This window comes from Rhinatrema bivittatum, unplaced genomic scaffold (assembly GCF_901001135.1).
Source record: "Rhinatrema bivittatum unplaced genomic scaffold, aRhiBiv1.1, whole genome shotgun sequence".
NCBI classification, from domain to species: Eukaryota; Metazoa; Chordata; class Amphibia; order Gymnophiona; family Rhinatrematidae; genus Rhinatrema; species Rhinatrema bivittatum.
In genome coordinates, this window is record NW_021821071.1 from 1 (window position 1) to 111180 (window position 111180).

At 45.4% G+C, this 111180-nt stretch overlaps 2 protein-coding genes and 1 long non-coding RNA gene across 3 annotated transcripts; 1 reads left to right on the forward strand and 2 right to left on the reverse strand.

The window, feature by feature from the left end:
• Positions 1-2015: 2015 nt before the first annotated feature.
• LOC115082429 (liprin-alpha-2-like) lies at positions 2016-63122 on the reverse strand (the record flags this gene model as incomplete). The annotated part of the gene is given in 16 exon segments (XM_029586660.1): positions 2016-2087; positions 8561-8702; positions 11840-11931; positions 13896-14027; positions 14394-14477; positions 15541-15675; positions 16430-16576; positions 17311-17532; positions 18155-18256; positions 26615-26689; positions 27981-28129; positions 28132-28144; positions 28785-28886; positions 30682-30705; positions 37792-39121; positions 62816-63122. Coding segments are annotated over 15 exon segments (1740 nt in total), but the record flags the coding sequence as incomplete, so codon positions are not given.
• A 1022-nt stretch (positions 63123-64144) lies between these two features.
• On the reverse strand, positions 64145-72464 carry LOC115082431. Its single transcript, XR_003854166.1, has 3 exons — positions 72277-72464; positions 65512-65637; positions 64145-65079 (listed from the first exon to the last, which is right to left on the reverse strand). It is a non-coding gene; the product is annotated as an uncharacterized LOC115082431 (long non-coding RNA).
• Positions 72465-72720: 256 nt separating this feature from the next.
• LOC115082430 (transmembrane protein 183A-like) lies at positions 72721-94034 on the forward strand. The gene is made up of 8 exons (XM_029586661.1): positions 72721-72963; positions 73843-73932; positions 76225-76389; positions 80322-80481; positions 87736-87916; positions 88903-88983; positions 90515-90673; positions 92427-94034. Exons 1-8 carry the CDS (start codon positions 72900-72902, stop codon positions 92610-92612), a joined length of 1086 nt encoding a protein of 361 aa, XP_029442521.1. The 5' UTR covers positions 72721-72899; the 3' UTR covers positions 92613-94034.
• Positions 94035-111180: the final 17146 nt, after the last annotated feature.

Sequence of the window (111180 nt, forward strand, 5' to 3'; positions counted from 1 at the left end):
ACCAATGGTCCATCCAGTTGCCCTGCAAGCTTCCCATGGTGGAATCTGCCGTGCAGGCTACCCCCATGGATGATCAGTCAGTTATGCTGACCTGCTTTGCTTATGGACTTAGCCGTACAATCAGTCCTGTGTTTTTTCCTTAATGTCCACACATCAGTACCCCAGACTGTAAAAACGTCTTGGCTCATGTTGGTTGTCCCTGAATCCAAAACTCCTCTTTCCCTCCACCCCACCACCCTCCTTCGAAGCAGAGAACGATGTTGCAGTTGCATTAAACCCTACCACTGAAGCAGAGAGCAATGATGGAGTTGCATCAATGGTATCAAGGCTTATTGGTTAAGGGTAGATAATCTCATGCCATTCTTTAAGGGTGGTAACTTCTGCTCTGTGCAGGTTACACTTATGCTTATCAGTTTCCCAAACTGTAAGAGTTGGGCTCCTCAGTTGCTGTTTAAATCCAATTCCCCTTGTCCCCTGCCGTTGAAGCAGAGAGCAATGATGGAGATGCATCAACGGTATCAAGGCTTATTGGTTAAGGGTAGTTAGTAGTAATCTCATGCCTTCTGTTAAGGGTGGTAACTTCTGCTCTGTGCAGGTTACACCCATGCTTATCAGTTCCTAAACTGTAAGAGTCGGGCTCCTCAGTTGCTGTCTAAATCCAATTCCCCTTGTCCCCTGCATTGAAGCAGAGAGCAATGATGGAGTTGCATCAATGGTATCAAGGCTTATTGGTTAAGGGTAGTAACCCCGCACCAGCAAGTTATCCCCATGCACGCTTTCTTCGTTTCCTGTAGGACTTGGCCGTAGAAGCAGACCTGTGCTTTTTCCTTTATGTCTGCTGTGTTTATTTAAAGCCATTCATAATTAGATTTGATTTATCATTACTGCGTAACAGAATCCCAGACCATGGAAGTCGGGGCCCTCGGTTGTCATATGAATCCAATTCCTCTTTTCTCCCCTGCCGTCTAAGCAGAGAGCAATGTTGCAGTTGCATTAAAAGCATCAAAGCTTATTGGTTAAGGGTAGTAATCTCCATGCCTTCTGCTAAGGGGTAGTAACTGCTGTACCAGCAAGTTACCCCCTGAACGCTTATTTCATTGCCGTCCTCTAGCCTCTAGAGATCCAGTATTTATCCAAAGCTCCTTTGAATTCTTTGACTGATCTTTTCTTCACCTCTTTCTCCGGAAGGGAAGTACTGTGTCCGGTACTGGAGGTTGCACATCCAGAAACGCATAGACGGGAAAGAGACCTTCTAGAGGACGAAAACCAAAATGGTGTGTGCGGTGAGTACTCCAGAAACCTTATGAAGGGATACCTGAGGACCCAAACAGGCACACCCACTAGTAGAGGAAGGACATTGCAAGGTATTAATAACGCACAGGGAGCAGACACTTCTCGGTGAGGATGTTCCAGAGCAAGGTGTCCTGATGTAAGGCTGGAAGTGGGTAGACACAGAAACTAGATAAGGAAATGTTTTCTTACAGAAAGGATGGTGAATGCATGGAACGGCCTCACGGGAGAGGCGGGAGGCAAGGCAAGGCAAAAACAGTAAAAAAAAAAAAATTTCAAGAAAGCCTGGGAATAAACAGAAGAATTAATAGCAGTGGGAAAGTGAAGATCCCATAGGGTCTGTGATATTGCAGTACGCAGGGAGCATGGGCAGATTGTCATCTCTGCTTCTATTTCAATCTACTCAGGCACTGGGGACTATAATCTACTCTTCCATTGAGTTTTATTCACTTCAAATTATCCTCCTTATTGTCAGATGAAGGCTTGATGATGGAGCAGTTCTGGCCATGCACATTTACTAGAGGAATTATTCTATGGGCTGTACGGCTAGGCTGGTGTCGGAAAACGGCGGGAGAACGGCTGTAACCTAATCTCTTCATTAATAGCATTGAGCTGTTCCTGCAGCATCAACGCCAGGGTCTGCGTGTCCGAGTGTCCGCTGGACGACAGCACCTCCATGGAACCAAAGACCGTGTCTCTGCCATCGTCCTACGTCAAGGTCTGACAGCTCCAGATCGCTGTCGGTAGTGTGCGCCATGGTGCCGGGGTACTCCGGGCAGCGGAACATGGTCCAGATCCTGCCAAGAAGAAGCCACAACATTAAGCAGAGGGAAGAAGGCATTCAATGGCATTAAACTGCTTTTCTTGGCCCAATGGCCGTTCCTTTATCCCCCTCAGCATCACAATCTCCCGCCTGGATCACAAATGCACTGGGAGAGTGAACAGAACATAACTGGTGTGGCAGTTGCCTCATGGAGCACTGCGGGCAGGGCAGGATAAGGCTTCCAAGGATATTAATGTTCCCCTATTGAATAAGCAGTTCCTTTCACGATACAACAGATGGAGTTTATCAGCTACTGCCAGATACTATTAATAGACTGTTATGTCAATTACTTCATTAGGAGCCACGAAAATTTGCCACCTGCTTTGTGTACAGATACTTTGTGAATGGAGAATTACACGCACAGATTCCAAATACGATCCACCTGTTCACCTCTGCACACCACCAGAACACCTTCTGCGATCCCATTACCCTTGGACAAGTCAACCCTATGGCTTTAGCTCAGATTTCTCCGGCTAAATATCTATGAGATCCTCCTCCGGGCCACGCAAGAAGACCCTCAGCAAGCACAATTTGTAAATCCTCTCCAGTGATCGGCTGCCCATTTCTTATTAAGAGGACGCGCATCACAATATTTTTACAAAGAGGCTCGTGCAATTACGAAGGGTTTTGTTTATATCAATTAAAAATTGATGGGGATGTGCATGCAAACCTTCAAATAGAGCACTAAAACCCTCATTAGCTATTCTCACCCTATTCTCTAACAAGAGCTAATATTACTAAGGGCATGGGTCCCTGGTAAATTTAGCAGCCGCTTGGAGCCTGGTGCTAAATTTGCAGCATTAACACAGAGGGAAAGATCTTGTCTCGGATCCTCTTCCTAATCTCAACATATGAATATTTGTATTTAGTTATATAGGGGGTCCATATTCACAAGTTAGCCCGCTAAATTAATATTTGGACACTTAGCCGGCTACATTCTAGTAGAATTTAGCCAGATAAGTTAGAGACGTTCCAGGGCCATAACGGGGAGGAGTTAGTTAGCCGGACGTGTGTATTCAGAGTTAGCTGGCTAATTCTGGTCGGCCCGTAGAGCTGTCCTAGAGTTAGCCAGTTCAACTTATTCGGCTAACTTTAAGATGGCCGGGTATATTCAGCGGCACGGCTGCACCACTGAATATACAATGCTAGTTAGCAGAGCTGCACAGTGGCTGAGTACGGACAGCTTATACCTTTTCATTGGCAGCTCAAGGCGAATGGGTCAGGGGATTTGTACTGGGAATGAGAGGGAGAGGGTTGCGGGACTAAGTTATAGCGTGGTTGTATGTTGTCGTGTTCTCTGCGTTGGTATTTCTCTCTCATTGGATTGGATTTGATGTTGTAACCTGTTCTGGGTGTTTTGCGCCAAGATGGGCTGGAAACCTAATATATGGAATGAAATTCATCTCTACAGGACAGGAGATTATAAAGCAATTTACAGTTGTATGAGAGCTGCTATCTCAGATAAATGTGGGTTTATTTAATAGTGCAGCAGCAGGCTGAACGTTAGAGGCATTGAGAAGGAATCAGTGTTAAAGGCGACTGCTAGTGTGGATCTGGAGCTGTAGGGCAAGCATTAAATCACATAACAAGGGTCATTGTCAAATGAACTTCTGCATGACAAATGGGGTTTTACCTGCAGAAATGACCCGTTTAAAAACCTTCCCGCCCAATATGCAGGTACAGTCTGCATGGGCGTAACTTTAGGTGCATAGTGGAAAGGTGTTCTGGTGGGGCGGGGGGTGCATGAGACTGGGCGGGGTTTGGGCTTACTTTTCGATTTTGAAAAGCACATGCACGCATTTTCTTGTAACAACTCCCCGCACAAATCAGCAGACGTAACTTTGTCTGGGCAAAAAACTTACGGGCCTAAAATTAGCTTTGAAAATTGATGCAATTTGTGCATGTAAGAGCCCACAAAAGTATGCAGGCTGTCATACAATTATCCCCGATGAGCGCAGGGGGGCAAGAGATGGCACAATAATGCAGCCTTCCAGAAGGAAGTGAGGTTTCCTGTAGTGTGTCTGTAGCACACACAAAAGTGGATGACTTCTAATCGTAAAGAATCAAAAATTACTAAAAACTCATTTATTCATTCAAGCTTTTCATTTACAATAATATCTAAATCACTTGTATCTGCATCCTATTTTTAACATTGTTTGTATAAAGTGTTTGCATTGTTTTTAAAATTATGTATGTGTTTTGAACATTTGTAAACCGCCTAGACGGATATATCATATCCATTTGTGCGGTATATAAAAACTTTAAATAAATAAATACCATGCAGCGCATGGCTCAACACATGACTGGACGCGCGTCCATATCCCCAATGCAAAATAGGGGTTAGCGCCCCCGATACAAAGGAAAATGAGCCTCCCACGCTCACATTTTTTACCCTCAAAAATTAACACCTGCCCTGGAGCAGGCTTTAATTCATGAGGCGTCCAAAAGGTGTACAGAAAAGCAGAAAATACTGCTTTTCTGTAGTTCCTCCGACTTAATATCATGGCGATATTAAGTTGGAGGAACCAAAAAAGGAGAACCCTAAAAAATATATATATATTAATTAAAAAATAAATAAAAGTGTGCCATCCATTTTCCTAGCCCGAGGCTGTACACAGGTTAGGAAAATGGATGCTAGTAAAATTGAGGACCTGTTTTCCTAACCCGCTGACAGCCACCTCTCCTGAGTGCCCGCTGCCGACGAGGCGCTAGTGACGCACAATTTTCCCAGTGCCTCCTTTTTATCATGGCAGCCCATTTAAATATAACATTGGGCGCCCCAGAGAGGTGCGTCAGCGGGCACTCAATCACGAGCCACCCGTTTTCCGCGAGCGCATCAACCTGTATGCGGGCCAGTCAAAGTGGCACTTTGCATACTGAGAAGCACCATGGGCTTTTCGGCGTTCCCTGGCTTGACTGGGGCTGAGGGTGCTGTGGAGGGGAGTCCCAGTCGTTTTAACACAGCAACGCCCACTGACTGGATTGAAGGTCCACCACTGTAAGGTTTTGCAAAGAGCCCTGATGTGTGTCCAGCAGCCGAGGACCATGGCTACGATGACTGGACTCTGTAGGGAGGTACAGATATACATCCACGCCACACAATGGCGCTGGAATCCTGGCCCACCAGCATCATTTTGAAACAGAGTCCTGGAGGGGCAGGAGAGTCTGGGGAGTGCCCCTGCCCCTTTGATCCACAGAGGAGGTTAGTGGTGGGGGGAGGTCCCTCTGCATTTGAAAATGAAAAGAAACAAGTGAAATTTTGTTTTTGTTTTGTTTTGTTTTCAAAATGAAATGAAATGGAAATTTTGTTCAAATCTCCTGTTTCGTTTCAGATAAAAGCACATCCCTATATATATATAATTTAGAACTGTTAATAATAACATCAGGGTTAAGCACTTTGTGATTACCCAGAGTTGTCAAATAGAAATATTGGTACCATGTATTTTTACTGAAATTTGCTAATATAAAGTTGAGTTATATCAAGTTGTATAAAATTACATTAATGTTTATCATTACAGTATTTAAAGGAAATATTATGTAATTTCTATTTTGAAAATTTTGCACAAAGCGAGACTGGTGTGGTTGAGTATGAATGAAAGTTGATTTTAGTGAGGTAGAGATGAGATATGTGTCATTTTATGAAAGTCTGAATTTGTGATATTTGTTGATATAAAAATGAAATAAAGGAAATATCAGAAAGAATATAATTGTGCTTTTACTCCACTCTGAAATGAGTGTTTTTGATTGTTATTATTTAATAGGCACAAGAAGAGAGAGTAGTATTGCCTAATATTAGGATTGCTATATATATATACATACATATACATATATATACATACACACACACACACATGAATATATATAAATATACACACACACACACACCTACATGAATGTACTGCAGTGTAGAATTAGCTGTTTCTTTGAAATGTATTTGAGTGTTTTATGTACCGTCATTCCATGTGAGAATCACTAGGTCACAACGGTGCACAGGTTTAACACTCACAGACAAAGGTAGGCATGCATACAGGTAAACATTGAAGGAAACATTTCAAATCTAAGGGTGTACCTCAAAGACAGACATATAGGATACATCTGTAATCATTATAAGGGGAGGGGGTCGAGAGAATGGGGTAATGTTCAATGTTCAAATAGTTTGGGATAACCGCTAAATTCATGTTTATGCCCACACACCCATTTACAATACTTGTGTAGGCACACAAGCACTAAATCAATATAAAAATAAGTCGATATACACTCAGGAACAAAAATGAATAAGATCTTAAAGTTATTCCCTCCCCCCTCCCCAATACACACTGCTGAAAATAACCTAGCGTGCTGCCCTGGCTGAAATCCAGGCTCTTCCACGGGCACAATAAAGGCCTCTTTCTGCCTTTCGGAGAGGTGGGCTTAGGCTGAGCTCCCCGCAGCTGTCACTGCATTATGAAATGGCAAATCCCCCCCCCCATGAATTCTTACAGGCCAAGGCAGCTGTCACGGAGGCAGAGGTTTGCGACACACGCCGGAGCGGCTGTGCGGCTCAGGGAGTAACCAGATCCAGCCCGATTAAGCACTCCTGGGCCATTCATTACAGAATCGGCAGGCAGGGAACGCCGAAAAGCCCATGGCGCTTCAGCACCGATCGCTCCCCGTATCCAGAGCGCACCGCGTTCCCTTCCCTGGCACGCTTTCGAGAAAGGGCTTTCGGTTTTCCGTGGGAAAACAAATACACGCACCCGTATTGGAGACACACAAAAAAAAATAATAATAATACTGATTGAATTAGCACAGGATGGAAGCTTGGGAGTTCACCAAGGAGAAGTTCCTACCAGCGGCAGCCGGGCTGCATCCACAGAACCCTCCCCCCCCCACTCAGACATTCACCTGCGTGGACGTCCTGACGAGGAGTCTGTGACTAAGGATCCGCTGTCCTGTGCCCTCATGAAGGAGAGGGACCGCAGGCCCCAAACCAAAAACAGCCTGCAGCTCGCACCATTCCTCTTCTCCCCATTGGGCAGGAGGTGGGGGTGACAGCAGAGCACATGCATGTGTGTTCCTCGTCTCTGGGGATGCCTGCCTCCGCCTCCCCCCCCCCCACAGCACATCTCCAGTTTAGTAAGGAAGTGCTGGAAAGGACGAGGAGGAGGAGGAGGAGGCGGCAGGCACCCACAGAGACAGTGAGCCCCTGTGCACTCCACATCCACGGTGCTGGAACCTCTAGACATGTGCCTGGATGGGCAGACAAGACAGGCTGAATGCTCTTTTTCTGCTGTTGTGTTCCTATGTTACAGAGCAGGATGAAAAAGGCTGCAGGTAGGGGCTAGAGGCTACAAGCAGGCAGGTAGGAGACAGGGAATGGGCCTGTGAGGCCAGGGACCACTGAGCCTGGGAGCTGGGAGAGGGGAAGACTAGTGCCGGTGGAGGCACGGAGAGTGCGGCTGGTGGGTGTGAGACTGGGGGCGTCTGGATCACAGAGCTGGTGAATAGGGGAGGTGGGAGACAGGCTGAAGGGATATTCACTGGGGGAGGTGGGTGCAGCCATGCATATATATATACATGCACATAAATAAAACCAAAGAAGGATACCACAGACTCTTAACCCTAAGACATCTGAAACCATTTCTCAACCCAGACGATTTCAGAACAGTCCTGCAACTACTCATTTTCTCCACATTCGACTATTGCAACTCCTTACTAGTAGGAATACCCTTTTCAACCCTCAAACCTCTACAAATATTACAAAACTCAGCAGCCAGAGTCCTAACAGGAACAAAAAGAAATGACCACATAACGCCCATATTAACATCACTCCACTGGCTTCCTATCACTGCAAGTATTGCCTAGAAAAGCAATGACCATCATTCACAAAATTTTAAACAAAGATGACCAAGGCCTAAACATGCTTAACATAACTCATCAAAAACCCTCTAGAAACCAACACTCCAATAACTCAAGTTACTTAAACATCCCTACCATAAAAGATGCACATCTTACAACAAGAGAAAGAGTCTTCTCCATCGCATTCCCCAAACTCTGGAACACACTACCTGAAGACTTGAAAACTCAGCACAACATAAAAACGTTCAAAAAAGACCTAAAAACTTTTTTATTCCGCAAATTCTTCACTGACCCCACTATCAACTGACCATACCAACCATCAAATGAACTCTCAACTCTAATCTCCAACCAAACTCGCTTCCCTCCACTTCCAACCCAAGAATAGTTATTTGACCTGACTTGTTTATTTCTATATATGCTCATTCTGTTATAATGTTTCAATACTGTTAAGAAAATAATATTCACTTTGTAAACCGTTATGATGGCTCTACCGAATAACGGTATATAAAACTCATCAAATAAATAAAAATAAATAAATATACAGTTTGGCCTTGCTATAGCCTCTCTTTCGGCAGTAAGGAGAACATGTGGCACAAAGTGTTCCCTCACCTTGGTCGCTTCCACCTGGAGATCTGGAAACCGTCCCTTCAGAGTTCGTCGCAGCATGGGGGACAAGCCGACAGCCTCGGGCAGCACCTCCACGCCGGAGCTGGGCAGGTGCCTCACATCCGAAGTGCTGCCGACGTGTGAGCTGAAAGAAACACAGACAGACATCAAACGGCGGGCTCGCCTGCTGCGTGTGACGAGTTTCTGGAGGGAAGCAGAGCTGCTCCCAATATGCATCGCCCAATAATTCTGCCAGCTCCCAGAACAGAAGCACTGCCCCGCTCAACAGCTTCTCCTCCCACCGCAGACAAACGGAAGCCAGGGTGGTGGTGAGTTTATCGTCGGATTCCTCTGGTATTGCAGCGCCCACCTGAGACATCCGTGCCATAGGAATGCCAACAAGCTTCATGTCGCCCCCGATGCTTCTATGGACCACTGATGCACTGGAGTAAGAAGACAGACTCAGCCCGACTTTTAGGCACAGAGTTTGTCAGCTCCCCCCCCCCCCCCCCCCCCCCCTACCTATGATTTCAGCTGATAAACAGCTACTAAAAATCAGGAAATGTGGCCAGGTGATCACAAGTTAGATATTGCACACCTTTAACAAGTCAGCCCCAAGAAAGGAAATACGTGATGTGGGTTAGGAAAGGATTTAATTTGATGGTCCACCTACACGTAACCGCGTAAAAAAAAAACCATGAGGACAGAAGGAGTCTTTGGTCAAAATAGAAAGAAGGAACAAGAAGGCCAGTGAGCCAAGGAGCATGAACCATCGCTCATCGTGAAAGGGAAGATAGCACACAAAACCTTCCAAGGCTCTCTCGTTTGTGGATGATTAAACCAAGGAATGCTTAATAACTGAAAAAGAAATGGAATCAGGAGCTGACAGGATGGAACAATCCCTGCCACCTATGTGAACTGCATTGCTTTAAATAATTGTTCTAAAACCGTCCCAGACACAAAGCCATAATGTCAGAAAGGGCTTCCCATTCCCCAGTTGGGAGGTGTCTGAGGGTTTGGAGATTAATTATTGTGAAGGATGCCAGAGGGTTCTTTGCTCTTTCCTTTTGGGCCCTCTTCCTCAAGGTGGAAGCGTCTGGGGCTCTACAAGGCAAGAAACCTGGATAGTTTTCCTCTCTAAAGTGGCCCCTACTGTGAGGGAGTCTGAGTCTAAGAAGATTCCTTTGGAGAGGAAAGCTTTCCCAGATCTCATCCACTGCAGCTCCCGTCTCCGTTTGTGACCCTTGTCCGTGATCAGCAAGAGCTTGTGAGCGGTAGTAAGCATGGTGTCTAAGGAGCCCTGAACTATGCAATCGCAATCTGCACCCAGCATCAGATCCCCCCCCCCGCGCGAAAAAGTAATATGCGAAGAAGAGACCGGAGAGAGTCCATCGCAAGAGAAGCTGTGGACGGGGGCCCGTGTGAGGACACCGCAGAATCCATACGAGTCCAGGTGCTTGCATCTGAATCCCATCTGGAAGCATCCAGTATGGGAGTCCCCAGAAGGCCCAGGGGGTCAGAGGGAAAGGCCTCTGCCTCAGGTCCTGCGGATAAGCGGCTCACTCACTTCACTTGCGCCCCATGAGGGAGGGTGCCATCGACGTGAAGACACCCGGGTGGCTCTCGTTAAAGATTTCAGTGGCGTGTCGGGCACGCACCTTTCAGAAGCTATCGTAGATTAAATAAATCACTTTTGTTTTTCCCGCTGCTGGACTGCATTTGTGCTCTGGAGCTGCTGAGAAAAGCCTGTAAGAGAAGATGCATCGTGGCCCAGAGGGATCCATTAACTAATGCACCTGTTTAAGCCAGGCTGCCAGATCGTCTGATAAAGAACAATTGCATTTGCTGTTTCTTTGGTGGGGATGCTTTAGTTCCGTATGCAGCTGCCCCTTCCTTGAAACGACTACATCTCAGCCCATCATCCTGCAAAATGTTTCACGGAGATAAATCCTGTAGACCCCGCTGCTAAGAGGAAGACCTGAATGTTCCTCTCCCAGCCATGGCCGAGAGGTGCTGCTGAGCTGGGAGACTCGGGACAACCAGCGGTCAACGAGCAACCCCCAAAAGAAGCACTAACTAGCGCTCCAGCCCGCCTCTCAGCCACAGGAGGGGACCTCAGTGCTGGAGCTATAATGAGGAAGACCGAAAGGACTGCTGGGAAGAAGCAAAGAACGACCCAATAAGCAGACAGGCGGTGTCTGATAACTCCTAGTGAGAGCCAGATGAGGAGGAAGGAGAGTGGACATGTAAGGGAGAGAAAGATGACCAACTTCAGGGTCCGTTCCATGTGTCACTTGGCATTCTCTCTCCTGGAAGGAGAGCAGTCAATTTCACAATAAGATCTTCTAACATAGTTTAGGGTTGAGTTGAGGAGCAGGCGGGTCTATGCCATTATTTTATTTTGATTTGAATTATGGATGTCTTATTGTCCACCACCTAGGGCCTAGGTATTGATGGTCTTAAATAAATAAATAAATAAATAAATAAATAAATAAACAAATAATAATAATGCTGAATATCCCATGTAAGTTAGCCGGATAAGTCTTATCCTGTGATGGCATACATCCACCTCTGCTTGTTCGGGACTGTATAGACATCCTGTGACAGCATTCATTTAATTAATTTAAAATCATTTATAGCCTGCCATTCTTAAGTAAAAGCCATAACAAGGTGGATACAATATACACATTGACAATAAATGATACATAAACATAATACAAAACAAGAATTCAAACAAACATGATAAATACATCACATAAATATATAATGCAGCAAAATATAACAATCAGTCATGGATAGGAGGATGTAGTGTTTTATAATCAGCCTTATCCAGGTAGTCTGATCATGCCAACCAATTAGGAGAATGTTATGCAAACAAACTAGCACATTGGTGTGTTAATTAGAGATGGTGACCTATTTAATCTAATGTATCAACAATGTTCTCTGACACTGCTTCCAAATTGCCTTGCTGGTAATCTTGCACTCTCCTGGGATACCCCATTTCCAATAAAGACTTTTCTCTTGAAGTTGCAGTATTAAGTGTTTATTTTACAGCCCACAACGGCAGTCCTAAAAGTTATCAGGATAACGAACTTTTTTCCGGATATACTCAGCGAAACACACTGCCTGCATTCTGCGGAACATGCCAGTGACGTTATGCGGATAACTTGCCCGCTCGCTGGCGCTGTGAATACGGAGGGGCTCTGTATCGCCTGTGGTCTTTCGCAGGAGACAATCAGGGCAGACAGCTGGTTACTGCTGCACTGAGAAGTATTGAATTACCTTGCATGCGTGCTCTCAGCGGGGACCCCACTTTTGGATTTCAACTGCTCAACCTCAACGTGTAACTTTTCAATTTCGTTTGCCAGCCTTCCCTGAAAAAAAAAAAGTTAGAAAAATGGCTAACGGAAAAGAGGCAGACTTTTGCACGTCATCTGCTCAGACTCTAAAGCGTTTGCTGCTGGGGTGAAAGATGCAATCCCAATCCCCGTTCTCTCTGCTCTTGGTGTTGCCCAGCTCCTCCCCTTCAGCAGGCCTTCTCCTCACTGCCCACACAGGAACCGGGCAAAGAAAAGCCCAGGTGGCTCAATCTTTAGACACTGGATAGCCAGATAAGTAGGAATGATCTGGTTATATTCAGCGGCTGCTAGTTAGCCGGATAAGTCAGTTCTCTAGCTTACCTGGTTAGCCGGACAATTTGGGGGCGGGCACCGGGCGGATCAGAGCACTGCTGCTTATCTGCCCAAGTTAGACCTGCTCAATAGCAAGGCTGAGATAAACAGATCATTTTTCAGTACTGACGCCAGGGAGTCCTGGACCTTTTCTCATTGGCACTGACCAAAGAGTCAAAGCCTTTCCCTACCTCTCCCCAGGTGAACACAAGAGCTCAGACCCAGAGACAGAGGAGGGAAACGGCAACCCTCAGAAGAGGCGACTGCTGCAATGTTCGGCAAGGCATTCCCCAGGAATACCCACAAATTCGGCAGCCCTCAGAGATCTGCTCCTGGAGAGAGGCTCTTATAGCTCCATCCTGCTGTGCAGAACAAGCCTGAGCATTCCAGGGCTTCTCCTCCCCAGTCAGGAATGCGTCTGCTCCTCGTCCTCCCCACCACGCCAGATTAGGCCTCCTCAATGCTCTTCCTGCCTGCCCACCTCTCACACTCTTCCTCCCTGCGCCTCCTCAACGCTCTTCCAGCCTGCCCACCTCTCATACTCTTCCTCCCTGCGCCTCCTCAACGCTCTTCCAGCCTGCCCACCTCTCATACTCTTCCTCCCTGCGCCTCCTCAATGCTCTTCCTGCCTGCCCACCTCTCACACTCTTCCTCCCTGCGCCTCCTCAACGCTCTTCCAGCCTGCCCACCTCTCATACTCTTCCTCCCTGCGCCTCCTCAATGCTCTTCCTGCCTGCCCACCTCTCACACTCTTCCTCCCTGCACCTCCTCAAAGCTCTTCCGGCCTGCCCACCTCTCACACTCTTCCTCCCTGCGCCTCCTCAATGCTCTTCCGGCCTGCCCACCTCTCACACTCTTCCTCCCTGCGCCTCCTCAATGCTCTTCCGGCCTGCCCACCTCTCACACTCTTCCTCCCTGCGCCTCAACGCTCTTCCGGCCTGCCCACCTCTCACACTCTTCCTCCCTGCGCCTCAACGCTCTTCCGGCCTGCCCACCTCTCACACTCTTCCTCCCTGCGCCTCCTCAACGCTCTTCCGGCCTGCCCACCTCTCACACTCTTCCTCCCTGCGCCTCCTCAATGCTCTTCCGGCCTGCCCACCTCTCACACTCTTCCTCCCTGCGCCTCCTCAATGCTCTTCCGGCCTGCCCACCTCTCACACTCTTCCTCCCTGCGCCTCCTCAATGCTCTTCCGGCCTGCCCACCTCTCACACTCTTCCTCCCTGCGCCTCCTCAACGCTCTTCCAGCCTGCCCACCTCTCACACTCTTCCTCCCTGCGCCTCCTCAACGCTCTTCCGGCCTGCCCACCTCTCACACTCTTCCTCCCTGCGCCTCCTCAATGCTCTTCCGGCCTGCCCACCTCTCACACTCTTCCTCCCTGCGCCTCCTCAATGCTCTTCCGGCCTGCCCACCTCTCACACTCTTCCTCCCTGCGCCTCCTCAATGCTCTTCCGGCCTGCCCACCTCTCACACTCTTCCTCCCTGCACATTAACGGCACAGCACGCCACGCTACGTCACACCTGCTCCAGTGGGCAATACTGCTAAACCTAACCGGAGCGTTTTGGTGGCCTTGGCATTCTCCTGGAGCTTCCTGCTCACTGGGCTTTGCTTCCCAACATTGTAGCTGCCCTGGGAGCTCCATCTCGACTTGCTCCATAGCATTTTACCTTCTCGTCCAAGGCCGCCATCCGCTCGTTCAGATGCAGTTGTAACCGTTCATTAGACTCGGTCAGTAATCGTTCCACCGTGTCCGACAAGCGCTTACTGTGCTCCTCGTTCATTCGCTCTCGCTGACGGGCCTGGAAATGGAACCAGCCCATTACATAAATCTGGAAACCTACGCCCAGAACCAGAACATGACGGAACACACATACCCATCCCATTATAGGATATCTAACCCAAGATGCATGAACTTGGACCCAGAACCAACCCCTGACAGGATACCCAGATCTAGAGACCCACAGACCTATATCCAGAGTCAGCACATTACAGGAGATCCAGATGCTGCCAGGTACCAGGCATTTCCAGAAGAACTGCATTGCAATGGGGGATTTGTCCAAGCTGCGTCCTGCCGATATTTTCTTCGGCAGGACAGAGGTAGGATAACTCTTCCTGTTAATCCCTGGAATTCTCTCTCCAGTTAATGAGGATTGGCCTCCCCTTACCCTGGCCAGCTCTTGGTTCTTCTCCGTTAGCTGATTCTCCAAGTGCCGCAGACGTTCCTCGATGCTTCCATGCTTCTCTTCGGCCTGCGAAAATCACAAGAAACTTCATGGGGAGTGTTCATTAAAGGCAGGAACACCCCCCACCCCTCACAGACATCCCGTGCAAGCCCCCTCTCATGACCTCGACATCCTACGGGAATATTCCCCGCGCACGCTCTCCTTGCAGTCACACCCTCCGTTTCAAAACCCGCAATGTCTTAGGTCAGTGACATGCACCTTTAATTATAATCCTGCCCCCTATTTTGGAAACATTTTCCAAGTCCACCCTACGGCTGTTCATATTACATTTGTATTTTACATGCATTGGTTTGATGGCTGCAGGAGGCTCCGATGCAGTGCCCCACTAACAGTGGTAGTGGTGAAGCAAGAGGAAACATCTAACGTCTTAACAGTCCCTTGGGAATGGGGTAAAATTCCACATGGAGAGAGGGAATCTTAGCGGTTTTGGTTTTGCCTGACCTTATCTACAAAGCGTTTGCTATTAATCCTGCCGCCTTGAAGGGCGAGTCGCAGGATGTTCCTGCAGGAGTGATGAAAGCAGTTTGTAAAGAGGTCCCTGAAGAGGGCTGGAGCAGGACGCTGATGAGAAACAGGACACCCCCCCCCCCCCACCCCCCTCCAGGTAAGCAGAAGACCTCCCAGGAATCAGTCATAGGATTGTTAAACTGAAGAGAGATTTCTACAGCTCAGGATGTCCACGGAACCGATACCGATAGTATTCCATAGCATCAATCATCATTTTGAGAGGATTTACTCCCATTCTGCGTCTCTGGATGGATTCTCCTGAAAATATCCTGTTTCCTCTATAGGGCACCCAAAGCTGCATTAGGCAGTAGAATCCACAGCAATAAAACTTACTTTCTTAAAATCAAACCAAATTTCTGTCTGAGTACCGTTAAATCGTATCCTCATTATACAGTGACCTTCTAAATCCTTATACACATTCTGCTCCTTGGTTTTCTGGTTTCAGGCTCAATCCATGCCATTTTTTTTTGCCCTGGGGCATCTAAACGGGCTCCAGCAGTTCAGATAAGACCTCGGACAGGCTCCCATTTCCCTTCCTATTTCCGCGTTTCTGCACCCTCACCTTCCTCAGGGCCACGATCCTCTCAGCAAGTTCTGCCTCCACTTCAGGCAGCGTCTCGGCTCTCCTCTCCATCTGCTGCAGCCTCTGCTCTGCCAGCTCCAGCCGCTCCTGGAGGTTCCGGGCCCTGTCCTCGGACTGCAACACACCCCAGGGGGAGACATGCACAGCACAAGACAAGAATCCTGCTGGTTATACGTGACAGAAAGAGAACAGAGACACTAGTGCTACGTGGTACCGTGGGACACAGTGACCTGAGAGGTGCACGTCAATTCCATGACGACAGAGACGTGAGTGCTACAGAGTGAAGCACAGTGACAGAGATACGAGAGCTGCATGACACACGGTGACCTGAGAGAGCCTGTACGGGTACGTGAGCCTTACTAATTCTGATGCTTAATGCCTTGTGTGTTAAAAGCTATATGCCTCCCTAGCAAGGAGAAGGACCCTCCCACCCACCCCATTTCCTGTTTTTCCTATTATAGATTGATTGAGAAGCAAACATTCAATTCTCCCAGCTTTACCCTATTACATAAAACGATCCCTGTCTGCAATTAAACTCTACCTATAAACCCATCTTTCAGATTCTTTTCCCTCATTCTCCACAAATACTTATGTTTCTTTTCTGTCTCTGTCTTGACTAGGTTGTAAACTCCACAGTTCAAGGACTGTCTCTGATGTGTTTGTGTGCAGGGCTGCATATACCTTGTAGCACTATATAAATATTAAATAGTAGTAGTACTGCAGAGGAATATAGAATGACATACAGGTGGGGAGGACAATTTTTCACTTTGGGACAAAGACCATTGTGCAGTAATCTTAGGGTTGTACGTGCATTGCACAGTGACAGAAACTAGTGCCAGAGTGACAGGCAGTCGCACTGCTTCATTACCTGGCGATGCAAAGATTCCATGTTGACCAACTCATTCTCCAGTTTGTCATTAAGATCGTGTACGGAAGTCACTTCTCTCTGAGCAGCTAAGTAGCGTTTTTCTAGGGTTGTGATTCGTTTTTCCATATCATCTTTCTGAGCCAGGGCCTGCACAAGGGAAATGGGAGTATTTGCAGAGTAAGACAGAGAGAGGCCCAAACACAAAAAGCATATTATCAAAAATCAGTAGTATTTCCACAGCAACACCCTCACACCATCCCCAGGAACCAGAAGCAATGTGCCCTGTAAGCTGCACACACAGGAACACACAGCATGAGCAGAGACCACTGCACACAAATTTGTACATTATGTTACACACAAGGACTTTTTTTGTGCACACAGTCCACAAAAAAATTAGAGAGAACATTGACCATGAGTATTCTGCCATTAACATACACCATCATAAGGAACTGGGAGTATTCCCCTGGTAACAAATACACACGCACCACATCCTCAGGAACTGAGAGTATTGCCATGAAAATAGACACACGCATGCACTAGAGTCCAAAGAGAAGCTGCACCGGGACACTTTCAGAGCTCATGTCGGGGACAAATCATACTGTGGGACATGGCTGCTATGTCCAGGAGATCAGAACACACCAAGGAGTAAGGTACAGACCATGTGTTTGGGAGGAGGGGGACAGTATCCAGACTCAACAAAATTAAACTAAATATTGAGGAGAGAATGTGACACAGCAGGACAGGGGCAGTGGTGGGATGTCATCTCTCAGACAGAGGTTTAGATAGAGGAGCAGGCAGCGGTGTGGCCTTGCCTCTCGGAGACAGAATAGGACATGCCCTGGGGCAGCGTCACCCAACGTTAAACGGAGCAGGCCCCTCACCTCTCGGAGATCCTTCTGGTGCTTGGTGTTCATTTCTTCTGACTTAACGAGGTCCTTCCTGGCTGTGGTGAGATCCTCTTCCAGCTCCTCGACCCTCGCACCCAGTGAGGACAGGCGGTCCTTCGTCTGCCCCAGCTCGCCGTTCTGTTTCTCTAGCAGCTCCTGCAGCTCCACTACCCGACTCTCCTCATCCTCAGGATGTACAGAGCCATTGGATAATTGCTGCAATGGGTCAGAACATTATTATTACACCTCAGTGCCAGCAGGAAAAAGCTCTCTACAAGGAAAGAGAAGGAACTGGTACCTCCCCAGAAGAGACAGTTCTGCAAATCTGTCCCCAAAATACGCTTACCCCAAGAACTGTGCATATCTCTGCAATCTCAGTTAGGCTTTAAGGAGGCAATAATGAAAGGATTTTACACTGGTAATTGCATCTTTACCCACCTAAAAATGCATTTTGATAACTGCTCCCACCTCCCCGCTGAATGCAAGAGGTGGAGTTAGGTTGGAGGCGTAAGAGGTCCGGGGAGCAGACAAGTTAGATGGATAACTTGTCACAGATATTCAGAAGGCCAAGCCTCCCGCTGAACACACTCGCCAGTTATCCCGATAACTTTATTCAGGCATATTTAGCACCATAGCTAAAGTTACCTGGGTACCTGGATGCCTTAGAACTTAATCGGCTATATTAAGATTATATCGCCAGTTAAGCAAACAAAAAAAAAATAATTTCCTCGGCCAGCAGGGCCTTTCCCTTCCCCTCCCACCCAAAAAGTGAAAGTCAGATGGGGGCCCAGCGCCCTGCCCCGTACTTTTTCCTGTAGAGAGCGTCATCAAGCCCCACCTTCCACAGAACCTTTGGCCCGGTCTCCCCTTCCTGCCACGGTGCCTCATCTTCTCCCGCAGTGGCTTGCTTCTTTGGGTGGCCCTGCTGCAGGGCTCTCACCTAGCAAGGAGCACAGACATATACCAGGCAGGAATACTGCTAAGGTACAGGGCATGCACCACAGGCAACAACTGGAGAAGGGCCTCTATGGTACAACTTAAAAAAAAAAAAAAACTATTTCTTAATAGGACAATGAGCAAGTTACAAATTATAAAACAATGTAAGTCACAGCTAAAAGACCACATTGACAAGAAAAAGGCAGTGCTGCTCTGGCAAAATAACAAATCTCGATGACAGAAAAATAATTACTGATGTATACGGGACATAAATTAATCTCCCTTTTTTTTGAAAATTTTTTTGCAAATAAAATAGTTACTTTCCCCCTTTTTTTTTTCTTTTTTTTTTTTTTAATCGGGATGAGTTTCTGTCCAAGGTGGCTCCAAGGTGGTGGGCAGCTCTACAACCGCAAAACACCGGACACAACGTTACGTTTCAAGTGAAGATCTGCATCGGGAGAGCAAGGTCGGCGTTTCTCAATCAATTTTTGCATCCAAAGTAACACGCCATGTCATTGTCCAGCTGGACGGAAATTCATCCCAATAAAAAAAAAAAAAAAAAGAGGGGAAGTAACTATTTTATATGCAAAAAAATTTCAAAAAAAAAAAAAGGTCATTAATTTAGGACCCATGATTAAGCATGACCTGCTAAGGACACGTATACATCAATTATGTGACATGCATGGGTGTTATGATGGTCCTTAACGGCAACAATTGAGCTATGTCGCCAGTGTAAAAGTTTGGTTAATTTTGTTTTTGAATGCTTCTTTGAATATTGTTTGTCACATTATATGCATTCTACTAATTGACTCCTTTAATTCTGTGACAGAAAAAACATGAATGCCATCTTTTTAACGAAAGCAGGGTATGAAGTCCAGAATCTGCTCCAAATGTTGTGTGATATTACATTTCTACACCTCCTTCCTTGCTCCACCAGTATCTTTATGACAGCATACCAGTGTCTCAGTATTTATTTATTTAATTTCAGCATTTATATTTTGCATGTTCCACAAGGTCACGGCATGTCCTAACAGTACATACATAATCATGATAAAAAATACTCTAAAAAATAACATCACGCACAAAATAAAAACCCTCTAAAAAATAAAATAAATAAAATCACACATAATAAAACAATTCAAACTCATAAATTAATAAAGCATAACTGTCAAGACTAAATGCAATAAACACAGATTAAAGCTGTATAGTATTCCAAAACACATGAATCTATCTGAGCTGTTTGGAAAAACTAAGACGGTGACTTTTAACTGATGCATGTGCTCAAATATGCGTGCATTTTCTGGGCACACGCCGATTTTATAACATGAGCGCATCTATGCATGCATGTTATAAAATCCACTATCCGTGTGCACGAATCCCGTCTCGAGCACGTAAGGGGGGGAATTTTAGTAGGTACGCATGGCAACACAATAGGCCTATTTCCCAGTTCCCTCACAGTTCTTCCCAGTAAAGGAGTAGACTTCCTAAACCCCCTAACTTGCCTCCCTACTAGCCCTGATCCCTTAAACCCCACTGACTACCCTTCTTTTTTGCTACTACACGCTGTCCATAGCAGAAGCAAGTTACGCGGTTGTGGGATCCCGGCACGCTCTAGTGCACGTAACAGACTTCATGGGTACAGTCCTGGCTTGCCCATGTCCTGCCCACTCCCAGACTCCACCCCATCCCACCTCTTTTTCACCTAACCTTTTTTATCCTATACTGCGTGCGTGGCTGTGGGCCTCTTAAAATCCACGCGGCACACACGCGTCCCAGTCACACACGTATCTCCCGGCTTTGGTACGCATAGGGCTTTTAAAATTCACCTTTAAGCATGCCAGCTAACCAGAGGTAGTGCATGTATCCAAAATTTGAATATGGGGAATCTGGCAGCCAGTAACATTTGAGAAACAAGCTTCTTCATTTTAGCAGAGGACTGAATGGGTCCCCAATCACCCAGCAGAAACAACTCAGGGGAAGGAGTCATCTCAAAGCCCAAAGTTTGAGACATTTCAGAGAAAACATTTCACCCAAAACCTCTGGGCCAGAGGGCAAGTTCACCAAACATGGATATGTGACCGGAAGTCCACACGATCTCCAGCAGAATTAAAAGTATAAAAATGTTGGAGACCTATATGTGTGGTGGAGAAGTTTAAGTATTAAGTCAGCCCTCCTATGACCCAAAGAAAAATGATGAGCCTCAGACCATAAGTCACGCCAGTCATCCTCATCAAGATTAATTAGTAATTCAGTACTCCATTTATGTATTAAGAATGCATTCATGCATCGCCAAGCACTGATTCAAGTAAACGTTGGTAGAGAGTAGATTACCTGAGGTGTAGTATTGTGTAAGGATAGTTTTAGGCAAGCTAGTTAGATCTCTGGAAGACTTTGTACCACGAACAGCCAGCTATGGATCAGAACAGACTCCAATGATTGGTAAGTATGACTCAATATATTGCATATAATTTAAGTACAAATACTGTACAAAGGTATGATACTGTCACCATCTGTTCCCTTATTCCTGAGACTTCCTGGCACCAATGTGCTGATAAAGAGCTGGGATGGCCCCAAGGAACATCTGGTATCTCTGGGGACATCAAAGACTAAGACATTTGGTATTTCTTTATCACCTGGGAAGATCAAATGCTAAAGACTAGAACCCATACCAATGAGCTGATAATGAGTTATAACAATTGATGTCTTTTACCAAAATGGGAGATCAAAGGACTGGAACCGAAATGCCTTTGAAACATCTAACTTGCAGAGGGATATATAAGACATAGCATTTGCTTATTTTAGTTGGACGAGCTGAAATGACCAGGGTGCATGTCTTTTTCAAAATCCCCGAGCTCGTAAAGTCCTTCAGATTTCTATGAACACTGGCTTATATAGAGGAGGGCGTATAAGGGAAGTGTTCTGTTCTTTATTATTCTTTGTTAATATTCTATCTTTATGTCTGTCTGTCTCCTATTTACCTGTATTGCTTTATATACAGCATACTGTGCTACTGTATTCAATGTTGATATTACTTTGCTGATTTATTATCCATATATTTACAACATTTAGTAAACTAAGTTTTCTTTTTGCAACATTTGCTTCTAGGACATAATATACCTCTCACGACCACTGTGCACAAGTATCCATCAGATTGAGTTGCCTAGCGGTTCATCCCCCAGCTTTCTTTTTTACTAACGAGTGTTTAGGGTTATTGAAAACTGGAAGGCTTACAGTCAGTATGTTATATTTATGAATAATGTAGTCGAAAGGTATAATTTGATCTGAAGATCTGTGTGGTCTAATATTTATTTATTTATTTATTTATTTATTTATCTAACACATTTTAAACCTCACGCCTCCCAAGTTCATAAAAAAAAAAAAAAAGGAACAAATATGAGCTAGGTGGGGTACCAAGAACAGGAGAAAGTGGAGGTGATTGCTCGTCATCAGCACCCGGCCTAGCACAGCCCAGACGCCACTCGTTGGACTATGTCTGCAGATACATTCTAAATCTGCGGATGAGAGGGCTCCAAGGTAATTAACTGTGCCAACTCTTTGCCCACTGCAAAAGCTTTTCCAAGAGAAACCCAAGCCACAGACACAGAGGGGCCATAATAAGCTGAGAGTTAGAACTGCATACTGAAATTCTGCCCACAGTTTCTTAATGCACATGCCAAAAAATGTTTTAACTCCTGATGCAGTAAGCTAATGGTCTGCTAATGCATCGGGAGTGTAAAAATATGTACAAAACAGAAAATGTGCGCACAGAAAAGGCTCAGCGTACATAAAAATATAATTGACGCACCTAAATCATGTTTTCTGGACATAAAATCCCAACTACAGGTCTCGGCACTGGAAGTCCAGCTTCCGCCCATACACTAAATTTAGCTCTAGAAATTTTACTCCACCTCGGAATAAGAGTTAAGTTTCCAGGGCTAAGACAGCACGAGGTAAGCCAGCGCATCTCTCTGCATTGGGGGAGGGAGGGGGTAATAGCTAATGCCTTCATTAGCATGGGATTTGCATGAGAGGGTGTTGTTATCTTAAATGCTCACTGTTGTGTGCATAAAACTCCTTGCCACATCAGAATAAAGTTTGCGCACACAAAAATGTGCACACAACTGTGGGGTAAACTGTGCCGAGATGGCCCCAGAGGGATTAAGCCCATCTCTTAGGGGCGCTAGACAAGCAGATCAGTAATATAGCTGAAGATTATGACATGCTGAGACACCTTTAGTTGTGGGGAGCCATACAGTGCTGAGCTTTGTATGCAAAGGGTTTTCGCACCAAATAACACAGGATACTGCGCCAATTAACCGTAGGATTTTTCATTCCACTATAAATATAGCGGAATGAAGAGCCATGGCTAGAAAATGGGTGAGGGGGTTGACAGCATGCACCCCCTGCCGCATCGTGGCAGTGTTTTTGGCCGCCGCGGTTGCGGCCATGACGCATACTATCGCCCCCATAGCGCCCCTGCAAAAGGTGTTGCTATTTCCGGCACTACTGCCGGCGATAATGTGTAAGGATAATTTTAGGCAAGCTAGTTAGGTCTCTGGAAGACTTTGTACCATGAACAGCCAGCTATGGATCAGAACAGACTCCAATGATTGGTAAGCATGAATCAATATATTGCATATAATTTAAGTACAAATATTGTACAAAGGCACGACACTGTCACCATTTGTGCATACAACGATAACGATGCGGTCATTATTGCTTGCGTTAGGGCATTATCGCATGCACTAACGGCCCATCGACTTTTGAAAAATGACCCCCCCCCCCCCCCCCCCCCCCCCCCCTAAGACATTAAAAGCTCTGCCAGGTACAGAGCACGGCACACGCTGACAGAGGTGCATCAGCCAGGGTTATACATTCATTCTCAGTACATTTAACTTTCCAGGCCAGCTGCAGGGAGATCGCTCCAAGCCTCCGAGTCCCTTTTCAGCTGTAGAATTTCAGGGCTTTGGTTACTATTATATAAATCCCGAAACTGCCTGGAGTTTACAAACCCCTAAATAATGAAAACTTCAAGGTCTTGAGTAAGAACTGGGACAAACAAGAGGGGATAATGAGTGTAGGTCTCAAATGGGAAGGGAGAAAGAGAAATAGTGAAACCTGACTCCATCTCCATCTGCTAACAGGGGAGCACATAACCCATTGGTCCTGAGTCCATCCGGCCACGTGCTAGGAAAACAGGCATTCTAAATGTTGGGGAGACCAAGGCACAGGTTAAACGTGAGCCAAGGGTCACTGGGTGCTCTACTATCATAGCAAAATCTTTAAGGATATCGCATGAATAACTGAAAAGTTATTAGAGGGGCAATGGGCAGGCAAGACCAGTTTCCCTGTAGGGAACCTTGACGATAACACTTATCGCAGCTATCAGTCATCTAGTAAAAATGCACTTTCAATTTATTTTTTATTTTATTAATTTTATTTTAAAGCTTGTAAACCGCAACTCAAAATTTCTAATCAGTTTGACAAAAGAACATTCATAAAAATCATAAAAAGACATTGACATAGTCAGTACATAAGAAAATAACTATTATAACTACCTTCAGTTTATAGTTCATGCTCCAGACTTTTATGCGGTTGACTGCTCCCTGCTGGCTACATATCCTCAGGGAATGCTTGAGAGAACAAGAAGGATTTTAATAGCTTCCTGAATTTTAACTTCGAGGACTCCTCCTTCAGACCGCGGAGCAAGGAATTCCATAAGACATAGAAAAGTCTTTCCCTAGATTGGTCTAAGCGAATAATTCATGGTGAAGGAACACTCAATAGGAATTGATTGGCTGATCTAAGCGTACGTTATGGACGGTACAGTTTTAAAGCTGTATTAAAGCTAGGGGCTGCAACGCCATTCAAATACCAGCATTAAGATTTTTAAAGAAAGTTCTCCACTTGATGGGAAGTAAATGGAGGCCAATTCAAGACAGGTGAAATATGCTCACGAACCACTGTCCCAGTTATTACCCGAGCAGCCGAATTCTGGGCAAGCTGTAAAGCCCTCAAGGATTTTTGTAGAAGACCAAGATACAGCGCGTTACAATAATCAAGAGATGAAAGAGCAAGAGAATGAAGAACAGTTCTTAAATCCATCTCACATTTAGGAACGGTTGTAATCTTCGGAGCAGATGGAGCTTAAAAAAAAAGGCACCTTTCACAACTTTTGAAATTTGAGGCTTTAGGGATAGGGGAATGTCCATAATGACCCCAAGATTTCTGGCCTCACCCTCTACTGGACTTTCAACACCATCCAAAATCAAAGATTTAGGGACCTTCAAATTAGGATATCTGGATATAAGATATAAGATTTCAGTCTTAGACATATTTAACTGAAGTTTATTTCCCAACAACCATTCCTTGAGGGAATTCAGACAGTGAGAGATCTTCTTTAAGGCACAGTCATATGACTCTGAAATTGGCACAAAAAAACTAATCATCAGCAAACAGACGGTAGCCAACATCAAGTCGTGAAAGAACTTTGTAGATTGGGGCAATGTAAACATTAATAAAAACAGCTGAGAGGGCTGACCCTTGGGGTACCCCGGTAGCAAGAGACCAATGTCCAGAGATGTATACTGATTAAGAACGAACGCTCTAAAAAGAAGAGAACCATTTTAACGCTACGTTTCCTGTCCCTATGTTAGACAGACGGTTGATCAGAATGGAATGTTTTCCTCCCAGGGAATAGTTAACAGGAGTTTGATTTGTGGCGGCATGGCGCTGTGTTGTTTCAGGGCTGTAAAACACTAACGAGGCCGTGCTGTACAGCTCCCCGGTGTGCTACCATGCCTCGTGACCCTTCTTACACAGTCTGAAGGAAGCACTCAGCTCAGCCATGAGTGGCATGGAGCAGATGGAACATACTCCAGGAAGGTATGAAAAGAAGCAGCACACTGTGGATCATTTTCACAGACTGCAGGCCCTGGGAATATCAGAACGATCAAACAAGGTCCTCAGGACCATAGCCACACTTTGTGACAAGGTCCATGATGTGTGGAATATGTACGGCCATCTTCTATGACAAAGAATATGGAAGGGTTAGCAGCTGGCTCCATTTTGTTTTTCTTAAGAATAGGTTGATCCAGTCCTGGCATTACCCCATTTTATGCAGGGACCTCTGAATTCCAAATTGATTTCTCAATGAAGCTTCCCAAACCTATCCTGGCCGGATTTTCAGGATATCCGCAATGAACATGCATGAGCTATATTTGTCTGCACCTTAGACCAAGCATGTGCAAATTTATCTTAGGCATGTTCGTTGTTGATATCCTGAAAACCCAAACTGGCTGTAGAGTCACCAGGATAAGTTTGGGAAGCCCCGCTCTAAGAAAAACAGAAATACAAGTCCCTGCTTGCAGTGGGAAAAAAACAGTATGGGATCAACCTATCAACTATCAACCCTACTAAATGAACCAGAAAAATCCATGGGAATCCTCTGTCATGTTGAGTCTAGCTGGTCCTTCGGGTAGAAAGTTGTTAATCTTGGCATGCTTTGAGCTCAGAACACAAAGTATTCCTTTCCTGATCATTCAACCTGTTGGTCAACTCTAGGCCGTCAAACATATTCCTTTAATGAGGGCTCTCACTTTAAGCATGCCAAGACATCTTACATGTTAACTCTTGAAGTGCTTGTTGAGGTAAAGAGCTTCTCTGCACAAGTTCACAATGTAAGGCAGCTTTGCTAAGATGCTCTTGTTTTTGTCCTGGTAAAACATGGGGCTACCCTCTCTCCTTGTTGAGGTATCCATTCTTTCAATGTGAACTCATCCACATCTTCCAGGACTGTGTCCTTTCTTGCCGTTGTGCAGGGCGCTAGCCGTGCATCTGATGTGAGCACATCAACGGAAGGCAAAATAACCCGTCAGTATAAGCATGACATTGGTTACCTTTACATGTGACAACATATCTGTGGAAAGTGAGCTACAGAGATTGCCCAAAGAATTCAGCCCCCTCTCTCCTTTCAGACACACCCCTTTCTATGCTTATGATAAACTGCTGCAGGTGATGTGAATCACCTGCACCAGAGGGACTCTCCAAGTGTTCTCATGTTCTAAACCAAGTTCCTGTGTACACTCGGGGAAACCTGCCAGTACAGAGTTACATGCGTAATTTCAAGCAGTGCCACCACTGAGCCACCGAGCTAGCCCCACCCAGACAGTTTTGAAGCCTAAGATGCACACAGAAGCTCACGTTAACAGCCGGATTGCTATGCAGCTGAATAACGGGATGCAAAGTTCTGCACATAAGCAACGCACCATTTATAACGTACAAGTTCTACAAATTTTGGTCACATGTGCATATCATGAACGCCCCTTTTTTTAGGTGGGTAAATTTGCCTGGGCAAGCATACCTCCTCACAGGCAGCTGCCAGCTGTTCTTCCAAGATTGCCACTCTCTGCAGCGATGCACGCAAACGCTCTCGCACCTAGAATTAGATATAAAAAGTTAACAGCAGTTAGTTTACCAAAAAACTTTACTTTGCCTGTACTAATGATGCCTCTGAACCTAATAATGTCTAAGATTAACATCCCTCCACCCACAGTTTATAGCTGTATTCTGGGTTTTCTCACCCTTTATAACAACCCCTATCGTCAATTATGCATGTTCTCACCCAGTGCCGGGAATGACAGACCTTCTCATTCTGTCACTATCAGACATTCTCATCCAATACCAGGTAACAACAAAGCTTCTAAGTCAGGATAGGTCCTAGGGGGATGTAGGGCTGGAGCAAGTTTGTCTGTACAGGGCATCATCATGAGGAGGAAGAGTGGTGGGCAAGCTCACTGAATACCAACTCTGAATACCACTAATAGAGAAAAAGACCTTCTCCTCCAACACCAGGGAATAATAGATCTTCTCATCATCTTGCTCTCCACCAGACTAGGACAGACCTTCTCAGCTCCCACCAGCTAGTGACAGATATGCTCAAACTCTCACTCTCCAGCTGCATGTCATATACCTTCTCAGCCACCATCAAGTAATGACAGACCTTCTCACCCATGTTCAACCTTTCACTCTCCAAAAGGTGATGACAGACCTTCTTACCCATGCTCAACCTTTCACTCTCCAAAAGGTGATGACAGTCCTTCTCATCCATGTTCAACCTCTCACTCTCCAACAGGTGATGACAGACCTTCTCACCCATGTTCAGCCTTTCACTCTCCTAAAGGTGATGACAGACCTTCTCACCCATGTTCAGCCTTTTACTCTCCAACAGGTGATGACAAACCTTCTCACCCATGCTCAACCTCTCACTCTCCAACAGGTGATGACAGACCTTCTCACCCATGCTCAACCTTTCATTCTCCAAAAGGTGATGACAGACCTTCTCATTCTGTCACCTTCCACCAAACATTCTTCTCCAACACCGGGTAATAGCAAGCTTCTCAATGAATACCCAACTAATGACTGACTTTCCCAGATACCAGGCAATGACAGGTTATCTCATCATTGCACCCTCCACCAGGTAGTAACAAGAGTTTCTTACTCAACACCAGGCATTCACACCCTCTACCAGGTACTGACAGACTTTCTCACCCAATAACAAGTACTGTAATAACAGAAACTGTTATTCTTTCAACCACAATCAAACAATGGCAAACCTTCTCAACTCATCACCAAACACCAAGTAATAACAGACCTTCTCACCCAAAACTTGGAAATGACAGAATTTCTCATTTTCTCATCCAGCAGCAGGTAATGATGGACTTTCTCACCTTCTCGTCCAAAGCTTTATGATGCTCAAATAATGATTTCAGGGCTTTTAAAACTTCTACTTCACTGGAAACGCCAGAGGGAGACTGAGCCTGCCTCTTGACCACGGTCATTCTCAGTGACCTCTCGTGCCGCGAAACCAAGCACTCAGGTGTTCAAGCAACAACTGCAAGTCAAAAAGAGCAATTTGATTGCATATAGACGGCAAACAAACTATTTTCGTCTTTTTTGTGGACTGTAGACTTGACCTGTTTCATTGGGAAGTTTAAGCACATACATTTTTATAACATGAGGTGTTGGATTAAGAGGTCCATATTCAGCTGTTGAGCCATTTAGCTGAATAGACATATCTGGCTAACTTGACTGGGATATTCAGTGGTGCAGCTGCAACTAATAGCCAGATAAGTTTATCCAGCTAACTTAACCAGATGCGGCTGAAAATCTTCACTTATCCAGCTAAACTAGCCAGATAAATAGCTCCACCTTGGAACAACCCTGTCCCTCCCCCCACTTGGCTGGCTAACTGTTTACCCAGATAAATAATTATCTGGCTAAGTGGCGGCTGCTACATGCAGTCAAATATTGAAACAGCGCCACTTAGCTGGATAAGTCCGAACTTACCTGGCCAAGTGGCGTTGAATCTCAACCTCAAAGTAATAAAGAAAAATGATAACAATTAGGTAAACTAGCCAGCTCCAACTTGTGTTCTTCCTTCAATGAGTGGGGTCATTATTCTAATGGTTAGGAGCAAGACAAGCTTCTGACTTTCCTTCCATTCCCCCAGGAAGATAGCTCTTTCTGCTCACCCTTGTGTTATTGCGCTCTGCCTTCAGCTCCGAAATCTCATCTTCTCTCTCCAAAAGCTGCTCCCTGCATGCGTTTAAATCTCTGGTCAGTGTTGCAAACTCCTGGAAAAGCAAAGGAACATAGAAGATCCGGCCCACGTTTGCAGCGCCATGTGGAATGGACCCTAGGGTGATCCATCAAGAATGCCCAAAAGACCATCTCCCCATGTTATATTTTCTCTCTCTTCAAACAGATCGGTTTGTGGCTTCCCTTCATCACTTATGACTTTAATCTTTCTAAAAACCTGTTGGATGTTTTCAGTTTGCCAATGGACATGGCCAACTGACAATGATTAGTGATCCGAGTCAGACTACTAAATTTCTATTTTTCATGCCTGTCAGTGTTATTCTTATGCTTCTTTGAGTAGGTGAGTTTACTAATGGTTAACACAATGTCCTGGCTCTGTGATATTTTTATGAAATCTGTATTTTTCTTAGACTGTGGAAGAAGGCGGGCTTGATGTTCCTGTGTGACGTGTTGGTAACAATGTTTATTTCTGTATACATTGTCTAATTCAGCAAAGGTTTTTCCAGTAGGTCAACCCATTTCCCATCAGAGATTTTCTCTTGGATTGATCCACCGACATGTTAGATCGTGTTGATTGCCAATGGTAAGGACCGGGCGCTCAATCAACGTTCTCACCGTGAAGCTACATGTTTTCCTCCCTATCTCTATCTTGGAACAAAGGTGACAAAGCTTCCCGAAACACGGGAATCCCTCTGTTACATCAGGTTGAGGTACAGAAATAGTTCCATGCTTAACGCATTCTGACGGGGTGAAAGGGGAGAATGGAGAAGAAAGGTAACTATTATCCATGGGTGCGTCCTGGGAGCCTAAAATGCCAGGAGGAATATTTATCAGGTTGTCAAAGGCCATGTGCTTTTCAAGCATTTGCAGCCACTGCATTGTACTGAAATTTCTTGCATGTTGCCAATATTTTCGGTCTCTCACTCTGTGCCGTGTGCTTAAGAAGCCTTTCCTGGCAGGCGGTCAAGTATACAGAAACAGGAGGGGGGAGGGGAGGAATGCCGAAAGAGCATTTGGAGTGGCCCACACCTGTTTTAATGGGATTTAGCAGCTCAGAGCCCGCTAGTCCTCCAGGAGCATCTGATTGTGTCAGGGCGCTGCCTGCTGGCAGCATGCACCCACTGCATGGGACTATCGTTTTCAAGAGTCTGTGGGGCAAGACTGCAAATAGGCTTTCAGCATGCCTGCCTTAGGGTTAACTGAAAGGTAGATCCCTCTATAGTCCTTCCGAGAGGCTGGTGCACACAGTTATTTATTCGTTTAAGTAACGCCTCCTGCATGATCAGTGAAGAACCCCGACATTCCGGAAAGAGAAAAGTTACAACGATCCCCCGAAGCAGGCGCTGAATGCCGAAACATCAGCAATGTCGGGGTTCTTCACTGATCTTTTCTACTGGAAGCCCAGTTTTGATCCAGATAAGTACAAACAGTGAAACTGCTCTGTTTGAAGAAGATTTGGGAAAGTAACACCAGCCTTGCCATCAGGACTGGCACATGTACAGGGAGGATTGGGGGGGGGGGGGGGAATACTGTAAATCAGTGGTTCTCGGCGTTTTTTCTACCCATGCTCACATGCGTGCCACACCCAACACATGATTAAACGTATATTCCGCATCCCTCCCATCCCCCAACAATGGGTGCAGAGCAGAGCTAGGACATTTCCCCGTACAACTCGCCATACACAAAAGAACCTCTGATGCTGGTGTCATCTCAGTAACAGCAACACCAACTCACTCTAGGCACAAGAGCCCTACCTATGAGAAGGCAGCAATGCATGACCTAATGAGAAAACACAACACATAAGATGGATTCAAATGTAAAATACCTCACCTTGGTCACACATATAGAACTGACCTGCACCAAACACAGAATGAAAAAAACACAAATTACAGTTGTGGAGACTAAAACTGGAATGGAAACCCCAAAAACCACTCTGCATGCAGTGCAAAACTGGAGAACTAGAAACAGAAATACATTTTCTCCCGCACTAAGCAAAGTATAGAGATAAAAGAAATGCACATTCCCCAAATTAACTCTTGCAGCCTGTCACTCCCCTTCCATGGCCCTGTCATTCCTCATTTCTCTCCCTTTCAATCATCCCTTCACACTCACATCCCTGCCCAGAATTCCCGACTCCCCACCCTGTATCCTCTTCTCTGGGTTCCTGCTCTCCCCTGCTTGAAGCTCCCTGCCTCCTCGCCCAGGTACCCTCGACCCCTTGATTCCCACCCCTTCCGACTCAGCAGCCCTCGTGCTCCTACGTCTCCCTGCCCAGCATCCCACAAGGTGAAGGGAGCAGGCCCGGCAGGGGAAGATAACGTTGGTGTCCCATCGGGCCCAGAAGAGCAGCAGTTGGCAATTTCTCGCTCTGATCTAGGAGAAGGAGGGAAGAGCCTCCCACTAGGCCAGAAAGAGGAGAAGGAAGTGAGATAAAGGAGATGTCACCCAGCTCCCACCAGGGCTGGCGAGAGAGCAGCCTCCCGTTGAGAAGCACGGCTGTAAATGTTTAAAATTCAATGCTTTTGATATGATCCGGTCTAAAGTCCACCGAGGGCATAAGACTGCAGATTGGATTTTGCATTGCTTGCTGATACAGTTTCCCTTTCCTCGATTGTTTACATTGAGTATTTTAGAGTAGGATTTTTACAGAGTAGTTTTTGGCACCTGTTTGTGTTTGTGGCCATCCTAGATTTAACATGTCACCTTTACATCAAATGTCGCTAATGCACAAAAAGTTTCCACATTCGATTTTGCACCCAAAAGCTCCAAGTTGGGCACCAATTTGTAACCTGCCAGTGCAGTGTCTCTCAATCAGCAGGCGTTTTCAAGGGGTACTTCCCTTTCCCAGTCCCTCCAACCTCCATGCTCTCATGCAACCTCTAAATAGAACCATGGGATTCACTCCAATTTCAGTCCACATCTCTTATTTTCTTGCTCAAGGATGCTGCATGCCCCCCAACCTATAGATAAACACTTATCACATACTGTATATCCCTATGTCATTGCTTGCCCCCAAGCTCCATGTCACAAGGAAAGTCCAAATCAAACTTCGTGTAGCTCAGAGCAAGATGAGGTTCTCTCTATGGTGCCCAAAGCAAATATTTACTGTCAAACAATAAACCTCTATCCAGTTCTTGGTTACATATGAAATCATAGCCTTATTGATCTTAATAATGTTTATTGCAACAAAAATATTTCCTGGCAACTCTTAATCATCTTGTCTGTATTTCTTGACTCTATTGTAAGCTCCACGGATCAGAGACTCTCTCATATATGTATCCGTGCAGTGCTGCATGTCTAGTAATGCTACAGAAATTTGTAGGGATGTGCATTCGTCACATTCGTTTCGGTGGGAACGCATGTATTTTGCCGACTTTCTAGTACACGCGGGAAAAACGGATAGCAAATGAAAGTGAGAGCGTCTGTGAGAGAACGCATGAGCCTGTGTGTGTGAGAGAGAGAGGAAGGGAAGAAGACAGTATAAGAAGAAACAGAATAAGAAGAGAGACTCTAAACAGGAATTAGGAAATGATTAACAAGGGGAAAGAGAAAACTGGGACCAACTGATTAGAAAATCACAAAGATCAGACAACAAATTTTGAGATTTTAGCAATTGGAATATGCCATCTTTGGGAATGTGCAATTCTTATATTTTTGTATTTTGCTCTCTTTCTTCAGTGTTTGCATTGCTGCTTTTTCATAAGGTTGCTGTTATTTGAGTCCTGAGAGTCAGTGCTGTGACTGTATGGTATGGCAAGTTTCTAGATGTCTCTTTCTTTGCAGGAGTGTGTGTTAACTTCACAAAATGTTTAGCAGTGGAGGGATATTTTTTGCTGAGGTGACACCAGAATTTGAATTTTTTTTCATGTTGATTAAAATGTGAATTGTTCTAGCTCTGCTCTGGACCTGTTCTGATAATTAATGCTATTTTATTGTAGTTATGATGAATTCTGGCTTTCTGCAAAGAGGATTCATGAATACATTGATTTTTGTTTTATTACATGATTGATTGGATCTGACATACTTGGGCATTTATAAACTGCAATAAATATAAAGTAAATTAATACAGATTAATAGAATTTTTTAATGCTGGTAAGTGCTTGAAATAATTGAGGTAAAATGTTTTAAAGCTTTATGCATGATGCATAATGGCTGTTGCAAACGACTTAGAAAGCCATTGTAGGTGCAGTATATGGCATTATTTATCAATAAGAATACAACATATAAGTCTCAGCCCTGCATGTCTACAGCCCACCCATGTTCACCTTGTGCCCACCCAAAGATCAGTTCGGGCTACACCACCGAGTGAGACAGGCTACTTCTGAAATTAAGACTCCTTTTCCCCTGTCCACCTCTTCATGCTTATTGGGCTGTTAAAGGGAACCTTCCAGATCTCAACATAGGCCACAAGTCAACAGTAAATTGATTGATCAGTTATTACGCGCTGCCCATCTCACTATAGCGTTTTCTGGAAGCTGACCCCCACAATTGGGGGATCAAGGTGGCCAAGCTTGCATCACTGGAGGGGATCACCATTGCTCTGAAAGGAGAAGTGGACATTTATGACTGTGTTTGGTTGGTCTTACTGGAACCGGCGCTCACAAGAAATTTAAAGTGCACTCTGATGTTGCCCCATTTCCCCTCCCCCCTTAAAAATTCTCAATTCACATGCAAAATGCCTTTGAATTTTCTTTCAATATATTTTGTATTTACTTGATTGTCATCCTTGATATTCCTCTTCCTATAGGCACCCCAAAGTGGATTACAACAAACATTAAAAAATCAGACAATGATACAAATATAGAGCCCAACCCCCCCCCCCCCCCCCCACCAGAAACCAAACAACACAGCAATAACACCAATACAGGGGAATGAAAATGTTTTAAAGAATTCTGCTTGGCTTCGTGTCCAAGCAAATGAAAAGTTCACCAAAACTTACAAGAAGCTTTCATTTCCTCTAATTCCTGTCGATACAAGCAAGCTCATAGCACCTACCCCTGGAGAACGCAGCACTTAGGATAATACTGTGTCTGTGAAAATGTCCCTTCCCTCTGCAGCATCCTCTGTCAACATTTCCTTGCAAAGGTCTTTAGGTGAATCGCTTAAAGGCTCAGATTTTCCATGACCCAGATCATCTCTCTTTGGCCAATCTCTGTTTTATTCGCTCATTTTAATCTGTTACATTTTCACACCTGGCAGCTAACACTTCCTGCTAGCAGAGCATTAAATACTTTCCTACAGAATTGCAGTGTCTCGGAGCTTGCACTCCGTGCATTAATATTCTGCTGCTTTTTCACACTTCCTGCACTCACTGCATCTCTGTCTGCAGTGAGTCATTATCTGTCTCATGGAGAAAAGGCAAATGGTTTGCACATCAACTTACAAGCAACGTACAAGCTTTTACAAAAAAGTCATCGTATAATGTTAAGAACAAAATATATACACCGTTGTGTATTGGACTACATAAGTGACTATTCTAGCAGGGTGCCATAATCTGAGTCCCTACTACCCTCAGTAGGGAAAGTCTTAAGACTGAAGTATTTAAACTATGTCTCAGACCTGCCATAGGGGCATCGACATTGCACGTCCTCTGTGAAAAATCAAAGATTTACTTGCAGTAACATGAAGTTGAATCCTCTTGTAGAACCAGCAGCTACTTGGTTAACTAGGCATCTCCTACTGAGGAGACCCCATGACCTTAGAGAGCCTATGAGAACTGGCCAGCAACCAGGAAGGAATGGTAAGAGTGAAACAAAAAAGAAGGAGGGGGGAAGGCTTTTTGGAGGAGTGGCTAAGAGCTGTGCAGCAGAAGAGGAGGCTGGGGAGGGAGATTGTTGGGAGTTACAACCTGTAAACAGATCCAGGAGTTGTAGCTGCAGCCCAGAACTCCCCTCAGTGAGCTGAGTGATAAGTGACAAAGAAATCTAGAGGAACTTTATCTCGGCAAACATTTCAGACCTTGTTGCTGCTTTAGCCGGTTAACAGAAAATCTAGGGGGGGTTCGTGTCAAGGTCCTCGTAACCAGGAAATGATATGGAAAATGCTTTCGCAGCTCACAGGGAGCACCCCCGAGCCGCGCTACTCATCTCCCATGCCAAGCCTCTCGGCTTCTTTGTCGCGCTGCAGAACACCGCCGCGACTGCTGCTTCCCCGAGGCCTCCGTAGGCGCACGCGCTCCCGACCTTTAAAGGGCCCGCAGTGGGAAAAGACCGCAGCACCCGAAGGTAACATCACCAGCCCGAGTCCTAGTTCAGGACCTCACCCACGGCCCTTCTTTGCCTCAGCAACAGGCCCAGCTACCCTGTGTGGTGCGTGTTCCTGCCTTTGTCTCAGCCTGTTTCGGTCTTCATCCCTACCTGTTCCAGCCTTGCCTGCCTCTGCCTCTCCATCCCTCTTGCCTTCCTCAGACGGATCCCTGCTTTGATCCTCGCCTGGACTCTGGATACGCTTGACCGCTGCGGGCCCTGGACCTTCATCTGGAGTCTGGATATGCCTGTTCACTGCCTGCCCCCAACCTGGGTCCTCAAAACGTCTGACCACTGCCCACGACCCTGGCCTGGCCTTGGACCATGTCTCCAGTCGTCAGCGGAGACCCTCGCCTAAGCCCTGCTGGTCCCGGCAACCAAGGGGGAACGTGTGCTGCCTGGTAAAGGTGACGCTCCTGACCAGTCTCTGCCTGGTAAAGGTGACGCTCCTGACCAGTCTCTGCCTGGTAAAGGTGACGCTCCTGACCAGTCTCTGCCTGGTAAAGGTGACGCTCCTGACCAGTCTCTGCCTGGTAAAGGTGACGCTCCTGAGCAGTCTCTGCCTGGTAAAGGTGACGCTCCTGACCAGTCTCTGCCTGGTAAAGGTGACGTTCCTGAGCAGTCTCTGCGCTGCCTGCCGACGGTGAGAACCTGCAGGGAGGGGTCAATCTCGCCTCTGCCCAAGGGTCCACAGACAGCAGAAAAATACACCTTTCAGTTACAGTCATTGTCTGTGTGAACAGAAAACAAAACCGGGCCCAGGCTGCCCTACAAGAAGACAGATAGCAGGAAACTTGATCAACACTGCAGATGGAATAAAATGGCTATTTCCCTGACACAAAAAGTCATCCCCAGTTGCCTCTTCTTTGCTTTTTCAAGCTCACGTCCCTTTCGGCAGAAGGGGAAAAACTCAGGCTTGAACTTACTCCTCATTTCCTGGGTACCTGGAAGTTAAGCGGCAGGGAAGGTTTGATAAAACTTTATTCAGTTGCATGATCTGTCTCCCCACTGTCACCTGCTGTGATGTTTGCTCGTTTTATTTCAGTGGTTGTTTCCTATTGGGGGGGGGGGGGGGCTTCTGCTGATTTATGCCTCATTATCCCCACCTTCCCCTTATGCCTGAGTTCAGTTATAAGTTATCAGTCACCTGTGGCGATTGTTTGGGTACCCTGTTATGAAAAGGGGGAGCTGGAACAGGAAGGCGCAGGGCTCCTCTATCCCAGAAGCTATGTGGCACTGGTAACCCGCAGCCCCCGCTCTGCCTGCCCATCCACACAGGTGCAGGTGGGCTTCTCTCTTCCGTGGCAGTAGACCCCCCTCTCTTGGTGATCTGTATTACCTGAGGGAGGTGCTACACTGTACAACTGTAGCTCGGGTTTTCTTTTAGAAAGTCTTTACTTATGCGTCCAGTACAGAAAAATCTAATGCACGCTTGAAACAGTTCAAGAATCACTTTTCTGCATTAGCAACACCTTTCCAAGATCCCAGAGCCACAGTCAAACACCTCTCCCACATCCAGCAATGGTTTTCTGCCGGCTCACCAACCCTGACCTATCGGAATCTGCTTCCTTTTTCCTATTAGGAACAAACTGGAAGGTGGAGGCCCCCGCTGAATCCAACCTCATATTTTTTCTATTTGGAAAATTACTACTGCCCACGTCCCTAAACTGCACATCTCTCCTGCATCCCAAACTATACAGCTCACTATCTTTCCTGCATCCTCAACTCACACGCATCATTACGCCATGTGCATCAAGACATCTTCCAATCACCAAGCAATATGCTTCAATACCTCTCCAACATCCCTGTGCCACGTGCGTCAAAGATTCTCCCAGATCCCCAAGTCACACACATCATTACGCCATGTGCATTGACATCTCTTCCAAATCACCAAGCCACAAGCATCAACTCCAATAGCCCTGTGCCACGTGCGTCAACGATTCTCCCAGATCCCCAAGTCACACGCATCATTACGCCATGTGCATTGACATCTCTTCCAAATCACCAAGCCACAAGCATCAACTCCAATAGCCCTGTGCCACGTGCGTCAACGATTCTCCCAGATCCCCAAGTCACACGCATCATTACGCCATGTGCATCAACATCTCTTCCAAATCACCAAGCCACAAGCATCAACTCTACTCCAATAGCCCTTTGCCACATGTGTCAACGATTCTCCCAGATCCCCAAGTCACGCGCATCATTACGCCATGTGCATCAACATCTCTTCCAAATCACCAAGCCACAAGCATCAACTCTACTCCAATACCCTTGTGCCACGTGCGTCAACGATTCTCCCAGATCCCCAAGTCACGCGCATCAACACCTCTATCAGGCAGATCACCAAGCCACAGCCATAACACCTTTTCTACATCCTCAAGTCCTAAGCATCGGTACCTTTCCCACATCAAAATCTCTTACTTCACCAAACCTATGTTAAAGCCCCATGTCAGCAGCTCCCCTTCAGTACCAAGCCACGTTAACACCTCTCCCACATCCCTAAACCATGTGTTAACATCCCTCTCTCATTCTCAAGCCACCTGTGCCAACACCTCTTCCACATCACCAACACCATGCATGGCAATGCATATACTATAACAGAACCAAACTTTATAACTGCAACAAGTCTTGGAGCTCTAGAAGCAGATTTCACAGCCTGCGATACCAAGCACGTGGCCTGGGACTCATTCCTTACCTGTGGGAGGGCGCTACTCAGTTGCCTCTGCAGCTGATCCCTCTCATGAATGACCTCCTGCATTTTGGTCTGCGACACGCCCAGTGCTTCCTGGGTTTCTCGCAGCGTATCCAGCAGCTTGTCCCTTTCGTCCAGCATGTTCACCATCAGCTGCTCCAAGTTTGAGTCAGAGTCCGATCCATTCTGGGGGCCTAGTGCAGGGCTCAGGGGCTGCCCCTCACTGATGGTAGGCATCACCTCACACATCATGGCGCCTCTGGGGTTCCAGCTCCCCCACCCCCACCCCCCGTAATATCCAAGTGTCAAAAAAAGGCAGCAGAGAGCCTACTGATTCATGGGCCGACTCTCTCCTGCTGCTCCCTGCCCGTCTCCGACCAAGCGCAGTCCCAGGATTACCAGCTCACGTCATTACAGCAGCCCAAAAGCAGGTTATCGCCTGAGAGAGATGCTCAGTGAGAAGTGGATGGAGTAGCCAAGGGTCAGGGAATCCTCTCTTTCCAATACCTCAATCCACATTTCTTTCTGAAATGTCCAAAGGTTTGTACCTGCAGAAGGGACCTATGTGATCCTGAAGGGACTGGTGCATTTCAGAATTCTTTTTAGGTTGGTCTAGTAAAAGGTGTCAGGACCTGCAAAGCACTCGGCTGTCTCCAGGACTGATATACTCAGTAGAATGATGCGCTAGACATTGTGCATTTCAAACATATTACCTTTTTTAATAACATTTTTCTTCTTTAGAAAAGTTTGCAATTAGCAACAGTGCATTTTGGAATCATCAGCTGTGTTACCCCCAGATGCTCATTCAAAAGAATCTGCATTGCTGACTGTGGTCTCCTCCAAAGTAACTCAGAACTTCACAAAAATAAGTTGTAGATTCAAACTCCAATATGGCATCAATTTGGCCAAAGGATAACATGTGTAACCAGAAAGAGCATGACGCTTGCATAGAGTCGCTCTCTGGACCAGGCCCCCTCCCCCCCATACAGCTCAGCAGACCAGAATCCTCCCCGTTCCCTGGGTGCTGCAGACCAAGCTCCCAGGTTGCAGCTCCGCAGACGGGAGCCCTCCACTCGCTCGTAATGCTGCAGACTGCACCCGCACCTCTTACTGTAGTATCCTCTGATTCCTGAAGATGTGTGCAAGCCCTTCGGAAGACTTAGAATCTCTCGGAACATTCCATCTTCCTTCAGAAACGTGATTTACAATTTTGCGATGGATGAGGCCGAAAGCCCTCCTGTCAGGCCCGTGATAGCAGCAGCAGTTTATAGGGTGAGTCCCACAGGCCACAGAAGTCTCTCAGATCTATTATTCTGCACCACTGGTGGCTCTCCTGTCAGAAGAAAAGCAAGAAGTGAACATTCTGTGGCATCATTTGTCTCTGAAGTGCAAGTTCCACAAATTCTGTAACCAGGGTCCAAGACAAACTTCCCTACATACGGGCAGACACACAAAATATGCAATATTCAGCACTGACCCTCCCTACTGCCCATCCCCAAAAAAACCTGAGATACACAGCATCTGTAATACTGAGGAATGACCCCCTCCCCCCAGCACTGAGACATGTAGCACACCCCCCCCCACCCAACACTGACAGACACACAGCACATGCAATACTCAGCAATGACCCTCCCCACCACCCCCCCCCCCCAAAAAAACCCTGAGAGATACACAGCATCTGTAATACCGAGGAATGACCCCCTCCCCCCAGCACTGAGACATGTAGCACCCCCCCCCCCCCCAACACTGACAGACACACAGCGCACGCAATATTCTGGCTGTTTCCTAAATGCTCACTGATATTCTAAGGTGGTTAAAATTCAAACAGTAGAGCAAAACACAGTTCAGTCTCTGTAGTAACAGCGTTGTCGTAAATTAAGACTTACAGTTGCAGACTGTCTGGTCGCATGTTTTGGACCTGCATCCATAACCCCAGATGCAATACGGGGATTAGCGCTTCCAAAACGCGCATCCAAACCACCGCGTAGATTCCATGTAGATGAAGCTATTAGCTAATACCAGCAATGCCAAAAATTTGCCGTATGGCCAATGCACCATTGCAACACAGCAAATTTTACAGAAAGCACATTCCAGTACAAAAAAAAAAAAGTCTCAGGTAAAAAAAAATTAATTCTGGGTGCCCGATATAAACGCACGAAATACACAGTCCAGGCTGTGTATCTGAGCGTATATATTGTGCCGGTAGCGGGAGAAAACGGACGCTTAACAGCCACTTCTCCTGTACGTCCGATGCCGAAGAGACGCTAGGAACGCACAATTTTTCCTAGTGCTTCCTTTTTAGTGTGAACTCTCATTTAAATATTGCATCGCGTGCCCAGGAGAGGTGGCTGGGGAAACAGGCACTCAACACTGAACGCCCGTTTTCTACGCACAAATATTGCATCGGCCCCTTAATGCAGTAGCAAACAGAAAAGTGCAAAGCAACTGGGCTTAATTCAGTGCAGATGCAACAAGGTGTAATTCTTAAAACTTCACAGACAGCAGTTGTCTCTGCATCTCTGTGGCAGTTACTAGCCATAAGCATTAAGCCTTATGCTCACCTTTGATGCAACTCCAACATTACTCTCTGCATCAGTGGCAGGGGGTGACAGGAAATTTGAATCAAACAGTTACCAACAAGGATCCTGAAGTTGGTGGTCGGTGAAACAGATAAGTATGGGAAAATAAGTGTGGGAGCTTGCTGGGCAGGCTGGATGGGCCGATTGGTCTTTTTCTGCCGTCATTTCTATGTTACAGTATAAGAATATCCGACCCAGGGACAGATAAGTGGTCTCCAGGAGAATTTAATCCAATCAGTTAATTCTAGGAACAGTCACAGCCCAGCCGAGCTGGCAACAGAAATTGGGATGTGGGCCTTCCCCCTCCTACACTCGCTATGCTGGCTTCCAATTTCCTTGTGCACTAAGTTCAAAACCCTATCCCTCACATTCAAGGCACTGAAGGGCTTTCTTCTCTGAGAAATGAAGTGCTTAGCACCGCATCCGAAATCTGGGATCTAGCCAAAAACCACGTCTGCTCGCTCCCTCTCCTAAGGGCCTCCCGGAAAAAGTAATTCAGGTTTAGAACCTTGAAGCGAGTGGCACCTGAGCTGTGGCACTCTCTCTCTCTTTCCCCCCTTCAAGCCACCAGTGACTACGTGGTCTTCCATCCCCAACTGAAAACGTGGCTCTTCAGCCAACAAAAGCACAGCCAGAACAGACCGGCCCCCAGTAACTCATTCGTTTCCGATTCGGCGGTACATATGGGAAGATGGAGCGTCGGAAACGAAGGTGCCTCCCTAGTAATATTTGTTTGTTTGGTCTATTGGGGGTTCCTGGGGGCCGGTCTGTTATGGCTGTGCTTTTGTTGGCTGAAGAGCCACGTTTTCAGTTGGGGATGGAAGGCAAACTTTGACTGAACCTCAGGCAATCCCTCTACCCCATGACTTATCTGTAATGTTCTTAGACCAACTCATCCCTACAACTGAACTGTTATGTTTTTGTATTACCTCAACCCTGTGACTTAATAGTAATCTAATCCGATTGTACTCTGCTTTGAAGTGGCCAAGCAGCCATGAAAGGTGAAATGAAAGTATAAAATGGGACAAATAAGCCCATTTTCATTTCATTTCAAAGGAACGGAAACATTTAAAAAAAATTGGAGTACTTTTTGTTTTCAGTAAATAGTGCATGCTACTTGCAAACTTGAAAAACAATTTGTGTTTACAAACATGACCTGCTGAAGGAGGAGTTTAAGTAAAGAATTCCCAAGAAAATAAGTCAATTTATTTTATTTGCATTCTCTGAAATTTACAAAACCACATCTAACAGATACATTTCAACAGGACCAACGATTGCAATGCTTTTGACTCCGTAGTGGCTCTGATGGTCCTCTTATAATTTGCATATGCGCGTTTGCATGTATGGCAATGGCTCTCTCAGAACATTTTAAGTAGTTTTGTAATAGAGATGTATTTTCGATTGACTTTTTTGTCATTTATTTTAAAGTAATCCATTCCGGACACATTTTCCGTGGGTTCTGACCCATGTTTGGAAAATAACTGCCCCAATTTGGGGAGGGGTGGGGGGCACGCCACACACTAACAGGTGTAACCTAATGGCGGAGGCAAACCTAAACCCGTGGAGTTTGCAGACTCGCCACAGTGAACATGCATTACAGGCGGTCTGCAACGTATGCATATATATCGTGTGCTCATGCATATTCATTACAGATATCCTGCAAAGCTCAGAACCTCCGAGCTGCCCAGCAAAGAGGCACTACCTCCCCCTCTTCTTCTGGCAGTGGAAAAAGCCAGAAGAGGGCCGCCCCCTTTACTCACGTCTCCCCCCACCCCTGTAATTATAGCCCGGGCGCGTGCTGCACGGGAACAGCGGTCTTTGCTGTCAGAGGGAGGAAGGAAGCGGCGCTCGCGCTGACGCTAATTAAAGGCATCAGCTGGTGTGGACATCTGCGGGCGGGGAGGGGGGGCCCTCGGTAACTCCGCCCCGGAGCAGGGCGGCGGCCCCTCCCCTTTTTCGTGCCCGGAAGCCCCTGCTGGCTCTGTTACAGCCCCGCTATAGTGGCGAGGAGGGATTCTCTGGCTCTTGAGCTGCACCCATTGGCACCTGGGATCCATGAGACACCGGGGCTTCTGCTCCCTGCAAGGGTTTGGGTGCCGAATTTATCAGGGGTGTGCGCTTGCATTTATTTTGTTTCGTTTGAACCAAAATAAATCAAATGAAAAACAAAACCTGGGGACCGGGGACCCTCTCCCCTGCAAAAACATGCAGCACCGCCCCAAAACAAAAAAAAAACCTGAAGCCCCCAAGGCCTTGCCCCCTTCCTCCTGCTCTCTCCTCCAGAGACCCTTACCCCATTCATGGGTCTATAGAAATCCAAATGGGGCAGGAGTGATCCCTTGGTGCCCCTGACTGATCAGATCCCTTCTTAAAAATGGTGTCAGCCAGCCCTAGGACAGTGACAGAGGTGGAGGTACAGAGGTGGGGACCAGCTGGGCAAGAGTGCCTGGGGGCTGCTCCTGTGCCATTTGGATTTCTACATAAGATATGTCATACAGGGTCAGACCAAGGGTCCATCAAGCCCAGTATCCTGTTTCCAACAGTGGGAAAGCCAAGTCACACGTACCTGGCAAGTAGCCAACATTAAATAGATCCCATGCTAGTAATGCAGGCAACAAGCAGTGGCTATGCCCTATTGATTAAAAGCAGTTTATGGATTTCTCCAGGAGTTTATCCAAACCCTTTTAAATCCAACTACACTAACTGCTTTCACCACATCCTCTGGCAACGAATTCCAGAGCTTGTGCATTGAGTGATAAAGAATTTTCTCTGAGTGCCTCCCTTGTATTATCTGAAAGGGTAATGGGGCTGTAGGAGAGCAGCAACGGGGAAGACCTGGGATGAGGAACTTAAAAAAAAAAATAATTGGAGACAATTTGTTTCTAGCAGTGGGATGGGGAGAGGGAAGAGCTGGTAGTTTAACAATTTTGTTTTTCTTTCAATTTAAAAATTAAACAAAACTGGTAATTTTCATTAAAATTTCCCATTTTGTTTCAACAAAAGTACATCCCTAATAGCAACTTTTGAAATTCAAATATGGGCAGTTTCTCAATTAACGCTTCCATTACCTTCCTCCTTCCACCCCCTCAAAAACATTTGGATTTAATATTTTTAAATTCAGATTCAAAGTTTTGAACAGAATATACAATAAATATAACCAAATTGTCTCTCTTCTTGGGTCAATGTCCTGCTCTTCTGATTAAACATTTTCCTAGCATGTAGACAGATGGATTCAGTTCCAGTGGGTTTATGCTCCCCTGCCAGCTGATGGAGACAGTACAAGCTGACCTCACAGTATATATATAACCCTGCAGAGACCCCAGCCTGCCAGTATTCTCCGTCTCCAGCAGATGCAGACATGCTTTCCCTAAGGGGATTGCTTCGAGCTTTCTGGAAGGAGAAATCTGAAATTCTAAATTCAGAAAAAGCCCCGCTTTCCTGCGGTGATACCTCCCCCCAGTTGAGAATTCCTGAGGTGATTTCCATGGTCCCTCAGAGGTCTGCCTTGGTCCAGTAGCTGGGTTTCCTGGTGTGGACTTAGCTGCTAGTTCATCTGAAAGGCAGCAGGTGCTGGAGGCAGAGCGTGGCAGTGACGGCAGATGCCCTCTCACCCCACAGCCATAGACCATCTCCGTACTCGGCTGGTAAGCGCTGAGTTCAGGTAAGGTTAAAAAAAAAAAAAAAAAGAAAGTTTTCACCTGAATCAGAGACAGAGGGGTTTCAGCACTTCCTCCGCTCTCCGTTCTTGGCGCACCATACCGACGTTCGTTCCCGCTCCCATTGGGGTTGGGGAACTGATCAGCCAGGCAGGTTGAGCAGCCCTCAGTGGGCTAGGCCCCGCAATTAGGCGTTGTTCTTGCACACCGCGTGGTAGGCCACGGCAGTCATTTTCGTGCGTGTTCTGCTGCCCTCTATAGGCTGTCGATGTGTGCAGTCCATCGGCTCTGCGCACGCATTGTGTGCTTAGTTTTTTTTTATGCACAAACTTTTTACGAGCTTCACTGGGCGCACAAGTTGTGCATGCGCTTGGCCACGTAATTCTAGGCGCACTTCTTTTTTTAAGCGCGAATCGTGCCAACGCACACTTACGGTTACTATGGTGCCGATAAACAAGAAGTCTAAGCGTCTTCCTGTTTGCGTTGCCTGTCACATTAGGGCTTCTCAGCCTGACCTGGCTTTTAACCTGTGTCAGCACTGCTCAGACGCTCAGGGATTTTGCTAAGCCGGGCTGTTCCCATTCTGATGATGGTTTGGTCACGGTTTTGACTGGGGGGGGGAAGCCAGATCTTGGTTCTCCCTTAACAGGTTCCTCCGCTGGCGAGGGCAGTTCTGTGGGACCAGCTCCAGTTCCTTCTGGGCCTGGTTTGGACCCAGCTGCTTTATCTTGGGTGGAATTTATTCAAGCCTTTCTTAAGCTGCTGGCCTCCATACAAGCTCTAATACATAAAATGATGGAGCTTGACTAGTACAGCAAATATCTGCATATATGAACTTAGGAGACCTAGTTGTTGGTAGATCATTGTATACAGGTTGAATGGAGTTGTTGAGGCCATTGGCTCCTATAAAATTTCCTGTTGCAGAGAGCATCTCAGCAACTCTGGAATTACTCTTGACGTCATCACTAACAAACCAGTGTCACCCTATTGAAGGCAACCGTGAGTTCAACAATTGAGCACCTATCTTCAGGTTCTTCTGGCACCCGTATTTTCTGCAGTCAGTAAGCACCAGAACTACATCACATGCGCTGCAGTCTTTGCAGAATCCTATACGATCCATGCTAAGGATGTGTTGCAGGTTCACGCTGTGTGAATGTAGTAAATGACAAAAAACAAAGACACAAAAGGCTGGTATCCCCAGGCTCTTCCCCTCCCGACAGCACCCACTATTTAAGAAAAGCACAAAGCCATACTTATCCACATTTACTCACAATCGGAGTCGGCACACAATAGATACAGAGATTAGCAGTGCTTATTATTAATGCTGTTACATTCTAGAAATGACTGACTCCAGATATAGCAAAGGCAATAGTTGATCATGTACTTTATTACGGTTAGGGCAGCTGAATTGCTTCTGTCGGTGAGGACTCTCTTCCTGTCTGTTGCTCTGCCCTTTCCCTCCTCCTGCCTCCGTTAATTATACCCTTTCCGTCTGCACATCTGAAACAATGTTTTGAGAAACACAAGTGGTTTCCCAAAACAACTGGCTTTTCATGTTATTCTGCACATGTTTCCCTCTTATGTTATCACAGTTATAGTTATGTGACATTTGTCTGCATGAGAATGCTGAATCCACTAAAGGCCTAGCTTCCGAATACATCCTTAGCCAGGGTGGTCAGACTCAGACTAAATCATTTCGTTATACGATGCTCTGCCCCAGTAGAGAGATCTGCTGGAGGATCAGGAATTCCAGGATCTTTAAATGCAACAAAAGTAACGATTGCGGCTGAGAGCTGGTCACCAACTTAAGGCTTTGGAATAGCAAGAACCTTTGCCATATACCAGATCTTCGGGGAGTGTTCCCAATGTGATGATTTGCATTGAACCAGGTCTGCCAGACATCAACACAGGGTGCGAGTGAGTTCAGAAATTCTGGAGAGGTTATCATATCAAGAAAAAAGGCCTTTTTTTTTTTTTTGCACAGAGATGTTTTCCTAGGCAGCTGCTTTGGCACATTTCAGAAACCTCAAAGGGATCTGGGCTATAACTTTTATGGTCTTGCTGGGAATGCTATTGCAGTTTATGAATGGTATGCATAATAATCTTTTTTTCGCTGGTGCCTTGGCCGCACACGGCAGATGGCTGGCGACTTGATTGAGGGTTACGGAGGTGCGATTTGGGACATATGGTTTTTGTGCCGCTCTGAGGTGGCAGATTAAAGAGGCTCTAGCATTCATGGCTGGAATGGGTGAAGTTGGGATCTGCCATATCCTCCCACTTGGTGTGATGGACAGCATCCAGGGGCTTGGTAAGATGGCCTGCCGCATCAGGCTCGCAGTCAATTTGTACTCTTTTAAGAGCGCTGTGCTCTCAGCATTGAGTTGTGTAATGAGCAGAGGTCGGCAGTGATGTACTGAAGCATCACAAAAAATGGTTCATCTTTTTCACTATGGAGAAAATTGGATTAAATGGATTTGAGGAAGATGGGATCTCTACAGGAGCGGGGGGGGGGGGTGTCATTTGCTGATTTAAACTATTTCCCCCCATTCTTTCCTGCTGGTGTGGCTTGTTTAGGATTGCAGAGGGCTATATTAAGGTAGGAGAATGGTTTATTATTCTACCCCACCCTCCTGGCTCTTTCCTTATACAAGACTCTTTCCTGCCAGCACTTCTCAAAGATGCCTCTTCCTCAATTAATCCCAATGTTAAACCACCTGACTCAATTCTCCCCAAATCACGGCCTCACTGTCTTAACTCAAAGCCACCTCTTTGTTTTTTTTTAAATTTTGGTTGGGTGTCTTGTCTGTCTGTCTTGACTAGAATGTAAGCTCCAGGGAGCAGGGTCTGCGTCTCATGTCTTTGTACAGCACTGTGTACGCCTGACAGAGCTATCCAAATTAATACTAAAATAGTATGAATTGCTATTATCCCAGTGTTTTGCAGCAGGGTCTAACGTAAATTCCACTGCACCTTTTTCATGCTGCTGATGTCTGGATGACCGCGCCAGTGTGTATAAGGGATGCTTCTGCTGACTGCGTGGAAAGTCTTCTAGGATTTGGCGCCATGCTGGTTATCTACTGGGTTTATGCTGTGTGCACATCACCTTGGTCGGATCTGCTGTAAAGGCAGTTTATAAATTCTAAAATTACATTAAACTCAGGGTGGCTATCGATGAAACTAACCATCAACACAGGTCAGGTGAATAACCATCATCTCTCTCCTGACAGAATGAAATGTCCTGCGTTGTTCAGGGTCATGGATCGGGGCGAGGTCGTTTCCAAAGGCCCAGTGTAGAAGTAGGCTCAGCACCCCTGCCTGGTGCTGAGCATCTGCTGTCTCTGTGGGGTGTGTAATTTTAAAATCCCTCACACAGGACGGGTTCGGGGGGCTCCGCCACATAGAAGACCTGGGTTTCGTTCGCAGGCTCGGGTTTTGCTCCTCGGACCGGGCGTGGCCGGGGGGGGGGGGGATGCTGCAGCAGCGGGGGGAGAGAGTTCCAGCCCTTGCTCACTGGCAGCACCTAGTGGCCGGACCTCGGGTCTATGGTGGCTTGGTTCCAGTGGGAACTGCAGTTTGTCGCCTCCCCGGGTTGAGAGCTGTGACTGGAATGGCTGAGTTGGGTTGAGTTGGACAGGGGCTATTAAAAAAAAAAAAAAAAAGATAGGGGAAAAACTCCAGGTAGTTGCAAATCGAGCCTCTTGGCGCCGTAGCCCAGTAGAAGCTGTTTTCCAACTGAGCTGGAAGCCCAAAAGAAGAGGAAATTGCAGGACCCAAAATAGTCTCCCATATAAATATCTGGCTGAGGTCATCTTGGCAAGGCTTGCTGACCCCAGCTGACACCTGGAGATTTATATGCCAGTGTACCACTAGGTACTAATGAGTAAGGTTACCGCTTTGCCAGCTGGCGCTCTCAGGGTCTTCTTTTCTCCACAACAGATCCAAGTCCAACCTGCGGGATCCGCAATGGCCTTCCCTGCCCCAGGTACGCTGGTGGCACTACCCGTATGATATTAGCACAGATAAAAAGTGGATGCCACTACCAGCGCGTCGATCGCTGTAGCTGTCTTATCTCGCTGCTGCACACAGAAACAGCTCTTGAGAATAAGAAAAGTCATTATTCCCTGTGGCCCAGGGTCGCTGTTAGAGAGGGCGCCCTGCCATCTGATTCTAACTCACAGTAAATGCCTGCAGCAACCTTCTGTTTAGATTAAAAGCTTCCTAGCAGAAAGTGTAAAAAAACCCAAGCAGTGGTGACTCCAACTGGATCACAGCAGGCACACTGGCACCGGCTGCCCGGCATACTGTCATCATGTCCCCTCCTGCCGCTGCACGCACCGTGCCCAGCAGCTCTCCGAATCCCAAAAGCAACCGGGAATGATCACAGGTTGATTTCTTTTAAAGGACCACGGAGGAAGATGATGGTAGCATAGAAACATAGAAACATAGAAACATAGAAATGACGGCAGAAGAAGACCAAACGGCCCATCCAGTCTGCCCAGCAAGCTTCACATTTTTTTCTCATACTTATCTGTTTCTCTTAGCTCTTTGGTTCTATTTCCCTTCCACCTCCACCATTAATGTAGAGAGCAGTGATGGAGCTGCAACCAAGTGAAATATCAAGCTTGATTAGTTAGGGGTAGTAGGGGTAGTAACCGCCGCAATAAGCAAGCTACACCCATGTTTATTTGTTTTACCCAGACTGTGTTATTCAGCCCTTATTGGTTGTTTTTCTTCTCCCCTGCCGTTGAAGTAGAGAGCTATGCTGGATATGCGTGAAGTATCAGTTTTTCTTCTCCCCTGCGGTTGAAGCAGGATATGCATTGAAAGTGAAGTATCAGGCTTATTTGGTTTGGGGTAGTAACCGCCGTAACAAGCCAGCTACTCCCCGCTTTGTGAGTGCGAATCCTTTTTTCTTCTCCCCTGCCGTTGAAGCAGAGAGCTATTCTGGATATGCGTGAAGTATCAGTTTTTCTTCTCCCCTGCCGTTGAAGCAGAGAGCTATGCGACTACTCCGGTCCCCTTTTCAGATGTGGTGCTCTAGGGCTGTGCCAAGGAAGCTTTTATGTCGAGGGGCTGTGGTGGGCTGGGAATTCCTGCAATAAGAGTTATCCGGATTAGCACCAGCCAAGAGACAAATTAGCAGCACCTTAGCCACTGGAGGCGATACAATCCTTGTGAACAGGGTGTTAATCTAACGCCTCCTCCAGACTGAGAGCAAGGTGCGAGAGGCTCCCATCCCGAGTCACGAATCCAGAGTCGCAAATCAGTTCCTTGTCTTTAGAATCTAATAAATGAATATATTTCAGTTCCTATGTCCATCTATCCTGTACGCTTTTAAAATTGTCTCCTAACCATGCTGGAAGATGTGCTTAGTCACAAATTAGATATTGTGAAACGAGGGGGTTTCATCTTGGTTTGGAGGGCCTGGTCTGGCCTCGCACACAGCTGTTTTTGGGATGAGCTACATCACATTTCTTGATCTGCAGGGGAACGATCCATGTGCTTAAATGAGTTTGTGATGTTCATTTCTTTTCCTGTAGACGTCTCCTCCCAGCAGTGGAAAAACCTATAGAAAGCTTGGGCCGTAAGCACAGATTTTTAGGAGCCGTTACATTTCTCAATGCTTCAGCTTTTCGTTTTTCCTTTGGCCATACTGACCTTTATGATTTCTTTCTGTGAAGGGGTTAAGGGTGTCGGCCCAGCGTCCAGGGTCTCCACCGTCACCAGCAGATGAGGCCAGGACGAGCAGGAGTTACGTGGGGGCTCTAACACTCCCCAGTGGGATGGCTCTGTCTGAAGCAAAGGGTTTGACAGAACTCATGAGCCCACTTGGTTCGGGGGCTCAGTCCCTCCCTTTCGGTCTCCTGTCCTGAGGGCGTGGGGCTGATGGAGTCCCACGCTTGGGGGTGCCAGGCCCTTAGGATCTGGACTGCTGAGTTATCCCAAGGAACCAGAGAAGAGGTCACTCGGTCTCCTGGTCCTCGTCTGTCGGATTTCTTCCGTGCTTCGGAGAAAGACGAGTTCTTGGGGGGGGAGGTTTCACAGAGCTGCTGGCTCCGGGGAAAGCATCAGGTAAAGGCCGGCTGAAGTGCACGGGGGAAGCTCCACTTTCCTTTTGGATCCAGTTTGCAAGTACCGAGGGTGGGGAGGACCTTGTGAAGAATGCCTACTGCCAGGCGGTGCTGAGTGGCTTCAGTTTCTGTACTGAAAGTGCCCTATTCAAACATGAAGCTGCTGTGATTTGTCATCTGCCAGCAAGTGCTCCGTGATAGGGATGTATTTTTTTTAACAAAATGCTGACTGTGTGCATTTTGTTTCATGCCCTAGACGTTAGGTCAAAGCAGCGTAACACCATCTTTGCCACTGCACCCTCACTGCTGGCTGCTGCCAGGGTTCAGTCCTGCTTTCCATTTTAGCAAATGACCGCTGGGATCCGGATGGATTTTTTTATTTTTTATTTTTAGTTTGCATTTGAGAGAGCAGGAGCTGTTTCTTTCACTTCCCTTACGTGTTTATAGTACAGGCCCAAAGCCTGTGCCGTCTCGGAGCCCTAGAAAGACTCCAGCGTTCTCCAGTACAGCTACTCGTATTCTCCACCCAAAGAAACCAACACAAAAAAAAAAAAAAAAGGTGAATGTCTTTCTGGGCCTGGGTCCGGCCGCGCTCCGATCTTTAGATGCGCAGAATGAGCTTCCTCTGAGAACGTTTTTTCCCTGGGTATCCCCATCCCGAGATGCTGCTGCTCTACCCATTCATCCAACTGCCAGCTCCCTAAAGCAGCAGGTGAACCCCCATCCCATCGTCCGACCCGCTAAGCGTGCAGATGGGCGAGTATCCCAGCTATTTGCCATGTTTAAAAGTCTCGCCCTTTCAGCCTCTCATCATGACGAGTTTGCCTCTTGTGATATCCATCGCTTTGCGCCATTCACATGAGTTTGTCAAACACCCGCCACCCCCTCCCCCCCGCACCTTTACGGCTTTAAGTGAAGTCGCCCAAGGCTCCTCGTGCAGATTCTGCGCCCGCTTTCATCCCAGCGTAGACGGGTGCCGACTTATGACCGGACTTTTGCTCTTCCTTACTTAATGCTCCCGTGACGCCAGTTTTGTGAATGATAGAACAACGTCTTACGTGTAAAACTGCCTGGAGTTTGTCGCCGGGGCAGGCAAACAAAATTCTTTTAAATAAAGGGGCGAGAAGAAAATGCTGTTTGCTGCCATCTGAGCAGAAGTCTCGGAGCGGGCAGCGATCAGCTCGTCTCGCATTCAATAATGCTGCCCGTGCTATGCAGAAAGGGCTGGCACAAGGTGCTCCCCACTGGCATTAAAGCACCGGGGGGGGGGGGTTCTGGCTCGGTGTGAAAAAGCAACATCTACAGCTGAATCCCCACCTCCAGGAGCCTTCAACTCCCTCAGAACAAGAGAAGCTTGCAGGTAACTTCCCCTCCCCACTTTCAGTCTGTGCAGGGGGGGGGGGGGTTGTTGATTCCCTCCCTCTCAGCCTGAGCAGGAGATGACAGCTGGCAGGTGGTGGCTGCAGCCCCTCACCCACCACCAAGCCATTCAGGCTCTTAGCCTGAATGGCCGATGTCTGCAGTTGATTCTCTAGGGTGCCACCGTCTCAGCCCTCTTTATTGATTTACATACATCAGGCTAGTACCAGTCCACATTGCATGATTTTGGAGCAGGAGAAACGTCATCACTCCTGAATCCGTGCAAGTCAAACCCTAGCATTTATTAAATTAACATGATTTAGGCCTCCTTGGGTTTTCAGCGCCTGCCTCAAGTGTCTCCACTGTCCTTTCTATGAAATAAAGCGATGACCTTTTTATAGAAATGTCTCCTGAAGTATTACCAAACTCTGGGATGATGACAGCCAGCGTCACTGTGGGAATGTTTGTGACATCTGAAACAGAGGCTGGCTCTGCAATGAATCCATCTTTTGCTGGACTCCCTCTGGAAATGGCTTTGCCATTAAATAGGCTGCTGGTATTCTAGAAAGAAGGGGCTCCCAGGACTGATCTTCGGGTTGATGGAGCGAGGACGTTCAGTCAGAGGTGGGGGGAACTGGATTGGATGAAATCTGAGCCCCACATGATCTGGTGTTGGGGGAAAGCGGCTGGATAACTAGAGTTGAATGGGGAAGTATGAGTGTAGGCAAACTGTTAGCAGCTTGATTCTTATTCCTACCTTCACTCAGTCAGAACCGGTGGAAGTAGAGGTGCTCGGGGTGTATTAGCCTCCTCTGGCTGGGAAGTTGAGGGGTGTCCCAACTCCGGCCCCAACTGGAGGTGGTGGAGGCAAACGCTGTAAATTATGGAATAAGCACAGACGCACCTTAGTTGGTGGGGTCCTGGGTCCTACGACAGGAAGAAAAGTCAGACGACGCAGGTCTTACTTATCTGCCATCGAATTCTGGGTTTAAGAACAGAAGAAGTGCCGTGCTGGATCAAACCAATGGTCCAATCGAGCCCAATCCAGCGGCCAGTCATCGGGAAGTACCTGGCCAGTCCCCCTATGAAAGTCTGTTCCAGGTTGCTCTCCCAAAGAATTAACAAGCGGAAAAACCAAACACTATCTGGCTAATACTTATTTACAGCTCTGTCATTCCAAATCTTTTTAAAATTCAGTTATACTGCAAGCCTTCACCCGCATTTTCTGCAATCGGTATTCATAGCTTTGGTGCTGACTGAAAAAAATACTCTTACATTTCTTTTAAATCTGCTAGCTATTAGTTTCAGACTATCAGAGTGTAAATAACCTTTCCTAACCTCTTTAGCCTTTCTTCATAAGGGAGTCTGATCCATCCCATAACCATTTTGTTGATAGATAATGTGGCTTTCAATGCATACTTCACTTTCAATACATATCCAACATAGCTCTCTGCTTCAACGGCAAGGGAGAAGTAAAACTAATACTTCACACATATCCAGCATAGCTCTCTGCTTCAACAGCAGGGGAGAAGTAAAACTAATACTTCACGCATATCCAGCATAGCTTTCTCCTTCAACGGCAAGGGAAAAGTAAAACTAATAGGTCACGCATATCCAGCATGGCTCTCTGCTTCAACGGCAGGGAAGAAGTAAAACTAATACTTCACGCATATCCAGCATAGCTCTCTGCTTCAACGGCAAGGGAAAAGTAAAACTAATAGTTCACGCATATCCAGCATAGCTCTCTGCTTCAACGGCAGGGGAGAAGTAAAACTAATAGTTCACGCATATCCAGCATAGCTCTCTGCTTCAACGGCAGGGGAGGAAGACAGACACTTCACTCTCAATACATATCCAGCATAGCTCTCTGCTTCAACAGCAGGGTAGAAGAAAAACTAATACTTCACGCATATCTAGCATAGCTCTCTGCTTCAACGGCAGGGGAGAAGTAAAACTAATAGTTCACGCATATCCAGCATAGCTCTCTGCTTCAACGGCAGGGGAGAAGAAAAACTAATACTTCACGCATATCCAGCATAGCTCTCTGCTTCAACGGCAGGGGAGAAGTAAAACTAATACTTCACGCATATCCAGCATAGCTCTCTGCTTCAACGGCAGGGGAGAAGTAAAACTGATACTTCATGCATATCCAGCATAGCTCTCTGCTTCAACAGCAGGGGAGAAGTAAAACTAATACTTCACGCATATCCAGCATAGCTCTCTGCTTCAACGGCAGGGGAGAAGTAAAACTGATACTTCATGCATATCCAGCATAGCTCTCTGCTTCAACAGCAGGGGAGAAGTAAAACTAATACTTCACGCATATCCAGCATAGCTCTCTGCTTCAACGGCAGGGGAGAAGTAAAACAACCAATAAGGGCTGAATAAAATAGTCTGGGTAAACAAATAAGTATGGGTGTAGTTTGCTTATTGCGGCGGTTACTACCCCTAACTAATCAAGCTTGATATTTCACTTGGATGCAGCTCCATCACTGCTCTCTGCATTAATGGTGGGGGTGGAAGGGAAATAGAACCAAAGGTTACTAGGAGCCAAGAGAAACAGATAAGTATGAGAAAAAAAGAAGTGTGAAGCTTGCTGGGCAGACTGGATGGGCCGATTGGTCTTCTTCTGCCGTCATTTCTATGTTTCTATGTTGGCCCTTCTCTGTTCTTGTTCTAGTTCTGCTAAAACTATTTTGAGATGAGCTGACCAGAATAGCACGCCATGGAGCGATACAGGATCCCTATTATATTCCCAGTTTTCTATTCCTTTACAAATAATTCCCAACATTCTATTTGCTTTTTTGGCGGCCACCGCACACTGAGCCGACGATGTCGACATGTTGTCCACAATGGCCTCAAGGTCCTTTTCCTGGCAACTCCTAATATGGAGCCCAACATTATGTATAAATAGTTGGGATTATGTTTCCTTATGTGCACTACTCTGAACTTGTCCACATTAACTTTCATCTGCCATTTAGATGTCCAGTTCCCCAGTTCCATAAACATTCTCCTGCAGCTTCTCACAATTAGCTCACTTTGAGGCATTATGATCACCATTGCCAAATGACCCCACCACCATTACCCCCTTGCACCAGTTCCAGGGCATCTGAAAACGTTATCTCCTTGCAAACCCTGACAAGATGGTCACCCAATCAGTATTGGGGTAATTGAAATCCCCTTTATTGTATCAAGAAAATGATTAGCATTTCACAGTCTGTTTCATCATCCTGGTCAGGAGGACGATAGTATCTCCTACTGTTATATATACTTTTCCCCATCTCACATGGAATATCTGGCCATAGATATCCCAGAATGCAGTTTGTTTCCTGTTTGATTGCATCCTTTACATATAGTGCCACCCTATCCCCAATTCTATCTGCCTTGTCATTTTCATATATTTTGTACCCTGCTATCACTGTGTCCCATTGGTTATCTTCTTTGATTCCTATTAAGTCTATATCTTCATTCAGTGCCATAGGCTCTAGGGATGTGCATTAGTTTCCTCTGATTCCATGGTACGCGCTGACTGTGGTACATGTGGAGAAACACAGTATGCGTGCATCTCATTATTAAAACTACAGGCATGCTCTCTGTTTCCCCGCGTGAACCATAAAGTCAGTGAGGTACACGAGTACCGCCGAATCAGAGAAAACAAGTGCACATCCTACTGCGTTCTAACTCTCCAATCTTGTTTTGTAGACTTCTGGCATTTGTTTACAGACAAGTAAATCTGTGTCTTTCATCCCCAATCACAGCCTCCTTATTGTTAGTGGGTGATTCGAGTAAGTTTGAAATATTCAGATTTGTCTACTCTTCATTTAAGTGCACCTGAGCTACCTCACTTTTTATTACCTTCTCTCTGGCAGGAAATTCTGACTTCTATGTTTTAAGAATATTCGTTGAAGATAACTTTGATGCAAAGTATCCTGAGCAACTGTCAGCTTTCCCTGATCTAAGAAGGAGATAGAGCAACTTTAAAACGACTTATTAGTACGAGAAGGCAGCCCATTCGGTCACAATAGGTTCTTCTTTCCCCAAAATGTTCCCTGGTTCCTAAGAAACGTAAAACCTTACACTATTGTTTCAGCTGTGCATTGAGACTCCGCAGCTCAACCTTCCTGCATGTGGAACCAGGGAGCATTTCCGAGAATGCTGTCCTGCAGGTTCTGCATTTCAGTTTCCCTAATCAAAATCCTAAGTTTGGCTTCCAGAACCTCTCTCCTACACTTTCCTATCTCATTGGTAACCACAGGTTCTCCTCAGCACTCTCTAAAGTTCTATTTAGGTGACACCCGAGGTCCTGCCACCTTCACACCAAATAAGCAGAGCACCAGCCACCAGGCTATCTACATTTCTGGTGATCGAACCACCAATAATGGCAGTCCTATCGCGTGCCACCCGGGCACAACCCTTTGGAGACAATCTCACAATGTAAGAGGATAGCTCATCACCTGGAGGGCAGGTCCTAGCTACAGGATCGCAACATAGGGGTGGGACTGCTCTACTGTGTCCCTGAAAGTCTCCTCTATATACTGCGCTTTCTGCCTCGGCTCCTCCAGGTCTGCCATTCCAGCCTCCAGCGTTTGGCCTTGTTCTCCGACAGCCACGAGCTCTTTGCACCGCATGCAAACACATAACCTCCCCCTCACAGGCAGCTAATTAGATACACGGCACTCGGTGCAAGAGATGGGTAGACTCCATCTCGCTGTCTGCGTCCTTTTATGCTATTATAAAAAAATAATTTCTTAAGTAAATTTAACGTTTTGGTTTGTAGCCAAAAAAACGTAACTGATACCAGTGTGCACAGACATTTTGTGTGGGGGGGGAATTTTTTTGTTTGTTTTGCTTATAATCAAAGAGAAAAAAAATGAAATAAAACAAATAAGTCAGCTCCAGCCTCCCCCTCAGTGCACTCTGAACCACCACAAAAAAATAACTCCTGTGCTGCCGCGTCCAACAGCCCAACTTCTTAGTACAGCTTTAGGCTTCGAAGGCTCTTCAGAGTCAGAAGGCATCGATGTAAATGTAGAAACAAGGCCAGCAGTACTAACGCCAGCCAGCCCCATGCCTGATTATATCCAATGGTGCCAAGCTTGGGTTGACTGGCGCCATGTTCTACAATGGTAACAGCAGGGCAAAAGCGACTGCCCCTGAAGAGTCTTCAATGGTGTGCAGCGGTCCCAAATTAAACTGTTTTTTTTTAAACAAAACCCAAACCAAGTTGAATTTCTTTTTTTTTTGGTGAACATTGCTTTGATTCCAACCAAAGTACATCCCTGAAAATTAACCTATTTCTTTTTAAATTTCAGCTAGGGTTTATTTTGCACTTATTTGTCCAAAGTACTAGTTAATTCCTATTATGTAAATTTTCTTCCAGCACCCTAAGGGAGTCATTTTCAAAAGGTTTTATGTGCATAAGTGGGGTTTTGGAAACTGCTTCGCTCTATGTTATTGAATTGTCAATAAGTTTTACACACACAAGTGCACTTTTGAAAATTGCTGTGATATATGCTATTTATATTTGTATAAATCCTTTTGAAAATTACCCCAATTGCACAATAGTCTATAAATGTAGATTTGAGATAGGTGGGTGGGAAAAATAAACAGGGAAACAGAACTATCATACTCTCAAAAAGCCAGAGAGTATGCAAAATGTTATCACACTACCAAACAGAAAATATACCTGAAAACTCTATCACACTCCCAAACAGCAAATACTATACTTTAAATCTCTATCCCAAATACTTTAGTAAGTTACAGACCACAGTTTTTATCCAGTGCATCTCCCTCAAGACAGATTTATTCTACCATTGCCTTCCTATTTATCTGTATCCCAATAGTTCCTGTAATGACTGACGCTTCAAACAAATTAGCTGTTATTCAATTGCAAACAAGGAAACAGCGCTGTCACACTCTCAGAGAGCTAAATAGTATGCTTTAAAATGTTCATACTCTCAAGCAGCAAATAATATACCTAAAGTTATACTGTATTCTCAGCTCAATCATACTCCCAAATAGAAATGATTATATTTAGGGAAGGTAATTTTCAAACAGCCTGCGTAGGAAAAAGACCACAGGTACTTTTTAACCCGCCAGAATTTTCAAAGTGGACTTAAACGCATAAATCCACTTTGAAAATTCCAGGGTATGCGCTGAACCACCTGCACCGTACACACTCGAGAGCAGGTATAACTTTGTGCAAGTGGATTCACACACATACTTCTGAAAATCGAAAGTGTGCCTGGAAATCCTCTCTCTGCCCCCAACTCCACTCCCTCGAACGCTTGCTCACTATGCACGTGAAATTATGCGTGAAATCATGTTTTGCCCCTTTTACGAACAGACAACCCTGAATTGATTTTCAAACGGGTATTTTTATCTGCAGAAACCAGGATTTCTGCACGTAGATCCTTTATAAAATTGCACTATAAATCTCTCTCATAATCCCAATTGCAAGCAAAATAGTTTAGCAAGTTAGAGACTCCAGATTGTTATCCCATAGAAAATCCTGCTTTCCCCAGCTCTTGCTTCTCAATAGCTCAATAATGTAAAATATACCAGACTATTCCAGAACGTTCTTTTCCCCTGTACTTAAGATACACTTAAAAGGGAGGGTCCCTTTGCCTATGTCCATGTTACTCTTCTTCCCATTCCTCTCCCCCAATCTCCTTCCTGCACCTTCTGTGTCTCTTATCCCTGGGCTTCTTTCCTTCATATCACACCATTCAAGTGTCCATCTCCCAAATATTCCTCCTCCTGGTGGCATCTGCCCCATATGCCCCCAGCTCCTCTCCCATTTCCCACCTTCCTATGCCTCTCCTTTTTGCATGTCACATAATTCTGGGACGATGTCATAGAAAAGCATTTGCGATATCATGTGATGTCATAATAATACAAAAACCATGCTGTTACAGTTGCCATGGTGACCAGGACTCTGAAGTTTGTATTGTTCATTTAGGCTACAACTCGAACACGCTGATGCCATTTTTATACATGAATTTCCACTTTTTAAATCCGTTGTATACTTTGATTTTCCACACCTCCTTCCCCATCAATAAAGGCCAATGATCAACCTGTTGACTTCGGTTGACAAGGCTGGGGAGCTCACCCTAGCTGCAGCATCCAACCCGACGCTGTTGCTTCAGCCTCTCCTACTCGCAGAGCCGAGATGGCCAGAGCGCATGAACACAGCGGTTTTATGTGGTCAGCTGCCTGTATGTTGGTCTCTAGATGGCCACACCGTTTTGCCATGACAATTGGTAAGTTCAGGTCCTGTCTCCATGATGGCACAGCGCCAGCCCAGACATCTGCATTAATAAGGTGGCTGTGCTTAGCATCAAAATCCAGGGCGGTGGGGGTGCCCTGTTGCCCTGGCTGGTGCAGCTGAAGGGCCAAAGCAGTTGTTACTCAACTGCAGGAATGACGGCCCTAGCGCTCCAGCCTCCTGAGGCTAATAAGTGTCCAGCTTCACATTGGTGGCACGGTTTGCACCGGCCCCGAGGCCCCGTAGTCATGCAGGAGGGACCTGGGTTCAATCGCCACTCCCCAGGCTGGTCAGGGCTGAGCGTTCGCAGCTCCCCGGCGGAGCGGAGGGGAGGGAGGACTCACGGTCATCATGCAATGGCAGCCCACGCATTTGGATTCAGAACTCCCAAGACACGAGAGGTAAAACGATCAAAATGTTAAAAGTCTGAAATTTTCTTTTTAAAAACCGGACCTGAGCAAGCCTCTTCCATTGCTAATCCTAATAGCTGTCATACTGCGGCAACCACAAACTTACACGAAAGCCATCTAAACTGGACCGCCTCTGGCTGCACCACCGAGTTCATCCCCTGCTTCCCCTGCCTTCTCTGTCAGGAGCCCACCTTCGTGCCTCGGAATTCGACGCGACAAACCTTAGGATGGAATCCCATAGCTCAAAGGTAGTAAGAGCTTCCTTCATGTATCTATGCCAGGTCCGCCAATGAGGAAACTACCTTGATCAACACAACCTAACTGCAGTAATTCATCCACTAATCCCCAACCGGATCGACTATTTTAACTCTACTGAATAGTATTTCCCACTACAGTATGAAATGCCTCCAACTCTTGCCAAATACTGCGGCCAAAATCTTGGTAGGGAGCCAAAGTAGCAGAGCACGTAATCCCAATATTACATAAAATGCATTGGCTCCTGGTAGAAACTAGGATTACATTTAAAACCCTTTACTTCCGTCTTTAAATATGCGAATAAGCAGGCCCATGAGTACCTCCCTCATCGTTTTGTCTCTTATACCACCCACCACCCTTCCAAAAGGCCCTTTCCTCTGATTTCTGTGAAAGTGGCCTGCACAAGACTTTGGGCTTTCAGCCGCCGTGCACCCAAAATCTGGAACAACGCGCCCCCAGCCCTTCACCTCGCACCGTCCAAAGGAAAGCAAGGCAAGGCTTCCCCAGACCATTCCCTCGTGAGGAAGCCTTATCAAGTGCTCCCCAGACTAAGTGAAGGATTACAGCACATGACCCTGGAACGAATGTTATCACGAGTCCTTGTCCGATTGCAATCCGCTTTGGAGAAAGGCAGAGGATCAAATGCTTGAATAAATAAATAAAAGAAAATAAATTGTATTTTTTTTTTGTGAAAAGGCAGAGTCAGAAAGCTTGGAGCTCTCGGCCTAGCTAGCAAAATTTAAAACAAAACACACAGTCTTTATTTTTACAAAACTGTCTAACCTGGAGGTGCCCTAAGAGCCAAACCTGTGATTGCAGGAGGTTCTGGCTGGAAGGGACGCACACATGGAGGTGCACACGAAGTAACAGAGAAGGCAGGCGCGTGCAACAGGCCAGATACAGGGCAAGGGCCGTGCACCTACAGATCCAAGCGTGAGACCGTAAAGGGAACCTCGCGGCGGAGGGCGTCTCATTAGAAGGGTCAGACTACGCCGCTTAGGTCAGAGAGCATAAGACTTGCCATACTGGGTCAGACCAAAGGTCCATCAAGCCCAGGGTCCTGTTTCTAACAGTGGCCGATCCCAAGCACTGTCCACAGCACCTCCAGTGGTGGTTGGTGCAATGGTCCAGTTCAGTTTTAAGTTAGTGAGTGACCCTTAAGTGTTTCAGGAGTTGTTCAGACAGGGGTTCAAGGAGCTTTATGGCTCCATCTCCCCTGCACTAGATCTGCAGGCCCAATATCCTGGGACTTGTTTCCAGAGTCAATACTAGCCCTCTGCTGGGGCTAGGGAGCTGGGGCTCATTTTTTGTAGTTTTTTTATTTTGAAATTAAATTAAATTTACCCTTCCTAGCAGAAGAAAGAAGTAGCCCAAAAGCCTGACAAAAGCCTCATTTTTCCTCAAGGTTCTTGAAGGGGAGAGCCAGCTAAGAGTTTGGAGGGGGGACCCGTTGTGACTGGAGGTTGCGCAGTGGATTTTGGAAACTTGGAGGTTCACTCCAGTGTTACTCAGCCCGAGGGACTCAGTACCCACAGCACAGAAAGCTTTTGTCGGGGAGGAAACGCGAGCTAGCCATCCGGTTCTGAACCAGCGTAGACAGTGGAATCAGTGCCAACCTGTTAAGTTGCAGAGGGCAGGAATGGAGTTAACAGCCGAGAACAAGCAATGGATCCCAGGTACAAAGCAGAATCTTAGGTAAAAAGGAAGAGCCCTAAAATCTAGGAGAGAACCTCAGGGAACATTCCAGGGAAGAGCAGATTTACTTTCTGAAGGTTTGTTTAATATGGATGCCACACCAGATAATTGCACTGATGTGAAGTTATTTTCATTGAAGACGTGCTCAGTATAGCTTGTCCTGCTGAAACACCATCACCATGTGAAGATCTCTGATTGGGAAAATCTGCAGTGTCAGGCCCTGAAAGAGAATTTCTCACTCCCAAGGTTGTAAGGAGGGAGTTAGGACTCAGCTGCGGAACTGAGTGAGCCCCCCCTCACCATAGGGCAAGACCTGGAAAGGAGTAACACAGACTGACACCCAACGTGGGGCACTGTTCTGTGTAACTCCCTTATCTTAAGACGGACTGAGGAGAGGGTTACACAAGCACACCCCCACTGAGCTGGGATGCACACAACACAAATGTCTGAGGGTACAGAAACACAGACATGCATGGCAGGATCACATACAAAAGAAAGTACACAGCCACAGCACTGGGCAAATGACACACATATATCGGGTACAAAGAAGGGTCATACACACATAGGATGTACAGATTCAAGCACGTGCACATTGAGCTGGGCTGTACACAAACACAAACAGAGAATAAAGAGACACATACACAGCAGACAGTACACACAAACATATGGCAGGGGCACATAAGCACACACAGACAATACACACAAATAGCAGAAAGCGTGTGGAGACAGCACTGGGGGAATGACACACATACACACACACACATATATCAGGACCATGCTAAGTTTAGATAAATGAGCCACCTGTCCCTTTTCTGTTTTGCCACTCAACCCCCATCCTGTCACAATGATATTTTGAGAATGATCTGGGGGCTGGTAGTGTAAACACCAGATGCCCCTTTTGTAACAGAAACAGAACAAAATACCTTAGGAACATTATTTTAGCAGACATGTATTTACTGTTCCAGCAGTCACCCCACCCCCAAACCCCTCTTCTCCCAGCCCCATGCAGCTGTCTCACTTCCCAACCAAATCCCACCCTAGAAATCCTATAAAATCCGAGGTGGGTTTTATACGATTTCCCCCAGTTGGCAGGAAGGGTGCCCCCCCCTAACACTGACCCCCAACAGCATTTCTAGGGTTTCCCCACTGACTCCATTTTTGTTGGTTAGCTGATCTGGCCCTGGTTTTACTGCACTGCATGCGTGGACCTCTAGTTCCAATTTCCCTTAAAAAAAAACAAAACAACAACAGCAAAAATCAATCATGCAATGAAGTAAAACCAGGACTGGATCAACCTGACCAACAGAAAAAGGAGGCAGTTTGCAGCCTTAAAGTACATCCAAAGCTATTGAATGACTCATTTCAAGGAGGCAGATTTCAGGTCAGCCCTGTCTTTCCGCCATCCCCTACCCAGACGCATTCTTATACCTTGCAGTGCTGATTTCCTATGGCAGCGGGGACTACAAATACCACGATGCAGTGGGATGTAAGTTCAAAAACCAGGATTGGCCAAAACTCCCCCCCCGCCCGGAGCTGGTCACTTGGCAAGCTCTGCATCTCCCATCATTTTCTCCCAGCTTAGCTACTCCCAGAATAACTTTAGGGGTGCTCCACCTCAAGCAGCGGCGGGGAAGAGTTTCAGAGAAGTGCAGCCTGAACACTTGCACGCCCCGGTACCCGCGCCCGCAGGCAGCGCACGGATGAGGTAAGAAGCAGAGAAGAGAGCGGCACTCACCTCTTCCGGGGCTAGGGAGGAGGGGGGGGGGGGCCGGGATTCACCGGCGCAGCAGCCAGCTCCCGGCACCGGGGGAGGGGTGGGGGTCGGGGGTGGCTCCCCGTGACAGCAACCAAGAACCGCCAGCGGAGCCCCAGGAAGGAGCGAGGATCGCGCCCCCCCCCCTCTCCCCAGAGCGCGACCACCACGGCCGGGACCCGCGAAGAGGCGCTGGTGCCAGGCAGCAGAACAGAGCAGCACCGCTCCCCGGACCTGTCATCTGCCAGGCGCTGCCCTGCTGCATGCTGGGAAACATCACAGCCGGTGCGAGAGCGAGCGAGGCGCAAACTCCACCGCTATTTTTATAATTCACAGGATCAGATGACGTTAATTAGCCAGGCAGCCATCAAAGAGTTCCAGTGCATGCCGAGAATCCAGTCATTTTGCAGCCTTCTAAAGATAGGGGGGCAGTGGGAGGTAAAAACATAAATAAAAATAAATAACAGATTTCTTTTGCAAAGCATCTCAAATCGTTTGTTTCATGCAAACTAAACAGGGAGGAGGGGGATTCATAGATGGGGGGGTCCTTTTTTATAATTTTTTTATATTACTTTTTTTCCCCAATGGGAAAATTATGTGTACTGCCTTCAAGAGTATCAATAACAGAGCCAATAATGACATGGCATGGTGGATGCACTGCGCTTTGCTGATATTTCTGACATGGGAACTGCAATCTCAGCAGCAGAAGCAAAAGTGTGACCCACAAGGAAAGATGAAAGGAGTTGGGTTCCTTTAGCCTTGAGAAAAGGAGATGTGTGGGTTTTTCTGTTCACAGGATCAGTATCATCAGGGTGATGCAACAGCAGCCCTATGAGGACATGGACCAGTTCTTCAAACAGTAGGGGAGAACTTTGTGTGTAATGTAAGATACCCAGAGAGATGGTAAAATCCACAGCACTGGAGACTAACAGCAAGTTAGAGAAGCATTTAATCTGGGGATGTACAGTTAGGGAGGAAGCTGCCTGCAGTTAGGGAGATGGATTAGATGACGTCTTGAGGTCCCTTCTAGTCTTGGTTTCTGACAAACCAGAAAACCCATAACTCTTGGTCCAGGAATCGAGGCCTCCCCGCTGTTTTAGGCTGGATATTGCTGCCCTGTCTCCAAGCAGCACATTGTTATGTATGTAACAAGTGATGTCCCCTTTCAGCCACGATTTTGCACGACTGCCAAAAATGCTGGCTGTGTTACTCGTGTGGAAGGCAGACAGGACTGGTGTATCCAGTTCTCAGATGTCTATTTTAAATCACTCCCATAGCTTTTTTTTCACCCCACTACTTTTTTAAGACATGGAGATGTACGTCTAACTGTTACAGCACAACAAAGAAATCACTAATCTCTAATTACATGAACAGTGCCACCTGGCTTCATTGTTCACAGCTTCTATGAGTCAACCACCCTCCCCCAGAGCTGCAAACAGTTTGGATTAAATGCAACACAGACAGTGGCAAAGTAAAGAAAAAGAGATTTAAATTGGACTCAGCTCTGGCGAATATTGGTAGTACAATGCAGAAAAGGTCAACCCAAGCCCTTCTCCCCCGCTGAGTCACCAATGAAACGAATTCTCCAGGGAGACATAAAATGCAGTTAGAACGAATAAATTCGGACCTGATGACAATGCTATGGGAGTCTGAGGGTGGGGAATGATAATGGAGAGATGTCTTCTTCTTTGCATGGCTGGAGAAGGCAGCGCATTGTAGTTTAGTGACAAGGTCATTAATCCACTCCAGGGCTTCAGATGAGGAATGGGCTGTTCTGCAGAGAACTTCAATAAGTGACCGATCTGGGTGGCCAGTCACACTTTGGGCTGCTCCTCACATTCTGTTTATGAAACAGGTAGGCCCACCTTCCATGGCCTGATCTTAGATGATTCAAGGTTCTCCAAATTCTCCAGGTGAGTTTCAACCCTGCGACTTCCTTACTTGGGTCAGATACCAAGTTTCTCTTGATGGCATTATCTGCAGCATCTCGACGTGGGGCTGGCCTCAGTTTGGAAGATGCGAGCTGTGTTTCAAGAAGAGCTGCAAGACTTCAAGCAAATACATGGGGGATTTTTAAGATCTTGTATCAAAAGAACAGTTCCACAGGCCATCTCAGCTGGGGGTGTTTTTCTAAAAGACTGTTTTCCTTGCAGACATCAGGGTGTTGGGAGCCATTCGAGCCATGTTGATCTCAGTATTCCCGAAAAGATCCTCATGGCTCCCTGCTGATGAATATAACAGGGGTGCTGGTGAAAGATGGGAGGAGAGAGAAAGGCATGAGAGGGTGAATTCCTCATTGTTAGAGGCAAGCTTGTGACCAGTGATCTTAAATCTGGTCTATCACCTAGCTATGACAGATGTGTTTGGGTTGGGTTTTTTTAAATCAGGAACTAAAATATCAGAAAACTGTGGGAAACTATTTTATTTATTTATTTATTTAAGGTTTTTATATACCGGCATTCATGAAGCGATCACATCATGCTGGTTTACAAATAAACAGGGGTGCAATAAATACATCAAAACAGAAATAATGTGTCGAAGAAAGCAGTTACAATTAACAAGGACTATTGAACTGGGATCAGAGGAAATAAAGATAGTTTAGCAGAGACTACATTATATACAAGGAGATGAGGTACAGCTGCTGTGTTGGATATGTATGATATGGATATGTACAATACCTTCTTACATCCTTTGACTAGTTTGGCAATCCTCTCCCTTTCAAGTCCTTTCATTCTTCTGATGTAAATTAAATTCTCATCGATCCATCTCACCAAAGTTTGCACGCTGCTGACTCCAACAGGTCCCTTGCATTGGTTAAAAAAAAGGGGGGTGGGTGTCAACTTAAACTATCTGTATTTGGATTTTCAGAAGGTGTTCAACAAAGTCCCACATGAGAGGCTTCTAAGAAAAATAAAAAGTCATGGGATAGAAGGCGATGTCCTTTCGTGGATTACAAACTGGTTAAAGACAGGAAATAGAGAGTAGGATTAAATGGTCAGTTTTCTCAGTGGAAAAGGGTAAACAGTGGAGTGCCTCAGGGTTCTGTACTTGGACAGTGCTTTTCAATATGTATATAAATGATCTGGAAATGGGTATAATGAGTGAGATGATCAAATTTCCGGTGTTAGATTCGTGGACCCTTGGGCCGGCTGAGTCGGATGGTGATGCACTGTGGGGAGCCCACAGCGGATGTCGCAGCCGGGAGGTGGCACTGAAGAGGTGGTCCTGGGAAGGCTTCACCACTGGAAGCCTGAGGTCCCCCCAGGAGGAGCCTGTAGGAATCCGGGCCTCTTGGACTTATGCAAGATCCTCTGCGACCAAGGACCTGAAGAGAGATGCTGAAGAGGTAGTCCAGTGAAACGGCTGAGCCAGGAGGTCAGAAGAGACTTCACCCTCGGAAGCCCACGGTCCCCCCGTCCCCCCCAGGGAGAAGCCCGTGAGGACCCGAGCCACTGGGACTTAGGCAACACCTCCTGGCAGGTGAAGAACCGGATACCTGTGGAAGGCGAGAGGTCAGGAGCCAGAGTCCAGCCAGGGACGAAAGCTGAAGCCGGAGTCAGTGGACGAGCCAAGGTCGGAAGCCAGAAGTCAGAAGCCGGAGTCAAAGCCAGGGGCAGAAGCTGAAGCCAGAGTCAGTGGATGAGCCAAGGTCGAAAGCCAGAAGTCAGAAGCCAGAGAATTCAGAAGAATCACAACTCAACTCAGAAGGAGCCTCGTTGCAAGGCAGGGCATTGAGGCAGCTGCAGGGTTTAAATATCCCAGCAGCGTCTGACATCATCTCTAGGGCTGTCCTTCGTTTCCCGCGCTGGCCCTTTAAATCCGGAGCCCCTATGCGCACGTGAGCTAAGGGGGCGGGGCCAGGCATCGAGGATTGGCGGCGTCTCCCTCGCAGGGGAAACACCGCGGCAGGAGCCAGGTCAGGCCTAGACGCCGAAGAAGCCTTCCAGCAGTCCAGGCCGGCCCCGAGGTAGGTGGAGGGACCGGGGCACGGCCCGGGACCGTAACATCCGGGTGACACAAAATTATGCACTAAAATCTCAAGCAGATTGTGATGAATTGCAGGAGGACCTTGCAAGACTGGAAGATTGGGCTTCCAAATGGCAGATGAAATTTAATGTGGACAAGTGCAAGGTGATGCATATAGGGAAAAATAACCCATGCTATAGTTACACAATGTTAGGTTATATCTTAGGAGTTACCACATAGGAAAGAGATCTAGGTGTCAGAGTGGGTACTACATTGAATCCGTTATGATGGCTCTACCGAATGACGGTATATAAAACTCAACAAATAAATAAATAAATTGAAATCATTGGCTCAATGTGCTGTGGCGATCAAAAAAGCAAACAGAATATTAGGAATTATTAGGAAGGGAATGACTAAATCCCATAAACTGGTATCACCTACAACTTGATTGCTGACCCTTAATTCTACATTGCCCAAAATAAGAATCCATGCCAAAGGCACAGGGAAACAGTGACTTTCCCAAAATTGCCTAGTAGATAGTATAATAACCAGGATTAAGAGATAACAACATGCCCATATTTACAGAGATTCAGTAGCAAAGCCAAAATTCAAACTTTTATCCCTGAGATCTAACCACTAGGCTGGGAGGTGTGGAAGAACACGAAAATATTCCTAAGGAGAATATCTTGTTAAACTCTCAAAAAGGTGGATTGAACCTTACTCCTAAGAGAGATCAGTGTTTCCCTTGAAATAATACCATCCGGTTCTCTTGGATGCTTACATGCACCTCCCAGGAATAGCAATGTAGAGAGGAAAATCGATCACATGACTAGACCAAACACAATTGTTGCAATGAATCTACTGCTCCGTGAGATGACGTAACAGCAGTAGTGTCTGTGTAATGATACAAATGTGCCAAGACAGCCATATGCTGCATGGATGTGCCAAGAGAGCAAATATTCAAGCGGTATAAAATTCTGTCAGGACAACAAACAGAAAACTCTCCTATGAACAATATTATTCTACTGAAATACCGAGGAGCTTGTCTATTTTGGATTCCGTGTACTATGAGCATTGCTCCTTGTCTTAACAATAATTTTAGTACCAACGGCATTTTTAAGGTAAAGATAATCATAGTCTAGATATTGCTTCAATATACAGATGATAACGTAGGAAAACAATCTTCATTCTTCCTTTTTGCAAAAAAAAATGAACAGTTTCAGATGCCCCTACCTATTGATTCATCAAGCAAAAGGAACTCGTGCCACTCCTAACTGGGAAGATAGTTTCAAATCACCCCCCCACCACTCATAAAACAATGACATTCCAACCAAAAACTAAGGGTGATGCTGGACCTTTGCCAAATATCTCAAGAAGAAACCATCTAGATCCACTCCCTGGAAAGGACATTGCAATGTACCAAAATACTGAAACAGATCATCATGCCATGCTGGCTCAGACCGATGGTCCACTGATCCCAGCATCTTATCTCATAGAATGGCCAGTCCAGGTTGCCTGGAAGTATCCAGCAAATCCCAGGGTCTCCTACAGTGGCCAGCCCTGGTTGACGCAGGCAGTACTGAATCTGTTGATATTGTCTCCTTCCTCTGCTAGTGTAAGGAAGGCATACTCACAATTACAAAGGACCCAAAAGGACGCAATCGGGGAGACAGTTGGTGACTCCCTTCTGAAACAGACGGAGGCATCTACCCGACTCCCTCCAAGCCATTACCATTAGGAACAGCAGAAGACAGCTGAGTCCCTCCACTACCAACCTGCTCCTTTCAGATCAGCATCCGTGGCCCAAGGCAAGCCCCCCACCATTGGGATTCTGGTTTATAAATGCTACCCAGTGGTGAGAGGGGAAGGGAGGAATGGGAGGGAGAGGAAAATGATGTGGTGAGGGAGGGGACACGGGGAAGAGGGAATGGACAATAAATGCAGGGCTGAGGAGACAGAAACAGCAGGTAGGAAGAGAAAGGAGGGAAGGAATAGTATAAAAGGATACGTGGTAAGGATCGGATTGACATCAAGCGTACACCTGATCTCCGGCCCTTCAACAAACCAGGCTGTTTGTAGAAGTCTTTGGCCCATAACCTAGGCCCTATTGTTTTGCCTCTCTCGAGCTTGGCCACCGAACTCTATGCTAGTCTTGCAGCCTTAATCTACCTCATTTCCCTTACTGACCGAGAGGTCTCCATTAGGGATGTGCATTATCACATCCATTTTGGCGGACATGCATGTACCTCTAGTACACACGGGAAAATGGAGACTATTACATGTATCTCATTATTAAAAATACATGCACACGCTCCATTTCCTGCATGAACTAGAAAGTCAGCGAGGTGGTATGTGCATACCCGCCGAAACGGATGTGATGAATGCACATCCCTAGTCTCCGCTAGATGGCCCTAGATCCCTGTCCTTGCAGCTAGAAGGGATATACCATACCTTACAGTACCTCCCCCTGATGCTGGCTGGGTGATATATTCTCATTCCAGAAAGGCGACCGAGTCTAGGGACAATGGAAACAGTGTCGTTTTGAAGAGGGAAGAAGTATTTTGTGTGTTCTCCAAGTTCAGCCCTCAGTCTAGCACAGAGAAGGGGAGACACTGTCATGCCAGGTCTTTGTAATAAAGACTGCTGGGAAGGAAGGAAGACAGAGAGAGGTTTTTTCCTTTTGATGAGTTCAGTGATTTTTGTGTATTTGACCTGTACCTTCTGGGAGACAGAAACCCCTCTCCAGGAGGGCAAGAGGAAGCTGTACAACTTCTCGCCAGCCAAGAGGACATTGCAGCCACCACATAAAGGTTCCAGTATTTTTTCTAAGATTGAGTTTTGCCATCTTTTTAGGAAGGAAGTATTTTTCTGCCTCCTTTCCTTGCCCAGATCTGGAAGTTAAGAGTTGCTTCCAGAACAAACCTTTCCCCCAGAAAGGTCCCCTGCTATGTGAGTTGGACAGAAGAGGAGGAGGACACCTATAGAGAACCCCAACCAAAGTTTCCACCCCAGGATGCAGGACAGCATCCAGGCCAGAGATCAGAATGTGCACCCTGAACCTCAGCTACTGTGGGAACCAGGGACCCTACCCACTGCTAGGACACCCCGGCCACAATGGGATATAAAAAAGGATACAAACACCTCAACGACCTACCCTGAGGGATGCTTACACAGGAAGAGAGACACTAAGAACTTGTACTCTCTGGCCATCAGTAAACCTGGATGTATTTGGACATTATGTTGCTTATACATTTTTATTGCTTTACTGCCAATCACAGTAAAATATTATTTGAACACCCATCCAGTAAGTCATGCCTGGTCTGTAATTGTTCCTGCCCCAAAGAGCCAGGACAATGTACACACAAAGGAAGATACACCTGTCTTGGGCCTAAAAGCTTGTCCTTTCCCCCGACAGCAAGAGCCCATCCCTGGGAATGACAGCAAGAGAATGGAGCCCCCAGATAGAAATGAGTTTATGGACCCCTTGAACACTGTAAATCCACATATACCATTTCCATCTCCCCTGACATCTACCTGTGAATTACAGCCCCAGATATTCTAGACTGCCTCACCTCGCTCCATCTTATAAAGATTAAGTTGATTTCCTTTACTGTTCTTTTCCCCTTTTCTTATATGATTTGTTCTTTTATTGCAGTTGTACATTATACATATATCCTTCTTGCACTCCTGCACACTGTAATCCCTCTCATTTTGTTCGAGGGGCTTTCTGTAGACCTTCTACTGTGTAACAAGCTCTGAATTCACCAGCTGGAAGAGTGTGAAATAACTAGATGATGATGAAAGGTGAGAAAAGGTAATAAAAAAAGGAGATAGAGCAGCTTTTAAACTAAATCAAAGGGGAAAGCAGACAGTCACCCAGCTGTGCATGGTTCGGAGGGAGGTATCTTTGAAGGATACTATTGAAACATTAGAGTTAGGGCATTGCAACAGAGAGATTCCAATAATAAGAAAAGTAGTCCAAGTGCCTATAATTAAGACTCACCTGAGCTAAGATTCCAATTTATCTTTGTCAACTGATTGGCAGAATGTTAATACAAACAAAAAGCACACTTTGAAATGTTTGTATGCTATTGCCAGAAGTCTAAGAAGTAAGATGGGAGAGTTAAGAGGATATAGCAGTGAAAGATGACAGACATAATTGGCATCTCAGAGACCTGGTGGAAGGAAGATAACCAATGGGACAGTGCTATACCACGATACAAACTACATCACAATGATAGAGAGGAGCAACTCGGTAGCGCTTTATAACTGGAATGACAGAGTCCAAAAGGATAGAGATCCTGAAGAGACTAAATGCACAATTGAATCTTTATGGGTAGAAATCCCTTGTGTGTTGGAGAGAGTATAGTGATAGGAGTATACTACCGTCCACCTGGCTAAAATGATGAGAAGGACAGTGAAATGGTAAGAGAAATTAGGGAAGCTAACCAAATTGGTAGTGCAGTAATAATGGGAGATTTCAATTATCCCAATATCCATCTGCTGGAAGAGAGGCAAAACCCAGCCATCTGGACTGATCTGGGTACATACAGGGAATGGGAGATTTCAATTATCCCAGTATTGACTGGGTAAGTGAATCATCAAGTCATGCTAGAGAGATAAAGTTCTGGATGGAATAAATGACAGTTTTATGGAGCAATTGGTTCAGGAACCAACGAGAGAGGGAGCAATTTTAGATCTAATTCTCAGTGGGGCACAGGATTTGGTGAAAGAGGTAACGGTGGTGGGGCCGCTTGACAATAGTGATCATAATATGATCAAATTTGAACTAACGACTGGAAGGGGGACAGGAAGTAAATCCACGGCTCTAGCACTAAACTTTCAAAAGGGAAATTTTGATAAAATGAGAAAAATAGTTTAAAAAAACTGGAAAGTGCAGCTACAAAGGTTAAGAGTGTGCAACAGGCATGCACACTTAAAAAATACCATCTTAGAAGTACAATCCAGATGTATTTCATGCATTAAGAAAGGGAGAAAGCAGGTCAAACGATTGCCAGCATGGCTAAAAAGTGAGGTGAAAGAGGCTATTTTAGCCAAAAGATCTTCATGTAAAAATTGGAATGAGCAGTCAGAAGAAAATAGGATAAAGCATAAGCATTAGCAAGTTAAATGCAAGAGACTGATAAGAGAGGCTAAGAGAGAATTTGAAAATAAGTTGGCTGTAAAGGCAAAAACTCATAATAAAAACTTTTAAAAATATATCCGAAGCAGAAAGCCAGCGAGGAGTAGGTTGGACAGATAGATGATTGAGGGGTTAAAGGGGTACTTAGGGATGATAAGACTATAGTGGAAAGATTAAACAAATTCTTTGCTTAGGTGTTTACTGAAGAGGATGTTGGGGAGATACCCGTTCCGGAGATGATTTTCAAGAATGATGATTCAAATGAACTGAACCAAATCACGTTGAACCTAGAAGATGTGGTAGACCAGACTGACAAACTAGAGTAACAAATCACCTGGACTGGATGGTGTACACCCCCGAGAGCCTACCGGGGAGCGATGGAGGTCTTGGTGCCCTAAGGGCCCCAGAGGAGCTTACAGTCCTTGGAGCGGGGAGGACGAGATACCCCACAACCTGATCCATTTCACTAGGGGAGGAGCAGGCAAGCCCATGACCCTCCCCCAGGTCCTTAAGAGGTGAAAGGAGCTCGCAACCTACCCTATACCCACTCACACGAACCTGCTACCGCTTTCACCCCGCCCCCAGCACGAACAGAAACCCAAGGCAAGACGAACTCAGCCAATCAACTTCTGCCATACTTGGACCCTAAATCAGCCAATCGGGGAGCGAAGAGCGGAAGTCATGCTGTAGCAACCAATTAAGCCTCCCCTTCGTGGGCCAGAACGAGAATTGGAGCGCTTCGCTGGAAGGGAGGGCGGGCACGAGATCTCGCGAGAGGCGGCGCTGACCGGGGGGGCGGGGGGGGTGCTCGTGTCATGGCGGCCGGTAGCAGCGGAGTTCCTGACAGCGGGTGTCCGGTCGCGTCGGGTCTCCGCAGCGACTCCGCTCCCGCGTCATGATATTGCCCGGCCCCCCGCTAGCCTGCGCCGCGCCCACCCCGGCGGGGGAGCCGCAGACATGCCCAGAAAAGGGGGCAGGAAGCGGCTCAAATTCCGCTCGGAGGAGCTGAGCCCGGGGAGAGGTGAGGGCACTACGGAAAGAAATATTGGGGAGGACGGGCGGGGGGGCTCTGTCTCACGGTTGTTCAATGTATAAATGCTGAATTGAGCAAATAAAATTCGGCCAATTCGGTTGTTTTGTGAGTTTGATGGCAGATCTCATGTCAGTTTGTAGGATATTGCTTATTGTGTGCACCCTCAAACCTCCCTTCTCGGACTGTTTGGAAGAAGTTTGTCTTGCAGCAAAACATCTCAACATTGCTTGCTGCCAGCGTCCATGCTGATGACCTCGCTGACAATGCTATACTCTTGATGCCTTTCTCTGTGACGTGTAGCTGGTGTCAGCATGGCTTAATGCCCCAGGCATTTCTGGTTGGTTTTTATTTGGTAGCATTGCCATGCATGGGAATGTGGGACTGCCATTAGTTTGGGGAAACAGGTTACTGGGGGTGAAGAGTATACGCAGGCATATTGTCACTTGTATTTCCCTTTGGTATTACTTGTTCTGAACACAAGGAGGTATCATCTCCAGTGGGTATCCCTGCATTGCAAAGTTCTTTGGGTTATGGTTTTTAACAAAGCCTCTAGTTAGTTACGTGGTAGATGACAGCAGAAAAAGACTAACTAGGCCACCCACTGTGCCCAGTTCTACACTGAGTAGATGCAGATGGGATGCAGGTTGCTGCCACAGTTACAGAATTCCAATCGGCTTTCAAAATTGTATGTTTTTGGCTGGCATTCAGTAATCAGACTTATATTTATGTTATACATTTTGTGACTTGTCATGAAGTATTCAAGGTGAGGAAGGCCATGTGCATTTTTGTTAATGAGATTACTTTGATGCTTCTAGAACTAGAGCTTTTACAGCATGTAAACACATGTACCTATTTTTCCACTTTCAGTAACAGTAGCTGATTTTGCCAATTCTGATCCAGCCATAGTGAAGTCTGGGCGAGTGAAGAAAGCTGTGGCCAATGCAATTCAAAAGGAGGGTGAGCACATGAGCTATGGTTAGAATTTTAGGTTTGTAAATGAATGTGAGGGTTAGCCTTTAAAACTTGTTCTACTTGTATTCTTTTCTAACTTTATTTTTAGTCTTACTGGAGGGGGAATGACCAATAGCATAGATCAAAGTATGATGGGAGAGATGGAGACTGAATGTGGGTGGATCATTGGAAAGAGAATGAAAGATATGCAGGAGGGTATTTCACGGGGGAGTTGTGATGTAGGAGGTACGTGAAATAGGTGGCATGGGGCATAGAATTCTGTATGCAAAATGTAGCAACTGTCCTGAAAAAGCAGCTATACTCATGCACTGAATTGAGCTACATTTACTGCCTGGGAGGAAGGTGTGGCCTAGAGATTAGAGCAATGGGCTAGAAACCAGGATTTAAATCTTGCTTCGCTCACTGCTATTCCTCATGACTTTAAGCAAGTCACTTTCAGGCCAATGCAATATCAGTGCACGGAAAACAGGTGCTCGATCATAAGCGCCCACTCTCCTAATGCGCACAGATCAAGCTCTCCGGGGTGACCAATGCAATATGCAAATGGGCTGCGATTGGTAAAAAGGAGGCTGGTGACTTTTAGAAAAAGGCTTAAGACTTGGTTATTTACACAAGCCTTTCCAGAAACTCACTGATTCAACATAGCAATCATTACTGTACATTCAGCACAATGTAAATAATTGCTCTTCTTGCCGTTGAGTTACTTATGCTGTGTTCTTCCTCTTCCCCCAGTTCCAGCGCCCCTGTTTTATTGTAACTTCTGCTTCTCTTCGCTTTGTTAATATCTAAGGTTATTGTACCCCCGTTCCATGTAAACTGACATGATACGGTTGTATCATGAATGCCGGTATAGAAAAGCATCAAATAAATAAATACATGGGGACATTGTGCACCCCTAGTGCCTCCTTGGCAGTGGGCACCCTGGAGAGGTGGCTGTCAGCGGGTTAAGAAAATGGGTGCTCATTAATTGAGTGTCCTTTTTGTAACCTGACCGCCTGCACACCTTTTTCTTTCTAATTTTTCAGTTCCTCTGACTTAATATCGCCATGATATTAAGTCGCAGAAAGTACAGAAAAGTATTTTCTGCTTTTCTGCACACTTTTTGGGCTCTTCAAAAATTAATGCCTGCTCTGGGGCAGGTGTTATTTTGGGAAGTAAAATTGTACATGTTGGGCGCACTTTTTTTTTTCTTTTCTTTTTTTTTGTTAGCATCGAGGGGACTAGCTAATAGCCTCATCACCATTAATTTACATGTGATGAGCGCTAGTAGCTACTCGCTCAGTTGGACGTGCGTTTCGATCGTGCTAACCCCTGTTTTGCATCAAGGGTTATGGTCATGCATCCAATCGTGCATTGAGCCTGTTTGTATTCTGTTATCTCAGGTACCCACCTAAATGGTAAACTGGGGCCTGTACTGGAAAAAATATTGTAAACAGCTTTGAGAAATTGATGGTCTAGAAATACAAAATATCAGTGCTATATTTCTGGGCAAAAAAGATGCTTGTACTCGCATGCAGGATGCATTTTTTTTTTTTTTTTTTTTTTTGAGGAACCACAAGGTTCCTCAAACAGGTTGAGGAAAAGGTGGTGGTACTGGTGAATACACCCTGAAAAAAAGCCCTGGAAAATATCATTGTTACCATCTCGGTGCTCCATTGTGGAAACTCGTCCTTCTCACTGTATCTCCCAATGTTTTTGTAATGCAGTTAGCCTCTGAGAAAGCAGTCCTCTTGAGCCACTTTGATATTGATTATTTTATTATTGAATTGCAATTCCAGACTAGTGCTGAAAAGTTCTCAACACAGATGTTGCAAGTTTAATAAGCATATGCTGAGTTTGAGATGGTTAAAGACTGCTTTATGACAGTTGGCCTCTCACAACTTAATGAGCAATAGTATTAAAAAGCTTAGGGCACAGCTTACTATTGCTTTTTATAGTCGTCGACCCCCAATGTCAAATGCTGCGGCAGTTATTTCAGATACTTAGAATCACAGAAAAATAAAACATGAGTGGATAAGCACCACAAGACACAGCTTCTCTGCTCATTTTTCTCTTCCTGTTGCAAAGCTTGGTCATAAAATATTTCTTTTGCTTTGTGAGAACATGATGTAGCAGGAAGCAGCAGAAAAGCTCATTTGTATATATGGCTGTGAAAGAGCCATCAGGAATAAAGCAATTCTTTCAGTAATTGATGACGACATCACAAGGCAGTTGACCACTGTTAGAGGTGCTTGAAAGCACAGCTTTGTAATACCTGTACCACTTTCCTGCTTTTAGTGAAAGCACTATGTGGCCTGGAGGCCTCTCAGGTTCCTATGGAGGAGGGACTGACCTTTGCCCATGAGAATGGAGAGTTGTCTGAAAGCTGTGATGAGTCGGATGCTCTAGAGAGCACCTGCAAGATTTCCACCTTCAGAAAGAAGAAAAGTAAAAGAAGCAAAGGTATGATCCTCTTTCCAGGGGTAATATGGCACCATCCTGAGAGCTAGTGCCAAATTATACCTCACCGCATTTTTAGGGTACTGACATGGGTTGCTCAGTAACAACAATGGAGAAACCTGCACAGTGCAGCAGTTGCAACTGTAAAGGGAGGACAGTGCGATTGGGGATTCAGTTCCATAAGGGAATTTAATCTTGGGTAAATGCAGATAAAGTTATTGCTGGGCGGACTTGGTAGTGAAGTGACTAATGTTTTGGGGCAAAGGTCCTGATATGCTAAGACTTTTAGAAAAGTGTAACGCCCTAATGCATGTGATAGCCTATTGTGATTTGAAGAATGACCTCCTAAGTTTGTAACTTGAGAGTTATTACAAATTCACAAGAGGAAAAATCCATAATATATCGGGCTTTGTAGTGTGTCTGTCAGTGCTCGTGCATGTTCTCCAGCCCGCCGATAGATGGCGCTATAATATATCGGGCTTTGTAGTGTGTCTGTCAGTGCTCGTGCATGTTCTCCAGCCCGCCGATAGATGGCGCTATAATATATCGGGCTTTGTAGTGTGTCTGTCAGTGCTCGTGCATGTTCTCCAGCCCGCCGATAGATGGCGCTATAATATATCGGGCTTTGTAGTGTGTCTGCCAGTGCTCGTGCATGTTCTCCAGCCCGCCGATAGATGGCGCTATAATATATCGGGCTTTGTAGTGTGTCTGTCAGTGCTCGTGCATGTTCTCCAGCCCGCCGATAGATGGCGCTATAATATATCGGGCTTGGGGGCACAGGCAGCTCCCTGGATGCCTTAGAGGCTCAAACACGCCGCTACACTAGGTACAAGAGGTACTCCGGGGGGGATTCTGCAGCGGCCATCGCGGGACAGGCTGAAAATAGCTGAGGAGACCCTGGCATGCTGCGAACGGAGCGCATCCCGCGGCACACGCTCCGTTCACGGCGAAGATGAAGGCCTGGTGCGCCGTTCGCAGTGAAAAGGGAAGGACCCTGTGTGCCGCGAACGGCGCGCCGAGCCTTCATCTTGGCCGCGAACGGCGCAGGTCCCGCGGCATACCGGTGACAGAGAATGTGTGTCGGGGAGGGGAGGGTGGGAGAGAGCAAGAGGGTGTGAGAGAGCATGGGGGATGCAGATGAGAGAGAATGTGTGTGTTTGTGAGGGGGGGGGGTTGACAGAGCATGGTGGGTAAGAGGGGGGTGGGGAGGGTATGACAGAGCGTGGGGGCATGCTTGAGTGTGGGATTCAGAGAGAGGGAACCTTTATGAGAGGAGAGGGATGCCGGTGAGAGAGAATGTGACTTTGAGAGAGGAGGGGTGACAGAGAGGGGGGTGGGGGAGTGCTAGAGACAGCTTGGTTGGTAAGAGGGGGAGTGTGCAGGATGCTTGAGTGTGGGTTTCAGAGAGGGAGCCTATATGAGGGGATGTGTGTGTGTGTGTGTGCCAGAGAGTGAGGGAGCCTGTATGAGGATGTGTGTATGTGGAAGGGACACTTATAGTTAATTTCTAGGGAAATTCTGCTCAAAACAAGAGCAGATGTGCCAATCAAAAGGCTCGCCGCCTGGGCGTAGAACAGGTACAGTTGCTAGTTACTAATATGTGCATTGCAGGATATGGAAAGTTTGTGCAAATTGTCAAAAAGCAATCTATATGCAAAGCCTAAAATAAGCTTACACAGTATTCTGCTGCTGAGATCTGGGGGCTTGTTCGGTACAGTTCAGCTCAGAATGCATATGAGAAAAATAGATTGATAATTATTACATGGCACAAGTTTAAACCTAATTATGCCTTGATATAGTATAGTGCAACCAAATAGAGCTGTACTCAAGTTAGCCGTGTATGATGATGATGGCAGAAAGTCCAGGAGGCCAATCCATTCTGCCCTGTGGTCTTCCTCTCTAGTTCTCTACCATTCTGGGTAGATGAGCATATCAGTTCCCTTACACAAATCAACAGCAATTTCCTCCCACTCTTGTGTTTTACCCAACCTGTCCAGCCTCTTCTTACCACTGCCCTCTGCCTGTCCCAAGGATGTTCAGATTCCATTACAGTACTCCACAGGGAGGCTATTGAAGGCCTCCATCTTCCATTCTTATAAATCCATATTTATTCAAACACTCAGGGCCCCTGCCAAAGTCCCCAGAACTAGTGAAGCTAGCCACTTATAATTACAGTATGTTTGGAACTTGTTAGAGAAGTTTTTGTGTCACTCAAAGTATTTTCTCAGAGCCTACCTCCTTGTAACTCGTATGACTCCTTGGCCTTGAATTTTTGACCTATGAAAAATGTCACCATTCTAAACTTTACTGGAGGCTTTTATCATATCCCACCATTTTTGTCCTTCCCCTAACAAGTATATTTTGAATGTTTCTTAAGCCTATGTGTAAGGTTTATATTGCAGTAACCCCTTCTCAACACTTACATCCTCTCAATGTCCTTATGAAGGTGCTGCCTTCAGCACTGTTCCATGTGGGAGTTTAATCTGTTTTGGGTAAATGCAGATAAAATTACTGCTGGGCAGACTTTGGTAGTGAGGTGTCTAATTTTTTGGTAGTGGTTAGAGATAAACAGAGGATTCCTAGTGGCAAAGAGTTGAGGGGCTTGCTGGAAACATCTGGTTCCTTTGCATTGCACTTGGAGTGAAGTTAGGCCTCATGGTCCCTGCCTTACGCCATGTTAATTAAGCCCCAAACTCTGGAACACCCTCCCAATAGATCTTAGAACACAAGAAAACTTAAAAACTTTCAGAAAAGATCTAAAAACATGGATGTTTACTAAAGATTACCAACTGGCCCGATGAATCAAAACTTCACCACCATCATATAACACTAAGAAGACTTATGGACCCAACAAACTATTTATTTCATTTTATTATTTCTCAGTTATGTAATATTTGGTGTAATATAAGAACCTAGTTCACAAATGATATATTCTATGTTAACCATATAAACCGTTTTTTGAAACACTGTTAAACATTATAACTTTGTAAACCGTTGTGATGGCAAAACCGAATGACTATATAAAACTCATTAAATAAATAAATGTTCTTTTGATAGTGGTAGAGACAAGAACCGGAGGGGTTAGTATTGTAAACAATCCTCCCTTCATGCCTTCAAGAACAGAGGCAAGGGGAGTGGTGGTCAGGACAAAACAAAAGCACATCTTAGCGATACTCCAGGCCACGGGGTGGCCAGGTTGTTGCCATGAGGTTGCAGCTTCCCGGAAACAACCAAATTGATGCTGACAGGTTGGCATTGGCCAGATACTGTCCAAGGAGGCCAGATACTGTCCAAGGAGGCCAGATACTGTCCAAGGAGGCCAGATACTGTCCAAGGAGGCCAGATGTTTGAGAAAAAACCTTACTGGTTTTGATAGCTGTCTAGTTCTGGTTTGTTTTTGTTTTTTTTGGGGTTTTTTTTTTTAATAAGGTATGGGGTGGGGAGGGGCACTGAATGTTGGATTAAGTATGGGATCTACCAGAGGTGGCAGAGGTGTTGGGGTAATGAGCAGTGAGTGGCAGTTGCCACCCTAAACAGTGGTTTGGCTCTATCTGACTTCAAGAAGGAATTGGTCTAACCTTGGTTTATCAGTTCCTGTTTTGGTATAGATTTTATAAGGTATATCATTTATGTCATTTTATACTGTAAATGGTAATGAATTTAGTCACCTCAAAGGCAGAGATAGGGGTGAAATTCCTTCCTTCATAGAGCATTGCTGCAGCATTTTCCCCATTGTTTTATGCCTGTGAGCAGTGAGGATACTCCCAGGATTTTCATTTTGGAGTAAATCTTTGAATGTGCTTCATATACTGTCACGTGCACACAGGCTTGTGCTGCGATCAGCAGCCTTTCCTGTACCTACCATATAATCACACGTGCTAAACCCAGAGCTGGGCTACCCCCACCCTTAATGTCCTTCTCTGCATTCCTTTCAGACAATACGGACAGAGAGCTGGGGGCGCAGTATCCCATAGACATCTGGCTGGTGCTGGCCTCCTACATTCGCCCAGAAGATGTGGGGAAGTTTTCTCTTATTTGTAAGAATGCTTGGACCGTTTCTTGCACTGCTGTCTTTTGGATGAGATTGTACAAAAGGTGTGATGTGAAACGGTGCAGCCGGTGAAGTATTGCACTTTTCTTCATTTTTTTTTCCTCCCTCTTTGTGACCTAATGGGAAGCTCCTTGTCAGGACATTAAGCCCCCGAGGCAGGCATGTTTGTGACCAAATTCTGCACAGGTTGTGGTGAGCGGTCTGCATGCAGCCTAATAGCCTACACCAGTGATGGCAAACTCTGAACCTCGAGGGCCACAAACAGGCCAGGTTTTCAGGATATCCACAATGAATATGCATGAGAGAGATTTGCATACAACAGAGGCAGTGCGAGCAAATCTCTCTCATGCATATTCATTGTGGATATCCTGAAAACCTGGCCTGTTTGTGGCCCTCGAGGACCAGAGTTCGCCAACACTGATCTACTCAGAACAAACAAGAGGCAGATGCAAGTTCTTTCTAGTATTTTAAATGGAATGGAATTCCTTGTATAGGTAATCAACTATGTCAAAACGTTATCAGAAAAGTCTCTCCTTTTAAAAGCCTGTGCAGGATTTTAATTTATGCAGGATATCCATTACATATAGGCATTTTTAGTAACACCAATAGTGTATTTGGAGTATCTAATCTGCCAGGCAATGACCTGCTCTTAAAGACAGGTATCCAGCTTTGGGATCACTTTTAAATCTGTCTTGGAGGATGGGAACTCCCCCCTTCTTAGGTGACTTGTCCCACAGATTAGGGGAAGTGGGGGAGAAATGGGGCTGACTCCATTTTCCTTGTAATGTAAAAGTATAATCGGGAACATTTTTCAACTCTTCCATGAACTAAAAGAAAATGTAGGAATTCCCCCAAACCGATAAAGAAGCAGCTTCAGCCGTCACAGTACGCAGCATTGTACTAGTGAAGCACTGGGATATTAGAGGCTAATTTCAGTCCCCTAGAATGTTTTAATAATAATATTTTTACACTTGATGCAATTAAAGACTTTTCTTCTTCTGTCTGTTTTTTAAATATTTTAACCATATGTTTGGCACAATATGGCCAGGTTGCTGCTGTGACAAGAAAGCTCACACTGCTAGGATAGCAGATCCTAGCAGCAGTCGGCAAGCAGAGCTCAAGAGTTCATGATTTTTCTTTTTGTGCTCCAGAGTAACAAATGTAATTGATGGAGGGGGAGCAGAAAAAGCAAGGCCAAGGTTTACCCTGTTGGACCCACCTTGTCAGCCTCTGGATCAGTGGCTTCTTCTGTGGCTCGAGGTGCTTGGCCCTGGGACATCCTTAGCTGAGGCAAGTGGTGCAAAGCCTCTCCAGAGACCTTCCCCCAGATCCCGACACAGCTTTTAGCCTGGAGGACCCGAGATCGTCCCCAGAGTGGTGGCTGCTGCCCGCAGCGGTTTCGTCCTGTGCATTCAGAGCTTGGCTGGCATGGAGTTCAGTGATGTTGCCTGGTGTTTCACTGGGTGGATCGGTGGGCAGCCTTCGTTGTGGTGGGGAAGGAGCTGGTATGTCTCTGTGTGTGCAGCAGAAACCAAAGGATATTATACTTGCAGAAGTTTGGAAAATGGTTCCTAGGATAGAGACTTGCAGAGAAGTTCATTATGTCTAATTTTGACGAAGGTTGATGCCCATGGGAATTTGATGTAGGAGTCTCGTGTGACTGCCCTGGAGGAGGATTTGTTACATGAACAGAATGTTGCTTGTATTAAAGCTTAACCTTTGCTGCATAAGAACATTGAAATTAACGAAGAGCAGCGTACATTGTCAATGTCTCCCATGAATATCCTTGGCTCATCCTCTCCTCTCCCAAATGGGAGAGGAGAGGATGAGTCAGATGTCCCTTGGAAGGTTTGGAACCCTCTCCAGTACTGGAAATTTCTCAGGGACGTGTGAGGAATGGGTCCTATGTGAGGAGAGTTTGCAAAGGGATTTCTGTAGGAGAGTTACCTGTGAAAAATAACCAGGGGCGGATTCCCGCTGACAACCGGCCCGAGGATTCGCCGCCCCGGAGATACCACGTGGTCTGCCGAGCACGGCTCTGTCACAGCCGCGCTCGGCAGACCACGTGACTAGAGCGACCGGCCCACCGGGGGATGCCCGATCCCCCGATAGGCCAATCCACCCCTGAAAATAACTTCCAGCGGATAAAAGTGAACAGCGCACATACTTTTACCTGCCTGAGAGCACGCGCAGGGCTTTTAAAATGAAAGTTCCACTCATGCATTTGGTGGGTATATTTGCATCTTCTTGAAAGTAGGTGAAATGTACAGACAAAAAAGGATTCCTGTTCCCATAGCTGGCTGCACATTCAAAGGGAAACCCTCCCCTTTGGGCTTTCCCTTTTGAAAATTAGCTTGTAATTCTACAGCAGGCCAAATGGTCTTGGAATCTATTTTTTTCATTACAAAGTTTTTTTTTGTTTTGTTTTTTTAAACCTAAAGAAGGCGTTTTTTCAGTCTCTGGGCCCTTTGCCCCTGGAGCTTATATCCTTGGGCCTGCAAGCTTATTTTAGTTTCCCTTTGAATCTGGCTACAGGTACGAAAGGTGAAAACTCCCTGCCAGGAAGTATGTGTGAAGTTAAAAATGCTGAGCCTGTCCCAGACCTGCCTCTCTCCCCTGCACTGGTGGAGGAGATGCTTTTGAACAGACTTTTCACTGCAAGTAAATACCTGTTTAACCCCCAGGCAACCCCTTCGAATACTGACTTCAAAGCAGGGGTATCCCTGATATTAGGGCAACTCAAGTGAACCAGGAGAAATTTGTCTTGTACCATTAGTGCTAAATTTCTTATGTTCCCACGTAAGTGTCTGATTAAATTGAAGGGAATCAATTTGCTTTTTTTGACCTTGACAACGTGACTGCCAAAAATAGTCAGTAGAAACTTGTCACTCCCCTGTAAAGAGCGAATCCCTCAGCCACAACTTCAGCAAAATTGTGAAATAGCTTAGTTTCCACTTAAGCGCAAATTAAGGTGTGGCCTGCTGGGATTAGATATTGCTAATTGAAAAATGTTCCCTTATGAGGTACTTCATTTGGTTTTTTCCCCCTATTTTTAAGACTTGACTAGAGACGGCAACCAAAATGGGTTTTCCTGTTTTATGTATTTTGTACATGTAATCTTATTGCCAGAATACAAATTTATTAAAGCTCACTGCACTGCATTCGTAGACAGCCAGTTAAATCTTCTTCCCAGAGAAAACTCTAGCAACGGTCATTAGAACGATGAACAATTCAAGACTCATGGAATGAGAAGGCATCAAGAGTAGCCACGCGGATAGGAGAGGGAGTTACAGCTGTGATAAGTCCTGTCTGGACACCCAGTAGTCTGAAGGGAACACCTGGAGCTGTCGTGGAAGCTGTAGAGTATGAATGGTGAAAAGCAATGCTTCTGCGGAGCTTGATGGGGTTCAGAAAGAGCTAAGGAAAGTCCTTCCAGGAAGTAAACTGTCCCAGGCTGCTTTGGGGCTAGGGACCAATAGGAAGAGAGCAAGCAGGAACAGATCCAATAAAATCTCAGAAACCTTCAAATATTCAGTCATGGCAAGGGGAATAAACCCTGAAGAAATTCTAAGCTAAACAGTATCACAAATTACCACAGGGTGGCAGTATACTAAAGAAACATACACTGTAGAGACAGAACACTCGTACTGCTAGGGAGCAGAGTAATTTTCATAGCTTTATGAATGAATAAACAACTGTTTTTACCTGATTAAAATTAAAAGCCCTACTGAAAATTGACCCCTTCTTCCAGCAGATACTTTTACCCATTGGGAAAATTTAGGCAGAAATAGGGTGGAAGGAGGTAAATTTATGTATGGGGGTTTTCATTTGAGATCCCTATTCATTTTCAAAGGAAACCCCGCTGCAGTCTCAAAATTTGCCCACCCTCAGCCGCAGAAAGACTGAATCTAACACGAATTCTGGCAGTGACTGACTCACAGCTGGGTTCTGCTTATTTTCTGCTGCGTTGGGCATGACATAACCAGTTTCCAGTGACAACCACCAAAAGCTATCTGATTGAAAGCTAATCTGGCTTCTCTGATTGATCTCGCAGGTTTTCTCGAGATGCTAGCCGCTCATCCCTCGCCATTTTCTGGATGTTGGATTTTTTTGGCTATTTACATACTTGTGCTAGCAGGTTCGGCATCTTGTTTTCTATGAGGGATTATCCTCTACGACCCAGAGTCTCAGCTATTGGGAATTTTTAAGTATTTTTTCCCGTTCAGAAATGCTAACTGTATGTACCCAAAAGTAAAAGGATTTACCTTAGACATTAGGTTAAAATGTAGCTTTTATTCTGAAAGTCGTGCCTACCTCTCATGAACTCCTGGTTGCACGTTGCATGCCATCACTGAAGCTTTATGCATTAAAAACTCTTTTGTACAATCACAACTTTATACTTGATGGGGGAAGGGGTTGGTAATGTCTCCAAATGTTAGTTATACTCACAACACAACCAGAAAATCTCCCGTAGTACTGTAAACATTCACGAGTAATTATTTATATTTGTAGGACTGCTATATATATATATAGCCTAGATATGTGAAATTATAGAGTGATGACATCCACTTGGTCCATTTTTAAATTTGATTTTTTTAAATTTTACTTCTTGCAAATAAAATTACATTGCAAAGTCGACATATCACCAAAAAGTTCATATGCGAGCCCCTCCCAAAAATCCAGAACAAATAAAATGTCCCAAAAGTACTCATCTCGGAGGCACATTTAAGCTTTCCTGTGTTTTCTCGCAGCTGCATCGGGGGTTCACCGGTTTATTCTTATTCCCACATAATGTCATTTGACGTTGCTTGACGGTCCTCTAACTTGGCTTCATAAACTCGCCATTACAGGAGTGAACCTTGAAAGCCCCAGGGTCTGTTGGATATTTGGGTCTCCAGTTGACTGCCAATGCTTTTCTTAACACTTGCATTGTGCCAAAGACCTTCCTTTTGGAGGTCAGAGAATGTAATATGTACAGGTTGCATATCAAGATGTGTTTGAAAGTTGGGTTTTGGTTTTTTTTTTTTTTTTAGTCAGGCCAATACAACTGGGCCTATTTCCTGTATCTTTCTGCCACATTTTTCTTGTTCTGATTGCTTTTCGTCATACCTAAGAATTTTCTCTCTCCCCATAGGTAGTACAGAGTAATCTCTTGGTACTGACACTTTGACTGGCAGTGCCATTGTCTGGTTTTCTTGCCTGCAAGCTTTTTCAGTTGCAATGAGGATGTCCCAGGTGCTTACAACTTCATTCTCTACCGTTCCACCAGGGTCATGTGGGGGGTGATCCCAGTGAGTTGCTGGTAGAGTAATGTTGGTGTTTTACAGTTTGTTTTTTTTCGAGGGGCAGTGTCTCTCCAAATGGGGTTTGTTTTGCACATAGCTCATCAGGAAAGAACCTAATCGTAAGCCAGATTATGTTGGGAGTGATATCAATGGGGTAATGTCTACAGTTCTTTCAGGGTCATGATCCCACAAATTTTTGGGTACGGTGGTCTCCAGTTTCCAGTGGATGAGCGGTGCCTATGTATTGAATGCAGTCCACTATTCAATGCTGCGGTTTAAATTCACAACTCAGCCATTTCTGTATCAGATCTGTATTTCCCATTGTATTTGTGCTTTTGCTGGTTTACTCTTGTTTGCGGAACTGATTTCTTTAGTTTTTATTTAATTTTTTGTCATTTTCCAAATTCTATTGCTGTCTTGTCATGTGCTGATTGATTCTTGCTTCTGCTCATCAAAACGATTGTCCAAGCTTAAGGATGGAGACTGAGTTTGGCCATTCACTTTTGTACTTCTGCACTTTTTTGATTATTTGAATCTGTTGATGCTGTTAAGTATGCTTGAAAGCCCATATTGGCAGCACTGTGTTTACTTTGCTTCTAAAGGCCATCAGCTCTTAAAATATGCGATACAATCTTGGCATTCTGATTCTTTAAGTTACTGGGTGGGCATAGAGCAGTTTTCTTGTTCTTGCATCCAACTGTTTGAGATCTTTATCAAGCCAGTCTACAATTCTAAAACTGTAGAAGAGTATGGGTATTGCAAATTGATATCTTGTATTTTATTCTGTGCTATTAAAGCACTTTTCAATATCCGTTTCAGTCTCCTATAATAATATTTTGGAGATCTTTTCTCTCTAATCTATGCAGTATTGTTGCATCTTCTACTTCTAGATTTTTAGATACACCTTCCTGCTTCAGGGTTTTGTTGTTCTTCCGTCAAAAAGTTGTTAGACTTGCCTAATTTTCTTTTAAAGAAGGTCTCCTTAGCACTTTTGTCCAAGCTGAATATCATTTGAGAAGCTCTTCACTACTCTGAGTTTTGCTGCATGACAATTGCATGAGCTTCTGTGGCCTCTAGGATTAAGGCCTTGTGGAGTCAGTGACAGAGCAAACGAGTGGCGGACAGGGAATCTTCCCTGAAATATTCCTTGCCTGCGTGGGGGGACGCAGGCAAAGAAAAGGAATAGGGATTTAACTGAAGACCTTCACAAACTTGCTTTGACATAGGGAGGGGCTGTTGCTAGGTGGTCTCAGTCTGCCAGATGTTTCTTGGGACATGGCAGCTGCGGTGTCCACTAGTAGTGGGGAGATCAGGAACTGGCTGGACCATAGGGTCTTTATCTGCTGTCGTGTTCCTAACTTAGGGAGCCAGAGCTGGGCATTAGTGTTGAGAGCCAAAGTTCATTCCACTTTTTAGGAGCCTTGTGATTTAAAGGATCTAAGTTTAGGTGCTGAGCCCAGGAAAAGGCCTAGTTTCCTAACATTTAAAAGTAGATGCCCAGACATTTTGTGTATGGGGATCTAAGAAAATAATTTGAGTACCTCCCTGAGGCTGTGCTTTCTCCTTCTCTTTGAATTGGAGGATCTAGCAGGGAAAAGATGCTTTAAGCTCCCCCCGTTTCCTCTCGCATGTCTCTTTGGCGTGCTCTCTAGTATAGTAAGAAGGTCTCGCTCTCGGCAGTGGTGCTGCAGTAGGGATTCAGCACAAGGCCTCTGTGGCAAACCCAATCCCTGCCAGCTACTGTCGAATGTGAATGTCCTCTGCCACAGCACATGTAATGGATGGATTTTGTGTTTCCGAAGATCTGAGAGTGTGAGGCGCTGGTGTCTTGGAAGTTTCCTCAGAGTGGTTAAAAAAAAAAAAATGTAGCCAGGCCTCGAAATGGCAATAAAAATTGAGGGGAGAAATTGCCCTTCCAGAAATCTGACTGAGAAAACGTGGAGCTCTCTGCAGTCGCACTAGGCTGCTCTTCCTATCACTGCTCTGGTGCTCAGTGACCTTGTTGCTTTGCAGGCATTACCACCGGGATGTCTACCTGCCCCTGCGGTTGCAGCCAGAATGCATAGAGGTGCTGTACTGCCTGCGTGCCAGGGTCATTCGCTCCTTGTACCACATGTATGAGCCCTTCTGCTCCCGGATCTCCAAAAACCCTGCTGTTCCTGAATCTACTCCCAGCACGCTCGCCAATTCCAAAGTAAGTGAGTTTCTGGCCCGTGACTTCTACAGTACGCAACGATGCTGCATGTTTCTTGGCCAATGAACACTTATTTTCTAATTTGTATGAATCGGGGTTGGTTTGTTTTTTTTTTAATTTATTGCATTTTTAATAATTCTGACAACTAATCAATGACATAAGGAACGTATAAACAAAATTTATACATTGGTCCCAGGAAAAATGATCTTTTGGAGATTTCTGTCTGTTATTGAATCATCAAAAAGAAACTGGGCATAAAGTTACCTTACGTTGACTTTTAGGGCCTGTGAGGCAAGATGTTTGAGGGAGGGACCTGTGTAGCCCCAAAAGTTAACGTACTATGACTTCTATGTATTATTTGATCTAGTGAAACCTGTCTCCACCTGTAAAATAAACCAAGCTCATGGACACCCATTTCTGTGTTGTAAATGTCTTGATTTATCTAGGCAAATGTTTACACAGAGAATATAGCTACCGGTTTTTATTAAATACTCAGCTGAGTTCAAGGAGTTGGGCCAGTAGGTGAATGGCGTAAAAGATTCTCAGGACAGATGGCTGTGGGTTCTGTCTGTTATAGACGGCTCATTTGGATGCCATCGTTCAGCAACTTGCCTTGTGTAATGAAGAAGGATCCTCGTCCCGTAACTGGTCAGATACCACATGCTCAACATATTATGCCACTCATCCCACCTGTGGTAGGCTGGGGCCTAGACCAGGATGTCCGCAGCCCCCTGTGTCCTTCCATGCCAGAGCACTTTAGTAAAAGACGACGAGGAACCCTGGATTGGAGCCAGGCTGTTAGTTTGCCGCCTGGTTTTTAAATGTATTAAAGTATAAAGGCATGTTGAGTAATGCAATAAAGCCATGTTGGTATACGTTAAATTCTTAGGACCTTACAGACTTTTCTTTTATTTCTGTATTTCAGTGCAAAGTCTCAAACTAAATTGTAAATGTATGATTGTGTTTTTTTGTTTTTTATTTTCTAGTGTTTACTTTTTTGGTGCAGAAAGATTTATAGGAACGGGCAAGAAGCAGTATGGGAGTTTAATTTCAAATTCAAAAAACAGGTATGTAAGATGACCCTGATTTTGGGCCCACGTGGGAGTGGGTAAACATGCATGGGGGTACAGGGCCTGTGTGCAGAGGGGGTGTAAGCATTCACAGCATCTGTGTAGTGCAGGGAGGATAAACATCCACAGAGCCTGTGTGTGGGATCAGAAAGGAGCGTGGTTCTACATCTGGCTGCTGCCACATGAAAGAAGAGTTACCACTTTGGCAGTTAGTGTAGCTGAGTTTAAAAACAGGTTTGGACAAGTTCCTGGAGGAGAAGTCCATAAGCTGCTGTTAGTCAAGTTGACTTAGGGAATGGCCACTGCAATTGCTGGCATCAGTAGCATGGGATCTATTTAATGTTTGGGTACTTGTAACCTGGATTGGCCACTGTTGAAACAGGATGCTGGGCTTGATGTCTGACCCACTTATGTTAACTAGGAGGAACCCTGCTGGGAATCGGTGTGAGATTTAGTGGTTCACACAATGGCGTAGGTGCCAGGAGAAATCGTAGGACATGATCTGGAAGTCCTGCTCTTCCACAGTCACTTCCTCCTTATCCTGCTCCTGTTTGCTGTCCCATGTGCCAGAAATCCAGATCTGTGCTGGTTTCCAACTGGAACTGACCCTTAAGATGTACAGGCGCAATTGAGAGAGAAGGATTTTCTTATTGTCTAGGGGCATTGCCAACCCAGATTCGAATTGTGGAATAAATTCTGGACTCCATTTATCAGGGAAAAGTGTCAGATGAGGAGCTATCCAGAGCAGAGGGTTATCGGGAGAAGAAAGATTTGTCAATCCTTAGCTCTTGCTTAGGAAAAAGGCTGCGAGTGACCATGATTGCTCTATAGGAATTCACCGAACAGTTATATTGTGCTCTTCAAGGGTAACTATTGACTTTTTTCTGAACAACAGGAGGGTAGAGAGATGTGAGTTTAATCATTTCCAGAGTAGAATTTTTATTTTCACTCTTAGGGCCTCTTTTACTAAGTTTTTTTTCCTCCCATAGATACAAAGAGAAAAGGCTCAGTAAATCAGTCCCTTAGAGGTAAAGCTATGGGATGTTTCCAGAGGAAGTAATTTTGGCTGCATCCTTGGATGTTCTTGCAAGAAGGCTGGATGACATTACGGAGAAGAGAAAGATCAGTGGGGGGGGGGGGGGGGTTCAGCTTTGACTTCGCATGTTGATTCATGCTGATATTTTTATTGGGAGATGTTTGTGATATTTCTTGATGCTTCCCCCTTGATGAGCAGTAAGGAACCGGCAGAGAGGCAGCTGAAGATGAGTTGTTGTCTCCCATATCTGGAGAAAAGTACACAGTAAATCCAGTAGATGAAACCAGAGGGCCTAATGTAACACTCTTTAAAGGAAGAATGTACTTTCTGTCCCACATAGTAAGGCTCTGGAATGGGATAACTGCTCATGTAACTAGGTTCAGGGGAATATGGAATGAACATAAGTCTCCATAACATTAAAAACCTTAACTTCAAAATGACTTCCTTCCAGCTTCCTTGTAATGTTGACTCTTTATTTTCTTTGCATTTCAGCCTCCCAGATATAGGAACAGCTGTCATAATGGGCTCCTGTATCCCCCAGTGCAGTACAAGGAGGTGCATAGCAACCCAGAGCAAGACTGCTGCCTGCTGCAAGTCACCACACTCAACTTTATCTGGACCCCCATCGTCATGGGCATGACCTTGGCCTTCGTAAGTGCTCGTCGGTTCTGCGGGCGGGGAGGGGAAGGGAGGGGGAAGCAGTTTCCTGATGCTCTGCTTTGAAGTGCTCCTCGTCTCTTGCTTGATTTGAGTCGGCAGAGGCTTCTTTCAGTGTCCGATCATGAACTGCAAGCGGTAGGTTTGTGTCCATCTTCCACCGCAAGGAGCAAGAGCAGGGAATAAAAAAGTCACACACAACAGTCCAGCTTCTCATGTTCTGTGGTTTTTCTTTTCTTTTTTTCTTTCTGTGACCTGGAATTTGTGTGTAACTCACAGCCCGCTGGTCACTCATAGGCATGCAGCCGACTTTGTTCTTCAGTGAAGCCAGGTTCATCCTTAAGTTACCTTTCGTGTGACCCACTTATAGCCCAGGCTTTTCAGGTGCTGGTATCTAGTCGGTTGTGGAGAGAGCCTGATGTGTTTATGAGAGTTTTAAGACTGCTTAGCTTTGCCCACATCCTGCTGGATGAAAAACAGGAGGCTCTGGGTGCTCTCTCCCTTGCAGCCGTGTGGGAGAAACGCCACTAGGATTCATGTGATGCACGGTTCCAGTGGCCCTGGGATCCTGGGGAAAACCAGAAGCTTTGAGAGTGGCGATATCTGTTAAAGGGCACAAACCTCACCAGGTTTCAAAGGCCCGTGGGATCCGGAAAGCACATATTCTATCACCTTTATTTGTTAATCCTTTTTTTAAAACAGTATTTTCAGCCCTGGGCTTGGCCCCACCCAGCCCATTTTTTATTTTTTTTTTGGATATCCACCATGAATATGCATGGCGTATATTTACATGCCCTGCAAATCTCGCTCATATTCATTGGGAATATCCTGAAACCCAGACTGGCCGGGCAACCACTGCTTAAAAAAAATTACAGTGTACGACGACTCGAGCTCAATTGGAACCGGCGCTGTGAGCCTTCATTTCCAGGTACATGGGGGAGGGAAGGACCCCTTGTTTTATGCTCCCTCGCAGCACTGTCCGGTCATCACAGCAACCAGAGCTGGCTTTTTGGAGGGTGTGGCCACACGGAGCGCCCTGCCTAAAGAGGCACCTTTGCCCAGGTCCTGCTTCCTTCCATGTGCTGTCTGCAAGCAGGAGAATGGGGGGGGGCGGGCATTGAGCATGAGGGAGGAAGCTTCTGTCTGTGGTGGTGGGTGAAAGATCAGCCGGAGGAGGGGAGAATAAGGGTGCAACTGCTGCTGGGCAGGAAATGGGAGAGAGAAAAGAGGGGGAGGGGAAGAGATGGAGGCCCTTCCACCGCTGAAGGAGGGAGTGCTGTGCCAGAGCTGCCACCGGGCGGGGGCACCTATTTCTGTTTTCCGCACAGAGTGCCGGTTAGCCTAGAGCCAGTCCTTGGCTGGGCTCCTCCCAGGGTCCCACAGTCATGGGCTCTGAATCCGCTCATTAGAGGTCGCCATGCGGCAGTGACTGGGATTCCCTTTGTCCCAGGGGCCCTTGGGAGAATTGCTGAGCTAGGATCTGAACCCAGGTTTCTTGCATGACAGTACACAGCCACCAGACCGCCCACTGGGCTTTGTGCAAGGTTTCCCCTTCACTTTTTTTTTTTTTTTTCCTGTGGCTTTTTTCAGACATTTGCAGGAAACATGAATTATCCTTCAAACTGATTTCCAGGCTTTTCAGTGTTTTGCCTTAATTCTGACCCTCCCTGTTTCAGGGGTGTAATGCTGTTATTTAAAGGCCTTTTCCCCTCCCTACTTGTTCGTTTTTTTTTTTTTTTCCCTTCAGTTCACAATCAACGTGAGCACGGACATGAGGCATCACCGGGTGAGGCTGCTCTTTCAGGATTTCCCGGTGCTGAATGGGAAGAAGCCGCGAGTGGAGCAAGGCATGCAGGTGGTGCTGGACCCTGTACATAGTGTACGACTGCTGGACTGGTGGCACCCCCAGTACCCCTTCTTTCCCAAATCCTAGTCTCTCTGCGCCTTCCAGTGTGCAGCTTCCAGAGGGCCTTGAGAGATGCCGGTATCTTCTGAATCACTTGGGTGACGCGCGTGAAGTTATTCAGAGCTGACGACAGTTTACCTGCATTGCATTACAAGAGGAGCAGCAGCGTTTGCTGATCCCTGCGTCTGGAAACCTTTCTTGGTGCTACTGTGCTATGAACAGGGCTTAAAATAAGTGAGAGTTAAGGTGGCTTCCTGTCTCTCCCTGTTGTGCTCGCATTTTCCTCCTGCCATGCACCTTTCTCGCAGCTCCCTAGGTCTGGAGCTGAGGCAGCATTTTGGATATCTGTTTGTGTTCTGTACATACTCTCAGGCTGTTTCTGCCGCAAGGTGCCCTGGTTCTGTTTATTAACTTTTATGTTAAGATAAAATGTTACCTTTTTTTTTTTTTTTTCCCCTCCCTTCCCTCTGTACTTTTAACATTCTCGTGTCTCCTGCCCTGTATCATTTGTGAATGAGAGCTAGTGCTGGGGTTCGAAGAGGAACTCTGTAGTCCTGGTCTCAGAGTTTAGCATGAGCAGGGGAGACCTGCCATGGGCAGTGAAGCATTATTAAGGATTACTGTTTTTAATTATTGCTACGGCTTTTCTTGATGATTTCAGAACTGAAGGTTTATTCCTGTTCTGCAAATGTAAGATTATATTCAGAAAACACTGCAGCTATAAACAAGAACCCCAAAATAAATAAAAACACAAGCAGCTGTCACTTAACCTCTGCTGTAGGTGAATGAGTTTATGGTGTCAGAAGTCGCATCCAGTAAGGGGAGACAGTGCCACAAAGCAGAGGACTTCTGTCTGGGTTTTCTGCCCTTCTCTAGTCTGTGTTTTGGGGTTCCATCCTCTGCTTCTCCCCTGGCCTTAACATCTGGATAAAGTGAATCATTGGGGAGATGCTGTCATGCCTCCAGATTAACACATGTTAGGGGGTCATCAGAATCCAGCCCTTGCTTCATTTTGCTGGCAGAAGAGTGATTTCTTTTCTTTAAGCTGGTACTTGGTGTGTCAGAATAGTCAGATTTAAAAAGTGGAGTACTAATAATAATTTTCTGTATTTAATGTCTGGTCCATGTGCAGATTGGGTGATTAGTCCCATTTTCCAATAATTGGGCTACCTATAATCATCTGCCCCAAACGTTAGGCCTTTGAGTAAATCCTGGTCTGGAAGCGCCGTCCAGTGTAATGCACACAGACTACAGATCCAACTGCACTAGAGTGAAATCTGGAAACCAGGCCCGACTGAAAGTCTTTGTCCTGAATCCGGGCTACAGACCATCCCTGGGGTTGCTGAGTGCCTTTCAGCTCAGAACCTTTTTGTTGATTCATAGATTAAAAAAAAAAAAAAAAATCTCCTGCCATGCATGAGAGGATATTCCCCTGTGGTGGCTTCTAAACTGTAAGCATAAGTTTGAGCACAGCTTGTGTGCAAGACCTGAGGTGTACTGGAGGTCTGGGAATGCCTTCACGAACCTGCATTTTATTCAGGGCTCAAATTAACGTGTTGTGCCTGGGCACATGCAGTCTAAAATGTCTTTTTAAAATTGTGTTTATTTAAAACATCACTCAAGTGCTCACGAGGCAAAGGTCCTGAGCAGCAGATCGTTCCTAATCCAGAGAAACCCTAATTCCACTCGCCAAAGAGCTCACAATTGGCAGGACCTACTAATCCCAGGGATGGGGTTGGGAAGAGGGGGGACTGAAAATAACCTTGGGCTTAGGCTGAGGACCAGTAGTGCCATGCAAAATCTCAGAAAATTGCCGTCTGTGTCCACCCGACAAGGGTAGTTCACTTCCGTCCTTAGGAACCGGAAGTGGGTCTGCTTTTCAGTGTAGCCAAAATGAAGCCTGGTGAACAGCAAGGCCAGAGTTGGCTATCCCTGGACATGAAAGAGTGCGTAGTAAAGTTGGAATCCCTTGCTTTTTCGTAAAGCTATTGCAGTCTCATCTAATCTTACAAAGATTGTATCTGATTAAGGATGGGGGTGGCTTGGTTTAAGGCCAAAACACTGTGGTTAAGTATATATTGAAAATCATGTATAGTTTAAAGACTTATTTGGAATATGGGATGGGTAGGTTTGTAAACTATAAATTGTATATGATTTGCATGTACAGAGTTGTTTTAGGGATGCTGTCCCAATGAATTCAGAATCGGCAGGAGCAGCTGAGTGTAGAGTGAATGTATGAAGAATGTAGCGTGGCTAGGAGTTATGATGTCAATTGCAAAATCAAATAACATTTTAAAGGTTTTTATTTCCCAAAAAGAATATTAAACTTTAAGAGAAGTTTATCAGCTTTTTTGCAGTTTATTTAATAAACGGAGTACTTGACCACTTCAGCCCGATTTTTAAAAGGGCCGTGCATGTAATAATAGCCACTGACCCGGGAAGCGCGCAGAAGATACTGCTCCTCCGGAGCGGAAGGAAGTATGGGGATATTTTAGGAGTTCAGGGAGGAAGGATAGGGTTAGGGAAGTTCCCACCTTTAACTGGGCAAGGCCTGCCTGCGTCGCTGCACGTAATTTTTTTTTTACAAGATCCTCCCCCCCCCCCCATTGTGTGCATGACAGACCTGCACGCGTATATCGTATTATAACGTGTGCGTGTTATAAAATAGCCGTGTCCATGTGCACGCGTCGGGAACTGCGTGCACATGGACGCTCGGCCATTATTTTTAAAATCGACCCCTACTTTGTTTAATCAAAAATGTGTTCTGTTGGGGGAGGGGGGGGGTCATTTTAACAAGTGGTTTAATCCTTCGTTTATGCGTTGCCGAAGACTTGTCACTTTCATCTCCAGTGAGGTACAAAAGGTGGAGCCTCCACTCCCAGTATTTTGCAGGGTCTCCGTGTGAGTTTAAAAATTAAAAAAAAAAAAAAAAAAAAGGAGAAGGGATCATGCTTGTGGCTGAGACTTTTACACTTGCCTTTTTGTACCTTTCTTTGTGGATCCTCTGTTCAGTCCTAAGTTAAAAAAAAAAAAAAAAAGTAGACCAGTGTGCAATGCTGAATGGTAGCCATCCCGGCTTGCAGGAAAGAAGCTGCTTCAGCTCTTGGTCTGCTGCCCCTCCTAGGGAGCTAAACCCATAACTGGAGGTTTCAGGAAAGGGTTTACAAACAGAGCTGCTCCCCTGCTGCACTTTTTACCCCACCGGGAGCCATGAGCCCCCACTTTGTATCTCACCACCCTGCCCGCTCTGCTCAGTGCTGAGCCAGGCCCCGTGCGTCCGTGCACCTTTCATATCCTCGGCCCCACCTCGGGGATAGAACCCAAGGACCTTCTGCATGGCCAGAGTCCCGTTTGGGAACACGGTGTAGCAGAAGAGACGGGGAAGGAGCAGGCCATGTGGTTCTGTCTTCCTTAACCTCACTCCAACTGCGCTTTACTCCTGTTTTAAATTAACTGCTTCAATCTGCTGTGTTCTAGTCCTGATTTTTATTTCAGATTTTTTGCTCAGATCTGTTGCACGGTGCCTGCAGGGAACCAATGAAAAAAGGGATGTACCAGTATCTTATATGACAATGCAAGGAAAACTAGCTGGTGCAGCAAAGTTGCTGTTCAAAATTACGTCTTGAAATGAATATTTTATAATGGAGAGAAGGAAAAGACCTCAGCCCTGGTACCACTCAGTTGTATATCATCGGGTTTTTTACATAACCAGTAGTTGCAGTCATGGGTCATAAAAACCACTGAAAACATTTTTATTGTATTTTTTAAATTTAATTAAAACTCCTCTATTGGTTCATATATCTTTTTGTTTTTGCATATGGCTTATGTCAATTTAGACTCAAAAACAAAAGAACCAAGTTATACTTTGAATCTCAGCAACAGAATCATCCGATTTATATCTAATCAATCGCACTTATCTTATGAAGATGGTTTCTTTGATTATTTTCACCGTTGTTCCAGAAATTCTTCTGAGAAACCTTCTTTGGATATGTTCAGTCAGCGCTTGTATCAGCTGCTGTTAAAACGCTGATGTCAACGTTTCGCTTGTGCTGCGTCAGGGCGGTGTGATTTTTAAAATGGACAATCCTTGCAATAAATGCCAACATAGCATAATATTCTTTTCAAATTGTTAAATTTATCATGTACTTAAGACTTTCTGCGAAGTGTCTCATCTGCAAATTCTATCGGACTGTTGTAACTCTGGCAAAGGCTAGGATATTTAAACTTGATTCAGCCACTCACAGTGCGTAACGTCATCACGTATATGAAACACCCCTGTTGTACGTAATCTCTAAGATGAGTCGTTAGACGGGATGATAGGTCTACCAGGGGGTTGATGCATGCTTTTCTGTACTTTGGGCTGTACATATATAGTTTGAATTCTGGGAAATACATAAAAGCATGAATCAACCCCCTGGTAGACCTATGAGTCTAACGACTCATCTTAGAGATTACGTACAACAGCCGTGTTTCATATAGACGGGATACTTCCCATTTCATTACCATGTTTAGAAAGCATAGAAGTTAACATAACTCAATGTCTATTGGTCACAATGGATATTCAGTCATTGTACACCTCAATTCCTCAAGCAGGTTCCTTACAAGTTCTAAAACGTTTTCTGGATAATTGAGAACGCCCACATAGAGCACCATCAGAATTTATATTAAAGCTGGCTCCAATAGCACTTACCAAACTTTTTTTTTTTTCAGTTTAAAAACACATTTTTGCAATAAATAGGTACAGCAATGGGGGCAACGAGGGCTCCAAGCTTAGCCAATATGTATATGATGGATTTTGAACAATAGTGGTTAGAACACTCCCCATTTCTAGAGAATATAATTTTTTTATAAATGATACATCAACTATGTATTTTTAATATGGGGAGATTCTGAACAAGAGCTTCTCGTGTTTTGGAAATGGATAAATTCATGTGTTGAAAACAACTTCACCATGACTTTTGATCATCAAAAAATCCCATTCCTGGACCTGATTGTCAGCAAAACAAATGGAGAAATAACTACTATATATAAAAAAATCAACAGATAGGTATTCTTATCTTCATTATTCCAGTGCACATCCTCTGCCTCTTAAGAATAACCTACCAGTTTCTCAGTTCTTCAGGTACAGATGGAATTGCACAGAAAAAACAAACTTCAAAGAAAGATCAGAAGAACTCTAAGAGCAATTTAAAATGCAAGGTTATCTGCATGAATGCATTAAAAAAAAAAAAAAAAGGCTACAAAAGAGCATTAAATCAGGACAGAGAAATATTGTTGCAAACTGGGGACGGATCTTGCAAAGATGATACCATTGCCACTTGTGTCACTAAATTTGTCTGCTCATAGGTGAATACTATCAAAAGCATCTGTTCTCATTGGGCCATAATCCAAACAATAGAAGGCTTTGACGGTCTTGATTTCAGAAGCATTTTTGAGAAATAAAAATCTAAAAAAAATATTGTGTCCAGCAATGCTTCAAGAAAAGGAATCAAGGCAAAGCACATTAATGAACAGCAAAGGAATCCAAGGATATTATAGATGTGGACACTGCTCAATTTGCAGTCAAACCTTACAGATTAAAGAATTTAGATGTCCCAATACTGGATGGGGATATATATATATATATATATATATATAATCTATTGAAGAATTTTACATGTAATTCAACCTTTGTACTATACTGTAGGTTATACAATGTCCTTGCTTTTGTATACATATTAGTCAAACCTTTAAACAATGCAGTTGTGAACACAGAAGCTGTATCAATAAAAGAGAAAATGCACCTCTAATTGCACATTGCATGGAATTTATTCATACTTTTTCAGAACTCAAATGGTTCGTGCTGGATGTAGTGAAGCCAAATATTCGAGGAGGAGATCGTGGCCGACTCTTATACTGAAGAGAATGATAGTGCATCTTAAAATGAAAACGGACTAATTATAGGGCATGAACAGTTTAATAGACTGGAGCAGTTTATTGTGAAGAAACAAACATTAAAAGAAATTAAATGATTTGATAACAGGTGTATAGCGTGATCCGTGAGGACGTTACGCACTGTGAGTGGCTGAATCAAGTTTAAATATCCTAGCCTTTGCCAGAGTTACAACAGTCCGATAGAATTTGCAGACGAGACACTTCACAGTCTTGAGTAAGTACATGATAAATTTAACAAATGAGAAAAGAATATTATGCTATGTTGGCATTTATTGCAAGGATTGTCATTTTAAAAATCACACCGCCTGATGCAGCACAAGCGAAACGTTGACAACGTCTGCATTTTAACAGCAGCTGATACAAGCGCTGACTGAACAATATCCAAAGAAGGTTTCTCAGAAGAATTTCTGGAACAACGATGAAAATAATCACAAGAAACCATCTTCATAAGATAAGTGTGATTGATTATATCTATCGGATGATTCTGTTGCTGAGATTCAAAGTAGAAACTTGGTTCTTTTGTTTTTGAGTCTAAATTGACATAAGAAAAAGAAAAAAAGGCACGTAGCCATGTGCGCAAAAAACAAAAGATATATGAACCAATAGAGGAGTTTTAATTAAATTTAAAAAATACAATAAAAATGTTTTTGAAGTGAAAATAAAAAATTAGAGGTTTTGATGACCCCTGACTGCAACTACTGGTTATGTAAAAACCCGATGATATACAACTGAGTGGTACCAGTGCTGAGGTCTCTTCCTCTCCATTATAAAATATTCATTTCAAGATGTAATTTTGAACAGCAACTTTGCTGCACCAGCTAGTTTTCTTGTACAGTGCCTGCACCCAAATTTCGTTTAAATTAGCTTGTTCATCCCTGGTCTACTCGAAGTCCTTGGACATGAACTAATGGCTCAGATCTCTAGGTCTGTTCTAAATAATATATTAACCCTGCTCTAATCAATGAGTTTTTCTGATTTATATAGATTTCTAACCTGCTCTAATTAACCAGCTCTCCTGGCCTGTAACCCTCTGCCACTAATGTAATGAATGCTAATCCTGCTCTAATCACCCAAGTTTAATCTTTAGCAAACTGTTCCACCTGCTGCTGCTCCTGGCACTCTGTGCCTGTCTGCTGCCATTAAGGCACAGTGGAGTGAGTGAGGAGGGTTTATGAGGGATAAAAAAAACAACTCCTGGGATCTTTACTTTTAAGCTATAGCTTTACAGTCCTGTTTATTAGGAGGTCAAAGGTTCCTGCTTTGGTTGAATGTACGGCTGTCGGGTGGATGTGGCAGGTATAGTCTGAGAGGAGCAGCAGCATTGGAGACCTGTTTGCAGAATACTGTAGCGGCTACATACAGGCAGCCAGCTAGGATTAAGGCTGCTGGAACTGGCCACTGTTTGACCACCACACCCTGTAATGCCAGACTTGCATGATGGAATCGATAACGACCACTGGATGGTCCAGTTGCAAAAAATATTCTATCCCCTGCTGGCTATCATCGGAATTCCTTGTAAGTATCCTGCATGCTACTGACTGGAAGGGCAAAAGGGGTATATCAGGTGCCCAGTGCAGTAATTACCTTTACTTCTCCTGATGGCTTTAAAGCAGAAAGCATGTACTCTAATTAAAGAGGAAAGCAGCCCTAAACCTGCTTTAAGAATATAAGATTTGCTATAGTGGTCCAGACCAAAGGTTCATCAAGTCCAGTGTCCTGTTTCCAACAGTGGCCAAGCCAGGTCACAAGTACCTGGCAGGATCCAAGGGGTAAATAGATTCCCAGCTGCTTATCCTAAGAATAAGGAGTGGATTTCTGCAACTCTACCTTAAGAATTGTTAATGGACTTTTCCTCCAGGAACTTGTCCAATCCTTTTTTTTAAATGCAGCTACATTAACATCTTTCACCATATCCTCTGGCAATGAATTCCAGAGTTTAATTATGTGTTGAGTAAAAAAAAAAATGTTCTCATTAGTTTTAGTAACGTCATTGTGTCTCTGGTCTTTGTACATTTTGAAAGAGTAAACAACTGATTAATATTTACTCGTTCTATTCCACTCATCATTTTATAGATCTCTATCATATCTCCCCTCAGCCGTCTCTTCTCCAAGCTGAAGAGTCCTAATCTCTTTAGCCTTTCTTCAGAGGGAAATTATTCCATCCCCTTTATCATTTTGGACACCCTTCTCTGTATCTATTCTAATTCTGTATCTTTTTTGAGATGTGGTGACCAGAACTGCACACAGTACTCAAGATGTCACCCCCAAGGAGCGTTACAGAAGCATTATGATATTCTCTGTTTTATTAAAGTGGCTGGACCATTATTATTATGTTATTCTCCAATCCTTTCCTGACAATTCCTAGCCTTCTATTTCATATGGATGAAAATGCAACTTCAGTCTTAACAAATATAAAAGTGGACCAGCAACATCAATCCCCTTCCCCATCACAAAAGAAATGGAAGCTTAAGGCTTTCTCCACATGGACTGAGGAAACTTTTGCAAGACAGTTTGTACATTAGTTGCCAAAATGCACCAGTGTTTCCAATACAAGGGTGCCAGCTCTGGTCCAAGCTTCTTGTGGGGAGAGCCACACAGATTTTGGTGCCTCAGGTCTTAACTTATTTTTGGATTTACCTCCCATTTAGCTTTTTGTTGGTAGCTCCAAGGCAAGTTCCACTCGGGCATAGGAGGCATTTTCCTGTCCATAGGGGGCTTCCGGTCTAAGTGTGTATCTCGTGCAGTGATTTACCCAAGGAGCGGCAGCTGGGTTTCGGCTCGAGCTCCCTGGGTTCTCAGCCTGCTGGTCTAACCACTAGACTACTTCTCCATGTTGTCCTTGCACTTGCTTTTATGTTCACAGATTCTGCAAGCCTCCTCTCCTTCACGCAGTAGTGGTGGAGCTGCAGCCATAGCTCTGTTCCCATAGATGCAAAAGCTTAATTATTCTCAATTTATTGATTGGATGTCTGAGCAATCCTTCAGCTCTGCCCCTAATTGACTGCAAAATGAGCAACTGTCATACAGTAAAATACAGATAAGTGTTAATTAGTACACTACACCCTGGATGTTTTATTTAGTTCAATATCAAAACACCTTTGCAACCAAGCTGAATGTGCTGTATTACAGTATTTGTTTTATGATCAAGGTATTTAAGTTAACTTAATCTATAAACCAGGATTAATAAAAAAAAAATCTTAGATTAAAAATAGCTATAATAAATTGTTTTCCAAAGGCCATATATTTAATATATTATTAAAAGTGCCACAAGCCAGAAAATCTTGGATCTCTCCCAGAGCCCGCAGGATTGAGTTAGCCATCTGAATTTCGTTCTGGTAATTCTTGTCTAAGCATGCTTCCATCTTTAATCTTATTCCATAATGTTGGAGCAATAATAGAAGAATGTGGGAGCAGGTGGCTTTTGCAACCTAAACTCCTGACTGGAAGGAAATATTCAAAAAGATTAGTCAGTCTCAAAACATGGCAGGGTTTATAAAGCTAGAATGCAATCCGGGATCTCACAATCCCCACCAAGGTTTACCTGTAAGAGGACGCCGAAGCTCCTCACCGAGCAAGGTTACACATAATGTTCAAATAGCCAGCTTCTTAGAACAAATTTATTTTGTATTTATTTATTTAAAAGTATTTATATACCATTTTTACAAATGGAAGTTTTATCAAAATGGATTATGTATAAAATCTCCTATATCATGAATATCCTGAAAACCAGCTCTAGGTGAGGGTGTGGCAGCTGTTGGGTTTGGCTTGCTTGCCCTGCTCTTCCCCTCTCGGTTTGCATGTAAGGCACTGCTGTCTGTGGCCTCGCATTGTGCCTTGCAGGTTCCAGGTTCAAGCCAAGACCCATGCCACCAAAATCTCCAGAGCTGTGGGTTGCTATGGAAACTCCATCGGCATTTGCATGGAGCATATTTTAAAAAGTTATCTTCTAGCAATTTATATAAGAAAAAAGGCACTGGGATGGGTGGGAGTGGGACACTGAATTAAACTTAACTAAAATGAAATTTCAAAGCCAGCATTCACTGGTTTGGCAATTAAGGGAAGTATAAACTGGAAATAAAGCACCTGTGAACCAGAATTTTAGTCAGACAGAAAAAGCAGAATTCTAAAAGCAACGAATCTTAAATGGGACGTTGCAAGCCTGGATATTCTGAGAGCAGTAAATATTGGGGGCAGTCAGAGCTCAAGTTGCCTGAGCTCCCGGGACCCTTGCAGCACCAGTCCTCGGTCTCTTGTTCTGATATCCTATCCATTAGTGATTTGCATTGGTTTGAAACGAAATGGGGACTTTTAACAACATTTCCCATTTTCAGTTTAAAAGAATGAGATTTTGTTTGTGTTCTTTCATTTTGTTTTAAAGATGAGAGCCAAGCACCACTGCCAAATAAAATCTGAAAGGGCCCTCCCTCTCTCCCCCATCCCCTCCTAGCTGTCCTGGCATCTCTTACTTCTTGCTTTTATTTCTTTTTAAACTTTGGTGGGGTATTTGCTACTGCAAATGACACCGGTAGACTGAGACCAGTGCCATTTTGTTATTTCTTCATACAAACAGTGCCAGCCTTATTTTGTTATTTTTGCTTTATGATTTGTTTGCACTTGAGTTTTATATGGTTTTGTTTTTTTTATCTTTAATTAAGCCTTGTACATTGCAAGGAGCAAGGTGATTGTTTTCATTTTATTTATTTAAGGTCTGCCATCCCTATTCCATGATGAGCAATATCTAGAAGGGGAAGATTCAGCAGCTGCTGATTATTTACAGGAGAAATGTGGGAAGGCACCACCCTCATAATGACAGGAGCTTGAGGGGATGGGCAGTGGGAGAGGAAAGACTGATGAAAGGGAGGTTACGGGATCCCATAAGACAGAGAGAGGATTTGTTTATATTGAAGAGAATGTAGCATTCACAGCACCGAGGTCCTTGATCTACCTACAGAACAGGTACAGCATGAATACAGTGCAAGCTGCCCTCTCCCAGCACTACCAGTGCAAGCTCCCAACAGGTGCATAGTGCCCCCACCCCAGGCTAGGTACAGCACAAGCAGCAGAAAATGTAAGCTACGCCCTCTTTCTCTCTGCACCTCTCCTGAAAAGGTACAGCAGAGATGGGGTGCAGGGTAGAATAGAATGGGCTCCAGCCAGTGCCTCAGTGATAACACTCAGGACACGGGAGTCCTGGGCAATTGCTCTGCTTACCCCTCCTCCCTCCCCTCCAAATCCAGCTCTGCCAAAAAGGACAATTCCTGATTTGGAAATATTCAAGTGCATGAAGCTGTAAAGAGTCAAATGATTTTTTCATACATACGTCTGTATTTATGTGATTCTTGGCCCTAGGGCTATCATCTGATTAGAATTTTCATTAGAAACTGTGAATGGTGTCAAAAGTTGCTGGGGGCGGATGCCAATCAACTAATGGGTGAATCTGCCTGCTGCTTGGCACTATAAGGATTGGTATTGCTGAACTGAAGCATTACTTACTGTTCACAGCCGAGCATCTCCCTTATTCTATTCAAAACCCAAATGAATTCCCTTCGTGCTTTTGTGCAATGTGCTCAAGCTTCACCTTGAGCGACACTTCTAACAGCAGTTTGGTGACCGGTGCTCTCTCTGCTATGTTCCAGCAAATGTTGTGACATTTCTGATCCTCTGGCGAAGGAGCTGCATGCTGTCCGCCTCCAGCAGATGCTACCTCATGGCCATTTCAGTGGCAGACACGCTGGTCCTCGTCCTTATTGTCGTCCTGGAGATGGTACTGCGCTACCATGCGCGTGAGCCTTTCTGGTCCCGCCAGCCCTGGTGCACGATACGGGACGTGTTTAATTATGGGGCATACAACACTTCCACGTGGCTGGTGGTGTGCTTCACGATGGAGCGTTTCATTGCAATCAATACGGTGCAGCTGAAGAGCAAGCTGTGCACGACCCGGAGCGCACTCTACGTCATCGCCTCCGTGTTCGTCTGTGGCCACGCTTGCGCCATCCCGTACCTCTGGTCCAACGAGTCGCGGCAAGAGAACGTCACTGGGCACTACGTCTGCGTCTACAGTTCCAAAGTCCCCAGCTTCTTTGTGGAAGGGCTGGTGTGGTTCCAGACCACGCTGGTTTACATCATCCCTTACATAATCATCTTTACTCTGAACGGTTGGACCCTGAGGCAAATCAGTCTCAGCAACAAAGTGTACTGCGAGGGCAACAGCCACCAATTTCAATCCAGGTCGCACTTCCATGCCCAGAAACGGAAATCCATCATCCTGCTAGTCACGGTGTCCATGACCTTCGCCAACCTGTGCACCACCAGGTTTGTCACCCAGATCCTGATCAGGACGCTGCACTATGGTATCGAGCGGCAGGACTATTTGCAGGGCATCAATGTGGCAGCGGACCTGGGGACCATGCTGGACCTGACCAACACTGCTGTCAATATGTACCTCTATGCCTGCACCCAGTCCCACTTCCGGCAGGAGTTAGTGAAGTGTATAAAAGCAGCCCTGTACCCTTGCAGGTACTTCCAGAAACAGGAGCCTGCTTGCTCACTTTGTGGGCGCCTAGAATCCAAGGCGTGCAAAGGGTGAATCGTCAGGTGTACTCGCCTCTCTGCTTAAGATGTGGGCTTTTAAAAGCGATTATTTAGTGATCCAATCCCACCCGTGCCAGAAAACAGCATCCCTCCGGAAGGCAACCCCTCCCTCTGGAGTTCGGGGTGAACGCTGCCCATTCCCGTTACGTCTCCCTGCCTGGACAGCTTGCACCTTATGTCCTGGGTCGAAATGCAGGAACATTTTTTGGCTCTTTACCGTTCGGAAGCAGAGGTGGGGAAGAAAGCTCTCTCCCCATTCCACCACCCAGCTCGCTCTTCCTTCTGATCCTGTGCCCTCTGGTGCTCTCCTTTCCTTCCACTCTCCTTATCTCCTTCATTTATCCATATTTGATTATTTGCCCTATCAGAATATCCATCATAACAAGATACAATAAAATGTTTACAATATACATAAGTATAATTAAAAAAAAACTAACACATATATTCTATAAAAGAACATTAAACCAGGTGCTGTTGTAACTGCAGTGCAGCAGAGCTCCAGGATGCTAAAGAGCGACGTCCACACAAAAGGCAAGGTTTAATGTAGGCAGAAGAACAGGCAGGGCCCAGGCCAACACTGGCTAACAGTTACCAGGAAAAAATGACCCAGGTATGTTAGTTGATGATAAACCAGGAACGAGTGTGCAAAGTCAACCAACAGCAGCCAAGGTTGGATGCATGTTCACACACGTTAAAGGCAGAGCAGAAGCAACAAGCAAAGAGGTCATCCTGCTAGGAGTAAATCACATTTGGCAATACAGGGGTCGGTTCTGGGCTTTTTTTTCATCAATGGATTAGTGATTGCTGTATTAAAGGGCTGACAGGGCGTATATAAAACTGGTGGATGTGTGCATCAAGTTCTGGAGGGCGATGCAGTCTGTGATTCCTGCCAGTCTTCCTCCCTCCTAGTGCGGAATCTCTCTGCAGTGTCTGGGTGATGGGGGTGTAGGAATCCCCCCACACCAGAAAGTTGTGCGTAAAGACTTAGGGCACCGGAGCCTCAGTAGTGTTTGGTTCCATTTGCACTGGAAGGCCCAAGGAGGAGGAGGTGCCCTTCTTGTCTGTTCCTTACCCTCTCAAACCCCAGTCGAGGATATCCAGTATGAAACAGCAGTTACTACTACCAATAAAAAAATATCCGGCATGAAACAGCAGTTACTACTACCAATTAAAAAAAAATATCCGGCATGAAACGGCAGTTACTACTATCAATAAAAAAATAAATCCGGAATGAAACGGCAATTACTACTACCATTAAAAAAATAAATCCGGAATGAAATGCAGTTACTACTACCAATAAAATAAAATATCCGGCATGAAACAGCAGTTACTACTACCAATAAAAAAAATATCCAGCATGAAACGGCAATTACTACTACTAATAAAAAAATATCCGGAATGAATCGCAGTTACTACTACCAATAAAATAAAATATCTGGCATGAAACGGCAGTTACTACTACCAATAAAAAAAATATCCGGCATGAAACGGCAATTACTACTACTAATAAAAAAATATCCGGAATGAATCGCAGTTACTACTACCAATAAAATAAAATATCTGGCATGAAACGGCAGTTACTACTACCAATAAAAAAATAAATCCGGCATGAAACGGCAATTACTACTACCAATTAAAATAAAATAACCAGCATGAAACGGCAGTTACTACTACCAATAAAAAAAAATATCCGGCATGAAACGGCAGTTACTACTACCAATAAAAAAAAATCCAGCATGAAACGGCAGTTACTACTACCAATAAAAAAAATCCGGCATGAAACGGCAATTACTACTACCAATTAAAATAAAATAACCAGCATGAAACGGCAGTTACTACTACCAATAAAAAAAAATCCAGCATGAAACGGCAGTTACTACTACCAATAAAAAAAATCCAGCATGAAACGGCAGTTACTACTACCAATAAAAAAAAATATCTGGCATGAAACGGAAGTTACTACTACCAATAAAAAAAAATCCGGCATGAAATGGCAATTACTATTGCCAATTACTATTGCCATTCAGAAAATGCAAGCATTTTCTGAATGCAGTCCATTTTCTATTTGTGCCAGACTGGAAAATTGTTTGCAAATGCTCCTGCACATGGCAGCTCATCATTTAATCTGACGACAGGGCCCATGTTGCCAATGGCATCGATGGAGCACTTGTATTGCCAGTGTGTAAGGGCCTGATGGTGCAGTGCAGTGCACACTTGTGTCTGGACATATGATTACATCAAAGTGTGCACAGTGTGTACAGGGGACTACAACATGGGCTGAAAGACTTGTTCCTATCCCCCTCACTTAGGCTGCACACAAATGTCAATAACTCCCTGGTAGAGCTGGATGATCTAGGCACTTCTTATTTAAACAATCATTTCATTTGGAAATCCAGTGGGAGGTTTATAGAAGAGCAATAAAAGCAATGCATGTTATTGGGTCCATCCAAACTTTACCGGCTCCTTATCACTCTGCTAACAATCATTTCCTGTATGTTTATTGCCTAATTAATTGCTGCCTAGAATTTAGTTTGGTCACTGCGGCTCCACCAATAATGAGTGAAGGGTAAAGACTGTGCAGAAGACACACAGTAATTAAAAATGCACAACTGGGATGCCAGAAAAGGTAAAACATAATTACTGCTTCATTTGTCTCTCCTCTCTGGTCTCCTTTCATCTGCTTCCCTGCTCTTCTGTCCCCTCCCAGTGCCCTGAGAAGGGGGGCAGAGAAGCAGAGAGATGATGCCGGGAGCGAAGGGGGGGATTGGGTATTAGGAGGTGGCTGAGAACGGAGAGGGGGCGAGGGAGCAGAGAGAAAGAGATCAGATCCTGGAAAGGGGGAAACGGGGAGAACTGAGAGGGTAAGAGAGTCCTTGAAGGGGTCAAGGAGGGTGAAAGAGATGGGAAGGCTTAGGGGTGGGAAGGTAACAAGGAGGGAGTCAGATGGAGATGGAGAGACCCAGGGTTGGGAGATGGCAAGGTAGAACTTGGGAATAAATGGACTGGAAAAATAATAAAGGTAAAAAATGTTTTTCAGAACTTATTGGATCAAGTGACATTTTGTATTTTCTAATATTACATAAATTGTATACTGGGATGTATTAAATACCAAGTGCCCCAAAATACTTCTGTCAGCTTATGTTCTGGACCTGAATATTTACAACCTAAATACTAGGGATGTGCATTTGTTCTAACTGAATTTCCAAAATGTGATGAATAAGGGCCAATTTGTTTCATTCAAGGGGCTCTGAAACATTGATTTTATATTTATCTGATTTTTATATTCTGCTTTTGGGCCTTTCATAGTGGATTACATTCAGTTACTGTACTTACTTCCTTCTCCCCGGAAAGTTTACCATAGACACAAAATGGGAGAAAAGCCTTCATGAATCTGGCCCTAAGTTTGTAGCTGAGGCAATGGAGATTAAAGTGACTTGCCCAAGGTCACAAGGAACAGCAGTGGGATTTGAACTCTGGTCTCCCTGGTTTGTTCTCTAACTACTAGGCTATTCCTCCACTACAGTAAGTGTGTCGCTCTTTTTTTTTTCCCTTCTCCCCCCCCCCAAATTAAACAATAGCTTTACGTTAGCTGCCACCTAGGGGACACGTCTTGTACTGCCCCTGGTTTATGGGAAGCAACTAAGGATGAGAGGCCGGGGATGGGGCTGGTTAATCTGGTGTTTCCCCATTATAATTACTTAGGGTGGCTCTTGTACCTGAAGTACCGCCTGATTTCTCTCAGCCCTCATAAGACTTTACGTGGCTAGAGGCCAGCGCCTTGCCGGAAACATTTTGAATCAGAAAATTGCACTGTGTTGCCATTCCCAGTCCTAATTAATCCAGCCTTTTAATTATTTCCTGAAATTGCATTTGCCCAGAGAAAGGGTCATCGGCAGTGAAAACGAACTGCAAGCCAGGGGGTCTGTGCGTTTTCATGGGAAGCGTCTGTCTGTGCCAGGGCTGAAATGCATCTCGCGCAGCAGCAGCACAGCTGCCACTGGCTAAGCCGCTGTTAGGCGAAAGAAAAACCCGAGAGCGCGAGTGTTCCTTGCCAGTACATAGCCCCTCTGCCATCAAGGCTCCTGTCTGTGGTGCCTTTTCACAGCACACACAGGCAACTGAGACCTTGCAGCTCCAGGCTGAACCGCTCAGATCTCGGAGTAGCAGGACTGCCAACCTGTGGACATGCTCTGACCTTGGGTCAACCATCCATGCCCCCAGCTATGGATCAAATAGTGCGAGCAGGTGGGGGCTCCTGAAAGGTCACTCCAGTGTAAAGCCTGCATCCATGTGCACCATTGAACTTATGGATTTTGGAATTTATTAAAAATTGATATTCCGCTCTTTCACAAGCACACACTGGTGAAGACAGATTACAAATGTTAAACGTGCATAACGTCTTAAAAACAGCTTCTGCACCACACGATGTTCGGGTGCTGACTGGTGGAACTGGGACTGCTCAAACCTCTCACCCTCATGTGCAACCTATTCAGTATCACCCAGCACCGTCACTGCATCCCCATGTCCAGTTCCCCCGAAATTGACTGATTGCTTGTTTTAATTGCAAAAAAAGAGAGAAAAACTAATTTCTCAGGAAGAAAACCAAAGAAAGAGCTGAGGAAGAGTCTGGGTGGGCTGTGAAAGTTTATTGTAGTCTTCTTCTGAAGCAAGCCCAGGTGTGGTGGGCGTGGCCTCAGGTGAGCCCACCATTGACTTTTCTATGGAGTGGCCGGTCTCTCCCCATTGATGCTGGTCCCTTGCTCCACCTCTCATTCCCTGTGGGGTCTTGTGAAAGCCCCCACAGCTGCCAGGAGAACATGCGGGCCAGTCGTCAATGCACAGGTTACCCCCTACCCAAGTTAACGTGTACAGCAGAAAGAGAGGGGGCCAGGGGACGAGACAAGGAAGGAGAAACCAAGCAACACAGAAGGCTGGGAAAGAGACAGGGTGGAGACCACAAGGAATTTCTGTGCACACCGCATTGAAGGTTGGTTTGTTTGAAATGATTTTGTGGTTAATTATGAAATCAAAGAGGATTCCAGTGACCACTGGCATCATGATAGTGTGGTGAATTATGGCAGAGAAAGTTCAGTTAGTCCAGCCAGTCTGCCCAGTTATTCCTGCCTATACCGCTCAGGCTATATCCGAGCTGTCAGCCCCAGAAGCTTAGAATGCTTGGAGGATAACACTTCTTACACAGATCCGTTTCTGCTGTCTTCCTATCTTGGGTAGATGAGAATACAAGATCCAACACCCTGGCCCCTCCCCCCCCCTCATGTCACGCCTCCAAACCTTGTAACAGCTACCAAAACCACTGAGGCTATTGCCCAAACAGCCAGCCAACAAACAAACCAACCGCCAAGCTGCTGGCATTGACCCAGTCAGTTTCTGGGAGGGGCTGATGCCTGCTGGTTCCATGGTCTACACAGTATGGCTAGGCCCTGCTTCCTTCTCTACTTTTGTTTTGCCCTTCTCACCCCTCCCCTTGCCTCTGCTCTGAGGGAGTGAAGGGTGAGTTGTTTACAATTCCGCCCCTCCCAATCCCGCTCCTATATCTGGAACAGGTACAAACTTGGATTGTGAGCCTCTGGGGGATAGGGAAATACCTACAGTACCTGAATGTAATCCGCTTTGAAGTGCCGATAGTCAGCAGTCCTGCGTTTCTGGTGGAAGCCTCTGGAATCTAGTAGCTGCTCATGATGACCTTGGCTCTTCCAAGTCTTAAAAAAACAAATGGCTGCAAATCTTCTTTTCCCCACTGGAGGACACAAGTGCTGCATTGAGCTCAGAAGTTGAAGTTATTGGAGCCTCCTGCATGCGCTGTTTTCAGCCTTACATCAAAAAGAAGCTTAGTTCCCTTTGTTTGTCAGATCATGCTCAGCTGACTGTGGTGCCTGGGAGTTTTGTGGAAGCCTCTCGGCCCAGATTCTGGCCCATGAATGGACATCTTTCGTCTGACCCGGATTTTGTCCTGAAAAAATTGTAGAGGCTTTGAAGTTTGATACCACATGGGCACTCATGGATTGCTGCTAAAGCTGTCCCTAGAGGGCAGATTTACTACATCCGTGGC

Coding starts and splice junctions, on each gene's coding strand:
- LOC115082430 (XM_029586661.1), top strand. CDS start 72,900: ATGCCCAGAAAAGGGGGCAGGAAGCGGCTCAAATTCCGCTCGGAGGAG. Junction 73,933..76,224: donor CAATGCAATTCAAAAGGAGG/GTGAGCACATGA, acceptor TCCTGCTTTTAG/TGAAAGCACTATGTGGCCTG. Junction 90,674..92,426: donor TGGGCATGACCTTGGCCTTC/GTAAGTGCTCGT, acceptor TTTTCCCTTCAG/TTCACAATCAACGTGAGCAC.